The 129,210-nt window shown below is 46.2% G+C and overlaps 2 protein-coding genes across 7 annotated transcripts; one reads left to right on the top strand and one right to left on the bottom strand.

The window, feature by feature from the left end:
• Positions 1 to 976: 976 nt before the first annotated feature.
• LOC125916938 (protein Jumonji-like) lies at positions 977 to 20,508 on the top strand. Its single transcript, XM_049623183.1, has 11 exons — positions 977 to 1,088; positions 1,324 to 1,769; positions 4,892 to 5,010; positions 5,102 to 5,172; positions 5,969 to 6,083; positions 8,554 to 8,659; positions 10,208 to 10,390; positions 11,061 to 11,191; positions 11,814 to 11,997; positions 15,166 to 15,273; positions 18,903 to 20,508. Exons 1-11 carry the CDS (start codon positions 977 to 979, stop codon positions 19,083 to 19,085), a joined length of 1,758 nt encoding a protein of 585 aa, XP_049479140.1. The 3' UTR covers positions 19,086 to 20,508.
• Positions 20,509 to 21,365: 857 nt separating this feature from the next.
• Positions 21,366 to 121,111, bottom strand: LOC125916939 (dysbindin-like). Of its 6 annotated transcripts, none has more exons than XM_049623185.1 (6): positions 120,678 to 121,111; positions 108,962 to 109,094; positions 81,591 to 81,613; positions 31,426 to 31,611; positions 22,870 to 23,013; positions 21,366 to 21,709 (listed from the first exon to the last, which is right to left on the bottom strand). In XM_049623185.1, the coding sequence occupies exons 1-6, from the start codon at positions 120,787 to 120,789 to the stop codon at positions 21,411 to 21,413; spliced, it is 897 nt and encodes a 298-aa protein (XP_049479142.1). In that variant the 5' UTR covers positions 120,790 to 121,111; the 3' UTR covers positions 21,366 to 21,410. The 6 variants fall into 6 exon arrangements, with proteins under 6 accessions (XP_049479142.1, XP_049479143.1, XP_049479144.1 ...); XM_049623186.1 differs by having other exon boundaries at positions 31,426 to 31,581; positions 120,678 to 121,106; XM_049623187.1 differs by having other exon boundaries at positions 21,366 to 21,689; positions 120,678 to 121,100.
• Between the last annotated feature and the right edge of the window lie 8,099 nt (positions 121,112 to 129,210).

The raw sequence follows: 129,210 nt of genomic DNA on the forward strand, positions 1-129,210 counted from the left end.
GGGGGGGGGGGGGGGGGGGGGGGGGGGACGGCGGGGTCCCTTTTACCCTTGGGAGATAAGGGAGAGGAGGCAGGTGGAATACATTCAGGCGCATGTTTGGGTGTTCCTTGGGTGTCTGCTTGAAAAGCTCTTCTTGGTTGAAGCCATTTGTTAAATCCGGCGACTCCAAATAGCCAGCTCCAGAAATGAGATATTTTCTACTTCTCACATTTTTCATTTAAGAAGGTCAGTTCTTAATGAGGTGAATCTGAGTAGAGTGTTTCTGGAAACGTGCCCTGTAACTGACAGCTTTAGGGTTCATCACAACAGTCTGGCCGTGGTGGCCACGGGGGTGTCGGCAGCAGCCGTGTGCGTGCTGAGGGCCTGTGGGCAGGGGGGGGGGTGCGTCCTGAAGCCCTTGGCTCTCCGTGGGTGTTGACTGTTGGGCACCAGGTGTCATTTTCGCGAATTACAGGTGCTCTGCTTTTTAGGTGATGCAAAGCCCTGTCTCTCTGGCTGGTAGGTTCTTCCCTTGTAACGTCTGGAGAAGTTTGCAGTCGCCCCACGCGGTCCCTTTCTGTGCTGCAGAGCAAAAGCAGATGCCACAACTCGCATGCCGATCGCTCTGACTTTCCTTCCTCCAGAAGGGTCTGTCACCTGTTCTAAACCCGTTAGCTCTGTGGGGGTGCACATTAGGGAAAAGCCACGCCTGCCGCTCTGCTTCTGGCTCCCTGCGCTCACGGCCCTCACTCACTCATTCACTAAGGGCTGGGGTTCCACAGGCCAGAGACGTAGTCCGCTCCCGCGCCGCTCCGTCTCCAGCCCCTGGCACTAGGCCTGGTATACAGTCGGTGCTCAGTGAGTACTTCTGCAATCAAGGGACAAACGTGCCCGGTCAGGAAAAGCACAGCTCTGACCAGGCTTGCCTCTGCAAAACGAAACCTCCTGTCTGTGGAGGTGAGAATGGAGTCTCCGGTGGGATTCCCAGGCCGAAACCATGAACCGTCTTGAGCACGTCGCTGTGGAGATCGCCGGGCAGGGGGCAGCAGAGGGCAGGGTGCTGGCCGTCCTGATGCTAGGCATCTGGCATGCTAGGTGCTCCCCGGGAGGTGGGAGGGGGCAGTGCGTGGCTTCTGTGGCAGAGAACGAGCAGAGCGCTTCTGCTCCCCAGGGTTGCTCGAGGAGGCTGCTTGTTTGGCTGGTTCTCAGGTGTGGAGGGTGCCTGACGTTTGTGTCTCTCGGGCCCTCTCCCATCCCTGGTCTGGCCCCAGCTCCGAGCGGGTCTGGGATGCCGCTGGTTTCTTCCCTGGCCCCCAGCCCCTCCTCCTGCCCCTCAGGTGGGGTAAACTGGGGAGTTCTGCGCCCTTCCCACATCATACCCCCTTCCCCGTAAAGCGAAGTGTGCTTCTGTGTGTCACGGGTGTGCCTGTGCGAGGCAGGCTCGCCTGGCGCATGGCCTCCATCTCTGCCGGATCAGGGCAGGAGTCCGTCTGCTGCTGGTGCGAGGCCGAGGGGCCCTCTATCCCCCGCGGTCGGCACCGAGGACCCTCCCGAGAGCACGTTCTTCTGTGGTCCCTGCCCACGTCAGCTCAGGACACACAGCGGCCGTGGTCCAGGACAGGGGTGCGGCCTCACGTGGGGTTGGGGCTCAGTTTGGCTTCTCACGCTTTTTACTCTCGTCTTTGTTTTCTTTCCAGGGAAGGTCTGTGTCTTTAACAACTTTTTATCGAACAGCAAGAAATATCATGAACATGTGTTTCAGCAAGGAGCCCGCCCCGGCTGAAATCGAGGTGAGCGCGCCTCCCGGGGCCCCGGGCCCGCTGGTGCCCGATGGTGCTGAGGGGACCCCCGGGGCCATCGTTGGGTGTCTGTGTGCCGGGGGGCTGGCAAGTCGTCACCGAATCTAGACTCACTCAAGGGCACAAGAGGTGTAGCGAAGAGTGTGTGCCTCCCCCCGGCCAGGGGTGGGGAGACGCCAAGTCGGGGTGAGCTCCGGGCGCGTTCCCTGCCTGGGGGACCCCTCACCCCATCGTCTCTTATGTAAGAGAATGTTCGGAATCCCTTGAAACCACGGTTGCACTTTCTCTCTTCTCCCCTGTTTTCTCTTTAATGGGATTGGCAGATTGCCATCTTTGTGCTTCTCCCAACTCTGTTCTTGGAGTTAGCGTGAGGCTGGGAAGCCCGGAGCCCTCCTGTGCCCGGCCGATTAGGGGGCTTTCTGGGTGAGCCGCTGCAGGACGGGGACCGGATCTGTTCACCTCCCCAACCCGGTGCCCCGCGCCTGGTCCTGTAAGGGAAGGAAGACGAGCTCCCGTGGCTCGTCGAGGGCAGCGGCTGGTGGGCGGGTCTCAGGCTCCCTCTTCCTGTCAAGCATGTCTGCCCCTGTGCATACACCCGTGCCGACTGCTAGGGGCCCGGCTTCCCCGGGGTGGGACGTCAGGACAAGTCCCTGGACGGGCCAGGTCAAACCAGGCCGCACGGGCCACGCACGGCAGCCATCAGAAGCCCAGGACCGGAGCCCCGGCCCCTCGGATCAGGCTTCCCCGTTGGGGGAACCTCCCCGTGTCTGGTTTTAGCCCTGAGTGTCGTCCTTCCCTCGGGCCGCATGTCTCTGCTGATCTGCACGGGGCCGCCCCAGCTCTGTTCCCTGGGTGGCGCCTCCGAATACCACACCATGGCCTGACCCCCCTGCTTTGGACCCGCGGAAGCCACATCCCTTCAGCCACGACTCTGGGTCACACTTGCTTCCCGAGTGCTCATGGCATTTGTGGGATGTGGTGGCAGGAGAAAGGGATGGGACCTTTTGGGGTGAACAGTTGGGCTGGGAAGGGAGGCCTTGGCTGCTCAGCGCAGGTCCCCGTGGGGGCCTCAGAGGCTGCAGGGTTTGATCCTGTGTGGGGCACGAAGGACACACAGCTTGTTTTAGTTTCCTGCTCAGGAATTCGTTCTAAGAGTCTCGCTTTCTCCTAAGCACTTGCCTAATATTTGAACACAAGGGGAAGGTCTGCTAAAATCCAGACTTGGATGAGTCGGAGTCTGTCTGGCTTCTAGATCCGCCAAAGAGGTCTGGGCCTTCCTCTTGGCTGGTGGCCGTCCCCTTCTTCCCCAGGTGGCCGTTGGTCGGTCTCTACACCCGGTGGCAGGGCCGGGCCTCGAGCTATCCCCTCACACAGACTCTGTTCCTCCCCTTCCAGGAGACACGCTTAAGGAACCCAGACGCATAATGTTGTGGGATTTATTCTTGGGGCTTTCGACCCCTCCAGGCTGGTCCCCCTTTGGAGAAGTTGTTGTGGAGCCTGTATGGTTCGTGGTAGCACTTCTCTGAGCCAAACTGCGTCGTGACACCCGCTGCTTGTTCGCTAGGCTTCCTCCTTTCCGTGCGGTTCCAGCTAAATGGGGTCTGCCAAGGTATTAGGGAAGATGATGCTGTGCTTCTGGAATGAAAATTGAAAACAAAAAAGGCCTCTGAGTTGGGGGAATTGCCTGTGGGAAACTTGAGCACATCTTAGCTGTTGGCAAAACACGTTCCTGACCCCCCTCTGCCCCTGGCTGTTTGAGACTCCTTACAGTCACCTGGTAGGCTTTTTTTTTTAATTTTTTTTTTTAACGTTTATTTATTTTTGAGACAGAGAGAGACAGAGCATGAACGGGGGAGGGTCAGAGAGAGAGGGAGACACAGAATCTGAAACAGGCTCCAGGCTCTGAGCAGTCAGCACAGAGCCCGACACGGGGCTCAAACTCACGGACCGTGAGATCGTGACCTGAGCCGAAGTCAGACGCTTAACCGACTGAGCCACCCAGGCGCCCCCTGGTAGGCTTTAAAAACTGGTCGTGTGACATCCCCCTGGCACCCTGTCCGATTTAGTTGGCTGGATCACAGTCCGGGTGGAAGTAGTCTTCACTCCTGGTGATTCTGATGCACAGACGGGGCTGAGAAGTCAGGATCACCCGTGACTGGAAGGGAGGAAGGTGTGTGTCTGTCAAGATGGCCAATCTGGAGGCCGTGTTCTTTATAGGATGTTGGGGGGACGGCTTCCCCCTCCTTCCTCTCGTTGCTTTCCCCCTGTTTTTTGTATAAATAACCTAAAAAAGTTTTAAGTTTATTTATTTTGAGAGAGAGAACATAAGCTGGGGTGGGGCAGAGAAGGGGGGAGAGGGAGAATCCTGAGCCGGCTCCGTGCTGTCACCGCAGAGCCCGATGTGGGGCTTGAACTCAAAAAACCGCGAGATCGTGACCTGGGCAGAAATCAAGGGTCGGACGCTGAACCCGCTGAGCCACCCAGGTGCCCCGTATACATGACTTCTAAAACTGTGTAAAAATAAACATAACGTAACGTAACCACCTCAGCCGTTTTCTCTGTGCGCGGTCCAGTGGCATTCAGTGCCTTCCGTTGCCACGCGACCGTCCCCACCATCCGTCTCCGGGATTTCATCCTCCCAGACGGAAACTCTGTTCCTGCTGGACGCTAACTCCCCGGCCCCTGGCCGCCAGCGTTCTCGTCTCTCTCTTTGACCGTGATGCCGTGTGTCCGTGTAGGTGGCCTCACACGGCGCCTGTCCCTTTGTGCTCGGCTCACTGCAATTCAGCCTCGGGTCTTCCGGGTTCATCCACGTGTCCGCACGGCCTTCCCTTGAGAGGCCGAGTCCTCCATCGTGTGGATTTTGTGCACCTGCCGGTGGGCGTCTCGCCGAACGCGGTGACCACGTCCCGGTTGGCGCCCGTCCGCGGTTCTGTGGGGATGTGTCTGCTCCAGGGCCATCCGACCCCTGCCGTCTTACTCTGTGCTGTCGGAGGCGCCCCGCCGCTCCCGTGGGACGGGCTCCTCGGCTGCCCGTCGATGGCCTCGCGCCGACCCGCGCTCCGTGACTCGTGCGCGGCGCGGTGCCGACCGGGCCTCTCCTGTCCCCACAGCAAGAGTACTGGAGGCTCGTGGAAGAGAAGGATTGCCACGTGGCCGTGCACTGTGGCAAGGTGGACACCAACACTCACGGCAGTGGATTCCCAGTGGGAAAATCAGAACCGTTTTCAAGGTAACGTCCGATGCTCTGGCCTGCACTTGGGGGCCTCGGCGGCGTCCCCCCCCGCCAGTCTGTGACGCCCCTCTGCTCTCCTCTGCCGCAGGCACGGATGGAACCTCACCGTCCTCCCCAATAACACAGGGTCCATCCTGCGTCACCTCGGTGCTGTGCCTGGTAAGCCTGCTGCGGCCGCCGTCTTCCGGGTCCTGAGGCCCCTTGCCCCAAACGACCGGGACGGGACAGGAGGCTAGCGGCGTAGATCGCGTAGATTGGAAGCTTTGGTCTTTAGCGTGCAGAGGAATGGGATTGTTGAAGTCAGAAAAGTGTGCAGAGGTGAACCGAATGGTAGCATCTAGAAGCGGGGGAGACACTTCGTGGCCAAGGTTTCATCTTGAAATTGGTCTTTTCAAAGCTGATGTCCTGACTCCTTAGGGCTGGGTGTGGGCTCAGAAGTGATCGATTGCTTGCAGAGGGCAGGGACAGCCAGGTGCCCTGGGGGTTGTGGTCACTGACGGCTGGGCCCCTCCACACGCTGGGGGGTGGCGGGGGGAGCAAGCGATTCCTCGAGGCCTCCCCAGAGAGTGGGGCCTGAGCTTCCTGCCTCCATCCAGCACACGCAGGAGTTCAGGTCATGTCTGTGGGGCGTCCTGAGCTGAGGTTCAGCGGGCCACGGCACGTGGCTGGAGGACGACAGTCCCCGTGTACTGCCCCTCGGGGCATCTTAGGGCTTCCCGCCGAAACTCACAGATGAAGAGGTTTTTAAAAACCGTTTTGTAACCGTGTCTGCCTGCCTTGGCTTCCTTTCTGCGTAGCTAACAGGAAGGAGCGAGCACCTTCTCACCGGTGTCGTCTGACTTTTGAGTCCTGTTTCTTTCTTTTTCTCCGCTTGGGAAGAAGGCAGGGGTTTCTAGGTGCCGTCACTCAGGGGCCATGTGGCTGTCCTCTGTAACGCCTCTCTCCCCCTTGGCAGGAGTGACAATTCCCTGGCTAAACATCGGCATGGTCTTTTCTACCTCATGCTGGTCTCGAGACCAAAACCACCTTCCCTATATCGACTACTTACACACTGGTGCTGACTGCATTTGGTGAGTACGCCTGCCCTGGGGGCCCCAGCGTTCCGGAAAGTTCCACCTCTCACCAGGCGGCCGACCGCCCCCGGGAGATTGCTTGTGCGGGTTGGTCCTGTGCCCCCCGGTTCAGTCACAGGATTTCTTAGCTCCCTTGGAAGCGCTTGAGGTGGCGGGAAGGTTTCGAAGGAGGTTTGATTTGCTCGAATGGTGAGCAAGGTTGAGCATCGTTTCGTGTGCTTATTGGCCGTTTCTGTTCCTTTTTTGTCAGCTGCCTGCTTACCCTTGTTTTTTCTTCTGGGACGTTATTTGTTGGTGGTGTTTTCTAGGACTTCGTGTCCTGTTAGGGGTAAGAGCAGTTAGGGGGGTCACAGAAGGTGGAGTGGTTGTGCTGGCTCCCCAGCCTTCCCCTCACCCAGTGTAAACCGTCCTCTCCCGGGCCTGGTGTGAGGTTATTTTTGGCATCTCTACAGTGGGGCGTCCGACCCGTCGCTGCCACAGAGCACAGGTGTCACTGGGTGGGTCCCTGCTGTGGGAGAGGCACGGGTTTACTCTGACCGCTGCCTGGGTGCCCACCTGTGACCCTGCCCTGTCCGCCCGTCCCTGTCCACGGCCGGTGCTCTGGGCCCTTCCTTCCCGGTGGCAGATGGGAAATTACTGCACGTAATCAGGCTGTCCTGTCACCTGACAAGCCACCGACACCACATCTGTCCCACACTAACTGCAGCTGTTGTCCTGAGGGGGTGATTCGGCATTCTTTATTAAAACACGCAAAGTCGCACAACCGGTGCTCTCCCCCCGGGAGCCTGTCTCTGCCACAGCCTCCGCACCGGGACTCCCCTGCTCTCGGGCCACGTTCCCACAGGTGTGCTTAGTGTCGAAGCCTGGCGGGACCGGGGGACCCCTGTGGGGGCTGTGCCACCGAGGATGGGGGGGTCCTCGGCATCCTGCGGGAAGGCCGGAACGGGGGCTGGTGGCCCAAGACAGAGTGCGTGGCGTGCAGGGGTGTGCGGCCTGCTTGTCTGGAGGGCTGTTCCCCATGGACGAGCTTCTGTGGCCACGCCCGGCTTGGGGAGCAGAGGGTCCCGCCCAGGCCTGTGACCCGGCCCGCCCTGCACACAGGGGCGAGGGGCGGTGAGATGCTGTGGCTGCGAGGCTGTCCTCGCCGCGAGTTAGAGGTGGGGAGACGTCGGACTCCGTGGGCCTTTGGAAGCCTCATCCCCAGAAACCCTGCTGGTGGAGAGTGAAGAGGAGGCCGGGATGTGACCCTGGGACTTGATGGTGTGTGATTTTTCTTAAAACAGGTGATTTAGGGTAGAACCCCTGGATTTCAGTCACAGGTCAGGAGTAGGATACACAGGCGTTGAAATCAGCATTTACAGAGAACGTGAATGTGGTGCTTGGCGACTGAAAGCAGGATTTGGCCTCCAAGGGTAGGGTTGCCTCACAGACTCCAGTGGCGATGGAGGGCCAGCCAGGGGGCCCGTGGGAAGGTTGGACATTTGGAACCGGTTGTATCGGGGGCAGGATGTGAGCTGTCTGGCCGACTCCCCTGAAGGGAGGTCAGTGGCTTCATTGGCCTGTGGCCCAGTCAGGACCGTTCCAGGAGTGTGTCCCTGGTGGGCCCTCTTGGGACACTGGTGACGACTCCCCCCCTCCCCGTAACGCGGTGAGGTTCCAGATTCTTCTGTTGGTGAAGTTCTGCCCACGTCTTCAGCCTTGTCTCCCCCCAGCATCCCTGCGGCTCCTTAGCTCCGGCCGGAAAGGCTTGCGCTGTCCCCTGCCCCTGTGGCCTGGCCCCTCTGTCTGCCTGTGCAGCTCGCCTGATGTGGCTCCCGTGGTGGCGCCCGTCCTGTGCCCTCAGCCGGCTGAGCCGGGCTGGCTCCCGGCACACGGCTCCCTCCGGGAATGTGTTCCTCTGTCCCCTGGGTTTTTACCAGCTCCCGTTCCAGGATTTCACAGCTGCTGTGGTGTCCTTGCAGCCTTGGCCGTGAGGCGCCGAGCGCACAGGCCGGACTCCTCTTCGGAGAACACGGGGGTCCCCTCGCCCGTTCCGGCCGCCGCAGCCCTCGGCTGCCCGGGGGACCAGCGCCGGAGTCCTGTCGCGTCCTCTGAAGGTTTAGGGCACTTAGCAGAGGCTGATCGCGTCTGCATGTGTGTCTGGATCTGATTTCTAGGCGGCTTTCGACATCTGGTTTGGGTTTGAAGGCTTTTTGGCTCACGCGTAGGTCAGCTCCACGTGACGGGGGCGCGTTCGCCCGCCGTGGCTGCGTTCTGGCCGCGTTGGCTGGGAGCAGCGGTGTCGCCTGGGAAGCGGGGCGCCGGTCACTGGGGTGCGTTCCTCCTCCCGGCTACCCCCAAGGCCACTTTGCAAGCCGGCGTTCGCTCCCCTCTGGGACGGAGGGTTGCAGGGCGGGCCCAGCGAGCGCTCCCCGGGCAGAGGCTCCACGTCAAGGCTGTGTCCCGCCCGTGTTCCCACACAACCCAGGTATTGCATTCCTGCTGAGGAGGAGAACAAGCTGGAGGATGTGGTCCACACCCTGCTGCAAGCCAACGGTACCCCAGGGCTACAGATGCTGGAGAGCAACGTCATGGTAGGTCCCCTCCGCTGGCCGGGGCCGCGGATGCTGGCCGGGAGCGGGCATTCAGGATTGGGACCCAACCCTGAGCGGTCTTACCGAGTCCCTCTCCTTGCTGGCCCGCCCCCCAGAGGCAAAGAGGACATTGAAGAATGAACCCTCCGGGGATCCGTGCAAGCCAACCTGTCCTCTTTTACGAGAACCAACCCGTTCTCTTTTACGAAAGCGCTGTTTCCCTCAGACGGCACGGGATTCCGGGCTTATGAGGCCTGAGCTGGCCTTTGAGTCTGTTTCAGGGCCTGCTTTTTCCGTAAGTGGAGACCGGGCAATCTAGGAGGCGGGGGCCACGGGCTTGTGTCGGGTGGTCTCCAGGCTCTGTTGTGCCCTGCCGTCCCCACCTGCTGGGCACCTGGGTGACTGGGCTACCGGTCGGATATGTTCACCGTCCCAGGACCAGCACAGGGGCTTCTGACCCTGTCTTCGGGAAGTCCTGGGCCAGTTGAGTTTCTGGGGGTCTGTAGCCTTGAGCTGTGTCCTGACGCCTGAGTTCAGGTCCCCTCTGGCCTCTGCTGACCCCCGCCTCGGTCTCCCGTCCCTGCGGGGCCCCGCTCACTCTGGGCTCAGCCCAGAGAAGGGGGAGCAGCAGCCCCTCGATGTCCTGGGCCCGGGGCCCCCAGCCTGCACCCCTGTGCTCGCCCGGCTCCAGAGGCCTCCCAGCAGCCACCAGGTGGTATCCATTTACCCCGTTCGAACCTGGCAGTGCTGCATGGGGACAGGGCCGGGTCTTCACTGAGGCCGTGCCCCTGCGGGACCGTTGTCCCTTTTAGGCCGGTATCCATGCAGATCTTTGTTGTTCTTAGGAATTATGTGTCTTTCTTTTCTTTTTAAAAAAAATTTAACGTTTTTTATTTTTTTTGGGTTTTTTTTTTTTTTAATGTTTATTTATTTTTGAGACAGGGAGAGACAGAGCATGAATGGGGGAGGGTCAGAGAGAGAAGAAGACACAGAATCCGAAACGGGCTCCAGGCTCTGAGCTGTCAGCACAGAGCCCGACATGGGGCTCGAACTCACGGACCGCGAGATCATGACCTGAGCTGAAGTCGGATGCTTAACCGACTGAGCCACTCAGGCGCCCCTTTAACGTTTATTTTTGAGAGAGAGTGCGAGCGGGGCAGGGGCAGAGAGACAAGGAGACACAGAATCCGAAGCAGGCTCCAGGCTCTGAGCTGTCAGCACAGAGCCCGACATGGGGCTCGAACTCACGGACCGCGAGATCATGACCTGAGCCCAAGTCGGACGCCTAACCGACTCAGCCACCCAGGCGCCCCTGTGTCTTTATTTTCTCAAAGGAGAAGCAAATCTTTAATACTAAACCTCATCCAACTCGTGGCCAGCAGGTCCCTTCCGTCCCGACACCCCCCCTCCTGGCCAGCAGGGGTGCGTGTCGGTCCACTCGCTGGGGGAGGGGCTGGCGGACCTGTCACAGAAGGGGGGGCTCTGGGCGGCCGATAGTGGTTGGGGGCGACAGCCAGGAAAGCCCCCGAGCCCAGCCTGTCTCCCTAGATCTCCCCGGAGGTGCTGTGCAGGGAGGGGATCAAGGTTCACAGGACCGTGCAGCAGAGCGGTCAGTTTGTCGTCTGCTTCCCGGGGTCCTTTGTGTCCAAAGTGTGCTGCGGCTACAGCGTCTCTGAGACCGTGCACTTTGCCACCACCCAGTGGACGAGTATGGGCTTCGAGACGGCCAAGGTAAGGTGGGACCGGCCCCCGCGTGGGTGCACGGCAGCGCGCACGGCCCTGCACTCGCGGGTCTGACGTTAGTTAGGCGATGCTGAGTTTCAGAATAAGAGTTTTGAAACCTCTTAAGAGGCAGCCGAGGGGTTTTTTCTAAAAGGAAAGTTTGTATCATGAGAGGTTTTGAATTCTGTTGTTGACTCCCACACGGTGCTGGGAACACAGTACGGAAGGAGTTGAAGGTAAAACTTCAAAGAAGAAAAGCGGGTGCGGATTTTTAAGTGTATTTCTTGTGAGAAAGTGCGAGTGGGGGAGGGAGAGAGGGGGGAGAGAGAATCCTCCGTGCGGAGCCCGATGCAGAGCTTGAACCCACGAACCATGAGATCATGACTTGAGCTGAAGTCGGCTGCTTGACCCAAGTGTGTCACCAGGTGCCCCCGCACCCATTTTAAATCCGTGGCACCTGCCTTGTGGTTGGTGGCCCCAAGCGATGACCTTTCCCGCTGCCTCGTGCTGGTCTCCCAGGCGGGCAGGAACGTTCCCAGGATTCCCAGTTGCGTCGAATCCAGATGGAAGTCAGAGTTTGAGAATTCAGACGGCCCCCCCGCCTTCCAAATGAGGGAGAACCCCCGGCAGCCGCCTGGTAAGGAAGATGTGCCCTAAAGGCCGTGACCCCCTCTTGCAGGAAATGAAGCGTCGCCACATAGCTAAGCCGTTCTCCATGGAGAAGCTCCTCTACCAGATTGCACAAGCGGAAGCAAAAAAGGAGAACGGCCCCACTCTCAGTACCATCTCCGCCCTTCTGGATGAGCTCAGGTGACGAGTCTGGGTTCTGGGCCCAGCAGGGCAAGGGGAGCGCCCAGGAGCCACAGGCCGAGGCCGGCCCCGCGCACAGGGGGAAGGGGGGCGGCGGGACAAGGGCCACCTCTCGGAACCACGGGGCCCACCTGGTGCTCGGCCGGTGGAGACTCGGGGGAGAGTGGTGGCTTTTCTTCTTGCTCTCTCGCTGCCTCATGTGTGGGGTTAGTACGTGTCGCCGGGCACTCTCAGGACGTCAGCCGCCTGTGGGAGGGAGTGGGGGCGGGGTGGCCCCGGAGAGGAGACGGGACCCGCAGCCCCCGGGCCCAGCCGGCCCCGCACGTCCATTTTGGCGCACGGTGCTCCCCACTCAGCCCTCCCGCCGCCCCGCCGCGGTCTAGCTCGCCCACCGCCTCTGCTTGTGGCCCGTGGGTCCCGCCAAGTCCGAGACCCCGTCCTGGCTTCCGTCCTCCGCGGTCAGAGGGGAGACCCCACGGGTGGAGGCGGCTCAGGGCCGAGGCCGAAGCCGAAGCCCGCCTCCGTGCGCGACTCCCTCCGGCCGTGGGACGCGGCCCGGCGGAGGCAGAGGCTGGCGTGGCCCGACGGCGCCCCGACGCCCGCCCCCGCTCTGTCCGCGCAGGGACACGGAGCTGCGGCAGCGGCGGCAGCTGTTCGAGGCCGGCCTCCACTCGTCCGCCCGCTACGGCAGCCACGACGGCAACGGCGCCATGGCGGATGGCAAGAAAAAGCCTCGAAAGTGGCTGCAGCTGGAGACGTCAGAGAGGAGGTGTCAGGTCTGCCAGCACCTGTGCTACCTGTCCATGGTGAGCCCGGGCGTGCGGCCGCGGGCCGGGAAGGTTTTCGCCCCTGCCCCGTGCTCCTCTCTCCTCTGCCCTGCACTCCTCCCCGTCCTTCCCCCCACCCCCACCCCCACCCCCACCCGGCCGCTGCCCCCGAGGGGCCTGGGCCCCGCGCGTCCTCGGCTCTTGCCTCGGGGTCAGGGTCCAGTGCGCTGCCCGGCGGAGTTGGGGCTGTCTTGGGTCAGAACGGACAGTCCCCGCCGCGGAGCAGTCCTGCTTCCAGCCTCCTGGCCTCTGGCGGAAGCTGCTGCTCCCGCGGCCGTCCGCCCCGCTTTCGTCCTCGTTGGCTTCCACGGAGTCCCCGCCGGTGTCCCCGGCCTGCCCAGTCCTGGGCTTAGCCGTGTTCGTGCGGTCACTGTGTCTCCCCACGGCCGTCCCAGGCCAGAGCGGGGCCCCGACGCCTCAGGGGAATGGCCGCCGGGCTGGTGTGGTCCGTCGGGGTGGCCGCCCCCACACAGGGCTGTCCGGACGCCGTGCACCTCTGCCCGGTGCCCACGGCCCTCCAGTGACTGGAGCTTAGTGTCCTCACACCCGCCGTGGCACTGACGTCCCACGTGGTCGCCGAGGCACGGGGCATCAGGCACACCCGTCCCCCTCCTGGCCTCGTGCCTGGAGGACGCCGCCTCACCCCGTGTCCCCCAGCCCTCGGCCGGGTGCCCTGCAGAGGTGGGGGACCCCCAGCTGCTCCCATGGAGTCCGAAGGCTGAGAGAAGGGGAGAACTGTGTTAGTCCGCACCGCACGCGGGGGGTTTGGACGACCGTCCCTTCCCTCCCCTCCCAGCTCTCCAGGCCGCGAGTCTGGGCTCCGGGAGGCGGTAGTGTGGGTTTTGTCCGAGGCCTCTGGGTCCTTGGCGAGCAGATGGCCACAGTCTCCCCGGGTCGTCTTCACGTGTGCCCTCCCCCACCCCACACCCCTCACCCCTCACCCCTCACCCCTCACCCCTCACCCCTCACCCGGAGGGTCTAGGTCTTAACCCCTTCTTGTAAGGACACTAGTCCTACTTGGACCGGACCCTCCCTGTGACCTCATTTGACCCCAGTTGCCTCGTTCTGGGCCCCGCCTCCAAATACAGTCCCATTCTGAGGTACTGGGCGTTAGGACTTACCTGATTGGGGGCGTGGGGAGTGGGGGGAGGGGGGTAGAATGGCATCCACAGCGGCCACACACGTGCACACGGATGCTTCCCAACTTAGGACGTTTCCACTTTACGATGGTCCAAAGCTGGTAGGCATTTAGTGGAAACTGTACTCGGATTTTTACTTTACAGCTGCGCCCTCACCCCCCCCCCCCCCCCGATGTGCCACGGGGTCCCCCGTGTGACGCAGAGCAGCGGTGACCGCGGCTCCCAGCCAGCTCTGCAGTCACGAGGCTGAATGGCCGATTCTCTCGCAACCGCTCTGCCCCATGCAGCCCTTCTGGCCTCACGTTCAGCACGGCGTTTAAGCAGTCACACGGGACAGTCAGCCTGTCTTGTCACACAGGCTTTGTGCTGCGGGACTTGGCCCAGCGTAGACTGCTGTCGGGAGCACGCGTCAGGGGGGCCCGGCCGAGCTGTGCTGTCCGGGAGGTTAGCTGCCGGGTGCAGTTTCAGCTTTAGGAGGTTCTCAGCTCTCAGCGGCTCGATCCGGGTGTAGCCCTCTTAGAAGTCCAGCAAGATCTGTGTTTTCTTCCGCCTTAGTTTTTCTTTTCCAAGGCGTTTCTAAAGAGAGAAAATTAAGAGCCATGCTCTCTGAGAGAAAGAAAAGCATAAGCATTTCCCCGGGTCTTAAAAATGCTTTGTGAGCTTGGCTCATAAAAGCCACATAGTCCCGTGGGCGTCCCTCTTGTGTTGGAACGGAGTTACTCCCGTGGGAAAGTGTCCCGTTACTTCCCACGACCATGAACAGCACTGTCACGACCTCCGTGCGGGGCACTGGCCTGTTCCCGTGGGTTTGTTTTCAGGCTGTCACTAGGCATTTCCTAGCAGCCTGACTGTTGTTTTAAGAAAGCCAACGTTGCACTGCCTCCGTAAGCATCTGATTCTCGCTTTCGGCTCAGGTCATGGTCTCACGGTTTCTGAGTTCGAGTCCCAAGTAGGGCTCTGTGCTGACCATGTGGAGCCTGCTTGGGATCCTGTCTCCTTTTTCTCTCTTCTCTCTGCCCCCTCCCCTGCTCACGCTTGCTTGCTCTTTCTCTCTCTCTCACATAAATAAAAAACTTTATTAAGTTACTTAGAAAAGAAAGCTTGTCTCATCCTGAATTCATAGGTAAAAATTGAGATTTTATTTTGATTCACAACTTTCAGTGCTTGGATTAGTAATAAGATTGTATTTTTGTTTACGGTTTCCTCTTTTTGCTTATTCCTGTCCTGAGCCTGAGCGTCTTTAAAAGGTGATGGGTTTCTTCCCTTAAGTGTCACTTCCTTACTCCCGCGGCTGGCTGTTTCTCCTCAGTCTTCATGAAAAGGCCTGTGAACCTCTCGCGTCTTGTGTGTGAAGGCAGCATTTTCCCGAATTTCCTTCTAAATGAGACCAGGACTAGAAGTTGGGGGGACGGGGACAGGGGGAGGGCCCCCATGCAAACCAGCTGTCCCTCTGCACCCTCCCCACCCCCAAATCTTCATGTCTGTGGCGGATCAGGCCCTGTGCTGCCTACAGGGACCCTGGGCCCCAGGCCCTGGTGTGCGCTTCCCGCTGCCAGAGGCTTTCCCACGGGCTGGCAGGGGGTCGGGGCCTGTCCGGCTTGCAGATCACCCAGGAGGCAGTTGGAGTTTCGGGGCAGGTTCGGGCAGAGGCATCGGGTCCCCCAGGGGCGTGCGGGGGGCAGCCTCTGGGTAACCAGCAGAATCGATCGTGCCGCTGAAACGTTCGGGGTGCGTTTCCCGGTCACCCTGCCACATCTTCTCCCCAGGTGGTTTGTGTGCACAAGGTCCCGGAAGGCCCAGTGCCTGAGAGCTTATCAGCGGCACCACGGTCTCATCCTGTCTCCTCCAGCCTGTCGCTGGCGAGAACCCCTCCTGGGAAGGGGCAGCAGAGATCGGGAGGGGACTTTAGCCGGGGTCGGGCCTCCCTGAGTTGCCCCTGCTCCCTCGGGGGGGTGGGGGGGGCCCGATGGCTTCTGCACCTCAGGACCGGCCGCCGCTGTTCCCACAGGTCGTGCAGGAGAACGAGAACGTGGTTTTCTGCCTGGAGTGTGCTCTGCGCCACGTGGAGAAGCAGAAGTCCTGTCGAGGGCTGAAGCTGATGTACCGCTACGATGAGGTCAGTCCGCACCGGGGGGACCTGTGCCCTGCTCGGCCTTTCCACAGAGGTGAACAGCTGGTGTGAACCGAGGCCGAGGGCACCCAGTGTGGTGCTGGGCCCCTGTCTGGACGGCCCGACTCCACAGAAAGTAGGGGTGGGGTGGGGGTCCAGCCTGTGTCCGATCCGACCTGGGGAGCCCTAGGAACTAACACCGGGGAGATTTCTTTACTTCCACAAACTTCGTTCTATCTCGGTTTTCTTCTTCCAGTTAATGGGGACCCCTGGCCCACCTCCCCCTGCACGGGAGCCTGGCCCATCTCTCCCCTACAGCGTCTCTGTCAGCACCAGTGGCCGCCAGGGCCTCCGTTTACGAGGGCGGGATCTGGGTGCTGGCCCCACTGGTTGGCTAGGCTGCTGAGGAAATGAGGGACTGTGCTGTCCCCTCCCGGTAGGGTCCAGATCCAGGGGGGCACGGTGGGCCACCTGTGCATCTCCATCGCGGGACAGATGCAGCCGTTGGGGGGTGGGGGGGCGGTGGGGAAGGGAAGGACAGGTCATGGTGTGGACAGCACAGGAAGATCAGGGCCTTGTCTCCCTTCTCTCCGGGCCGGGGGGCCCCCTGTGAGCAGCATTGGCCACTTCAGGGGCCTCAGAGCCAAGGCTGTCTCTGGTTTTCCCGGAAAAGCCCGATTCTAGGGTTCTGGGGCCAGGGCCAGACAGCCTTCCTCGCTGCAGCCCTGCAGAGCCCCCTCGGCCACCACCTCCCATAGCCGTGCACTTTGCCTGCCGCGGTCACCCCCACAGCGAGCAGCCACCAGGGTGGGGGTCAGTGCGATGAGGAGCTCGGGGTCTGCCGAGAGTCCCGCTGCACTGGTGACCGACACCTGGCGCCGATGACCCTCGTGACTGCGCCATCTGCCCGGGGCTAGGGTGGGGGCAGGGGGCGCGTGGGGGCGTGGACGCCATGGGTTACTCCTGGAAGTGCTGCAGACCGTGCCCGGCGTCTTTCATCTCCATAGAAACTCCCGTGTAACCGACATCAGGTCAAGAACGCGGAGCATCTGACACAAGCCACTGCCGGGCTCCCGGCGGGGCTGCCGCGCACGAGGCCAGGGGGCGGCTCTGGGTCCTCACCCAAGGGCCCCGGGCTGAAACATGAAGTCTTGTCTTTCTGCATCCAGCTCCCCAGATCCCGTTCCAGCTTTGTATAAGTGCCAGTCCAGCCAGTTCTCGCCACTTCTGTGCTTCCGCTCTGGTCCGGGGCGTCGCGCCTCACGGTCCCCTGATGGCCCCTGTCTCGCTGAGTCCCCGGTCGTCTGCAGAGGCAGACTCCATCTGAAGCCCTCGCGCGCTCGGTTGGCGGTGTCTGTTAGCCGGCACGGAGAGCAGGTGCCACTGGGCCAGGGTTCTCCCCGCAGCGAGCAGCGGGGCCCGCGCCTCGGTGACTTCTGGCACGTCCAGCATGAACGCTTTGGGCTGCTGGGCAGTCGCTTGCGCGGCGACTGGAGGACGTGTCTCACGTCTTGGCTGACCCGGAACATTTCTTGGCGGGGGTGGGATGGGGTGGTCACCCTTCAGATCACTGTGGTGCTGTGTCCCCTACCCTGGGCGGCTGCACACACCCTTGCACCAGGCCCTCCCCGGCCCCCAGCAGGGCCCCGCCCCCGGCCCCCAGAAGGGCCCCGCCCCCAGGGCTGTATCTGCCAAGGGCCCCTCTGTCCCGCAGGCCCCCGCACCCAGATCTCAGTGGGGGTGGGTCCTGGGTGAGGTGACCATGCCTGGCGTCACACGTCTCTGCTCCGGGCAGGACTCTGGAGGGCGTGGTGGCGCATCTGTGGGGGCTCAGGCTGCGGGTCGGTCGGGGTAATAAGACTTTGGCGGAATAAGCTTGAGCTGAGAATAGATCCGGGCCTGGCTTTTAGGGTGTGCGTCGGTGAAGGCATAACCGCCCTGCGCGCCCTGCTGCTCTGCTGTACCCGCGGACGTCAGAGCCCGCGACAAAGACACCCTCAGCGGGGAGTCAGAACAGCACGGTCAGCCCGCGGGGTGCCGCCCACATGCTGGGGGGCTTCGCCCTCAGGGTTTCAGGCTCTACAAAATCTGGGTTCTTCCATCTGTAGCCCATTGTCTTTTGTGACCGGAATATGGGACAGAGAATCCTGTCTGTAGGGTCTGTGTGAAGCTTCATCACTTTGATGAGTAAGAGAAAAGGGCGTAGAAGCCGCCTACTTTGTCATTGGACTAATTTTAGTAAATGAGAATCTGAATCCGCTCCTTCTTTAAGCTGTGTGCTTTTTAACTCTGTAATTTCTGGTTCTTGGCTGGGTTTCAGAAATGCCTCGTGAGGGCACCGCAGCTCTGGTTGGAAGGCCCGGTATTTGGGGCACACAGATCCCGGGTCCGAGCCCCCTGGGCCGGCCGAGGGAGCCACAGGGCACAGGCAGGGCCCTGCCTGGCCCGTGGTGCCCCGAAAGCTTAAGCCACAGGTTTTAAAGCAGCTCATCTATTTATCTTCGTTTAGCAAGTTTATCATAAGTGCTTGAAAAAATGGCCACAGACAGCGTTTGCGCAAACGGGTGGCCCTGTTGCTTCTAGGGTGCTTTTCACTTTCTTCCCACACGGTTTTCACTTCTTCGCCTTTAACACCTTCCACTTCCGTGAGGAGAGGCTCCTGTTGCGGGAGGGCCAGCTTCGGACTCAGGTGAACCCCAGGCCTTTGAGTGAAGGATAAGCAATCCCCCCTCCCCCCCCTCGCCCCCGCCTGTGTCCACATGGTTCCCTCTGATCCTGGTCCAGAGCAGGTGCTTCTGAAAGGTCTGGCCATATGCTATTTTGGTATTTCCCCCCATGGTTTCTCGTAAAACTGCATGGTTCTGAGTGGTGTTGAGGTTACAAATACATACTTGATGCCGACAGCAGAATGGTTCCCTTGATTGACTTTAAGGATGCTTGTTAATCATCTCCCCTTCGCCGAGAGGAGGGGGTGCCAGAAATATCCAGAAGTAGACACGTGTATTTATCTGCAAGGCCAGGTGAAGGAAGGCTCGAGTGCCCGGGCAGCTGGAATGACACCGCCCTAGGCACTTGGCCTCTTCGGGGCAAGAAGCCTCCGGGACGCCCCCGTGAGCCTCGCGTGCAGGCAGCCCCGTTACCCTGTCCGCGCACGGAGCCCGTCTGCCAGGTGGCTGGGTCGTGTGGCCGCGGGACGGTGACCCGCTCTTGCTGTTTGGGTGGCCCAGGCTCCGGGGCGATGGACACGTTACACGTGAGATGCGTGTAGAAAACAACGTACTGGGTACAGTTGTGGGACTTCAGGGATTTCAGTGACCCTGCCAGCCGCGGGGCAGTGCCGTGGCGGGGGCTCGGGGGCTCGGAGGCTAGGACGCGCGTTGGGGCAGGTGCTCTGCCCCTCATCCCTCCGGGCCATGAAGTGGCAGGTGTGTCTGTGAGAAGCAAAGGGCCCGCTTTAGGGGCCAGGTTAGGGGCCTGGTTCTCAAGGATCGTTCTGCCTGGTTCGTGAACCGCCTCCGCGGGGCAGCACTCCGCAGCCCCCCTGTCCTGTGCTGTGGTGGTGAGTGTCACCCCGGGAGGGGTCTGGGATCGCGTGCTTCTGGTCTGTTAATTGTCTTCCTCTCGCCCGGAAACAGGAGCAGATCATCAGTCTGGTCAATCAGATCTGCGGCAAAGTGTCTGGTAAGAACGGCAGCATCGAGAACCGTCTCGGCAAACCCACACCGAAAAGAGGGCCCCGCAAGAGGGCGACCGTGGACGTGCCGCCACCCCGGCTTTCCTCCTCCGGTTCCCCCCGAAGTGCTTCGAGCTCGTCGTGAAGATGCCAACACCGTGTCGATCGATATATATTTTTTTGTAATTATGATATTCTAGTTTGGAGTACTTGCTGTAGGATACAAGCTGTCTTTGCACTAGCTCTAAAGAAGATTTTCTTCTGGTTTTAGAGAACTAATTTTGTTTTAGCATTAAACTGTTGAACTTTTTTTTGTACTTAGAATACCTAGATACTGCAGTCAGATTTTGGAAACTGCCGTATATTCACTGTTTTAAAAACCCTTGAGGGGGCTGTATTAATTTGTATCGCCCCTGTGGCTGAAAAAAGCCTTTTTGGTTTTTTGTTTTGTTTTGGTTTTTTTGTTTTTTGTTTTTGTTTTGGTTTTTTTTGGTAACTTGGGGGGAAAAAAGGCTTTTTTAACCCATTTTCGAAGAGGGTGAAGTTTGGAGAACAAATTTTAAAAAACCAGTCATGTGAGCAGATTTTTCTAGAGAGGAAAAGGGATAGGAGACACACACACACACACACACACACAAAACTTGAAAAGAAATGGCTTTACTTTGGCTGTCTTTTCTTCTGTCATGTGCAAAATGAGTTTGTAATTTTTAAAACCGGAGAACCCCCATTTTGTTTCTTTGGGCGGTTATGGCAGCTGAAGGCGGACGTTGTTTCCTAACCCGAGGCAAAATGCGGAAGCGGACGACGAGGTTCTCTTTACCAGCACATCTCTATGCATCTGTTTAAGGGAAAGAGGAGAGCGAGAGAAGAAAGCAGACTGCCTGCCTTGGAGGGGTCACGTGAGGGAAACCTGTGCCTGATTTCATTAGGAAATCCATTCTGTTATTTTTTGGTGCTGTTGGCTACTTTATCAAAAAACCCTTCAATAGCATCCTTAAGAAAAAAAAAAAACCACAAAAAAACAAAAAAGGAAAAAAAAGTGATCGAAGCCGAAAGTGCTTCTTTGTCCTAGACGTGCAATCTCTCTAACATTCCGTCTTCATGTCACTGCTTGGTTTACACCTTCACAAGTCAGCATTAATCTTTCTTTCTAAACTCGTTTCGTTGACGGTCACACTTAGAGCCACTAGGAGGTCTGCAGTTCTTTCTGAATGTGAAAATGCATTTGCGCTCATCTTGTCTATTTTTTCTCTTCATGTTGTAACAAAAAAAAAAAGAAAAAAGAAAAAAAAAGAATCCCGTCCCTTTTGTACATACGCCTGTAAATTGTTTTAAATACTTGAGCCTTTTTCTCGGTGGGGGGTGGGGAGGGTGCGAGGACAAGATGAAGAAAAGCCTTACGTTTCCGTTTCTTCATCGGGTGGATTGGATGCTTACAGGGTTTTTCTTGTAACATTTATAAGTGCTGCTTACATCACTGAACAACAACAAAATAATAATGGAGTAGCTGTTGCCCTTCTCCGGTTGTGTGTACAGTACGTGTGGAATAAAAAAGGGAACTGTTTTCACGAGCTGTCCTTTGTTTCGTAATTGGATCCATCGAGCCCGTAGCTACTCATATGCACTGAGCTTGCCAGTGGGACTGTCGGGAGCGTCCTGTGATACACTTTGTCGGTTGTTGTTGCAGAAGACTGAACTGTTTTTGGAATATTTAACAATTACATAAACAGAGTCACGTGTTTTCCGATGTGGTTGTCCGGTTTTTATGGCCTTGCTGTGTACTTTCCCTCTTTTTGACAGTAAACTTCTGCCTATGGCTTACAGTTTGACATTTAATTTATTAGCGCTGCTCTGCACTCCTCCCGCGGGAGGGAAGACTTCATGTTGTTTATTGCCAGTTTTTTGTTTACTTTTCAGGTTTGTACTACAAGGTTTAATAATAAAAACGAAGTTTTTTTGAGATTGGTCTCTGTTTTCCGGTGAACGGGCAGAGGGCTGCGACTCCCCCCTGCGGCGGCGAGTTTACCGTCCCCCCCCCCCCCCCCCCCCCCCCCCCCATTCTGTCCGCAGGTGGTTCTCGGAAACCCCGTCGCTTAGGCCCCACGGATGCGGCTTAGCGCTCACTCCCTGCGCCGCGCCAGTGGCACGTCGTGGGACACGACAGCAGGCCGGGCCGCCCTCCCTCACTAGGCGCCGGGCTACCAGTGGTGGCGAAGGGGACCCCGCGTGCGACCCGCTCCTCAGCAGGAGGAAGGAGGGAGCGGTGGAGCGGACCGTGTGCGGTGGCCGTTTCGGGGGCCGGCTACGGCCACGCTCGGGAGGACGGACTCAGGATCGCGGGGGCGGCCCGTGTGGACACCCTCCCTGCTGCACAAATTGGAATTCGAAGCCCTTCCGCACAAACTGGCTTTGTACCCTGTCGGGGTGAAGTCCGCAAGCTTTATTGTCAGCGGTTTGTACAGTCAGGGCCTCACGCGCCGGCGGCGGCAACTGCGTCACGACCAGGAGCCTCGGGGACGGCACCTGCCTCCAGGGCGGGGCGCACACACCTACGAGTCGCTGTCGTCGGTGTGCAGGGTGGCGAGGGCCGTGTCCACCTCCACTCCCTCCTCGTCGGACTGGACGACGGGGGACTCTCCGCCGTCGCCGGGGGCCTGCGCGGACGGCGAGGACGGCGGCTCGGCTCGCGACGCGGAGGGCCTGGGAACCTGGAGGGTGACTTCGATCGGCCCGCCGCCCGCTTCGGGCCCTGCAAACACAACAGAGAAGCTGCCACGGAAGTTGTGCTGGAGACGCCTCCCCCCCCCACCCGGCCCCCCCACGCGCGCGGAACAGAAGGGGCGCGCAGCGTTGGTTCCGGGGGCCGCAGAACCCGGCTGCCTGTCTCCGCGAGGGCAGGTGGCGCCGGGGACCCTCCGGCCGTCCGGGGTGGCTTCTGAGAGAAACCGCCGGAGGCACAGGCTGCCTTGCTTTGAGGAGCAGCCCAGGAACCTCGGCCATCAGGACATGTCCTGGCGAGTAATTCGGGGAGTTTTTCTCTGGGCGCCGGTCTCACTGATCTTGTAGCAGTTCTCCAAGTTCAGGGAAACTGAAGAAGGTCCTAAACCCCAGTCTGTCTGTCCCTGACTCCGGGAAAGCGCCAGGCACTCTCAGGACTGCCCTGCCCCAGCGCCCCCCCCCCCCCCCCCCCCCGACGGCGGGGAGGGGGAGAGCGCTGCCTCGGGGAGAAGGTAGAGGAAACACAAGTGGACAAGAAAACTGGAGGTGGGCTTCGGAGGAAGGGGGCCTAGTAGCGCCGGGACCCTGGTCTGAGCCCTTCCCTTTTTGCGCCTGTGGAAGAACAGAAGTGCTTTCTTAGCAAGGATGTGCATATGAGACAGCCCTGCCCCCACCTTGCAGGGCTTGTCCCAGACTTAAATCGGGCCCGGTAGAGGGGGCCTTGGAAAATTTCTACTGGACTTCCATGAATCACAATTTGGGGAAGGCAGTAAATGGAGATCAAGTGCCCGAAGGGTGGCGACTTAACTCTTAAACTCTCAGCCCAAGCTGAGCAAAAGGTCAAGCGACCACCTGTGGAGGGAGGGGGGGGGGGGGGGGGGCATGGGGGGGGGGGGGGGGGGGGGGTAGGTTGCTGAGGGTGAGCCCCAAGCTCCAGGCCTTACAGCCTGACCCCCAGAGGCCTTTTGAGCCCGAGGAAGGAGGACGACCCGGGTCCGACTGCGCGGTCCCTGGACGAATCTGGGCCGAGCACTCACCAGCTGGGAGAGGTTCACCACGGATCAACCAGAGCCCCCCTCCCCGCCGCCGTGAGCCCACAAGTGGCAGGACAAGAGGCAGAACTTAGAGACTGGCCCCGGGCGTCCAGGATCCTCCCTCCGGAGGGAGCTGGCGGACGCGTGACAGACCTCGTGCCAGGCTGTCGCCCCCACCTGCGGCCGGAGACGGCACAGCGGGGTCTTCGCTGCCGGAGTTCAAAAAGACGTCCAGGGCCTCCTGGTCAGACACGTCCATGAGGTCCATCTGCTCCAGCATGTCGATGTTCACCTCCATGGACGACATGCTGCCCATGGGCTCTGGGAAGAGACGGGCACGAGAAGGAATGACCCTTTTTGTCCTCAGTGACCCTTCAAGTGCATCAGTTGACCACGTATGTTCTCCAGGTATGAGATCTCTCCTGCTACTCCAGGCTTTCTAAGGCAGAAAACGACACACCCGAGTCGGGCCCTGTGACTCCATCCTAGACCGGTCTTGGCTGCTGTTACGTCGGCCCCTTCCGGCTGTTCGTTCACCCGCAGCCCTCGGCCTGCAGGTGCGGAACGCGACCCGTTTCTGCACGAAGCAGCCCGCAGCTGCGGGGAGCAGGGTCCCGAGAGCCACATCCCCGCAGCAGGAGGTTCGTTACCTCCCTGCCGACACAGCTTTGCCTTCCGCCTGCAGAGGCCCCCAGACTTTATCGAGCTTCCTGGGGAAGCTGTCACTGCCCTTATGACATCTCTCCGGTCTTTGATCTGAAAAGCAGACAAGCTCTGGGCAGCTGCAGGCTGGTGAGCGGGCAGCACGAGCTCTCTGTGGTGAAAGAGAAAAGTAAAACTGGCCCAGGAGCAAAAGGACATCAATACCAGGAGGGGTCCACCAGCCGGGGCCCTGGGGGAGGGCAGCCCCTGGGTCTGGAGCCCATATTCCAGCTACCTCTGTGGTCCAGAAAACAACGAGCCAGTCGACTTGGTCACCCCAGGCATGACCGTCCCTGGCAGAAACAAATTATTTCTGGTTCACCCTGGGTCTCACAGGGATATAAAAACATAAACTCGGCCCAGCCCAGAGTCTACAGCACAAGGTGGGAACCCGTCCGTCACTCCCGGCGAAGGTCAGCGGAAAGGAGCTCCGTGTAACACCCTTTACTGAGAATTCAAATGACTTTACGCATTTTAATGACCTTAAAAATGGAATCAAAAACCAGCCAAACGACTTTCAGATAGGAACATTTTAATCACTGAAATGTAAAACCGTGGGCCGGTATTAAACCGATGGTTAGGGACTAGGGCCAAACAAGTTAGGAAGACTGAATAAGACCGTAGGGCGCAGAAACAGACGGAAAATGCAAACCCGCAGCACCGTCCCAGTCCTGAGACAAGAAGAGATGGTGGGGGACACGGACAAAGAGGCTGATTTTCTCCCAGACTTGCTGGAAGATGTGACGTCCCAGATTTAGGAAGCAAAAATCTATTCCAAGGAAGACAGATGAAAGAAATCCTCTCCTACATCACCTGCAGTGAAGCTGGGGAACGTCAGAGAGAGGGCACGAGAGGGAAGAGAAGGAAGTAATTAGATTGACGGCTTCTCGACAACAATATAAGAAGACAATGGAATAATAAGTTCAAAGAGGTGAGATAAATGCCATTTCTAAAATTATGTAACATTAAATGGCATTTAAGACCGAGCATCAGCTATGAGCGCAGACAGCTCGTCACCACGAACCTACTCTCGCCACAGGCACAGAGTCCAGGAGGTCGGGCCCAGGATGCAGGAGGTGGGTGACTCGGGAGCTCAGCTCGGGGGGGGGGGGGGGGTGCCGAGAGCCATCGCGGTGTAAGACCCCATTCCGGCAGCAGAAGGGGAGGAGCTGACCGTCTTAGGCACAACCTTGTTCAAGGCCAGCGCTAAAATAAGAAAGCACGTAGTTTCTGTTCTTCGCAGGGGGAAGCTTACTGTAGCTGAGGTGACTCCTCGAAGTAGAGGCATGAAAGCCACGTGGTGTGGACTCGGGTGGGGTGCAGGCCCGGGGCCACTGCCACGCGGAGTCACTGCGCTGCTTCACGCTCGATACCGCGAGGGGTACCAGCGGGGCGGCGTCCCGAAGCTTCTCCAGGCTGACTGGTCAGGGGACACTGCCACTGGTCAGTCGTGGGCCCCGTGGGTGCTTGTGTGCGGCTGCCGGGCCACCAGAAGTCAGGCAACCGGCAGGTTTTCTGTTCTGGCCACGGTCTGTCAGCAGGGCCTTTCTGGCGGTTGGCCTTGGTCTGACTGCAGTTTTGAAAGGGACACAGGCTCCCTTTCATTTCCGTCCGTCCCATCCTTTGGAAAAGGGCAGGAGTAGGATTTAAAACCGAAGAGAACGCAAAACCGGATTAAAAAGGCATGGGAACAGTACCAAGAAAGGTAGTAATGAAGCCGCGTGTCAGTAATCACAGTAAATGTAGATGAGTCGGATTTTCCAGTTAACAGATCAGAAGACTGAATGAAAGTGATAAAAATCTCGCTATGTCTAGTTTATTGGAGACACTCCCAAAACATAAGGACATTAAGTTAAAAGAAACAAACAAAAGCTTAAGTAGTTAAATAATTAACTCGAAGAAGAAAGCTGACCTAGCAATATTTTTTTAAAGTTTATTTGAGAGAGAAAGAGGGCAAGCAGGGGGAGGGAGAGAGAGAATCCTAAGCAGGCTCGACACTGTCAGGCAGATAAACAGGCCTTGATCTCACCAACTTGAGAGATCGTGACCTCAGCCAAAATCGAGTCGGACACTTAACCGAGCCAGCCAGGTGCCCCTGACATAGCAATATTGATAGGAAACAAAACAGACTTTAAGGGAAAACAAAAATATTGAAATAAAGAGTAGTACTTAGTGATTTAATAAAGTTTCAGTTTGCCTGGAGGACAATTCAAAATTTGTGTGACATAGAATTTGTGGCGATGTTTAAAGAATGGCAGAGTGACAAGGAAGGTCTAACCGATCCATAATCCTGGGAAGAATGGTTAATAATTAAACTATACAATTCAATAATAGGGAATGCTTAAACAGCCCAACTTATGATCTTGGTGGAACGGGTACACACAGAACCCTATCGTTTAGGATCTTACCCTCAAATGCACAGAAAACATGTAGGAAAACTCTCAGTCTTGAATTAAAAAAAAAAAAAAAAATAACCCATTCTCCAACAACCACAATGAAGTTTATGAGAAATCAGGAACAAAAGGTAACTAGAAACAACTTCACGCATTATTTAAAAACACTTCTAAACAGGTCACAAGTCAAATAAGAAATTGTAATGGAAAATCTAAAAAACCCAGGAAGAAACTTGCTTGTCAGAACTTGTAGAATTCTGTTAAAAAGTGGTGAACGTTACCCTTGTAAAAAGTTCATAGCTTTGAATGCCTTATGCAGACAAGAATGCTGAAAACCAAGCCCAGTCAAATTAGACCAAAACCAAGGAAAAAAAACCAAAAAACAAAACCGCCACCGAAGATGCCCAGCACTAAGGAAGAGAAACTAATGAGATACACGATAGCAACAACAAAGCTAAAAGTTGGGTCTTTAAGAAAACACTTAAAAATGACTGTTCTGTGTAAGACTCATCATGAAGGATGAACAGCACAAATTAGTGATCCGAGAGGGGTGGAAAAGCAAACTTCAACCCAAATACCACAAAGGCTGAGAATGATACTATGGACGTTATGCTGACACATTTGACAACTACAGATCAGCCGGACAGATTCCATGGAAAACTTGTTAAAATTGACAAGAAATAGGAAACCTTTGTACCTAGTGGAGAAAAACAGGTGGCAACTCTTCCCACAGAGAAATTACTCGGCCCCCGCAGTGTCTGAGGCTGCTTCTACCCAGCGCTTGGGCAATCAGGGAGGAGGGCTTGCCTACTGCACGTGTGGACTTCCAGCACCACTAAGAGGCTGGTGCTCCCTCGGCACAGAAGCGACACAACCGCAATCAAGGCCTGGACGGGTTTTCGTAGAACTTGCAAATCTGACTGTAACATTTATACAGAAGTACAAAGAGCCAAGAACAGCCAAGGCAACTCTCAAGAAAGAACGCATAAACGTGTTTCGGGGTGTGTAAGAATCGCTCCAGCACACCACACAGCAAGACCTGCTGTAAGACAAGGTTTCTCAGCCTTGTCCACACTGTGGTCCACGCTCTGGACCAGAGCATTCGTTGTTGTAGGGCTGTCCTGTATACTGGCAGGTGCCCAACAGCAGCCCTGCATCTATCCGCTAGATGCAAACAGCACAGCCCTGCCCCAAGCACAGCAGGCAAAACTCTGGGGACTCCACCAAATGTCCCGAGGGGACAAAACCACCCCCAGTTGAGAGCCACTGCTTAGTGAAGAATGAAGACAGTAGAGTTTGGGCTCCAGGCTAGACAAACAGAAGAAAGAGACAGAGAAGAGAGCCCAGAAAAGACTCACCGGGTACTGCAGTGGAGACACCCAGAAACAGTGGGGAAAGAGTGCTGGGGTGGAGGCAAAGTTACTGAATTTGGGTCCTTACCTCCCCATACACAGAAAAACGAACTGGTGGTGGACTGAACAGCCAACTATAAAATGGGAAACACTGAAACTTTAAGAATAAAACACAGTAGAATGTTCTTAGGACTTGGAGTTACAGCCAAGGTCTACTTGTGTGCTTATACTTGGAGGGAAGGATTTCCTGAACAAGACACAAAAGGACAAACCATAAGCAATAAAATGGGTAGAGCCGATCACGTTGAAATAAACACACATTTAGCAAAGGCCTCTCTAGAATCCATAAGCCACGGACTGAGTGAAGGTGACTGCCTCAGATGACAATCCGTAAAGGCCAATACCACGAGCATCAGACCCCATAAGGGGGGGCGTCTGGGTGGCTCAGTCAGTTAAGCGTCCGACTTCAGCTCGGGTCATGATCTCACAGTCCATGGGTTTGAGCCCTACATCGGGCTCTGTGCTGACAGCTCAGAGCCTGGAGCCTGCTTCGGATTCTGTGTCTTGCTCTCTCTCTGCCCCTCCCCCGCTCATGCTCTGTCTCAAAAATAAATAAAAACATTAAAAAAAAATTTTTTAAAAAGGCCCCATAAAGGAAGACAGGCAACCAGGAGGAAAATGGACAATCAAGGATATGCAAATTAAAAACAAGAGGTCATTTCATACTCACAGATTGGCAAAAATTTAAATATCAGGCACTACCCAGTGTTGACAAAGATGAGTGATGGCACATATACACACTGCTAGGGCACCGTAAACCAACGGGGGACTTGGGCAGGTAATCCAACAGAATCTAGTGAAATTACAGATAAGCACGTCAAACGACTCCGTTAATTACTGTCCCAGTGATACACCCTCAAGAAGCGGTTCTCAAAGTGTCCAACTGCCTCAAGAGTTCCTTTACCGGGGAGCTTGTTAGAAATGTGAACGCTCAGACCCCACCACAAACCTACTAGATCGGAAACCCTGGGGTGGGACCAGTCTCCATGTGAACAGCCCCCCTGGTGACTGAGGCTTGCTCAAGTTTGAGGCCCACTGCCCCAAAGAAACTCTCATCACATGTACGAAGACATAAGAGAATGTCCTCAACAGTGAGGTTTGGTTTTGTTTATTTTTTAGAGGAGAGGAGAGAGAGAGTCTCAAGCAGGCTCAATGCTCACCATGGAGCCCAACACGGGGCTCGATCCCACACCTTAGGATCACGATCTGAGCCGAAATCAGGAGGTGGACACTAAACCGACCGAGCCACCCCAAATTTCAAAGTTCTAAATAAAACACTCACGGAGAGACAATCACGCAAAGTTAAAACCATAAGCTGGCAATTGTGTTTTGAGATACTACTGCATTCTAGATTGTCTCTTGGGGGACGCTATATGAATTTTAGTTTAGTTCAGTTTTATCTACTAATTCCATCTCTTCTAACTTTGTTAATTTTGCCACTAGCCCAGACATCACCTCCCTCTCTGTCCTGGGCACTGGGTCCACTGGGGGACTTCCGAGGCCTGAGTAAGAGTGTCTCGCGGCACAGGGCGCAGCCCCCGGCTCCAGAAGATTCGACTTTGCCGAACTGCCAGTTCAGCAGGGACCCACGGGAGCCTGAGATCTAACTGTGGGCACACACACGTACAGAACGGCGTGTCTCCCAGGTGATCTGTCAAGATACCCCAGCACCCAGCAACAAGGAAAACAGGAGTCACGTCGGGTGGAAGACAGAACCCGGGTCAGGGTCGTACCAGGTTACACGTGCCCTGATGGCACTAGGACTGCTGGGCGCGTGGCGGGTGCCAGGTCCCCTCTGCTGCCTGGCAAGCTGGCGTGGCCTCCTCACCTCCTCAAGTGCCTGATGCTCCCAGCTCCGTGGGTTCTCCAGCCTCACCCCAATCCAAGGAGTCACGGGTGTCCCTTTACCCTTTACTCTGATAATTTGCTGGATAAAACTTTCCATTCCTTTGTCTTAATTAAAAAATGATGCTTTGGAAAGTGTGAAAAAATTCACTGCTATTTCTGATGTAGTGGAATGAGTCCAAAATACCATATTCACTATGGAGATTTTTTACTTTGACGGATTCTCCTACATTAAACATCCCCGCGTTCATCCCTGGAGATGAACAGTCTGTAAGGGGATGTGGGACTTGCCAGGCCGGAAGTCTAAGGGATGGCTCTGAGCAGCCTCACCGAGAGATGCCTATTTGTTATCTGAATGGTTTTCCAGCTACGGCTGAAGTAGAAAGCTAAAAAGCCCAAATCTCCAATTTTCTTCTTCAGTGCTTTCAAAATCACACATATTGGCAACATGTGCCTGACTCCCATTTTTTTTTTTTACCTTAAAAAAAAAAAGGAGCCTAAGACTTCTTGGAAACTTGAAGAATGTTATTTTTTAAGTGTCCCAAATGTGAGAATTCAATTCCTTAATACTTCATTGATGTCTGTCCAACAAGAGTTGGCCGGGCACCCCACCGCGCCAGCTGGAGGGTCCCCGTGTGCCAGGCTCTCGGTCACCGCAAGGAGGCACTTCGAACCTCCCTGCACCGGGTTCACCTCCGTGTGTGCGCCCATGTCTCCCCACGAGCACGGGCCTACCTAAGAGGCACTTCCACTTGGCCTTTCTTCCTCTGGGCCTAAAGACGTGCCGAGTGCTCGCAGGTGCTCCGGAAACATCCAGGGAACCAAGCTGGACGTGCGGGGTTAACCTCAGCACTGATAGTCTCTGACTGTTCCCTTCGCTGGCCAACCTCCTCCCACCTCCTGGGTGCAGCGGCTCCTTGTCCTTAGATCCCCAGTATGTTTCCCAGGAGGTGCGTGGCTGGTACGGCCTCGATGTCTGTGTCCCCCAAACTCGTATGTAGAAGTCCTGACCCCCAGTGTCATCGCAGCGTCTGGGGGTGGGGCCCCTGGGAGGCTAACAGGTGGAGATGGGGTGGGGAAGGCGGGGCCCCCGACACACCAGAGAGGGTCTCACGGCCGTGCAGGGTACAGTGACCTCACCCCTGCCCGTGACGAGACGCGAATCCCTGCAGCGAACGGGCTACTCCCTCCATAAGCGGCACCAAACCCTGCAGGCCACGAACAGCACGCATATTCTGAGGCGATCTGTCCGGCTTTTCTAGACGCAGACAGACTGTAGAGGAGGGCATACAAAAGGGACACAGCCGGCTCCGTGGAGACCGGATGTCCTCCTTCAAATCTGACCCGCCCTGAGGAAAGAAGCCTTATCCACACGGTGCATCCTGTGGTGCTCTCCCAGGCGTGTTGCCATGCTACTTTTGATGTGTTCTGCCTCCATTATTCTCCTTCCTCGGTTTTTATTTCCTTAACCTCTCTCCTGGGGGCGGACACCGGATTCAAAGACAGGGAAGGAACAGAGTGAGGGGAACAGAGAGGAGCTGGGGGGTGTGGTGAGGGGCAGGGTATCGGAACAAAGACCGGGGCCAGGCTGGCCAGGGGAGAGAATGGAGGACACAGGGCTGGGGAGCGGAGGGGCTCAGGGGTGCGGAGGGGCAGGTGAGCAGAGGGGCCCTGGACGGTTGCCCGCGTGCCGTGCAACCAAGCTGCTCGTGCTCCTCCTAGAGGCTGGATGAGGGACCCCGTACCGAGCTTCTCCCCTGCTGTTTGTTCTTGGGAACTCTCGGAGACGCGAACATTTATGAATCTGGATGTTCATCTCAGAACCGTGTATAAAGATAAAGAATCTGTTCAACTAGGGGTCTGGTTAAATGTTAACTGCGTACATCCTGACGACGCAGACGCAGCTTTGAAAATATACCCTTTTAAAGAACTGTTAATAACACAGGGGGAAAGACCCCTGTACGGTATTTAGATAGACACAAAGCCAGATGTGTGAATGGTTTGATACCAATTATGTACAGACTCACTCACACACATACACACACACACGAAAGAACCACCCTAAAATAGTGACGGAGATTTTACTGTGCTGTAGAATTATGGGTGATGTTTCTTTGGTTTTTACCTTAAAAAAAAAAACAAAAACAAAGCCTGCTCCATGTTTTCTAAGTATCTCCAGCTGAAGCCTAGACCTGCAGGAAGAGGTAGAGACAAGGACGAGACGAATACCGCATGGCAGAGCCACTTTGGGTTTTGGGGACTAAGGCCAGACCAGACTTCCGGGGACTGTGCCCCACACCCCACCTGGGGGGCGCGGCGAGACACGGTCTCCGGGCTCCCGGGGAGGGTTCCCGCCGCCAGCGGCCCTCTGCCCAACTTGCCTCGCCTCTCCGCTATCTGCAGGTAGCCCGTGGACAGGTACTGTTCCATGTCCTGCTGGAACGCCTCCTCAAAAAACTTCTGCCGCTCCTTCAGCTTCGTCTGCTGGGTGTGCTCCATTTCCAGGACCTTCTGGGTGTGCTCTGCATCGAGTTCAGCTACGGAAACAGAACACTCGGGGTCAGGGCCTGAAGAGGGACGGAGACAGGAAATGGGAGTAAGTACGCACTCACCTCCACCCTCCAAGCTGAGAGGGTCGCGTCTGCTTGTCACACCCCGGCTGGTGCCCCGACTGCCATGGAGGTGCCCCCCCGCCCCGCCCACCCTCCACGGCACTTCTTCCCCTGACCTGGCGGGCCAGCCCCCCGGCCCCCCGTGCCTCTCCCTGCGCCATGACCCCCCACCACGTGTCCACTGTTTGCCGATCAGCGGTTCATCAGCCAAGACCAGCCTCTTGGCTAACACTTCACCTGACTCCAGAGGACCCCGCTATCCCGCCCTGGGGCACCCCCTGCGACCAGACTGGCGACGCTGACTCGTACATTACATGCAGTACAGGGGGCCAAGACTCGGACTTCCTGGCGGACAGCGACGCCTCATCACCCGGCTCGGAGCCGGGCACGGCAGGCGTTCAGTAAGTGGAAGGGCAAGGATGCAGCCGTCGTGCTGGATCAGAAAAGCGAGGTCCCGGCTCTGCTGTTCACTAACGGGCAACCCGGCTGAGTCAGTCAGCCTTCCTGAGCCTCACATCACCCGGCTGAATCTGGGATAGAGATACTAACCCAATCCTGACGTGCGCCTTCAGTGAAATAACGTTGAAAGAACTTTCTGATTAGTGTCAGCAGCGACCCTTCGAGTTCGGGCCGAGTCAGCAATACCAGGCCATCACCCTGAGCCTCGTCATGCCAGAAGAGCCCCCAATTTGCCATCCCGTGACCACTTCCTAGCGCTCTAACCTTCCTCAATGCGCGCGTGGGGAACGCAAGAATGAAATCTGGGTCAGGCATTTACCATTATTCACCTCGTTCACGGACCCAGGGTTATTTTCACATTTGCTCTGAACTCCGGAGTCCTCTGTACGTCCCACGGGGGGCAGAGTTCTCAGGCGGCCTCCGAGATGCCCTGCTCCTGGTGCACACACCCTGCACGACGCCCTCCCCGACTATCAGCAGGACTGGCTCTCCTGCCATGAGCAGGCTATGCCCCCGGGCAGAGCTGACTTTAAGAGAGAGGGGTCACCCGGGCAAGCCTGACCTGATCGGGCTCTTAAAGGCGCCTGCGTGCACTTTCCCTGGAGAGAGAGACGTGAAGCGTGAGAGAGGGACGTGACACAAGGAACATTCTCCGGTGCTGGCTCTGAGGATGCGGGGCCCACACGGCGAGGAACGCAGGTGGCGGCCAGACACGGAGAGCAGCTCCCGGCTGAAAGCAGGGGCCTTAACTACAGCCGCGGGGAGCTGGAACCCCGCCAACAACCTGAATGAACTCGGACGGGGGCTCTTCACCCGAGTCCCAGAAAGGAACGTGGCCTGGTCGACGCCCTGACGTCGGCCCGCGAGGCACCGGCCTTGACTTCTGCCCTACAGGCGGCGGGTAAGCTCCTACCTTTGCGCCGTTTTACACACTAAGTGTGCACTGGCTTCTCGCGCAGCAGTACGGAGACCCTCCAGACAAGCCGCCTTGGCTCCAGCCCCTGCCCAAGTGCGACTGGCCCAAGAATCAAACGATGACTCCTTGAGTTCGTTCCCCTAAACAAACGTCTCGCAGCGCCTACCTCGTGCAGACACTATGCTAGGCTGAGCGTGGCAGAACAGAACGTTTCAGCTACCTTACTGTCGTGCAAGAAACGGGGGGCCTGAAACGCCGAAGATAATTTCACTGCAGACGTATTCCCCACCGTTTACCTCTGGGGAGTGTCACATCTTTGGGGCATCAGAACTCATTTAACTCAATAAAAAAAGATCCGATTAAAACACTGACAGAGAGTCTGAGCAAACGTTTTTCCAAAGAAGACAGACAAATGACCAACGGGTGCGTCATCACTCATCACCAGGAAAATGCAAATCGAAACCACAACGAGACATCACCTCACACCTGTCGGAACGGTCCCCACTGAGAAGACACGAGACGACAGGTGTCGGCGAGGACGTGGAGAAAGGGGAACCCTCGTGCACCGCTGGTGGGAATGCAAGCTGGTGCAGCCAACCGTGGACGACGGCGTGGAGGCTCCTGAAAAAATTAAAACTGGAGCCACCCTATGATCCAGGGCTCTCACTTCTCGGGTATATATCCAGACAAAACGCAACCGCGTATCGAAAAGGTATCTGCACACAGCATTAGTCACCACAGCTAACACCTCAGTGCCAACAAACGCGTGGGTGTGGGGTGTGCGTGTGTACAGACACATACAATGGGATACTACTCCTAAGGAAGAAGGAAATCCTGCCGTTTGTGACAACAGGGACAGGCCTTGACGGCGTTAAGCTAAGGGAGACACGCCAGACAGAGAAAGACAAATACTGTCCTACCACTTAGGTGTGGAATCTGAAAAAGCCAAACTCCCAGAACAGAGAGTAGAATGGTTATCGGAGCTGGGGGTCGGGGGACAGGGAGAGGGGGAATGGGGGTCAAAGGGTACAAACTTGTAGTTGGAAGAGACCTAACGTAAAACACGGTGGTTAGAGTCCACAGTACTATATTACGTTCTTCAAAGCTGCTAAGAAACTAGATCCTAAATGTTCTCACAAGAAAGAAACGGTAACTTCGTGAGGTGATGGGGGTGTCCGCTAATTCTACAGTGGTAATCACACTTGCACCAAATCGACACGTACCCCTTAAACTTACACAATGTCGTATGTCAATTACGCAGCACTAAAACATCCTTGGGGTGTTACCAAGTGATTTTTAACAACAAGAAATACACAGAACTCAGAGTGAACGGTGGTCTATGAGGCCCGGCGTAGGCATTCCCCCACCCGTCCCCCACCAATACCCACCACCACATTTCGCACGTGCTGAGAACAACATGATCTCGTATGCGTGACCGACCTTAAAAACTCGATGATGGGGGATATTTTTAATCCCAAGTCAGTTGCAGTCTCCAGTGCTTAGAATATTCTGGGCATTCATCTTGTATTCTAACCTACATACACGCAAGGAAGACACACGCACGTTAACCGGCCACCACCAACAGAAAGTGAATCTTCCCGACTCCACGATGACAGGTGCTGTACCGACGATGTTCATTCTGTTCCCACTATTATAATCACTGTGCATTCTCTGTATCTCTGTGTTGCCCTAACTTCCCCCATCTCCTAGGTTTGTCTACAGGGAGACGATCTGGAAAGAGCACAGGTTTTGGAAGCCGTCGGGCACAGGTCCCAGCCCTTTCCGCAGCCGCTCTGGCACCTCTCACATCACATCCCTTTTAGCCTACTTCTCAACTCAGGCGTGGCTCTGGAAGGAAGGCAGCCCTGCGTGAGCCCCTTCGGAGGCCCACAAGGTCCCTTACCTGTACCTGTCTCTGTTTTTCTGCTCAGAGTATTCTCCGAGTCTCGGGGAACGTCAAGCCCCATAGCCCAGAAGTTCTGGGGAATAAAGACAGCTCTCGGCCAACAGGTGACAGATGTCAGTGTATCAGTGTTGTGCTGTCCCTTCCTTCGGACGGGCATTTCTAGGAGGCCTTCTGAACGCTTCTCAGAGATCCTGATGGAAGCAGAGCCCCGGGGCTATAGCATCAGCTTTAATAACACATCCCGCCCGGTCTTGGCCGTTCCTCCTGTGTTTCCTCTCTTCCTCACTCCTCCTCTCCAGGATCACCTCCTGTACAAACTACCTGCAGCAAAATCCTCTCAGGCTCTGCTTCCACACAAACCTGCACCACGATATCCAGCACCAGCTGGGACTTAACCTCTCTGAGCATCAACTTCCTCCTGTGTACAAGGAAGGTACAAAGACCTATTCCGTAAGGCCGCTGGCAGGATTAAATAAGGTAGCAGCTGTGAATCACCAGGCACCAGCACTGACCAAGAGCTGACGGTTCCTACCAGCAATTATTTAAAACAGTGGACTCTTGGGGGCACCAGGGTGACTCAGTTAAGTGTCCAACTTTGGCTCAGGTCATGATCTCTCGCCCCGTGGCGTCGGGCTCTGTGCTGACAGCTCGGAGCCCAGAGCCTACTTTGGATTCTGTGTCTCCCTCTCTCCCTGCCCCTCCCCTGCTCGCGCTCTCTCTCTCAAAAATAAACATGAAAAAAAAATTTTTTAAACAATGGACTCTTGAAAACAACGGACATGAGGAGAAGGAAACACGAAACACTACACAAACTCGGACGAGTGCGACACTGAGAATTACCCCAGCTCTCTCAGCCTCACTCAGACACTCCAGAATTAGTCACCTCTCAGTGCCTTTCACAAATCTGCAAGGAATTCAGTGCACTCCTGAGAGGGGAAGAGGGGACCCAAGAGGAGCCTCTTCATTTGTTCACTTCAGCTGTCAGCCTCTCGGCTCAAATGCCTCCTGACTGCCAAGTGCATGGGAGACGGTCAGCCTAAAACAGACCAAGTATGCTTCAAACACTTCAAACCAAGTCCAATTAATCTTTTAAAAAAGTAATTCCAGAATAAGCAGCTCAGAAACAGAGATCAGTGTAGAAATCATCAAAGGGGTTTTCATTAAAGAATACCTTGTTCCAACAGAATTGAGATCTTCCACACAGTTGTGTGCAGCCTGAAAACGTCGTTCTTCTCGAGACTTCTGCCTCAGAAGTTCCATTCTCTCCTGTCTGAATTAGAAGCCCCAGAGTTTTTCATCTTGGGTTTTCTATCGTGGAATGCAATCTCATCACATCTTAACCCTCACAAAAGCGGGGGGTAGATTTGGGAAAAAAGAAAATCACTGTTTTCAGTTTTAAAACATGTTACGCAGTAGTTATCTGAAATAGCTCCGACTGCCCTATGGGCTTGGGCTTGGCTTCAGAGCCACTGTGGTATCTCAGGGCCGAGGGCCACACAAGAATCACTGAGCAGCAGCACAGTCACGCTCATGGCCACGGTGAAAAAGCACATGGCAGATTTAGTTAAAAACAGCAATGCTGGGGGTGACTGGGTCGGTGTAGGCTCAGGTCACGATCTCACGGCTTGTGAGTTCGAGCCCCACGTCGGGCTCTGTGCCAACAGTGTGGAAACTGCTTGGAAGTCTCTCTCCCTCTTTCTCTGCCCCTCCCCTGCTTGCTCTCTCGCCAAATAAAGAAATAAAAAGCTTAAACAAACAAACAAACAAAAATAGCCAATGCTGCTCAGCAGCGCGGAAGCTGCACCCCCAGCCCTGGGCCCACTGAGTGGCGGGGGGGGGGGTCCTCGTGGTGCGGTTCAACCTGCGCTCGGGCCGGCTCTCACCAAGAAACCACCACATCTGGGGCTGGTACAACGCGGGAAGGCCATCTGAAGGGGTCCTTCAGCACCCGAGGTTTAACAGCATCCGCATTTTGAATGACTACAGAAAAACGTACATTATAGAACATCTTCTACAAGGAAAAATGCCTCCTCGTTCGTATTTAAGACGTCATTTATTGTACTGGGAAAAGCAAGCAAATACAAAGATTTAAGGAGCTTCAACATAGAACCTTAAGGTTAAAAAGAAAAAAAAAAAAAAAAACACAAAAAAGCAGCACTAGCTTTCCTGCCAGAAGGCAAGAATAACCCTTTCTCTCCATAACCAGCCTGGTCTGCGCCCCCCACAGCCGTGCCCATTTCCTGTGGCCCCAGCCTCCAGGCTGGCTGCCACGACCACCTCCAAATGGAGAATTCCTCAAAACAAGTCCCATTACCAGTGAGGATGGTATAATCAATTCTCCATCACACGTGTTAACGGGACGTAAGAGTGGCAACAGGATACAGGAAACATATATTTTTAAATATATTTATATTTATATTAAATATATTTAAACATATATTTTTAAAAGCCCATCAAGCTCATTTCAGGAACAATTTCAAACCAGTGCACAGCTGTGCCTCTCACGGAGTCGGGGAGCCCTAAAGTGAGGTGTGAATGGCTGAGAAAGGCCCCCCGAAAGTGCTGAGAGAAAAGCAGACATCAGGAAAACCGGGCTAAACCTTTCCAGTAGAGTTGGTGGTAGCAACCTCTTGAATCCGAAAATGTCAAAAGAGAAACAGTGAAATTTCGTACGTAGGAGAGTTAAGAAAAACTCTGGCAGCCTCTAACATTAAAATAGCGAGAACGTTTTTCATTCAAGGTAACTACCCAAGAATAAGAACAGATTTAAAATCTGCAAGATATTTACAATGCGGATGTTTTTATATTGCTAGAGAAAGAATTCTGGGATAGTAAAGCACATGTGACAGGGTCCAGTCAGACCTTGTGAAATCTCTGTATATTTCTAAACACGAACAGGTACACAAATGCCTTTCCGGATCAGTTTTGATAAAAACTGCAGACAGTCAAGCCACACGACCACTAAAAGACCCCGTGAAATTCCATCCGTGTGATGGAATTTACCCACTGGGACGAATTTTTTTGATGCTTCTAATTATTTGCATTTATTCAACTGATCTTTTTGGATGTGTGAACAATGCATGTACACTGTGGAAAAATTTTAGTAATAAAAAAATTACAAATAATGTGAAAATTCCCCCTTAAGGCACCATGAACAGGTGACCTCAGCTAGCAATCTGTGCACTCTGATCAGATCTTTTGTCCTCTTAGGTTAAACTATATGAAATTGCAAGAGCCAATCCTTTTTTTTTTTTTTTTTTTTTTTTTTTTGGAAACACTAAAATAGTTGTTGTTGAACTTTTTACTTTGAAATAGCCATAGGGATGCCCGGCTGGCTCAGTCAGAAGAGCATGGGACTCTTGATCTCGGGGTCGTGAGTTCAAGCCCCACACTGGGTGTAGAGATTACTTAAATAAATAAAACTTTTTTAAAAAATTGCAATAATCATAGGTTCACAGGACAGCGTTGAGAAAGGTACAGGGCACAGGGCAGCAGCCCGTGCACCTGTGCCACGGCTCCCCCAAGGCTAATACCTTAAACAGTTAACAGTGTAGCATCAAAACCAAGTAAATGACATTGGTACAACCCCCAGAGCTTTATTCGGATTTCATTAGTCACTCACTCGAGTGTGTGAGCGTGTGTGTATGGGGAGCTCTATGCAGCCTTATCCGTGTACAGTCTTGTGTAACACACCACAAGATCCTCAGCTGTACCGACCCTGCAAGGCCCCCTCAGGTTATCCTTGTATAACCACACCCTCCCTCCCTGCCTCCCCAACCAGTGATCTCCAAGCCTATGAATTCCGTTATCGAACAAAGGTTTCAGAATGGGATCGTGCAGTACACATCCCTCTGAGATTGGCTTTTTTTACTCAGCGTAGTTTTCTGGACGTTCATCCACGCTGGTGCATGTATGGGTAATTTGTTCCTTTTTATTGCTGAGTAGAATTTCGTGGTGTGGGCATACCACAGTGAAACCGTTCACTCCTGGGAGGACAGTTGGGTTGTTTCCAAGTTTGACTACTATGAACAAAGCTGCTATGAGCATTTGTGTACCAGTTCTGGGGTGAAAGTAGGTCATTTCTGAGATCAATGCCCAAGAATGCAATGGCTGCATCATATGGTACGCGCATTTTCTTTAGTTTCGAAAGGAACCGCCAAACTCTCTTCCCGAGTGGCTGTCCCCATTTTCTAGGTCCACCGTCAGTAAATCACAGACTGCATCCCTCCACATCCTTGTCGGCATCAGTGAGACCTTCCAGCTGGAATACAGCCAGTCTGTCCGTTCCTCCTCCCCCCCCACCACCCCCGCCACAGTGTGTCCATCAGAAACAACTGTGGGCTTATTTTCAACAACTGCTATTTTTCTAAAGGTGCTTTTAGTTCCTTGAGGCATTTCCCTACCCGCCCCCCACTCCCCCCCCCTTTAGTTTTCTTTACATTTGGATTTAATAAATTATATTTAATTTCGGGAAAACTCTGTTTTGGAAACTCAGGATTTAGATGAGAACAAAACATGTAAGATTTCTTTCCAGTGCTAAAACTCACTTATTCTTTATTTTTACTAGTTAGCAGTATGGCTTCATTTCTAACTTAAATTGGGTTTTCAGAATGAGGCATCTACACAACCATTTTTAAAGTCTCCCAACCGCCTTATAAAATGAATACAAATGGTCTTAGATTGGAGCACAAACAGACCTTTCCTTAATGTTGTCCTAGAATTGGGGTTTTTATAACATGCCTTTTAAAATATCAACTTCTGGGCCCCACATTTCTACAGCTTTTAATGGTTTTCGGTCTAGCCTTCATCAACAATTAGTTTCCGAGACTGATTTATAAGTACTGCAAACCATGCATTATTTCTGGGACTCTTGTAAAGCAGCACAGAGCCCTTAGTCCTTAGCACTGGTTATTATTATTATTTTTTTTTAATTTTCCTGCGCATGGTAAAGTTAACCAATTTTTTAAAGAAAGCTAAATGACTTAACTTTTCCTCACCCTCCAACACACACACACGAGCGTGCGCACACACACACACCCCTTACACACATCTATCAAGAACCAAACGCTACTTCTTTCTTTTACATGCAACTAAGAGAAGGTATTCCTTACCTAGAACACAGTAGTTGGCAGGTTCGGCAAACAGAGTAAAAGAACTCTTTCGGACAACGAAGAACTCATGGCCACTCCTAGCGAGATCTCACAATGTCCAGTCATTCGGGGCAGCTCCTGAACAGCTGTTTCCTAAACCCATGTCACAGGAAACAAACACTATTCTAGTATCTAAACTTCTGGAACATTTTAAAACTTCCATCAACTGCCCTGAAGGAAATGACCACTATCTAGAGTATTAGCAAAATGGACAGCTTAGAAACTCCATGTGCATGAGGTTTGCTGAAACAGTGAGACAGAAATGCTCAGCTGTTGGCTGTCTCTGTGGGAGGGGCGAGGCAGCTCCAAAGACCTCTGTGCGGCTGGGAGACTCTGGGCCGCCCCGCTCACCCCTCCAGTCCTGGGACCCTCCCCCATCAGTTAGTGAGGGGGAGGAGGCCAGGCTTGGATGGCATCCATAAGGAGCTCACCTCCAGTCCTTAAGTACCACAGTTCTATTTTTACTTGCTTTCGATTGGAGCAGGAAGAGGTCATCCTAAATCCTGTGTGCTTTGTGGTGAAATTGTAGGAAAACCAGATTAGCGGTAGGAATTTGGAACCTCTTCCGTTAGACAGTGACATTTCAAGAAAATTAGCTCCAACTATTAAGAAAACCCTGACAGTATTTTTGCTTTCGTCTTCCTGGCCTTTTTATTGCTTGAAGAACGATTAGAACCGAGAGGCTTAAGGATTAATGCGTAAGTGAGAAGCTCCGCCTGTGGCCAGAGGCTTCGTGAGTTATTGACCTGTTCGAACTCCATGGGCCCAAGGTGGGAGGCTGACAGGACAGCCTGGTGGCCTGAAATGAGTCCGGGCAGCACCAAGACCACTGTGCCTCCTGCAGGGACCAACACACAACTAAAGGGGGGGGGGGGGGGGCGTGGATCACGGTTCCAAGCGATGGCTCCACACCACCACCTGCAGGTGCTATCACTCCGCGATATGTGGATGAAACATACCTTTTACAGAAACAGTACATAAAAATGATAAAATTATCAAGCCTGTATCATAATATACTATTCTTTGGATGATTTCCAATTTTTTTTCTTGGAAGACTAAAAAAAAAAAAAAAAAAGACCCTCCAGGCTAAAAGCTCTGTGTTGTAAATATTTAGACAATAGCCTAATTTCCTAGCATTTTTAAGTCAAATCCGATACTTTCCTGAATTTTACTTAGGGTATTAACCTACTTAATAATAATTATTGGGGCAGAGGATGGGTAGATCTTTAGAGGAAGCCTTTCAAACTCCAAAGGTATTTTTTTGTTACTACATGAAAAACTTTTTTAACATTTTTTTTTTTATTTTTGAGAGACAGAGACAGAGCACGAGTGGGAAAGGGGCAGAGAGAAAGGGAGACACAGAACCCGAAGCAGGCTCCAGGCTCTGAGCTGTCAGCACCAAGCCTGATGCGGGGCGTGAACTCATAAACCGTGAGGTCATGACCTGAGCCCAAGTCAGAAGCTTAACCGACTGAGCCAAGCAGGCGCCCCAAAAAACTTTATAAAAGGTATAAGCCAACTGCTTGTGTCTAAATGTCAAAGTCAACTACTATAGAGTTCATCCTAATGAGTTATGGAGATAGTAGGCCAGGGGCTCTAGACATTTAGTGGCATCAAAGTCACCTGGAGGGCTGGACACAGAGACCGTTGGGCCCTCTGCCCAGAGTTTCTGACTCAGTAATTGGTGGGGCAGAGAACTTGCATTTCTAACCAATTCCCAGATGGTGCTGATGCCGCTGGTCCACAGACCAGCCTTCTGAGACCCACTGCTCTAGGTGAACTGTATCTGTGCATCCACTGCATTCAAATTTTTTACTTGGGACAAATATTTTTATAATGGGAAAGAATAAATAGAAGATGGGGAAGCTGGCACAATTCATGGAAACGACAGAAACGTCCTCTCCTTGATGCTCTCCAAAACATCTGGAGTATCTTCTAAAAAGGACAATCTTCAGCAGCAACCAAAATGTAGAATCAGAAACAAGCATAGTCATTTTTACCAGTGACAGACAAGTGTCTTCGGGACAGAAGTCCCTCTGTAGCAGCTCGATCTGATTTTGTGGAATCCTATTTTGTGGAATCTTTTACCCATCCCTGCTCAATGGCTTAGTGGCTCCATACAATAGGTAACAAAACCACTGTGGTCAGATCACTTCTGTGCCCCGAACCCCAGACCTAACCCAGAGTGGGTTCTCATCCTTCTCCATTTCCAGAGACAACAGAAACAACCTGGAGACGTTTTCCCACCATCTCCAATTATACATCCATGTGAACAATATAAAATCATATTTGTGTTTGAAACTAATAGACAAAACTCTGCCAAATAAAAATTGGGAAGAACAAGTACACATATCCAAAGTGAGATATGATATAGGGTATGCCAAGAGATTCGGGACAGATGTAAAAATATGTGACTGGTGATGGGGTTCAAGAGGTTGCCCCAAAATATGGCACCTTGGCATACTGAATACTTTAAGCAGAAGGAGTCTGAGAAAATGGCAGAAACAGGACGTGCACTCTGACCTTCCCTGTCTTGCTCCCCTGAAGTAGGTCATAGATGCCTTCCCCAGACCTAAAGGAAAGTAGCATTCTTACCTCCAAGACAAAAGGACACCGAGAAGAATCCAAGCACACAGACCTTACGAGCAGGGCAAACATCTAAAAGATCTGCTCTTCTGATTGTTCTGTGAATCGACCTCCTCGCATTTCTAGCCCCAGGTCCCTACCCGGTTCCTTAGCTAAGGATGGCATATGCAATGTAACAGCCTGACTTGCTTTGGGGTCTCATATTTTCATGGAGCTCCGTCGGTGCAAAATTAAATTTGTTTTTCTCCTGTTAATCTGTCAACCAAAGAACCTAGTGGGTGCAAGGAAAAATTTTCCACCCCTACAGTTGGTTACCATGAAGGGACCAATTTCACTGGCTGCACCCTGCTCACTCCAGGGCTCCTTGCAGCAGAGAGATTCTGGGACCTCTGACAAGTATAGCAAAATTCTTACCACATCAGTCTCCTGAATTTCTGCTTACAGGGGCCGGAATCTCCCTACAAGGGAGCGTCCTCCCCCTGCCCTGCACACCCCCCCCCCCCCCCCCCCCGCCTTTCCTGAATTTAGAGTAGCAGAAGAAAACAGTTGTGGAACTGGACCCTTGGGTACAGCAACTCTAGTAAAGATTCATTATAAGTACTCGTGGTTTTTATCAATCCTTTTCTTCCCAGAGATGGTCACTCTTTGTCTCTAGCCATTGTCACAAGGAGGAAAACCAGAGGCCAGAATGCAGGCAGAGGCTCTAGAAGCCTGCTGTTCTAGCTGGCCTCACAGACTGGTGAGTTAACATTTCTCACCAGACTGGCATCTGTTTTGACAAATACTGCAGTGGGTCAGTGTGCAGATGACGTAAAGGCTGTTGCTAAGGAACATCTTAGAAGCCAAAGCTGCACAATTGGTGGGCACGGGTAGAACACTATTAGAGTGCTGACCACCTAATTCAGTAACTCCTGTGATAGAATAAGTTGGGCACAAAAAAATCTTTTTTTCACACTTGGTCATTCATCAACTTTAAGAAAATTTCTGTACAATGAGGTACACTGTAAAATACCACACAATCCCCAACCCAGTGGTACATCTCTTTTAGGAATTAGTATTGGCTCTGAGACCCAAGGCTTAAATAAAGCTCTTAACATGCATATAAGAAAAACTGGATGAGGTTTTCCTTTCATCTAAAACTGTTCTATGTCTTGAGTGCTTGGCTTTATGACCAACCAGCGAGAATATTCACTCAGGTCTCCGCCAACCAGAGATGCATGCACCAGTGTGGTACAGCCGAATAGCAGCTGATAAGCAGATTCTCCTTGTGTGTCTTGTAAGTTCTAAGAAGAATTGGTCATAAGGGGTCCTGGTCCATAAAGGGCCTTTGTTGTCTCAACAGTCATGGTCATTAACTTGGCTGGCAGAAATGGGGGCTGCACCCCGTCTGTGGCTAGATCTTTCTTAAACTAACTCTTTGGCTATTGGGTGTCTTTTGTGGTTCCATACAAATTTTAGGATTATCTGTTGTACATCTATGGAAAATGCCATTGGTATTTCATAAGGATTATACTGAGTCTACAGATTGCTTTGAGTAGTATGAATACTTTAACAATACTAATTCTTCCAATCCATGAATATGGTATACTTCTCCATCTATTTGTGCTATCTTCAATTTCTTTCATTGGTGTCTTACAGTTTTCAGAGTACAGGTTTTTCACCTTGGTTACATTTATTCCTAGGTATTTTATTCTTTTTGATGCAGTTGCAAATGGGATTGTTTTCTTAATTCCTCTGACAGTTCAAGCATAGAAATGCAACAGATTTATGTATAATAATTTTGTATGCTGCAACTTTACTGAATTCATTTATTCTAATGGTTTTTTTATGGAGTATTTAGAGTTTTCTATATATACTGTCGTGTCATCTAAAAATAGTGACAAATGTATTATATTTCAATTTGGAGGCCTTTTTTTCTTTTCTGATTGCTGTGGCTAGGACTTCCTGTACTGTGTTGAATAAAAGTGGCAAAAATGGGCATCTTTATCTTGTTCCTGATATTAGAATAAAAACTCAGTTTTTCACTATTGAACATAAGGTTAGCTGTACATTTTTCAGATATGGCCTTTATTATGTTAAGGTACATTCCTTCATACCAACTTGAATTTTTTCCATAAATGGATGTCAAATTTTGTCAATTGCTTTTTCTGCATCTATTCAAACGATCATGATTTTTATCCTTTTTGATGATGTGGGGTATCAGATTGATTGATTTGTAGTTATTGAACTATCCTTGCATCCCTGGAATAAATCCCACTTGATCATGGTGCATGATCCTTTTAATGTACTGATGAATTTGGTTTGTTAATATTTTGTTGAGGATTTCTGCATCTATGTTCACCAAGGACACTGGTTTGTAATTTTCTTTTTTGTGGTATTTTTGGTTTCAGTATTGGGGTAATGCTGGCCTTGTAGAATGAATTTGGAAGCACTCCTTCCTCTTAAAAATTTTGGAATAGTTTGAGGACAGGTATTAACTCTTCTTTAAATGTGTGGTAGAATTTGCCTGTGAAGCTAACTAATCCTGGACTTTTGTTTGTTGGGATTGTTTCGATTACTGATTCAATTTCATTGCTGGTAATCAATCTCTTCAAATTTTCTCTCTCTTCCTGACTCAGTTTTGGAAGACCGCAAGTTTCCAGAAATTTATTTTTTTCTGGTTGCATTATCTGTTGGTTTATAACTGATTGTAGTAGTCTCTTATAATCTCTTGTATTTACGTGATATCCACTGTAACTTCTCTTTCACTTCTGATTTTATGTATTAGATGGTCTCTTTTTTCTTGATGTGTCTAGCTAAAGGTTTATTGACTTTATCTTTTTAAAGAGCCAACTATTAGTTGCACTGACCTTTTTTATTATTAATTTCGGTATCTATTTATTTCTTCTCTGATCTTATTATACCTTTTCTTCTATTAACTTTTGGCTTTGATCTTCTTTTTCTAGTTCCTTCAGATGTAAGGTTAGATTGTGATTTTTCTTGTTTCCTGAGGTAGGTCTCTATCACTATAAACTGCCCTATTAGAACTGCCTTTGGTGGATTCAACAGATTTTGATTTTCTCTTTGATCTCCTTGTTGACCCAATGGGTTGTTTAGTAGCATGTTGTTTAGCCTCTACATGTTTGTGTGTCTTGTTTTGTTTGTTTTTCGGTTTTGTGTGTATGTACGTATGTATGTTATCTCTACATCCAACGTGGGGCACAAACTTATGACCCTGAAATCAAGGGTCAGATGCTCCACTAACTGAGCCAGCCAAGCGCCCCTACATGTTTGTGTTTTTTTCCAGTTCTCTTCTTGTAACTGATTTCTAGATTCATACCATTGTGGTCAGAAAAGATGCCTGATATGATCTCAATTTTCTTAAATTTACCAAGACTTGTTTTGTGGCCTCCTATGTGGTCTATCCTGGAAAATGTTCCATGAACATTTGAAAAGAATGTGTAATCTATTGGTTTTGGATGAAATGCTCTCTATGAATCTATTAAGTTGATGTGGTTTAGTGTATCACTTAAGGCCAATGTTTCCTTATTGGTTTTCTATACCCATTGATAAGTAGGGTGTTAAAATCCCCTACAATTATCATATTACTATCAATTTCTCCCACTATGTTAATATTGGCTTTATGTATTTAGGTGCCCCTATGTTGTATGCATAGATATGTACAAGTGGTATATCTTCTTGTTGGATTTATTCTTCTATCATCATGTAATGCTCCTCTGTCTCATTATAGTCTTTGTTTTAAAGTCTATTTGGTCTGACATGAGTATTGCTACCCTAGCTTTTTTCTTTTCTTTTCCATATGCATGAAATACCTTTTTCCATCTCTTCTTTTTCAGTCTCTATGTATCTACACCTGAGGCGAGTCTCTTGTAGACAACATATAGATGGGTCTTGTGTTTTTATCCACTCAGCCACTCTATGTCTTTGGCTGGAGCACTGGGTGATATATGGAAGTGTTGAATCACGACATTGTACACCCGAAACTAATATCACACTGTATGCTAATTAACTGGAATTTGAATAAAAACTTAAAAATAAATAAAGAAGTCCCTTTAATTTTCTTGCAAGGCCAATTTAGTGGTGATGAACTTCAGGTTTTGCTTGTCTGGTAAACTCCTTATCTCTCCTTCAATTGTGAGTGATAACCTTGCCAGGTAGAGTATCTTGGTTGTAAGTTTTTTTGTTTTTTTTTTCTTTCAGCACTTTGAATATATTGTTCCATTCCCTTCAGGCTGCAAAGTTTCTGCTGAAAATCAGCTGTCTTATGGAGGCAGGGAGTCCCTTGTATGCAACTAATTGTTTTTCTCCTGTTGCTTTTAAGATTCTCTCTTCACTTTTAACTGTTGACATTTTGATTGTAATAGATCTTGCTAGGAGTCTCTTTACGACCATTACTTTGAACTCTTTACCTGATAGGTTGTTTATGTTTCATTTACTTCTTTTGCTGAGGTTTTGTCATGTTCCTTCATTTAGAACATACTCTTCTGGCTTCCTCCTGCCTCTCTGTGCTTCTCTCTACATAGTAGGTGTATCAGTTACATCTCACAGTCTAGAAGGGTGGCTTTATGTAGAAGGTGTCCTGTGAAGTCCAGTAGTGCAAACCTTCCCCAGTCACCTGCACCCTTGGGTGCTCCAGTGTGGGCTGCACATGCTCACCTGTGGTGGCTGGGCTGCAACTGGTGCAGATTTGCTGGTGTGTGTGCTGTCCCCCCGGCCTGGGTGTGCTGGAGTGTGGAGCCAGCCCTCGGTGCAGCTCTCTGCAAGGTCGGCTACAACTCCTACAAACACTCTGGTGTGTGGGGCTGCCCCGTGGGGTGGGGGTCGACTGGGGCGGTGCCAGTCCTGGACTGGGCGGCCTGCTGGGTGTGGTGGGGAAGGGGGGGGGGGCACTTGGGAGGGGCGTTGGTGGTGGCTGACGCCACCTATCGGGTGTGGCAGGGCAGGCAACTCCTCGGGAGGGGCCCCAGCCAGGGTGGGCAGGTTGGGAAGGGCAAGTCCACGGGGGAGCACCAGGGCAGGGCAGCAGAGGGTCAGAAATGGCTCCCACAAGCACCTGGCCGGCCATACAGAACGGGAGTGGGGAAAAAAAAATGGCACCTGCCATCCCTGGAGACAGTTCCGAAGATTCCCGCCCCTCCTGCACATGCCCTAAAACTAGTCATTGAATCCCCTTCACGCGTAACCCAGGCAACTTTCAAAATGCCACCTCTGTGCTGGGTCTTAGAGTGAGGGCGTCTGTACGTGCTGCCTTTAGGAATGAAGCCTCAGTTTCCTGTAAGTCTCTGTCTCTCCCAGAGTTAAGCCCCGCTGGCTTTCAAAGCCAGATGTTGTCTGGGCTTGTCTTCCTGGCTGTGTGGGTAGGTCCCCCAGGCTGGGAAGCCCGATGTGCGGCCTGGACCCCTTGTTCCTTGGGGAGGGCCTCTGCAGTCGTGACATCCCTCCTGTTGTGGGTCACTGGGCTCAAGGTGTGGGTCTCGACTAAGCCGTGTCTGCACCCTTCCTGTCTCGATGCGGCTTTTTCTTTATATCCTTAGTTCTGTAAAATCAGCTCTGCCAATCTTCAGGTCATTCTCAGCAACAGTTGGTCCATATGTAGTTATTCTGTTTTTAGATGTAGTTATTTTGATGGGTCTGTGGCAGGTGGGCAGCTGAGGATCTTCCTGCTCTGCCATCTTCATTCTGACCCGCTTTAGATTTTTAAATATCGCTGAAGAATACTCAGTAATATTTGAAACAACCACCTTTATAGATGCTGTACTTACACTGCCTGATTTCAAATTAAATGGTCGAAAAACTGCAATCTAGAACAATGGTTGCAAACCTTTTCAGGTTTAAGAGTGGCTGTGCTGTTCCTGAGAAAATAGCACGGCGACAAAAATCTATGAATTCAGTGGCACTTTTTAAATGACTCTGAATTGTATTTCCCAAAACATTTACACACACTGCAAACAGAATATTGCCTATATCTGCAATACAAAATATTTATTTATCACACAGGACACAAAGCTGAATGTGCTTCTGGTTGCAAGGGCCTCTCGTTATAAATGTCCTCAAGCCCCAAGTTGGAAATACTCTGCTTCTAAAAGGTTCAGCAACAGTCAAGCCTCAGAATGCTTGAAAGCTGATCATATCTGTTGGAAATGTGATTATTTCCAGAAAATATTTTAGAAATGGGGATTTATCGCTTTCAATGGCAAGCTGTTGAAAACTTCTGAGCGAGTGACTTATGAATAAATGAGTGTCATAAATGGCCGCCAGCTAACAAGACGGGGAGATGGACTGTGTGCTTCCCAGGAAGGCCGGTGGTGCAGCCAGCGGGGATGACAGGAGACGGCCCCTGAGCACATCCAAGAGTCTGGAAGCAGAGGAAGAAGCTGCAGGGAGTGGGGGGACAGGGGACCGGTCGGCATGTGGGGCAGTCCGCGTATGCTCACTTCCCTCAGTGCTGCTTCCTGAGATCTCACCATCGCGAGACTTCTGTTTGAACATGCCTCTCCTAAGTGAGCGGAATGTTGTATTTGGGAGCTTTGAGGAGACTGACATTCAAAAGGGAATGTGAGTTTGTTTTCACATGCTTGTCTTCTCCCTCATCCTTCTCTCGGATTAATGGCTGTACAGTAGGGGGAGCCAGGGGTGGAAAGAAGGATGACTGAAGAAGGGAAGAGAGGGATGGGGGGAGGCGGCCGCCCTGGGGGCCTTAGTAGGGACTTCTGGCCGCGAAGGCACTACTGCCTCGCAGGAGGAGGAACCGGAGAGTGAAAGAGACAAGCAGGAATTGTCAGGGATGCACTACTCCTGATTCCAAATGTGCTCGGAGATCTTACCTTCTGCCTTCCTGTTTTCTCCTGGCTCTTCAACTACATCATGGGCAGTGGAGACTCTTGGAAGATCAGCTTAGAAACTCGAGCACCATTCAGGAAGTATCCCTAAGAAACGGCTTTCCCGGAGACGAACGCCTTCCGACCAACATCCTACGGTGCTCCCTCCCGTCTCGCGTCCCTACGTGGTGACTCCGCTTGCCCTGTGCTCAGAGGCCTGCACCCAGCACACCTCTGCCCTCTGGCAAACGCGAGAAGTTTTAGGCTCTCTCCTCTGGGCTCCCGGAGGTAACGGACACGTCTTGTGCCATTTGCGTGCCCTCTGTCACTCGGCCAGATACTAAATTCCTAGAGGGCAGACACTGTGCCTTTTAAAGGGGATCAGCATATACCACCCCGCAAGACGCCACTTTGGCATCAAGATGAGCTGAAGGCAACGGAGAAGCAGCAGGTGTAGGGCAAGCTCTTTGGCCCACCCCTTTCTGTCTAAAAGCAGCCTGCAGATTTCCCTTTGTAAAGTGCTCCCCTCTCCCACACCAGGAAGAGGAAGACGAGTCTTAAACCCCAGGATGACTCATCATCAGAGAAGGCTCCGATGTCGTCTGCACGTAGCAAACCTTGCTAAGTCACCTTCACCTCCCATCGGGCTCCCCCACCTACAGACCGTCCTGTAGTTTACCACCCCCAGACGCCCCAACTCGCCCTCTTCGTCTCGTTCTTGACAATTTATTGCTCTCTTAAAATGGTGTGTAAGCCCGCAGGCCTAACTGCTGCTGTGGGCCTTCACTTCTTTCCTATAAAGGCCGCTGGGCGCATGTAAAAATTAAAATATTAACATCAAATAAAATCGGTATGCCTTTTCTCCTGTTGAGCTGTTGTTTGTCAACTTATTTTCCAGGGCCCTAAGCACTAGCCCGAAGACATAGAGGAAAAAAGATTTTCCTCCGTTACACGTTCAACTCAGCAGCTGTAGTGCCTGCAAGGTATTGAGCAAAAGTCTGATGAATGAACTGGTGACAGTCACAAATGCCGAGTGTCCGGGAGCAGGGGGGCGCTGGACGCACAATGGGGTCTAGGTAGTGGGCTTGCACCTGGTGGCCTGACTTGCACCTGGTGACCAAGCTGCCCGAGGCAGTCCCCACGGGCCAGATGTTCAAGATGCAGAAGATAAACAGCACACAGCAGCTCAGGAAACACTCGCGTGCCGTTATACGGGCTGAGAACAAACATGCAGAACCTTCGAGGCTAAATGTGGGAGTAGGAAGTGGCTACAGTGAGCCTCAGGGGGCCGGCAACGGACAGTGTCATCAAATTGGCCCATATAATCGGTGCGGTACCTACTGAGAAACACCTGAGCTTAACAAGATTCGTTTTAGTCCAGAAATGCCATTTGCTCAGGGACTACAGAAGGGTTGGCAGAGAAGCCCATACAGCATGAAAAAGAGCATTCCAGAAAGTAATAAATCGCGTCCAAATGATCAACTAATTTAGCCTCTGAATCACTCCCTAAAATTCCTATTTACAAACTGAAGCATTAAAGCCTTTCCTTTGGTTTGACAACGACGGTAAGTACTCAGAAAGACGGAAGGAGTGTTGAGAGTTTATTCAGAAGAGCATTTGACCCGGAGGAAATGTATCCATTCCCATACAGGAAACTCCCTCACGTGTACTCAACTAAAACGACAACAGTTCACACACAAGGAGATCATTTTGTTGTAAGGAAAGTACCACACAAGCTGAGCTGATAATCCTAAAATACGATCCATGGTGTTTTGCAAACTGCGATGTGACAACGTCTTTTTCACAAATCCTCCAGAAAATGTCAATATTCCTTAGAACGAAGGCCTGCCCGCTGATCCAGTACACAGAATCTGCGCGTTTGCGGGCTACCGCGTGGCCTCCCGAGGGACTCACGAGGGACTGGGCCAGGAGTGGGCTGGAGACTTGTCACGAGACAAGAGAAAGGAGGCGCAGCCCTCAGGAAACACCCACTTGAGACGAAGGTTTGGTCTAAGCCAAAACAAAGTTATTTCCATTTCATCACTTTTTGTATATAATCATAAGCAGGAGAGGAAAACAAGACACACAGACAAAAAAAAGCCCCCAAACTCTTGCCATTTTATGAAACAGCCTGTCTAAAAGTCTAGTAAAACAAGCTGAGTTTACTCTAAGGAGATCATGACACAACGGGAACACCACCCTTCTCTGTCTGCTGCTTCTTCAAATATGTTCGTATATAAATGGAGGCCCTGGGTCGAGAGACAAGATTAGAGTCGAAAGTATGTAAAAACACACACTTCATACCGTGTGAGGACGACACAACACACGCATCGCTGTAGCCTCAGGGGAGCTGAGAGCGCACAGTACTGCACACAAGGGATCTGGACAGCATCTGGGGTGACCGGTTTCAGGACTTCAGTGTCCTTTAGCCACCTTCCCCTGTCTGCACACAGGCGACTCTGTCTGTTCCTCAGGCACGAGGCACTGAAGGACAATGCTCCTGACGACAGGTGAACTTTCTTTCTCACTTTTTTTTTTTTTTTTTTTTTTTGCTCAGACAGCCTTACTGTTTCTTAAATTGACTTATAAAAACCCACGTGGGAAAACAATGAAAATTAAAAAATAAAAATAAAAATAAAAACCCATGCGGGGTCCTCAGAAAAAGGCCCACAGGCCTGAGAGTTAATTTCTTATGTCTTTTTCATTCCCCTCCCCCTTCCTTTCCTAAACCTAATTTTTCTTCCCATACATGATCACGGTTATGCCACAAGAGAGGAAATACTTTCTAATTTACTACAATCTCCTGACACTCAAAATTTACCTACAGTTACCATTTTAGACATTATGAAGTAAAAGGATCTGGCAAAGGGATTTCAACATCAGGTCTATTTTCCTTTCTTCACAGCAACAATTCATTACCTATTTTTCTCTAGAACTTCAATCAAGAGAAACCTTTCTTTCTGTATATTTAGAAACCTGCAAAAAGGGAAATCTGTTCCCTAGTACTTGTTTCATGGAAAGCACTTAGTAAAAATAATACATTTTCATTTTCTGAGCAAGACACTTCTCACCCTTGGCCTAGAAGTCCCAATGCTCTCTGTTGTATTTTGAAAGAGAGAATGAATTAGATTTACTGTAACCCCTTTGAGAAATAGTAATTTGCTTTCTTAATTCACTGAGTCAATCAGAGGACATTCAGGGAAAACCACAGGAAAGATTCTTCCACATTTTGTGTTTCAAAACTAAAATAAAAGCCTGGCATTTAAACTTGCTACTGTAGTCCTTGAAAACGTCTCAAATCATCTTTTGTTGAATTAGTGGATTACAAGCTCAGAGTTTCTGTTGCTTTCATTGTTCTCTTCTATTTACCAGACTCAGATACATTTTCCCCAATAACTTCCTGAATTAACCAACAGGTGAGTTAATCCAATGCTACTAGGTCCCCAGATCACAAGCCATGTTTACCCAAAAATGTTCCCTCCCACAACAAAGGGACTTGCTGTCCTGTGTGTAGCAGAGTGTTTAGCATATAGTAAGTACTTTTTTTTTTTTTTTAATGAAACAGATGCATGAATGAATGAGTAACTTGTCCTCAATCTTTCCCAAAGTCTCAGGAAGACGGAAAGCAGTGAAGGTGTTTAAATGAAACTATTGGGAGCAGACTACCAGGACTATCTCCTCCTGGAAAAAGAAAACCCAACGGGCACAACCCAAAAGAGCGGTGTGCTAGGGAGGGAGGGGACTCACAGGTGCTGGCTTCCTCCCTCTTATTATAACTTCCTGTTGGGAAGCATGACAGATCGTGCAGAACTCAAGGCAGGCAGGCTCTTGAATACCCGGGTATTCTCTAGGTTCCCATTTCCCCTGGGCCCAAGCTGCCATTATCTCGCACTAACCTGTCAACAGCCCCCTACCTGGTCTATCCAAATAAACACTGGCCTCCCTCCAATACATTTCTGCACGGCAGCCAGACTGACTGTCCTACAAAGCAAATCTGATCATGTCTCCCTCTCTCTGACCCAATGGCGCCTGGGAGAGAAACAGCTTAAAAGCCTAAAGTTGAACAAAAATCAAAATGGCTACACTAATGCTTCGGCAAAGCTCCATTTTAAAGTGACTTTTTTCCTCTCTTCCGCAAACCTCCCTCCTCTCTTCTTAGTCTTTTGTTCCAGGAACCTGGTACCACCCTAAAGAAGTGAGGAAGGAGGCTGGTAGCAGGAACACGATTCCTGGCCAAACGGGCTAGATCTCTCCCTAGAAACCCCGCCCCCCCAGCCCCTTCTTCGGGGAGGGCTTGCAGGTTTTGAAGGCCATAGCCTGCTGCAGCCTCCTTTGCCTGGCAAAGCAATATAGCTATTGTTCCTCTTTATCCCCAATTATCCCCTGTCTTCAAGTTCTATTTTGGCTCTGAAGAAGGGAAGTCAGTCTTCCATAAGAGGAGGACTGCCTCATGTGGCCTACATAATCCTATCGGCTCTCCAGTCTCATCAGGTACAGCCCCGACACTCACTCCACCCAGCTCTAAGGGGCCTTCCTCTACCTCGTCAAACTCGACACAATCCCACCAGCCTTGAGCTGAGCACATGGTGTTCCCTCTAGTTGGAATCTCTTCCTTACCCTTTCAGATCTCAGTTTAAGTACAATTTCCTCACAGAAGAATTCTCTGACCTCCATAATTAAGCAACACCAAACTTATTACAAAACCTCATAGGAAACTTCTAGGAGAAAAGCCTCATGGCCTTGGGTGAGGCAAAAAGTGCTTGCATACGGTAGCAAAAGCAGATTTCATTAAAAATTTTTTTGTTCAAAAGGACTTCCTTAAAATTAAAAATTTTGTGTTTCAAAACATACAAGAAAATGAAAAACTAAAAAATGTAAGAAAGTATTAGCAAACCATATATCCGATAAAGAACATGTATCCAAAATATATAAAGAACATTCCAACTCAATAAAACAATCCAATTAAGAAACGGGCCAAATGCCTCAAAGGTCATTTAACCAAAGAAGATGCACAAATGGCTAATCAATACAGGAAAAGATGCTGAACATCATTAGTCGGTGGAGAAGTCCAATCGAAATCACACGAGATTCCACTTCACTTCCACTCCAGTGGCTGTATTAAAAAAGACTGACAGTAGAAAGCGTCGACAAGAATGAAGAAAAACTGGAATCCTTCTACATGGCTGGTGGGAATGTCAAATGGCAAAGCCACTATAGAAAACAACTCGACGGTTTCTTTAAAAAGTTAAATGGAGGGGCGCCTGGGTGCCTCAGTCAGTTGAGTGTCTGACTTCGGCTCAGGTCATGATCTTGCATTTGGTGAGTTCGAGCCCCATGTCGGGCTCTGTGCTGACAGCTCAGAGCCTGGAGCCTGCTTCAGATTCTGTGTCTCCCTCTCTCTGCCCCTCCCTCTCTCATGCTCTGTCTCTCTCAAAAGTGAATGAACATTAAAAAAAAATTAAAAAAAAAAAAAAAAAGTTAAATGGAAACTTATCACATCACTCAGCAATTCCGCTCCTAGGACGCATCCTTCCAGAGAGAAATGAAAACACGTATCCACACAAACACTTGCACGTGAATGTCCACAGCGCGATTATTAGTAATAGGCCCAAACTGAAAATGATCCAACTGTCCTTCAACTGTGAAACAGATGAGCAAAATGTGCTCTATTCACATATTGGAATACCATTTGGCAACAAAAGGAACCAAGTACTGATACGTGCTACCACAAGGATGAAACTCAAAAACACTGTGCTAAGTCAAAGAAGGGAAATAACAAACGGCTACACTTGTTATCATTCCGTTTTATGAAATGTCCATAAGGAGACAGATTACTAAATTGACTAAATTTACTAAAAACCACTGAATTGTACACTTAAAATAGCGAATTTTATGGTGTACAAACTGCACCCCAACACAGCTGTTAAGAATACAAAAACACAACCTCATGTGAACGTGTGGCTCTTCTACAGCACTTACCCTCAAGTGGCCAGCACACCAGGCACTCAGAAGGGGGGTACAGAGTCCTCTGAAAGCACTCTGCTTCTTGTGTAAGAGGTGGCCTTACACGGTAGAGAGACCACAGGCTCCCAAGTCAAGAAGGCAATGTTCAAACACTGCCTCACCACCTCCTTGCTGGGTAATTCTGGAAAGTTACTTAAAATCTCTCAAGTTCAGTAAAATAGGGACAAGAATACTACAACTGCTGTGAGAACTAACAACAATACAGATACAATATGGCTTCCGTCCCCTTCATTCCATGAAGACGCTCTTCTCACGGCCACCAACAGCCTACGTGTTGCCGGTTCTGATGGACACAGGTGAGTCTCCACGTTTCTGTGAAGATGACAAAGCTCGGCATTCTCCCCAACACCTAATCACTCCCAGCTCTATCTATTGTGCTTCCGGAATAACTCCTTAATCCATTTTTACCTCTCTCCACCACTGTTGCCTCCATCCTAGGTACCATTCATTCCCTGTTGAACATTCTACCCAGTCTGCTTCTACCTAACCTGTCCCCCGTCTGTTTTCCACACATCTGACAAGAAACCAACAATAGTGCTTTTCCCATATACCCAACTAGAGGGATTTGTTCAAGATGTCACCCTCTCCCATACACTACTTAAAATATTTTCTTGCCTTCCATTTGTTAAAAAAACAAACAAAAAAAAAAACAACAAAAAAAGGAAAACTACAGGCCCCAAATGGTGTCACTTAGACTGAGTTCCCAAACCGGGGCTTAATGCCCAATATCATTGTAGTTTCCACACCCAACCTCCCCTACCCCCCAACATGTGGCCTTAACTGGTCATTCAGGCATTTTCTGGACAGCACCAGTGAAGGAATTGGTCACGTGGGCCCTCTCCATCCACCAAAGGAAGATGAGGTCATCTGCACAAGACCTCCTGCCCTTTCCCCTAAAGGACAGTGACCTTGACTGAACAATCCTTTGCTTTTTTTTGTTCGTAACTTTTTCCCTCTCTTGTAAAAACCTTCCATTTTGAACAACTCTTGGGAGTTCCTCCCCTACTTGCCAGATGGGACGCTGCCCAATTCCTGGCAATCCAACTAGATCTTCAAACTTCCCCGGCTGCATTTCTGTTCTTTAACAATATGTATACCTACTAACTGGCAGAGTGCCTGGCACGTAGTGGGCAATCAACAAATGGATCTTATTATGTTCTGTTAAGGGTTACAAAATAAAATGACCATTCACCCAAAGTCTTCCAGGTTCCTTTCCCAAAAGCCCCAAGGTGGCTTGGAGACTCCCTCCTGTTCCAAATACACCTGCGTATGCTCTTATGAACGCAACTAACCTCACTTTTTCTATCTTTTCCTGCTTAATTGTCAGATTCTTGAAGGTAAGAAGCTTTTCAACTTTGAATTCTTAACAAAGACAGACATAAATCTTTGTTGAATCAACATACACTGATCAGGGCAGAAATTCATTTTTAAAAACCTAAGGTTTTCTCTGGGCAACCTTCACAGATACCAGTGTGCAAGCGGTCTGGTTTTACTTTGATGCTTTAAATAAACAGTTAATTAGACACAGAAATCCCTAAAGACCCTGCTTTCATCTTCTATCAAATACACTTACAACACATATATAGTTTATTTTATTTATTTATTTATTTGTTTATTTGTTTATTTATTTATTTATTTTTGAGACAGAGAGTGCAAGCAGGGGAGAGGGAGAGAGGGAGAGGGGGAGGGAGTTGTTCTGCAAAACTGTTTCAATTAAAAAAATATACTGGGATCTACAGGGTGCTTTCTTTGGCTGTTTCATGTTTTTATTTGACGTATAGAATACACTATTAACCAAAATACCCTTTCCTCTTACATCCATTCACATACTATTGACATGAAGAAGGAGCCCCCCCCCCCCCAACAGTTTTGTGCCCTGACCAGAAGCAGACTTACCAGAAAAAGGCAGTTTCAGAGTTAGCACACAATGCTGCCTAAGTGCCCATTTAACATAATGCTGGCAAAACTTTCTGAGCTGATTACATGACAGCGGTCACCCAAGTCTTCCTCCAAACTTAAGTATAAAGTTCACAAATTAAGTGTAAACATTTGAGGCTGTTTTTCCCCTCCTGCAAGCATCTTAAGTGTGTCTTGGTCTTTGAAGCCTGGCTTATTGAACTGTTTTGTCTCCATCCTGTACTCGAACAGGAAGACTCACTGTAATGCCGTGATTAGAAAGAATAAAATTTTATCAGGGCACCTCGGTGGCTCAGTCGGTTAAGCATCCGACTTCGGTTCAGGTCATGATCTCACAGTTCATGAGTTCAAGCCCCGTGTTGGGCTCACTGCTAGCAGAGTCCGTTTCAGATCCTCTGTCCCCTCTCTCTCTGCCCCTTCCCTGCTCGAGCACTTGCTCTCAAAAAACAAAACCAAACAAAAAACAAACAATAAAAACATTTTAAAAAAGAATAAAATTCTACCATTAGTGGAAACAAATTAAAATAAACGAAAATGCATTAGTTACAAAATCAATTCAACATGTTGGTGGCAACAGAGGTTTATAAAGTTAAGGTGAGGGGCGCCTGGGTGGCTCAATCAGTTAAGCATCCGAGTTCGGGCTCAGGTCATGAGCCCTGCGTCGGGCTCTATGCTGACAGCTCGGAGCCTGGAGCCTGGAGCCTGGAGCCTGCTTCGGATTTTGTGTCTCCCTCTCTCTGACCCTCCCCCATTCATGCTCTGTCTCTCCCTGTCTCAAAAATAAATAAACGTTAAAAAAAAAAAAAAAAGGTGAAAAGAGATGTCGCTACCGTCTGCTACGCAAGGACAAATGTGTGTTTCACTGTGTTTTCACGGAGCACATTAAAGCAACCTGAAACAACAAATGGGATTCTACTAGAATTTTTATGTAACACATCTGGCCTACTTGTGAAAAACTGGTATAAAACTAGCAGAAACAGCCCTGCTCCTCAGCCTAACCTCAGTACCCAAGAGGTACAAAAGGGGGATAAAGAGGAATCCGAAAATGCACTGTGATTTGTCAGCTTGTGTGTAAGGACCCTGACTAATGACTCCAACGATGCCCTATTTTTAGCCCTGCTTCCTTCTGATTCCTGAGCCAGGCCAGGGTGTTCCCTGGCACATCAACAATTAATTCTCTTCTCCTCCTGCAGGCCCCTAAGACATACCAGGTCTGTTTGTGGAGTAAACACTTTACTTTCTTTTTTCTTTTCTTTTTTCTTTTTTTTTTATTACTCAGAAAAGCTCCATTTTTTCTTACATTTAGGTTTCTGACTCTCCGCTTGTGCCTACGACACTTTCACGGCGATTTCCTGCTCCATAAGGAAAGCAGGCTGGATCCTGCCGCTTAGCACACTCGGAACCATCACAGGCCCTGCTGACGTGTTTTCTTCGTCTTGGGCCTCCTCGTAAGCGCTTCGGGCTCACAGCACGAGCTCCTTGAAGATGGCACAGGCACACACGCCCCATGCCGATTTGGGGGCCTTCCCGACCTTCTTGGTATAAAGGTGAACAATCCTATTAGCAGAGGTTCCGGGCTGCCTGGTTTTGGTGGAGGCCATGCTGGGACAACTATCCCTTTACTTTCTGGAGTTACTACTTTGTTCTTTGGAGCAGTGCTTTAAATAAGCCAACTGTAATACTCACGACTTGCAGATTTCCACTTTACGAAGGTAAAAGTTTCTGACAAAGTAACAACATTTGAATGTGAACCAAGGCAGTTTGCTAACTGCATACTGGATAATATGGAAGGGGTGCCGAATATGCCACCCCAAAACGTGCCACTTTGGCATGTGGATGGATAAAACTTTTACCTGTCCCTTAAATGCCTAAAAGAATTTACACAGGGGACCTGCCCGAGCCAAAGAGCTATCACCGGAAGTAGTTTTTTTGTCTGAAAGATCCACCTGCATCTGGTTATCAAACATCTGCTTTTTCTCTTCCTGTGAATCCCTCCTCCCCTTTGAAGCCCCAGGCCCCTACCCCCACCCCCACCCCCAGCTCAGGACAGCACCTGAGCCTCAACCGCCTCGCGGCCTCTGGGTCTCGTATTTTTATGGGGCTCTCGTATGTATGAAATTAAATTTTTCTCCTGTAATCTATCTGATGTCAATTTAATTATTAGATCAGCCAAAGAACCTAGAAGGGAGGAAAGGCAAAGTTTTCCACCAGTACAATATGAAAATAAGGAGCCATTCAAAACCATGCATTTAGTCAAATAGAAGTTAGTAAACTAGGCATTACAGAAATAAAACATACGGTTTGACATCTAACTCAATCTAAGAAACCTGACATTACAATATCTTTCTATCTTCACAGTATGAAGGAATTATATTATTTTAGGTTTAATAATGGCACTGTGGTTATACTAAAAAAATCTCATTTTTCAGAGATTAACACTGAAATATTTATAAAACACAAAGTATTTCATGGAATTTGCCTTTAAAAATGGAGGGAGGGAATAGGCATGGGGAAGGGATGGAACGAGACAGGCCCATATGCTGACTGCTGGAGCTGGGTGATGGGGATGTGGACGTCCATCACCCTCTGTTTTTGTACATGTTTGAAAATGCCTGTATCAAAAAGGGGAGGGGAAGCATAATAATTCTTTTCACTGCCTACTTGATCAAAGAAAAGACCAGCTAGTCACAGTTCCTATTTATTCAAAGAACTGTCAATCTAAATTAAAAGACTGAAAAAGTGTGTGACCTGTCACATTAAACGTCACTGTAATCTCTGTAAAGACTGTAAATCACCGATCCATGAAAAATTCTCCCGTCCTTTCACTTACTTTCACTGCAGCCACTGCTCCCGGGGCTTCAACAGCCACATGGGATTTTTCAAGATACTCCTATACTCACCCAAGACAGGTGCACGGATTCCACAGGCTTAGTGACACTGACTGCAAGGATGCCTGACACCATCTGGGTGTCCTTCCACATCTGGAAGGTCCCCCAGCTTGTGAACCTGAACCGGTCCCTGCTAACCCTGTGGTCTACTGCTCCTATAACCGTTGATTGTCTCCCAACTGCACTGTGAACTTCGAGATGGTAAATACTTAGTCCTACTCGTCTTGACATTCTCTACTTCAGCTAAACTAGTGCAAAATGAATGTATGACAAAAGAGAGAATAAATCTGTAAATCTCAATATTTGTAGCTCATTCTTAAACTCTAAATATGTGAGATTTTTCATACTGTAACTTTAAGGCATTTTCCCAAAACCTACTCTGATGTCCTAATCCTACTATTGCACATCTGTTAATAAACTGTTTCTGAAACCAAAGTTTGAGTCCTAAAGATAGATCTGTGATAAAAATAGCCCATATTTGGGGCGCCTGGGTGGCTCAGTCAGTTAAAGCGTCCGACTTCAGCTCAGGTCACGATCTCGCGGTCCGTGAGTTCGAGCCCCGCGTCGGGCTCTGGGCTGATGGCTCAGAGCCTGGAGCCTGCTTCCGATTCTGTGTCTCCCTCTCTCTCTGCCCCTCCCCCATTCATGCTGTGTCTCCCTCTGTCTCAAAAATAAATAAATGTTAAAAAAAAAAAAATAGCCCATATTTGGAGATGAACAACTACCTTAATTTACAGAACTTTACCACTGTTTTCATTAAAGAGAGAGCATATGGCTAATCAAAAAATGAAGAGTTAGGAGTCCTATCAGTAAAAATTATAGTTAACGTGAATACATGATTACTCACCAGGGCTTAGGTACTAATAATTATCCCATTATATAGACCAGCAAATAGAGGTTCAGGGACATACAGGCCATTCAAACCCAGGCTGTGTGTGAAACTGCTGATACCCTTCTCCTAAACACTGTAGCAGATGCCCACCAACCCGTATTTATTACATACAGGAAACTCAGCTCTGTAACCTGGGAAGGTTTACACTTGATTTTTCTGTTGTACTTTTATCTTTACGCCTCACAAGACAGAGAATGCAAGCAATGGAAAACAAGTCACTTAGCCCGTTGGCTCTGTCTCTGTAGTAATGGTAGCTAACGCTTATATACAGCACTTTTATGTAATTGCCAGGCACTGCTGCAAATCCTTTACACATATCGGCCCAGTTCATCCTTTAGGTCCTATTATCATCTCTATTTTATTTTTTTTAATTTTTTTCTTTTATGTTTATTTATTTTTTGAGACAGAGAGAGACAGGGCATGAACGGGGAGGGTCAGAGAGAGAGAGGGAGACACAGAATCTGAAACAGGCTCCAGGCTCTGAGCTGTCAGCACAGAGCCCGACGTGGGGCTTGAACTCATGGACCGCGAGATCATGACCTGAGCCGAAGTCGCCGAAGTCGGCCGCTCAACCGACTGAGCCACCCAGGCGCCCCTATCGTCTCTATTTTAATGAGGAGAGGAAACGGAGGCTCAGCCAGGTTACAAGACATACCCAGACAAGCTAAGGTTTCAGTTCTCCTCGTCTGGTCCACATTCCATGGTCTCGCTCACCTGCTATCCCGATAAACAGGTGCACGTGCGCTTGGGTGAACCTGACATGCATGGTGTAAGGATTACGCCTTGCATATCCCCCAAATTGGAGCAAAGTTACTGTTTCCACCAACCCTGTTTTTCCCAGCTATATTTTGTAGTCTGGTCTTTAATATCATATTTAGGTAAAATTAAAGTGGTCAGCATTAATTTACAAGAGTACACAATTATTTTCCATATTTATCATCGTACAGGACACTTTTGATGCATGGTATGTATTAACAAAACTAAAGCAAAGGTCATTTTATAGACTTAGGAACGTGATTTATCCAGTCAATACAATTTCTGGGACTAGTCAACACAAACGAGCTTACATAAGCCACTGGAAAGAGTCAACTCTGGAAAATTCTTAACAACGAGAAAACAGGGTGGTCACTCTGTAAACATCTTCTCCTGCGTGCAGTTAATACGAATTCTTAGTACCGTGTTGAAACATAAAGGAGTCTCTGCACCTACTGCTCAAGGTCTTTATCAGAAAGACAATGAATCCAGATGGTTAAGCAGTTCAAAGGTACAAAGACACCTGGTTCCCGATGCCCACGTCTCCAGAATCCGAGCACATAAGCAAAACAAGAATCCTCCGTAGCTTCTCGGTATCACCACCGTTACAAGGAGAAAATGCAGACATCGCGTAAACGGATGACTCATTCCCTCCCTCCCTTCCCCCGACACTGGCCGAGGGTCTCTGCGTGCCAGACGCGGCAACAGCTGCTCGACGTGCAAGCACTGGTGGCTCTTTGTAGTCAGTCATCCCGTCCCCTCAGTGTCGCGTAGAGGGGGTGCGAGAGCAGTAAACACAGCTGCCTACTAAATGAACCAAGGGCATTTCAGCCAGGAAATGGCTGGAGAAAATGAGGCTCCCTTAGAGAAAATGAAGTAACCGAAGCGGAGCCCAGGCACTCCTACAGAGAAGGACACACAACCGTGAGGCCGCTGTCAAGGTGCTGAGACCCAAACGGAAGGCTCACGGTGTATCATCCGTACAATTTGGGATGTCTTGTATACGTTAATTTCAGTCCATTCTGAGCATTTGGTTTTCACCAAAAGTTATCAGAAGCGAATCTACTGTCATTCTCTGACGCGTGCGGAAGTAAATGGCCTCCAGCACCCCGAGGACTGCCTCCGCCAGGTGTCCCCCCAAACGCTCCACACCACGTCTGTGGGGGAGGGGAAGGGTAATGAAGTGTCCAACCGTCCAGGATACGCTCTTACTCTGGAGTTACTCGGACATGACAAAACGCAAATCTGTTTATTAGCGGTAAGATCCTCTGAATTTCTCAATCAAATCACCAAGTCTCCTAACATTATTCAATACAACCTTAAAACAGGAGCAAGAGGGTTCTGATCTGAGTTGAATGCTTTCCACCAAGGCGCTGTATGTACTAATTTTTCTGGACAGAGAACTGAAAACAGATTTATTCTATAAACACAATCACAACTTTCTGCCCACATCTTCTCTGAATACAATGCACGTATCGCCAGGCTCGCACGACTGTCTTACTCCAGGAAACGGCAATGTTTTCGCTCTTTACTCTGCACAAACCGATTCTGCCCTTTCAAGGCACATCTTCATCTGGTTTTCATGGAGACTTTTTTTTTTAATTTTTTTTTTTTTTTGAGACACAGAGACAGAGCATGAGCAGGGGAGGGGCAGAGAGAGAGGGAGACACACAATCCGAAGCAGGTTCCAGGCTCTGAGCGGTCGGCACAGAGCCTGATGTGGGGCTCGAACTCACAAACTGCGAGATCGTGACCTGAGCCGAAGTCCGACGCTCAACTGACTGAGCCACCCAGGCTCCCCTTTTCATGCATGGAGACTTTTTAAAAAATACTTTACTGTGCTATTCCAGTGTTAAATTTGGAAAAAAAGGTGTACGGTAACACCTCCATACCACAGTCTGGAAAACCCACACACACTTTCCTTTGGTGTATAACATAATATAGACTCCCCTGAAGGCAATCTGAGAAAAGGCTGAATATGAAGCAAACGAAAAAGCAAGGAAAGAAAATAACGTTTGCCACCACTCCCCAAAATCACCCGCACAGGCAAGAGACCACACAACTTCTCCTCAGTTCTATGGTAATATTCCAAGTTGTAACTAGCATTCTGGTATTCAGCCTCACCACGGCACGAATGACAGAATCGGCAAAATTGGCAACAAAAACGCCCCTGGGAAGGAAGGAGAGGGCAAAGATGCTATCAGGGCTGTGGGTCCTGTTGGCAAAACAGCTTTCGGGGTGACGGAAGTTTTCTTTTCGAAAATCTATTACAGATTAAGGAGAAAAACACTTCTCAGAAAACTGTCTGGTTCAAGATGAACTCAGCAGGTGGTGGCATACCTTTAAAGTTTTCAGTACGGGAAAAAAAAAAATTCTGGCAACCCTATTTTCTTAGGCAAGCCCTACGTTAGGTACGTGTCATGCTTCCTAGGGGAATGCCTTATTTTTAAAATGTTTTGCCCTCAAGTCCTTTTAATAGCAGATACTTCAGAAACTTACACCCAAAAACCTCAATGCAAAAAACAAGTCATTTTCAACTTGGCCACGGAACTAACACCCACACAGGAGGCTTGGTTCACGGCACCGCCGCTCTCTCTCTTCACATTCTTCCTCTGTCCCCTCCCAACTGCCTGTTTCTACCTCGCCAGCTCCCCGCAGGCAGAATCCGGTGTTTCCCCCCATCTCTTCCTTTCCCTATCCTCGGGAAGACCTCACACACACTTTTCCTAACCCCTTTCTCGATTTAATGCGTCACATTTCTGCGAATTTTAATACTGCTGCTGGGACGAACTCCTGGAGCCCATCGTCTGCTCTCCCCTCACGCCTGGACACAACATCATCCGCAGAAGTTAGCGACGGCACTGGGCCGACCCGCAGCGTGCCCACCCTGCCGGGCACTCCTCTCCAGCAGCTACGCCACAGGCGGCCTCCTGAGCCGCTGCCTCCTTTCCTTGCCCACATCTGCTGGGCAAACCCCATCTCAGGCTCTTGCGAAACAGGCCAATCTCATTCGGCAACCGGGAACCAAAACCCCTACCATCCTGTCCTATGTGCATTTATAGCTCACACCTCAGGGCCAGTTCGTGCCTCTGCCGTTTACCCACAGATGGGCCCCAGGCTCAGTGTTAGCCCCGCACAGATGGGCGTGAGAGGGTCCTTGTGCTTAGGGACCTCAGAGTCCACTCGTGTGGGAAAATCACTGCAGAAAACTACAATTCAACATGAATTAGATGAGGGAGGGGCAACTAAGCAACTAAGGGGGCCATGGAAGCAGAAGAGAGGGGTAGGACCTGTCTAACCTGCTTGCCAGGAGCCCTTCTGGGAGGAGGGGGCATCTGAGCAGGCCTCACAGGGGAATGTGTAGAAGCCAGATGAGGGCACGAGGGGGAAGACACAGATCTGAGAAGAGCCTGAACGGAGGTGGAAACAGATGATGGAGTGTTTCTGGACCATGAGGTCCAACACGGAGGAACAAATGATGAAGCCAGAGGCGAGCACAGCTTTCAAGGAGGCTTCTGTCTCCTGTGTTAAAAGAGCTGTGACCCTGAGGCTCCGTTCTCCTAATTACTGTAGGCAAGGTCATCTGGGGTGGGACAGTTTTAACAGTTACGTGCTTACTTTTGCCATTAGTTCCTATTCGTGTCAAGGGACAGTAATTTTCCATTCATAATAACTGTACTTTAAGATACAATTTCATATTGAGCCGATTTAAAGAAAACCAGTTGACAACAGTGTGGACTGTACACGGACAGGACAAACACTGAAAGCAAAGCTCAAATGACTGATGTGCGGGAGATGCGGCCACAAGATCAGGGAGCCATCCGAACCTCAACGGCAGACGGGGGCAGACAGACGTGAGGTTTCGGGTGGGTGGCTGTGGCAATGCATGGAAGCCAGAGTGGAAAGGCGTCCGGGCCAGAAAGCAAGGAAGAAAAATGCTGTCATAGCTCTCCACTCATCCCATGAACTTGTATTCAGTGCAGTCACTGTTCTATACGCTCTGGATAAAGCAGAGAAAAGCCAGAGAAACGTTATGTCAGGTCTGCACTCTGACCAAAAAGAAAATGAAATAAAATGAAGCCAGGTAAAGGGAGAGAGTGAAGGCTGCATGATTTAAGAGGAGACCCCTCGCAGAGGAAGCTGGAAGGAGCCGGGCAGCTGCCTGGAGGAAGAACAGTGCGGGCCTGGGAGAGGATGGGTGGAGAGGAGGGCAGAGAGGGACTCAGGGCCTGCGTGGGGAGGGCCTCGCAGAGCAGGAGAAGGACTCGGACGCTACCCTCGGGGTGATGGGGTGACGGGAAGCCAGAAGCGCATCTTGGGCAAGGAGGTGGCCTCTCGGATGGCGGAAGGGAGTGCAGGCAGGGAGCGGGCGGCAGCGGCAGAGGCAGGGACAGGGACAGGCGGTCAGGTATGGGGTCTGGCTCAAAGGCGGTGCTGACCAGATGGACGGAGGACCCGGACGTGAGGTGTGGCAGCGACAGAGGACTCAAGCAGCGCTTTCTGGCTGTGTGGCCCGAGTCCCGGGGTGAATGGCAGTATGGTTTCCTGACCTGGGGAGACAGAAGGGCCTGCGGATGGGAGGGGGAGACCTGTGGAGGGCAAGATGCCTGCGAGCAAAGCTGCAGGGACCCCGAGTTGGGAGCCGCCTACACCCACAGAGGATTCAGCGGGGCAGTTAGGGCAGGAGCTGCTGATTTGGGGAGTCATTAGGGTCAAGTGGCATTCCGAGCCTTGGGACCGCAGGAGGCGAGAGAAAAGGTCCAAGGATGGAACCCAGCTCGCAAGGGGGGGGAGCGGGGTAGAAAGGACAGTGTGGCAAAGAAGACAGAAAAAGAACCACGAACCAGGGAAAATGAGAGCCATCGCTGGGAATGATTCAGCAGGAGGCAAAACTAATGATGTAGGAAGGGGGGGTGGGGGCGGAACCGCCAATGTCCTGAAGGAGGAGAGGGCAGATCGGAGGCAATGCGAAAGGCAGAGGTGGCTCGGGGAGCAGGGACAGTCCCCCGGGGTTGGGGGTAAGACAGACCCTAAGCAGACACACAGGCAGCCAGAGCGGCAGTGGAGGAAACACGCGAGTTCCTTCTGACCGCTTCTACTTCCTCAGTGAAATCAGAAGAAACCAATCAGGAATGAGGAGGGGAGAGGGGAGGTCGGCAGTGACAGGAGAGAAGCTGCCAGGCTGTGCTCCAGGCTCTCATGGACAGGATGTGAAGCGCGGCCCTGAGGAAAGGCGGCCGGGTTTCTGTTTTCCGGAGACGTTCAGCTGCCCGGGGCCAGGCATCACACAGGCAGAGTTTAATTTAACCGATCCAAACCTTCCAACAACAGAGGTAGGGAACCACACAGGACTATTCCCTCGGACTAGAAAAAATAATAACCTAAATGGCAAAAAACCGAGTGTTCACTTTGCGCCGTCCATCCAAGCAAGTTTCAGGTTAACTAGTAAAACCAGCAAATGACAATTAGCATAAAAACTAGCAGGAACTACAAGTTAAAAGTTTTTCTTAGGATTGGAAAGAACTTTTTTCAGGCATAAACGCAATGAAGGACGTAATTTTAAAACATTCATTTGAATATAACAAAATATTAAACTTCTGTGTGTAATTAATGAAGTAAACAAAATTAAAGGGCAAATAACCAGCTGGGAAAAATATCTGCGATAAACAGGACCACAATGTGACAATCGTAATATGTGACAGTCTCATTCAAATCAACAAGTGCATGAAAACCTCACATGAAAGCGGGGAAAAGCATGAACAAAACAGTTCACGATGAAAGGCCAATAAGTCAAATTTCATCTCAGCAGCGCACCTCAGTCAATAATCACATACTTTAATGACATGGGACGATCTTGATTTCATAATGTGGAAAAACAAGGAACAGAACTGTTTACACACTATCTCAACTTTGGGTGTGTGTGTGTGTGTGTGTGTGTGTGTCCGTCCCTGACTGATGATGGTTTGACTTACAACTTTTCAACTTGACAATGGTGCGAGAGTGATAGCCATTCGGCAGAAGCCATACTTTGAGTTCTGAATGCTAATCTTTTCCCAGGCTGGTGATACACGAAATGGTCCTCTCCCTCGAGGTGGGGCAGTGGCCGCAGCTGCCAGTCAGCCACACGATCATGACGGGGAACAACCGGGACGTGGATAACCACTCTGTACCCATGCAACCACTGTTTCCACTTTCACTACAGAGTTCAGTAATTACATGAGACATTCAACACTTTAGTATCAAACAGGCTTTGTGCTAGATGATTCCGCCCAACTGTAGGCTAATATAACTGCTCACGGGGAAGCCTGAGGGGCTCAGTCAGTTAAGCATCCGACTTTGGCTCAGGTCATGACCTCGTGGTTCATGAGTTCCAGCCCCACGTTGGGCTCTGTGCTGACAGCTCAGAGGCTGGAGCCTGCTTCTGATTTTGTATCTCCCTCTCTCTCTGCCCCTCCCCTGCTCACACTCTATCTCTCTCTCTCAAAAATAAACATTGAAAAAAAAAAAAGTGCTCTGAGCATGTTTAAGGTAAGCTAGCCTGAGCTATGATGTCCAGCAGGTTAGGTATATTAATGCATTTTCAACTTGCAATGGGTTTACCAGTACATAATCCCCATGGTAACTTGAGGAAGGGGTGTGTGTACGTGTGTGTGTGTGTGTGTGTGTGTGTCTTCCAAAATTTTTGAGACTGCTTCTGACCAGCAATTCAATTTTTTTTCTTGGTAGCATTTTATAAATTGTCCACAATAGAGATACTTTGCTTTTACAGACATTAAAAAATAATAATAATAAAGATATGGGGGTACTTTTCTGTTGAAAAAGATGTGGGCATTGTGGTTAAACATGAACTGACCGGGTGAAAAAGGGAATGCTACATTACTAGTCACCATTTCTGGAAGACCACAGTTCCCCATGCCATTTTCCTAAGGGGTACTGAAAACCAAAGTGTGGCCGGACAAGAGTGATGAGGAGAACAAAGCATTTCCAACCAGGTATTATGAAAAAAAAGGTGAGGGTGCTAAGACTCTGAAACTCAGGAAAGTCCATGGAGAATAAGGCTGTTCAACCAACTCTAGACACACATCCCCAGAATAGCCCAAAAAGGGATTTCATACAGAATAAGATGCTGGATTATAGGACTGAAAAGGTTTTTCTAAGGTAAGATTCCGGAAGTGGAAAAAGGGGACGCTGTCTGAAATTCCTTTAAAACTATTAGGCAGAAATCAGTGTCTGAAGTAATAAGACTGTATTTTAAGAAAAGTTCCAGTTTTCACATCGGACTCAGGTGTGGTGTGAGGAAGGGATCGGGAAGCCTTCACAAGTTTTTCTTTCAGTCCTGTTTTAAGCCTCAATCCACATTCCACATTCAGAGCAGTCTTTCTAGGGCCCTGTAGCATCCATCAGCTTGCCTCCCCCTTTTCTTACACTGGGTTTTGCTTGGTATTTGTCTTTAAAACAGTCAGGTATAATGGAAGGAGAGCTAAAGATGAAATGTCAGGAGTTAAAGATGAAATGTCAACAAGCTACTTAGCTATTAAAGTGTGTGAATTTAAGCTGATCTGGCCCAGAAAGAGAGTGGGACAAAAGAATGAGAATAAATATAACAGATAAAGAAAAAACTATAGGAACAGAAAATTATTCTCATTTTCACTGTTTGCTTTTCCCCACATCCCATGAATCATTGTGGTGAAGTGAGAAAAACACAAGTTTTGAGGGAAGACATTCCTGGGTTTAAATCCCTGCTGAAATGCTCAAAGGCCAGGGAACTTGTCGAATCTCTCAGCGTCAAGTTTCTCATCCTATGAGGTTAACATCGTACTAACTGAGCTACTATGATACTACAATGAGCCAGGCACATAGCGTACTACAGATACTTAATCGTTTCCTTTTTACAAATTTTTTATTTTTTTAAATTTATGTCCAAATTAGTTAGTATATAGTGCAATGATTTCAGGAGTAGATTCCTTAGTGCCCCTTACCCATTTAGCCCATCCCCCCTCCCACACCCCCTCCAGCAACCCTCAGTTTGTTCTCCATATTTATGAGTCTCTTCTGTCCCCCCCCCGTTTTTATTTTATTTTTGCTTCCCTTCCCTTATGTTCATCTGTTTTGTCTCTTAAAGTCCTCATATGAGTGAAGTCATATGATTTTTCTTTCTCTAATTTCACTTAGCATAATACCCTCCAGTTCCATCCACATAGTTGCAAATGGCAAGATTTCATTCTTTTTGATTGCCGAGTAATACTCCATTGTATATATATATACCACATTTTCTTTATCCATTCATCCATCGATAGACATTTGGGCTCCTTCCATACCTTGGCTATTGTCAATAGTGCTGCTATAAACATGGGGGTGCATGTGTCCCTTCGAAACAGCACACCTGTTTCCCTTGGATAAATGCCTACAAGTGCAATTGCTGGGTCGTAGGGTAGTTCTATTTTTAGTTTTGTGAGGATCGTTTCCTTTTTATGAAAATTTTAATAGAAATAACAGAATTATACTCCTATACCTATAATGGTACAGCTGGGATTCTGTACCACATTAATTTTATTACATGTAAAAAGAACAAATCCTCAGGTCAAGTTCATATGTTCAAATATTATTTATTTTTCTGTTGCATTTTTGAAATTATGAAGACAATTTTCATTACAAGTAATTTTTTGCTTTCAATTAAAACTAAATGTAAACAGAACTAGCAGTGATCCTCACCTGGTAAGTTTCTGGCTGTTCAATTTCATCTTATCTACAGCTACAGTGTTTCATTCGTAAGTTTTCAAAACTATAATGAGAAGACTTGCAAGTGAACAGCCTGTGAGTAAGTACCTTATGCTCCCCTTTGTTATCTTACACTAACACTTCCATTCTCGAGAAAAACAGAAAACTGAGGTAAATACCTCAGTATTGTTCTAATGTTTCTGTAGTTATTTCCCTCATCTTAGGGGTAAGCACTGTTTTATTCCTCGACTGCAGTCAAACGGACAAAATTTCATATACTTTTATTGACAGAATGGGCATACCTCCACAAGGAAAGCCAGATGAGTATTTAAGTCGGGGAGCGAGCTTAGGGCCCAGAAGGGCCACCTGGACTTCTCCCTTGTCCTGAAGTCTATAAAAATCACCAAGCGGCCCCAGTCTTCTGAGAAGGGGCCTGAAACAGTTTCCACAACTGAGCTACAAGATCCTACGTGTCATTTTCCGGCACAAACCTCCAAAAAAACCTGACACAAAATCATGCGGCTCCATATAAAAATCTCTTTTTGAGCCTGACAGGTAAAATTTTTCATAGAACTCTCCTTTTTGTGGGACTGGAATTTAGTTTGCTGAAAGGTATAATTTTTGCTGTCAAGTTTATACTGGGTTCCAGCAGAAAGGTAATGAAACAGAACAGCTGTATTCATTCATGATACCAGCATATACGACATAAAACAAAAAGCTGTTCTGATGCCGTTTGAACAGACGCGACTGCTAGGATTACTAGTTACACAACAGTGGTATGTAATCGCGGCAAGTAATCACAGGTAACAGGTAAGCAACACAACCCTGATCTCAAGGCTCTCCTTTGTGGAGTTGAATACCCAAACAAGCTGTTAGAACTCCAGTTCCCCTTGAGCATAAAATAGCATCTGGGAGAGTCCTGGATCATGCCATGCTATGACATCTTATGACAGGCTATTAGGATAAAGAGTCAAGTAGGTCTTAAAAATAAACTAAGAACCAAAATCCACAGACAGGATATAACTATTTCTGTACTCCAGGACATAGACAGCAACTTAACTTAAATACTAAGTTATAGGATATAAACCTGGGTTTCAAAAATGAATATACACTTGCACATATTGACACGTGAAAGAAAAAAGAGCAGATACTAAAAGTCTTGCCAATATTCACCAACAAGTCAAGACTTTCAGGGAGTAATTTCTTCAATGAATAATTCAAAGTTTTAAAATTTAATACCAGATTATATCCATATTCAAAGCTTTACTCTTACCACCACTATGTTAAGACGGTATGGCCGAGGGAAGCAAATGCCATTTATTATAGATTCCCTATAAATAAATACTTTAAAAATAATAAACACTGAAGTTCTCACTTCCCCCATTCTTACCAGTTTATCCCCGAACAACTAAATAATGAACGAGAATGTGGCAACGCCTCAGGTTAGAGTTTGATTCCACTAATGCTCCAGTTTTATGATGAATTCTTGAGCTACCATTTTGCTTCAGGTAATATTTGCATCTATGCTTAAAAAGCCTGAAAGGTTCGGCTATCCTGTACACAAGATGGACATGAGAGAGGGAGAAAAAGAAGGAACTTCCACCGAACTCAAGTCTGATGTCCCTTATTCTAATCTGTAATCTACAAAATCAGAATTATCATGATGGAGGAAGCCGTCAAGGGCAAAATGCACTTCTTTCATTTTCTTCTCCTTGAAAACAAGTGGGTTTCTATCTGACAGGGGACGATCCACGGCACGGCTTAACACATGCCTCCTAAAAGGCATAATGGAGTTTTTAAATATGGAGCTTTTAAAAAATGCAGTAATTATTAAAAATTATTCAGTTTTCTCCATGGATAGATTTCTCAACCCCAAAAAGCCATTAATGTAAGGTTATCATTTTTGCAGTAAATTCCACAAGCTTAATATCCCTGTATATGTATTTACAAAAATGCCACACATAGCCATCACCAAAACCATGGCCTCTAGCCAACAAGTGTTAAAGTGCTTTGAAGTTCTGGATAATCAGAAAAATAATACATATACATATATATTTTTTATCTGTATGAAGCATTAGGACCTTCTCAAAATCCAATTGAAAATCAGCCATTTTAGATAAACCCATATAGTAGCATGGAACGAATTTTAACTTTACACAGTTGGATATGGCTCACATATTTAACTATATCAACTGCTTGTTGGAAAATGAACATACCGGCAACAAAGGATGCTGAATTAGTTTTATGGAACTGTACCACATAAGAATTGGGCTCATTACTGTAATAGCTGGCATGACTCTCCTGGTGTTTTATATTCATCTTTTAATGTAAATGCCGCCTCATATAAACACCTGTCTGGTGCATTTCACCTGATGGATGATAACACACAGTATTATAAAACCCAAAGTCCTACATTTCCAGGCAACGTTGTTTTTTTTATTTATTTGTTTTTAGGTATCAGTTTGGTAGTTATTACGTGGTAACACACAGAGAGTAATAACGCTTTCATTATCATGTACTACTTGAAGATTCAAAGCAAACTGAAATTTAATTTCTGCTTTTTAAGAATATATCATCTGTGTACCATGCAAACACTGCAATGTACTCAAGCATGGAGGCGAAAACTGTAAAGAAAAGCAGTGAAGGAAAAACATAAAATAAAGTTCCACCTACAGGGATCCCTCTGACTATTCTCGGTGAGTCCTGGAGATGACATGGATGTGGAAAGTGACCAGGTAAACAGGAGCTCAGTGCCGGTCAAGTGAAACCTCCCGTTAGCACGCAGCTCCCCTGATGTGCATCCTCTGAGATGTGGAACAAAGGAAGTGAGGCTGAAGCCAGAAGCAGGTTTTTCCAAAGAGGCTGTATTAAGCCTGTTAGTTTTCTGCTGATGGCTCAGGCAGACACATATCGGAATCTACTGCCTCTATAAAAGCCACATGCAGGCTCTCGGGGCTCTGGTGTGCAAAGACGTATGCACAGATCTGGGGCCATACCAAATGCTGCTCACAAAAGGGGGGTGGGGGCTGAAAAGACACTAAATTCAGGTGAATTCGTCATTTAGACACAGAGATGTGTTGGTGACATAGCAAAAGGGAGAAGAAACCTTGCTATGTGAAAGGAATACACTAAAGATTAAGAACAGAGTTCGTGTCACAACACGTAAGGTATCTTTAGCCATCCCCCGCTTCACTTTTAACATAAATTCAGCCTAAAGGTTTCTTCAAATTCAGCGACACTCACCACTGGCTTAGAATGTGCTATATGTTCTTAATAAGTATCTTAAATCATGACGATTCCGACAGTTACAGACACTTGTCAACAGTGTCTGCCTGTTTCAGAAGAGGATGCTCTAACCCACTCCCTCTGGTCGGCTCTGAGTCCAGCTTTGCCAGCCCCCCCCCCCCCCCACCGCCGCCCCGTCCCCCCTTCAGCCTCAGCCTCTCCTCCCCTTTCATACAGACAGACTCAAGTTTCTCACAAATTTAAAAAACAAACAACAAGTCCTCCTTTGAACCTAACCCTGTCCTCTAACCTCTCTTCTTTCCTCCCCGGAGCCTGGCTTTTGAAAGCATTCTAGCTACTTTTCACTTGTTCGACTATCTAATAACCACCAATGTGCCAAGCGCCCAGCTCACAGGGGTGAACAAGACAGAACATTCCCCTCACCCTTCAATCCTCCACCGCTCAGTTTCCACTGCCCCTGTCGCACACGAACACCCATGCTGCTGACACCGTTCCCAGTTACCTCACCAATCAGCCTCCAGTTGCCCGATTAAATGACCCTTTTCTTTGCTTTCTCTACAATAGTATGACACTGCTTCTTGGCATTTCCTTGAACGTTCTGTTTAGGAATACCACAGTCTTCCCTCATCTCTGTGGCCGACTGCCCTCAGCCTCCATTATAAGCAGTAGAGCTGACCCTTGAACAACGTGGGTTTGAATGGAATGGATCTACTTACGGGTGATTATTTTTACATAAATCCGGTACAGTAGTGTAAATGTACTTACTCTTCCTCATGATTTTCTCAATAACATTTTCTTTTCTCTCACTTACTTCAAGAATTCATTATATAATATATATAACATGCAACTATTTATATTACGGGTAAGGCTTCTGATCAACAGAAGTCCGTTAGGCTTCAAGGGGGAGTCAAAAGTCATACACAGGTTTTCAATCACGCAGGCGGTCGATGCCCCTATCCCCCATGTTGTCCACGGGTCAATTATAAGTTCCCTTCTTGTGCTTGTCTGGTGAATGTTAGTGCTTCCTAGATTTCTATCCACGATCATCTTCTTTTGGGTTCTGCCGGCTCTCTGTGGGCAACTTCAGCCAAACTCCCCTATATGCTCCCAAATATAGCTCAGATTTTTCTCTCTCGAGGCCCAATGACTCATTGGACACCTCTACCTGTAATGTCTCACAGACACCTCAAATTTAATATGATCAAGACAGAATTCACTCAACAAGAATAAAATATTTAGGGATAAATTTAACAAAAGTCCTAGACTTTTATGGAAAATAAAACACTGCTGAGAAAAATCAAAGATCTAAATAAAGGGAGACACAGTCCTTGTTCATGCATTGGAAGACTCAAAATTAAAACAGCAATTCTTGCCAAATTGATCTATACATTCAACACAATCCCTATCCAGATCACAGCATTCTTCCTTTTTTAAAGAAATTCACAAGGGGTGCCTGGGTGGCTCAGTCGGTTAAGTGTCCGACTTCAGCTCAGGTCAAGATCTCACAGTTCATAGGTTTGAGCCCCACGTTGGGTTCTGGGCTGACAGCTCGGAGCCTGGAGCCTGGAGCCTGGTTCGGGTTCTGTATCTCCCTCTCTCTCTGCTTCTCCCCTACTCATGTTTTGTCTCTCTCTGTCTCAAAAATAAACACTAAAAAAAAAAAAAAAAAAAGAATCACTGAATTGTACATTTAAAGATGGATAAATTTTGTGGTATACAAATCGAACCTCAATAAGATTGTTCTTAAAAATCATTTCTCAATCGACTGGATACCAAAAAGTTTTATGGGGTTATTGGGAACTTGCCTGCAAAACTGATACTTTTACATCCCTCTCCCCCACCCAAATCAGCCAAATTCACTACCATTCCCTCCCAAACCTGCTTTGACCCGTATTATATTTCTTGAAGGAAAACACGTAACCTGTGCAAATGCCCTGGCCAGAAGTCTAAGAGGAACCCTACACAGTTAGAAAAGTCTTTTTATTCCACCCACCCAGTTTTTTTGTTCCTGTGTCTCTCTCTCCAATCTACCACTGCCTCAAATCCAAATCTTTTAAGTTTCCCAGTGAATCTCTTACTGGAGACTTGCTCTTTCCAACCCATCTTTCATGTGATACCAGAACGCTTGCTCTCACATGCAGATCTGATTCTACCAGCCTAACGAAAACCCTTTGGGTCCCCCCAGGCCCACCCTGTGCCTACCAGTACCCTCCCTCCTCTGAGCCCATGTACCTCCACCATGAGTTAAGAACCTTTACGTGGACCCCAAACGCATACATTTATATAAGACAGATATGAGTTCCTGTACCAGTGTGTTCTATAACCTACACAAAAATGGAAATTTAAAAGGACGACGTAAAACAGAAACAAGGGGAAGTTCCAGCTCTCTTCTGCACTCCCATGCTTCTGCACGGTCACATCCCTCCTTGGAGACCCCCAGCCCAAAGGAAAAAGCCTAACCTCCTTTGTATAACATTTAAGGCTGTGTATCGTTTGTTCCCTGCCTACATCCCCACTTTGTCCCTCACTACTTCAGCCCCACACACCATATGCTTTAGCTGTTAACAAATTATTTGTAGTTCCCTCATTGAACAAGAAGTTAAATCTTCACTTGTGTTCTTGAAATAAACATCTCCACATCTCTGCAACTGTTCTTTCCTCTTTCTGCAATGTCCTTATTACCCTTTTCGACCTGGTAAGTACTCTTCATTCAGATCCAGCTCAAGTGTGGCTGCCTCTCTCTAAATAGTCCATTATTCCTGCCTTAGTGTGCTTATTTCTATTATAATATTCTTTGCATTGTATTAAGCATACGTATTTGCCTCTCTATCCTGCAAGGGTTGCCACAGGGCTTAGCTCCTTGAGGACAGAGGACAATGATAGGATTCAAACAGAGTCTCCCCCACTTAAATACTGCCAAACAGCAGCTGAACAGTTGTGCCTCACATGTTAAGCTAACTCTTTTTTAAGTTTATTTATTTATTTTGAGAGAGAGAGAGAGAGAGAGAGCGTGCACGTGCACAGGAGGGGCAGAGAGAGAGGGAGAGAGAGAATCCCAAACAGGCTCCACATTGTCAGCACAGAGCCCGGTGTGGGGCTCGAACTCAGGAACTGTGAGATCGTGACCTGAGCTGAAACTAAGAATCGGACGCTTAACTGGCTGAGCCCCCCAGGAGCTCCTGTTAAGCTAACTCTTGAATGGAATCAACAAACTCTCCCCAAGTTTACTATCTGTCATAATCCAGATTTATAACGTGCTAAGGGCTGCAAGCCAGAAGAGTCATCCAAACACGTGAGACTCCCAAAGGTCTCAGAACTCTCTGATTCAGGTAACCTCTACAATTTTGTGACTTCTAGTTTTACTCAAATTAGCCATCATCCCTGGGAACCTGCTCCACCGCTAAGATCTCAAACTGAAATTCCTTCTTTGACCACAAGATCCACCTCAACCACTGCTTTGTTGTTCTTCGTCTTTATGGTGCACACCATCCCCCGTGCCTCAGATCCTGTTTATTTAACTGGTCTAGCCAGGCCTCTCCCTTCCAGCCTGAATTCCACAGCCAGTCATTTTAACCCTGCTCTCATTAGTTTCCAAGATTATCAAGCACTGCTGATTCACCATATGCGCCCTCCCAATTCCCAACCCTGTGTTCACTAAAGCGTATTTGTTTCAGTTTTTATTGCTACTTCTGGGCCTAGTCCTACAAAATTCAGACCATCTTACCCTAAATGGATTCTCCAAAAAATTGTTTCCTCTCTCCATGTCAACTTTTCCCCCATATTACCAGGCATCTCTCCTTCTGTAAGGTTTCAGGGAAAGAGATAATCCCTGGATCCTTCCCAAGGGTAATTCATCTGGATATCACTGCTTTCCATCTTCTCTAGGATCTTACTCAACTCCTTAACATCTCAATTTCACCTTCTCCCCTGACCTTGACCTGATTCTGTCTCACGTTACTTTTTTATTTCTTTCCTTTCATTCAAGGAAGAATGCTGAGTTCACATCACCTTTATATCCTAACTTCTCATACACTACTGATTTACAATCTGGATTTCCCCCTTACAAATAGCTCTTTCGGGTCACCGATTACCAATTTGACAATCTGTTCACTGTCAAATCCAATGGGATTTCCCCATTCTGCTCAACTTCCTTGTAGTACTTAAATCACTGATAACCACTTCTTTAAACTTTCCCCTCTATGTCCTTCCTTATCACTAAATTGTCTCAGTCTTCCTCTCATATCTTTGCCCACTCCAGCCCTAGCTCTTTCATGGCTTTGCTTCCCAGCGCTAAGCCATAATTGTGATCACTGTATCAGGCTGGCCTTAGCTGCTTTCCCCCACATGTTCTCATGATGATCCACTCACTGTGATAGTGATAACTCCTAAGTCCTGGCATGTTTTCACACTGTCAGTCACATTTCTGACAAGGCTGGATAATTTTGTATTAAGAAGATTACAATGGACATCCTCTTACATGATACAACTGGATCCCATGTTGGTCATTTAATTTTTTAAAAAGCAGATAATACAGGAATCCATTAAAAACACATATACACTGTAATATAAAATACAACCATAGTAAAAAAAAATGCAACCATACTTCTATTCATGAATTCTTTGAGCACAGATAGGTCCACTGATTGAAAATTCTCACATAAGCCATCCATACTACAATGAATAAAATTTCCAGTGTATTTTTAAAAGCACAGCAGGAATTTAAGATGTGTGAAACAATCTGTGTGCAGAACCTCTCAGGATTTTTATTATTTTTCCCCAATTCTTTTCTGTCTTGAATTTTACCTTTTGTAGCAATTGAAAAAAATCTATTTACCTATACTAAGTCTTCCAAAGCTGTCAACTTTGTTTTCTTACCAACAGTTCTCCTTAACACTGAGGTTTCGTTTTTTTTTTTTTTTCTGATATTTAATTAAACTACAGATTATAAAACAAGTACAAGTATAAATGAGTTCAACAGCAAACTACTCACTCTGGGTAAGCATTCAATGCAACTAGCGGAAATAAAAACATTTGGGTGGACTGGTGAGTAGCCTACCAGCCATGAGGATTCAGCATGCTGTGGGCATCGGTCGGTATATTTCATGGAGAACGATGGTTAAACTGGTTAATCTGCCTAATCTTGAGGCACCCAAGTGAAGGCAGAAGAACGAGCCTGCCTAGCAAAGCCACGTTAAGTCAGGAATTACGGAGGCAAGCGGCACAATATTTCTAGACATAATCCTTTAAAAATCTTAAGAGAGATTTGTAGATTTATACATGGAACAATGAGCTATTTTAAAAATTAAAATGTAAAAATTATAAATAATCCTAACAGAGAGGCATGTCTATTCATGGCAAATTTTGTACGTCCTTAAGGACTGTGAAAAACTTATTTATTCTACACATACTTATGATAACGGAATGCCTTCCCCAGTGAAAATTAAAAATTAAGATTTCTGAGATCCTATCCTCCTTTTTTGATTGTTTAACATTCAAGTGACTATCATCAAAAGGTTTTTTAAAAACGTAATCTTCAGGGAACACAGAAAACCTTCCTGTTGCCAATATTAAAAAAAAAAAATTAACAATAAGTTACCAGTTTCTAGTATTGTAGAAATGTGCTACATGTGGTACCTGTGAGAGGGGCACTCATCTCACTAACATCCACGGAGTACAGAAAGAAGAATCCAGAACTTGCATGACATTGATCTATACCACCAACTTTGGGGGGCTACTAATTTTGTTTTTGTTCCCCAAAGTGAGCTTCTCACCTATTTACAAAAAAGCTTCCAAATACAAGTACAGGAGTTAAATAAGACCATTAGAGGAAGTAACATATTTTGCTTTCCTGTAACCTATAAAGGAAAAAGAAAGACAACGTCTGAAAAATAAATTGTTACAATTTGTTTGTATGTTTTTCTTTCTTTTTCTTCCATTAATGTCTTTGAAGAGCAGTTCCATTTCTTTTTTCTTATTATATGCTCCTCATGCTTTTGAAATATTAGCAAACCACTCCATAGGAAAGAACTTTTAATGAATATTGGTACTAAAAAATCTAGATATGATACAATAATCAATTTAGAGTTTGTTCAAATGTGAGAGCTTTAATTGGCCTATGGGTGGGTGAGATGTGCTGTTAAATATATCATATTCAGGTGTGTGTGTGTGTGTGTGTGTGTGTGTGTGTGTGTAAGATACTGTGGCATAAACTGAATTATTGTCTTGGGTAATATGTAACACTATTGAACCTTTTGAAAACGTCTGGTCTCTCACTGTGAACGTTGTCGTACAAAAAAAAAAAAAAAAAGAAAGAAAGAAAGAAAGAAAGGAAAAAAGGCCTCAGTACTGAGACAGAACTGAAGTTGACATTTTTGCATCATCTGTGTTCTTGCCTGTCTTTCACTATTAACTTGATTGGTTTTTTTTCTTCTCCTAATGTTATATAAGATGCTAGTCAACTAAATGAGAGGGAAAAGAACACTTTAGGAGGATTTCAAATCTTATTTTAAACACTGATATAAAATAATATACATGAGTCCCGGTGCACAAATTGATTAGGAATAATGAAAACCATGATAAACACATTATATCACATCATCATTTAACATTGCCCTCAACACACCAGCCACGAACTCAATCATTTACTGTAACTAGAGTCAAACAGGAATCCAGCCAAAACAAGTCTGTTCAATTAGAGTCACAGCAGGAATAGCCTTTATACCTTTTATCCTGAAGATTAGTTATTTTCCCAAAGCATCCAAACAGACCATACACATAAACAATTCAGCGGTAAGTGATATACTGCAAAATCTTCAGTCATTCAGTAAATCTTGGTCAATACTCACTTATATGTGAAATATAATAGGCATAAAACTAGCTTAATGTGTAATATAAAGGGCAATAATTCAAAGCCTTCCTAGTTACTGAAAAGAGTCTCTCTGAGAATAGTGACTTCACTACGTAATTGCTAATCGGTAAGTGAAAAAACAGCACATCGGAAGGGCTGTGAGCTGCTGGAAAGTTTGTGGTTTTCTTCCTTTGTGACTGTTGTTGCCCCATGACCAGTAAGGGTCAACGTGACCACAGGTCATTTTTTCAGGGCCTCAGCTTCGCCAGTTCCCTAAAATGAAAAGCTGGGTGCTTCGGGTATCTCAGGAAACCGTTCAGCGGAGCTTCTGATTTTACAGACAGAGAAACTAAGCCTGAAAAAGGTAAGAGATTTACCCGAAGCTACAAGACAGCGGCAGAGCAGGACCCGGCACTCAGAGCCTCTTGGGGGTTCAAGCGACTATTAGATCAACTGCAGAAGCACATCTCTATCTTTACCACCATGCCCTCTCCACGTGGCCCACACTTTCACAAGGGAAACCAGAATCTTCTTCAACCGCGATTCGCAACAACCTCAAAGTTAGGTCCATGCCATCCTGACATATTACTTACAATGGTCATTAGCAAAACTCTCACTGAGTGTATGTGTTATAGCTCAAAGAGGGTATCAGAACAACTTGTGATTGAATAAAACTTACAAAAACAGTACTGAGCAAACTTTTTTAATGTAAACTGTCTGATTTAGAGAAAAAGGAATGAGTTCATCAAGAGAGAACATCTGACATCAATTAACTCTCATTTACTTTAAAGGGGAGAATTAAACACAAAATTACCTTTGAAGGTTTCAAGTTCCTTCCTGTAGAAAAAAAGAAGAAAATGTGAATTTTATTTATTTGAAGTATAATTAACATACAGCATTATATTAGTTTCAGGTGTGCAACATAATGATTCCACAATCCTACACATCACTCAAGGCTCACCACAATAAATGCCATCACCATCTGTCCCCAAACAACAGTATTACAATATTATTGACTATATTCCCTATGCTGTACTTTTCATGTCTGTGACTTATTTATTCTATAACTGGAAATCTGGGGGTGCCTGGGTGGCTTGCTGGGTTGAGCGTGGCAACTTCGGCTCAGGTCATGATCTCGTGGTTCATGAATTCAAGCCCCACATCGGGCTCTGTGCTGACAGCTCAGAGCCTGGAGCCTGCTTCAGAGTCTGTGTCTCCCTCTCTCTCTCTGCCCCTCCTCAGCTCACGCTCACTCGCTCTCTCAAAAATTAACAAACATCAAAAAAAATTGTAACTGGAAATTTGTCCGTCTTCATCCCCTTTATTTATTGCACCTATCTCTCTACCCAACTCCCCTCTGGCAACAAACCATCAGTTTGTTCTTTTCTGTATTTAAGAGTCTGGCTTTTCTGTCTGGTAAGAAAATGTATTTTTGGTTTTAAAGTCATCTATTCCCAATGGAAACTGCTCTTAGACTATAATAAAAATGTATACACTTCAAAGGCGCAGAGGGGCACCTGGGGGGCTTAGTTGGTTAAGCATCCGACTGTTGATCTCAGCCAGGCCATGATCTCAGGGTCTTGACTTCAAGTCCCATGTTGGGCTCCACAACAGGCATGGAGCCTACTTAAAAAGGTAAATCAAATAAATAAATTAACTAACTAACTAAATAAAAGCCCAGAGTGGTATTTCTGGATGTTCACATATACGTTACTGAAATTATCAATACAATTAGTCTAAAGCTACTATTTTCAGTTTTTCTGCTATTACCTTATTAATGGCTTAAAACAAAATCCTGCCAGAATTTAAAGAATTAAAACACTGAAACACTTATATAAAAAAAAAAAAAAGGTATTTTTATGCCAGCTATGAACCATCTCATATATATGAGAGTCAGTTTATAAAAGCACTTAACAATTTTCCCTCCACTGATCAATATTAAATAATAGATTTTTAAGACCCGTTAGTTAAAAGTCATCCAGAATAGGTGCCGTTATTTCCCCTTTTAAGTGAAAGAGAAAAGCACATATCAAAGGACTGCGGTCCATAGCTCATCCTGACACAAAAGGGCCAAGCCTCCAGGAAACTGTCCGGTTTGTAATTCTGTCAGTGTCAATTAAGGATCCTGAAAGACCAAGTTTCCTGGGGAAATGCACAACAGCAGAAAACAGATAAACAATCATAAAACAGAACATTTTTGACATAGCAAGTTTTTTTCAGGTTTTCCTTCATAATCTCATAACTATATTTTTCATCATGATCAATAAAAATAAAAAGTAATTTGGGGAGGTAAATTTATTTAGTAAAAGCTTGTTATCCCCTCAAAATAGGAGACGTTCATCTTTATTTGCACTCTGGGCTTTACTAAAACCTAGGGATATTCTGAATTCCCAAATCCACTCTCCACACTACTAATTACAATACCCCTCATGTTCCAAAATAGTTGACTACAATTAACAGCTGGTGGAGGGGACGGGCAAGCTGCCTGCCGGAAGGCCAAACACAGAATACACTTGTCACAGCCAAGGGAAGGCTCTGAAGTCAGATGGTCACCTCCCTCCTCTTTTCTGAAAACACACTGACTCCTTGTAACAACGCTCCAGTGCCACAGTTCATTAAGACAAAGACGGTTATTTTCAATCCCGTCTTTAAACAAAAAAAAAAGAAAGTGCAATTGTTTTCCTTCAGCCCATAGTCCCACTTCATTCTGGAAAGATTATTTAGGTCAAGTTAAACATGCCTAAGACTTACTTTATCCTCTGATGATGGGAAGAAGCTGAAAATACGTAACCAAAAGGCAAGATGTAAGAGAACATCTTGCAAAGACACCTTCAATTTACTCCCCACCGATGCCCTCACAGGAGCGATTCTCTAAGCCCGCTGATGGGTGGAAAAGGTGAAAGAGCCCTCAGCTCCATATTCTAACGAGTAAGTCTTTCTTTGACTATAGGCTTCAGAGTGCACTGGCTTTCCACCTTTTAGAATATGTAACAGTGAGCAAAATTCCTATAAGGTACCTTCTGTTTTCAAAAGCCAGAACTCAAGAGTAATAATTTCAGAGACTTTCTCTCCCCCACCCCCACATCCCCAAACGGTAACAGCTACAAGACACATAATCCCACGTCTGTTTCATCGATGGGTGGCCACCCGATAGAGGGATGCGGCCCTTCATGAGGAGGCCCATGCTCACCTCCCCAGCTTTGGGCCGCCTCCTCACGTCAAGAGAAAAGTCAAGAGAAAAGGGGAGAAGCCTAGCAGCACGCGCTGCATACGCATCCCCTATTTATGGACTATCATGACCCACAACTGTTCGTTAAATCTCCAAAAAACTTCCTTCCAGACGTTAAATCATTCCTGTGCCCATTTCCTAAAAAAGAAGACTGGCCGAGGTAGCAAAGGGAAGGATAGGTGTGGTTTAAAGGAAAGATCAGTGTTAATGGAACTTTCGTTAAAAATTGGTTAACAATGAGCGGCGCCTGGGTGCTCAGTCGGTTAAGCGTCCGACTTCGGCTCAGGTCATGATCTCACGGTTTGTGGGTCCGAGCCCCACGTTGGGCTCTGTGCTGACAGCTCAAAGCCTGCAGCCTGTTTCAGATTCTGTGTCTCCCTCTCTTTCTGCCCCTCCCCCACCCGTGCTCTTTCTCCGTCTCAAAAATAAATAAACATTAAAAAAAATTAAAAACAAAATTTTTAGAAAATGTTTATTCATCTCTGAGAGAGACAGAGACAGCACGAGCAAGGGAGGGGCAGAGAGAGAGGGAGACAGAGGATCCTAAGCAGGCTCTGCACTGTGAGCACAGAGCCCGATGCGGGGTTCGAACTCATGACCCGTGAGATCATGACCCGAGCCTAAGTCAGACGCTTAACCGACTGAACTACCCAGGGACCCAGTGTTCTGGAACTTTTAAAGAACTGACAAAGCAGTGGCTCTGAAATCAAGTAAAGATTTTATTTTATTGAATAAAATCTTTATTTTATTGAAATTTTATTTATTGAAATCAAATAAAGAACTGACAAAGCAGTGGCTTTGAAAAAAGCCTTGAAATCTCCTAGTTTTTAGGGCGGAGTCCACGTTTATCGGCAGTACTAAGCATCTGGAAATAACAGACATAAGAGAAGAGAGGGCAAGGCGTGGCGGGCCGAGCAGATGCGACAGTGAAACTGCAGACATGGAGGCCACATGATGCAGGCTCTGTATTCAGGCAACAGCAAACACTGGAGGACGGCAGGCTGAGCGAACGGAAAGAGTGGGAGAGAAGGTTAAAAAGGTAGAGGGTTCCGAGTGCCAGGCTAAACGGATCTGGTTTTATTTTTAGCAGGATAGCATGAGCAAAGCTGCGCTTTAGGAAGAACATTCTAGCTGTGACGGATAGATCCAGTGACAAGGGGAAGAACAAAAGCAGGCAGCGCTCAGGAAACTATCGGAGGAGTTTGAAGAAGAGCTAATTAGTGCCTGGGAAGAGCAACATCAGTGGCAAAGGCGACGAACAGGAGGAGGTCCGTTTGAAAACGCCACGGAGAAGACTCAACAGTCTGGGCAACCGATCCCACAGGGATCCACGGAGGGAGGAGAGGAGTACATTCATCCAGCGGGTTCCGGCCTGGACCCCTGGAAGGCAGGTGAATTCATTAAGAGCAGAACACTCAGGAAGGGGAACAGACTTTGGAGGGCAGCGCATGAGTTCAGTTTGGAATCCGATGAAATAATCTGGCGATGCTGAAAGACAGGACTCCCACCCGCTGAGTAGGCTACTCAAAACTCTAGCTCTTCCAGATTTGTACATCCTTGCTTCCCAGTCTTGGACAGATTCCAACCTGGCCTCCAGACGCCACCACTGCACTGTCAAGGTCACCAACAATCATATGTTGCCAAATGCAGAGATCACTTCTAACTTTCCATCTGAATCCCTCAGCAGCATTCGACCCAACTGGCAATCCCTTGAGAAAGTTTCCTCTAGTTTCTCTCTCTTCCTTGGATTCTTCTGCTAGCCATCCCCCCCCACCCCAACCTCTTCCAGACCACTACACTCTCACTGCAAGACTGGTTGGGGGCTCCCTTTCTCTTTCGCTTACATTCCCTAACAAGGTAATTTCATCCAGCTACGCAGCCTTAAATACTATCTGTATGCTGACTTCTTGATTTACAGATCTGTTCTCTCTCATATGCAACTGCGGTTCAACACCTCTACTCAAGTAGACCAGGCTTCTCAGACAGCATTTACACAACGGCCTATTCTTCCGCCAGTCTCCTCCTGCATGTCCATTAATGGCATTACCATATTCCTCAAGTTTGGTTTATCCATGCCTTCACTCTTCACGTCCAATCCATCAGGACACCTTGTCACTTGTATCCCAAAACATATCCTGAATGCACCCATTTCTCTCCATGATCACTGTTATCAACCTTGTATCCCTTTTCTTATATGGCAGGTAATCTTTGTTGTGTTCAGTCACTCATTCAGCAAAATGTTTATCGAGCCTTAGACACTAGAAATAATGTGAAGTTTGGAATATGCATGCTCCATAACCTCAAAGGAGACACAGAAGTAATAATGCAACAACAGAAATCGGTCCTACAACGTATCACTCTGGTAATGCCAAGTTTCTACAGGAATAAAGAGGAGGAGGCAACTCAGACACGTTGGTCTGCAGCAAAGGCTTTCTGAAGGCGCGGGGACCGGACTGCGTTTTGAAGGAGAGTGTACCTACGATGACGATGGCCAACATTTACTGAGAACATGGCAGACATGTTACTCCTAGCCATTACGTAACACTCCCCGTCAACCAAATGAAGAGGTTAAACAGGCGTTTTAACACCCGGTCACGCTCCAAACTCTACTAGAAATGGAACAATGATCACTGTAAAACAGCTCTCAAGTTCATCTTTTCCACAAAGACATCCCTGACACCCAACTGGTGATCGCCTCATACCCAAGCTCCCATAGGGCTTAACTCTGTCAGTTTTCTAAAACGTCACGTGCTGCCTTGTGATGCAGTTATTTCCGTACAGATATCAACGCCACAGTTACACTGCCGAGCTCCTGATGTGCAGAGATCCCGGCTCAACCACCCTGACCGCACACGGGCAGGGTCAGACCCAACCGACATGCAGAAAATCAAGGTTATCAAGTACTGTGGCTGCGAAATGACTAAGATCTGCTTCTTCAAGGAAGCCCTTGCTGTAACTACAGAGAATTTCATTCTTTATAAAAACATTTGGTCATATACTATCTCATTTGATAATAACTTGTCACTTTCATTTCCAAAAATTGGAGTCTCTTATTTTTCGTAATTTAATAGTATTTTCAGAAGGTCGCAGAAATAGAAAGAATTGAAATACTCTTCTAGATTTTACCGTATCTTAAAATTTACTCAGTTCAGCAAGCGCTTTATAAAATTCAGCATAACGAACCCTGAAACTAAAACATTTAACAAGTAACACCAGACTCAAAATCTAATAATATTTCCAAAGGGTGATAGTGCTATTTAATCATTTTCTCTACAGGGGTTGAGTTACAAGGGCAGAATGAAAAAGAAAAAAAAAAAACAAACCATTATACTAATATATAAATCTATGGAATGTTCCAGAAAATGTATTAAATCTGTATATGTATAGAAATCAACTAAATCAGACTCACAGATGCAAACTTAATAGATTGGAACCACTGGATAAATAATCTCCATGAACACGATCATCTCACAGATGGAAGCATACCTTCTCTAAATACTAAACTGCTTCCCCTCGGACAAACCCACGACAGAAAGCTAACACGATGAGTCTGTATGGCAAGACATCACATTCAAAATGCCAACCGCGGTACAACTCTTCACGTTTTTCTTCACATTTGAAAATATTTAGGGGTAATTTTTTTTTTTAAGAACGATCAGCCAATACTTTTCTAGAACAGACTTGAAGTTTCCCTTTGTTATGGCTGATGGATGGAATCGACCACCGTAACTAATTGTTCACAGGAAAGATCTCACAAAAAGGACCACCTACCACTCATTATCACCAGGTCTGCATTATCACCAGGTCCCAGCATTCCACAGTTATGAAAATGTGCATCCTTACAGGCTTGCTGGGTTTGTGGCTGACAGGGCAGAAGGTGGATGGGGGGAAGGCTTGGGAGGAAGAGAGTTGGCCTTCTAGCTTGAAGTAAACTTTCTCAAAACCATCTGTATCTTAGAAATCCCTGTTGTTATTTACTCCTTACACACATCCTGACCAGGGGATGCATTACACAACATAAAACATTTTGTTTTATCTGTAAAACGAAACTTCTTGAAAAGCAGCTAACTTATCATAAAAACTGCACTAAGTCCTTATTTATCATGCTATTAATATAGTTTTATGTACTTATCTACTTTGGGAAAGCACGGCCTAAAAAGTAATAAAATGACAGGAACCTACAATATTGGCATCCAAAGTTGAAAAGAACCTGAATAATGGCAATTAAAGATTTAGAATTTTAAAAAATTCTCCCTCCCGCCTCCCTGCCACAACAAGATAATGAAGGTCTAGGAAATGGGCTGGTTGGTGGCAGCACTAAGTTTTGTGTAGATTAAATTCCCCCCAAACTTACAGGAAAATTACTTTCCTAGACCTGTTTTCCATTCAAATCTGTCTGATTTGGAGGGGGACACAGGAGGGTGGAGGAAGCAGGATAAAGAAGGACGAGATAGGGAGAAGGAATATTATATAGTAAGGAAGAGCGGGCTTGAGGATGAAAAGCTACACGGTTGACAAGTGACAGCACTGGGGAAGAAAGTCCGCGCCTCTCTGGGACTCTATGCACGTGCCATCTGTGGTACCCAGAATGCAGGTCAAGGGCACACGGCCTCCGTAAGTGCAAGTTGTGACCGACCTGAGATACTTCAGCCCCAAGAGAAAGCAGCGGGGTAAACCACCAAGTCTACTGGATACCAGAGTCACATTTATTAAACTCAGAGACACCCCCCGAAGTTTGGGGTATCATTTGGGTCCACTCAGCTCTATGCAAGCACATTCCTCTTTTAAGAAACTGATGGAAAAAAAAATAAATAAATAAAATAAAAATAAAAATAAAAAAAAAGAAACTGATGAGACTAAACTTGAAAGCCATCATCACGGATGTAAACACACCCCAGAAGACATCTCGTGAGTTCCAAAGTCTGTTCAACACCTTTATTCTCACTGATGTACTGAAAAGTGTTCAGTGACTAACCCACGACAGCTAATGGCTTGATTTTTTAAATTACAAGGTAAGTGAGGGACGCCTGGGTGGCTCAGTCAGTTAAGCGGCCAACTTCGGCTCAGGTCATGATCTCACAGTTCGTTAGTTCAAGCCCCGTGTCAGGCTCTGTGCTGACAGCTTGGAGCCTGCTTCGGATTCTGTGTCTCCCCCTCTCTCTGCCCCTCCCCTACTCACGCTCTGTCTCTCTCTCTCAAAAATAAACATTAAAAAAAAAAAAAGAATCCAATACCTTTGTATTACTGATTTTTTTTTTTTTAATTCACAGTGGCCACCCAGCTTCCTAAAAAAAGAATACTCTATCGCTCATTATTGCCGAGGCAGTGGTCTGCTGTTTCTTGGCATTGTACGGCCAGCCACACACCTGACACTGTATGTCCCCACAGGTGTGGTGAGTCTGTGGCTGGTAGGGTAGAAGGTGGATTAAAGAAAAACATCATGCATTTCACATCCAAATGTATTCACGATCCAGTGGTACCACTACTGAAAAACCACGCTTGCTCATTTTTAAAATTAGCAGTCACGAGAGCTGAGGTGGTCAACGCTCGGAGAGAAGCGAGACTATTTTCATTCTCCACAGCATCCAATCCCAGTGTGGATAGCTTTCTGTGGAGCTGATATCTGATGTATATTTTTTTCATTTTATTTAGAGAGAGACAGAGGGAGAGCGAGTGGGAGACAGGGACAGAGGGAGAGAGGGGGTGATGGGCAGAAATAGGGAGAGACAGAGAAAGAGAAAGAGAATCTTAAGCAGGCTCCACGGTGAGCGTGAAGCCCAACATGGGGCTACAGCACAACCCTGGGACCCTGACCTGAGCCAAACCAGAGTCAGACACTCACAACTGACTGAGCCACCCAGGGGCCCCGGAGCTGGTGTAATATAAAGGGTATGAACAGACTTCTAAGTCAGAGACACACTGGTCTGGTGTAGCTTTGCCACTTTCTGGCTCTGCAGCTCGGGGTAAGTTATCTCAACTCTCTTAGTCTGGGGGCGCCTGGGTGGCTCAATCAGTTAGGTGTCTGACTTCAGCTCAGGTCACGATCTCACGGTTTGTGAGTTCGAGCCCCCTATCGGGCTCTGAGCTGACAGCCGGGAGCCTGGAGCCTGCTTGGGATTCTGTGTCTCCCTCTTTCTCTGCCCCTCTCCTGCTCACACTCTGTCTCTCAAAAATAAACACTTAAAGAAATTAAGCTCTCTTAGTCTGATTTTCCTTGATAAAAAGAAGAGTATGCATATTCAGATCATCATTATGAGAATTCTCTGAGTTAATTTAGACTACAGCTTTTTTTTACCTTTTTAAGTAGGCTTCACACCCAGCACAAAGCCCAACATGGTCTTGAACTCACAACTCTGAGATCAAGACCTGAGCTGAGATCAAGAGCTGAACATTTAATTGACTGAGCCACCTGGGTGCCCCTAGACTACAGGTTTTTAAAAAATGTTTATTGGCGGGGGGAGGGGGGGGGGGCGCCTGGGTGCCTCAATCAGTTAAGCGTCTGACTTCCTCTCAGGTCATCTCACAGTTCGTTGAGTTCAAGCCCTACGTCAGGTTCTGTGCTGACAGCTCAGAGCGTGGAGCCTGCTTTGGATTCTGTGTCTCCCTCTCTCTCTGCCCCTCCCTTGCTCACACTCTGTCTCCCTCTCTCTCCTTCAAAAATAAATAAAAAATTTTAAAAAAAAGTTTTTTTAAAAGTTTTTTTTAGCAGGGGAGGGAGAGGAGAGAGGGAGAGAGAGAATCCTAAGCAGTTTCCACACACAGCACAGAGCCCCATGTGGGGCTCGAACTCACAAACCATGAGAAAATGACCTGAGCCAAAATCAAGAGTCAGACACTCAACCTACTAAGCCACCCAGGCATCCCCAAACTACCGTTTTTAAGCACAGTACCCAGTACCCAGTAAATGCTACTGTTACCTAACATACCACCATAACTTAGCTTTTACCTCAAAGATGATGAGAAGTCTTAATCATATCTGTATTTTAGGGGGAAAAAAAGGAATACCAGTAATAAAAATGGTCTGAAGGACATGACTGTAGACAGACTAATTAGGAAGCTATCACTATAACTGAGGCTGCACAGATGTGGGCTGGAAAGGACCAGTGAAGACAGAAAGGCAAGAACAGAGTCAAGGAATATTGGGTTGGCCTGGGAACTGAACGGAGACGGCAGGAGAGGGAGAGAGGGACTATGACATACTGCATCACAAATCAGCCCTCAACAGGTACAAAAAGACTGAGATCGTACCAGGCATATTTTCAGATCACAATGCTATGAAACTTGAAGTCAAAACTTGAAGAAAAAATTTGGAAAGCCCTCAAATACATGGAGGTTGAAGAACATCCTACTAAAGAATGAATGGGTTAACCAGGGAACTAAAGAACAAATTTAAAAAAAAAACAAAAACATGGAAGCAAATAAAAATGAAAACACAATAGTTCAAAACCCTTGGGATGCAGCAAAGGCAGTCCTAAGAGGAAAGTACACTGCAGTTCAGGCCTATCTCAAGAAGCAAGAAAGGTCCCAAACACACAATCAAACCTTACACCTAAAGGAGCTAGAGAAGGAACAGCAAATAAAACCTAAAGCCAGTCTCAAGCCAGCAGAAGAAGGGAAATAATAAAGATTAGAGCAGAAATAAACAATATAAAAATAAAAAGAACTCCACAGTAGAACAGACCAATGAAACAAAGAGCTGATTCTTTGAAAGAATTAACAAAATTGATAAACCCCTAGCCAGACTTATCAAAAAGAAAAGAAAAGGACCCAAAAAAAGATAAAATCAGGAATCAAAGAGGAGAGATCACAACTAACACCATAGAAATACAAACAATTATAAGAGAATACTATCAAAAATTATATGCCAACAAATTGGGCAATCTGGAAGAAATGGACAAATTTCTAGAAACTCACAAACTACCAAAACTACAACAGGAAGAAACAAAATTTAAACAGAACCGAATCAGTAATCAAAAATCTCTCAACAATCGTCCTGGGCCAGACGGCTTTCCAGGGGAATTCTACCAGACGTTTAAAGAAGAGTGAGTACCTATTCTTCTCAAACAGTTCCAAAAAACAGAAATGGAAGGAAAACTTCCAAACTCATTCTAAAAAGCCAACATTACCTTGATTCCAAAACCAGACAAACACCCCAGTGTAAGGGAGAATTACAGGCCAAGATCCCTGATGAACATAAATGAAAAAGTTCTCAAGATATTAGCAAATTGTATTCAACAGTACATTAAAAGAATTATTCACCATGATTAAGTGGGATTTATTCCTGTGCTGCAGGGCTGGTTCAATACTCACAAATCAATCAACATGATTTGTCATTAATAAAAGAAAGGGTAAGAACCATATGGTCCTCTCAATAGATGCAGACAAAGCATCTGACAAAATACAGCATCCTTTCTTGATGAAAACCCTCAACAACATAGGCATAGCTGGAACATACCTCAACATCATAAAGGCCATACACTAAAGGCCATATAATATCATCCTCAAGGGGGGAAAACGGAGAGCCTTTCCCACTAGAGTCAGAAACAAGACAAGGATGTCCACTCTCACCATTACTACATAACACAGTACAGATGTCTTAGTCTCAGCCATCAAACAACAAAAAGAAATAAAAGGCATTCAAGTTGGCAAGGAAGAAGCCAAACTTCTACTATTTGCAGACATGATACTCTATATAGAAATCCCAAAAAGACTCCACCAAAAAACTGCTAGAAGACATGAATTCAGTAAAGTCATGGGATATGAAATCAACATGCAGCAACCTGTTGCATTTCTATATACCATTAATGAAGCAGCAGAAAAAAAAAAATCAAGGAATCCATCCCATTTGCAATTGCACCATAAACAGTAAGATACCTAGGAATAAACCTAACTAAAGAAGTAAAAGAGCTAAAAGAGCTATATTCTGAAAACCACAGAACACTTATGAAAGAATCTGAAGAGGACACAAAGAAATGGAAAAGCATTCCATGCTCATGGACTGGAAGAACAAACACTGCTAAAATGTCTATACTACCCAAAGTAATCTACACATCCAATGTAAGCCTTATCAAAATACCACGAGCATGTCTCACAGAAGAACTGGAACTAACAATCTTAAAGTTTGCATGGAACCACAAAAGACCTGAATAGACAAAGCAATCCTGAAAAATAAAAAACTGGAGGCATCATGATTCCAGATTTGAAGCTATATTACAAAGCTGTAGTCATCAAGGTAGTATGGTACTGCCACAAAAAGACACATAGATCAATGGAACACAACAGAAAACCCAGAAATGGACCCACAACTATATGGTCAACTCATCTTCAACATGGCAGGAAAGAACATCCAACGGAAAAAAGACAGTCTCTTCAACAAACGGTGTTGGGAAAACTGGACGGTGACATGCAGAAGAATGAACCTGGACCACTTTCTTATACCATACACAAAAATAAATTCAAAATGGATAGAAGACCTAAATGTCAGACAAGAAATCATCAAAATCCTAGAGGAGAACACAGGCAGCAACCTCTTTGACCGTGGCTGGAGCAACTTCTTACTAGACATGTCGCTGAAGACAAGGAAAACAAAAGCAAACATGAACTATTGGGACTTCATCAAGATAAAAAGTTTCTGCACAGCAAATGAAACAATTACCAAAACTAAAAGGCAGCCTACAGAATGGGAGAAGACATCTGCAAATGACACACTGTATAAAGGGTCAGTATCTGAAATCTATAAAGAATTTATCAAACTCAACACCCAAAAAACAACCCAGTTAAGAAATGGGCAGAAGACATGAATAGACACTTTTCCAAAGAAGACGTCCAGGTGGCTAACAGACACATGAAAATATGCTCAACACCACTCATCATCAGGGAAGTACAAATCAAAACCATGATGAGATACCACCTCACACCTGTGAAACTGACTAAAATTAACAACACAAGAAACAACAGGTGTTGACAAGGATGCGGAGAAAGGGGAACCCTTCTGCACTGTTGGTTGGAATAAAAGATGGTGCAGTCACTCTGGAAAACAGTATGGAGGTTCCTCAAAAAACTAAATAGAACTACCCTACGACCCAGCAACTGCACTATTAAATATTTACTCAAAGGATACAAAAACACAGATTCAAAGAGATAGATGCATCTCAATGTTTATAGCAGCATTATCAATAATAGCCAAACTATGGAGAGAGCCCAAATGTCCATGGATGAAGAAGATGTGGTATGCATACACACACACACACACACACACACAGGAATATTAGTCAGCCATCAAAAAGAATGAAATCTTGCCAGTGGAGCTAGAATGTACAATGCTAAGTGAAATAAGTCAGAGAAAAACAAATACCGTGTGATTTCACTCATATGCGGAATTTAAGAAACAAACAGATGAAAATATGGCAAAGGGGGAGGGAAAGAGGAGAGAGAGAAAACAAACCACAAGAGACTCTTAATGATAGAGAACAAACTGAGGGTCGATTGAGGAGGTAGGTGAGGGATGGGCTAGATGGTTGATGGGGATTAAGGAGGGCACTCGTGATGAACACCGGGTACTGTACGTAAATGATGAATCACTGAATTCTGGTCCTGAAATCAATATTGCACTATATGTTAACTAAAAAGAACAAAAAAAAAGAGATTATGACGACTTGCATGTCTGTGGAATGGGTAAATCTGTAGATGGTGATACCTTATTGAGACAAGGAAAGGTCAAGTTTTGCTGTGGAATATAAGTTGGGGCAGGCTGCTCTTGAGACATCTGTTGAGATATACAAGTAGAGATGTCCAGATGGCAACGGATTTTGAAGGTAAGAAGAGAGACCTAAACTAAGACAGTGATTTCCTAATGGTCACCACTTGGGTGGTAGATGAGCCAAGGATCTGGTAGGTGTTACCTAGGGAGGGTATGCAGAATAGGAGGAGGCAATAACCAAGAACAGAATCCAAGAGAATAACAGCATTAAAGCAACAAAAACTGAAAACTAATCTAGGGTAGAGAAGAAAATTTATGATGCTAGTATTGTAGAAGTCAAGAATGGACAGTTTCAAGAAGTCAGGTAAATAAGGATTTATTTGTCAATGGACTTAGCTACCTAAAAAAATAAGAAAAAAATACAGATCAAATATTTAAAGTGCATCATGGATTCTGTCTCTATTAATGTCTTCAAGTCATAAAACTTCATACAATTTGCTCTATTAACATTTTCATTTTTTAAAAAGTTTATTTGAGAGAGACAGAACAAGCAGGAGAGGAGCAGAGAGAGGGAGAGAGAGAATCCCAAGCAGGCTCTGCACTGTCAGAGTGGAGCCTGATGCAGGGCTTGATCTCACGAACCATGAGATCATGACCTGAGCTGAAACCAAGAGTCAGACGCTTGGTCAAGTGAGCCCCCCAGGCACCCCCCTCTATTAATATTTTACCTTTAGTGTGCCAGGCTTCTTGTCCATTCATTTAAATGAATAAATAATTCTTTCTAAAAGTTCGCTTATGAGGTAAAATAGTATTTTAACTTTCCTTGAGTCAGCCCAATGTTTATAATTTTAATGGATACTATGTTTTTAAATCTATGTAAAAGTACAGAATATTGCTTTCAAGGGATAAATTCTTATCTGATTAATCCTTGAGAGGTATGTATCAGCTTCTCTCTTCTCCTCCCCAAAGAAGTAATGTGTTATTTTACGACAGGAATGCACTTTGATATCAGTAAGAAGATGAACACCGTCATGAACAAAGCCTGACGTGAAACTTCCAGAGAGAAAGGAAAATGTTGCTCATGTTGGAGGAAAATGCCCCTCTTCTAAATCCAGGATCGGACCCTCCAGTAGCTAATGACTCCGTGCCCTCTGAAACAATCACAGTGCCAATTTTCTGAGGCAGAACGAAAGACTGGGAATGGTGGAAGGCAGGTGGGAATAGAGACCACAGAGAAACTGGGCCAATGTAAACCCTTGAGAGCGCAGCCCGGGAGGGTGAGAGAAACAGGCACCGGGGAGAGGGGCTGCTTTGCCCTGGTGTCTCCTGCCACTGAACGCAGAGTGACAGGCTGCTGAGCCTGTCGCATCTCCAGAACCCACCAAGAATTCCAGAAAAGTAACAAAAGCAAAGGGTCCCACCACGTTGTAGCCACGCTCACCTGAAGACTAAAACGACAACGGACTTCATACTTCCGAGAGCATCTCTGAAGAAAAGAGTAACCAATGAGGAAACGTGACAGACTCCGAAACGGTATCGGGCCACGTAAGATGTCAACTATTCCAAATGTAACAAGTTGGTTCTAGAACACCGAAAGTTATTATGGCCCCTGTAAATTATAACGCACAAGCTATAACCAATCTCTTCTTCAGAAAAAGGATCACCTCTTTGTAAGCCCAGGATAATCATAATGATGTCTGGCTGAATTTCAGTTAACCTTGCTTAAGATGGCTGTATTTTTAGTCTTGATCACTCTGAGCCACAAATACATACTCAAGTTTTCACTGTTTCTATTAAAGCAAACATCTGTATACTGAATCCCAATATACAGAACCGCATTTACACACCTGGGAGGAAAAGCTCAGGAAAACCATACTGCAAACCAGTTACAGAAGTATTATTTTTAAAGAAGAAGTCAGAACATGAGTTTCTCATGTTGATGGCAAACAGATACTCACTATTCAAAATAAAGCTCGCAGAACTTAAAAACCAGTCCTAAACTATATTTACTGTCAACCCAAGGATCTAATAACCTGTTAAAATATTCTAGCTACATCTGTTCCTGTGGCTATGTATAAAGTGTGCAACCGTCAAGATTTCTTCTCTGATGCTTTGAAATAAGAATTTGTTGAATTCCTTGCCAACTCGTAAGCTTCGGTTTCATTTTGAAAGAAAACGTAAGATTTGATCACAAATTTACGAACCCAATAAATTCATAGCCTGCCATTAAGAGGTCATTGGCTTAGCAGGTTTGTAATTACTATAGTGTAATCAATATAATTTACTATCAATTAACCACCTGGGAACCATCTAAAACTTGCATCTAACAGGGAAGTGGAAAGTAAAAGGAAAAAAATGAAGAGACAGGTTTGGGCCTGTTTTTCATCTTCCATGTCTCTACTTGGTATCTTGAACTTCTAGGATAGTTAAAATAACTACGTCCTGGTCCCTGTCCGCAAACTCTAACATCCGTATCTGTTCTGAACTGGTTTTGATTGATTGGTTATCTCAATGTTTACTGAGTTATCTTTAATTAGATGCCACACATTATGATTTACCTTAATGGGTGTTAGATATTTGTGTCTTCCTACAAAAATTCTTGCGCTTTGTTTTGGGATAGTTAATTTCCTTGGAAACAATCTGGACCTTTTGATGCTTGCTTTTGTGATTTGTTCCCTGGGTCTAGAGCAGGGCTCTGAGTAGGGGCTAATCATACCCCCTTCTCCTGAGAGAAGACTTTCCTGAATGCTCTTCCCAATGTCCCGTGAATTGCAAGTTTTTCCACTCTGGCTTTTGGGAACAGACGCTGCGTAAGCAACAGGAACTGTTCACTAGTCCTGTGCGGTTTTTTCCCTCCTGCCTTGGGGAGTTCCCTCACAGGCATTATCAGTACTCTGTTGGATATTCAAGGGAAACTTATGCGGATTTCCGGGATTCTCTCGGGACAGCCCTCCCCTCTCTGGTTCTATGTCCTATAGACTCTGGCTGCCTCTGTCTCCCAGATTCTCAGCTCTGTTTCTTCAACTCCGCATGTGCCAGACTCTTCCTGGGCACCCCCTGCTGCACTGTTGCTGGAAACAGGGCAGAATGCTGGGGCGATCAGAGGCCTCGCCGCACCTGTTTCCTGTCCATCAACAGTCACTTCTCCTCTTTGCCTGATGTCCAGGCTCTTCATAAGCCTGTTATGTCTGGGTTTCAGCTGTATCAGGTGGGAGAGTAAATCCGGTCCCTGTTACTCCATCTTGGGTAGGATCAGAGTCCACACCCTTCTTGTCCAGCATTGCCTGAGGGAAAGTCCTCCCGCTCCACTTTGCCATTCAGCATCTTCAACCGACTACACTGCAAAACCCCAGAAGCCAGTTACTGACTTTCTATCTCCTTTGGATGACATACTTCGGAACTTCTCTTCTGGTTCCAGAACCATCTTCGCCCTGGAGAATGCCACTGTTTCCTCTATTCTATTCTCAGCAAAGCCAGGCCTGTGTGCTACAGTCCTGCCCAGCCTCTCAATGCCCACCATCCCCAATCTTTGGAAACAGGAAGCCCAAGTCAGACCTACGGCCCACTACCTGTCCAGGTGAGTCTGGACAGTCATTTCCTAGCTCAGGATTTGGCAGATTATTCTCTAGAGCATAAACTGGACAGATACCACAAAACATGTCATAACATCTCAAGAACATCTTACAGTCGGCTTGAAAGATTTTCTAAACTTTATCCATAAAGTCTACATGGTACCAAAAAATACAAACAACGAGAAGCATTAGCTGTGATACAGTAAAAGGAATGACTCTCAAAATACGCATGATTGCTAAATTTCAACAGTAGCAGTGACCCTCCCCCACCTAGAAGACAGAGCTTCTAGGAGATAACAATCAAGTTTCAAAGTCTAAATCCGTGAAAAATGTTTCTAGAGTTTAACTTGCCCCTCAGCAGATCTCAAGTCCAATGGAAGGCTGTGTTAAAGTTATGAGTCATTTACGATTAAGTGGAATTACTAAAATCACTTTCTTCTTCAAGATGTAGCTATTTTCAGAAGAACTCTGACGTATGCTATGTACTGAAGAAAACAAAGGATCCAGAAGTTTGGAAATAAAAAATATTTTAAACTTTTTAAAAAATATTTATTTTTGAGAGAGAGCGAGAGACAGACAGAGCATGAGCAGGGGAAGGGCAGAGAGAGAGAGGGGAGACACAGAATCTGAAACAGGCTCCAGGCTCCGAGCTGTCAGCACACAGCCCAACGCAGGGCTCGAACCCACAAACCCTGAGATCATGACCTGGGCCGAAGTTGGACACTTAACCAATGCAGTCACCCAGGCGCCCCAGAAATAAGAAATATTTTAATAAAATTACACACTTGTGTATGATTTTAAGGATAACTGCCGTGAAAGAATTTCAATAAGCATTTTAAAGAATATTATGGTGGTGCTGGAAAGATCAAAAACTTAGAAGGCTGAGATTCCACGACTGTTTCTAGCTCCACGTTCTCATTTTCCTACACTTACCTACTGTTCATGATTCAGGTGTTTTGGACCCTATTGTTCCTTCCGCTTGGCACTGTGTAATCCCAGATCCTTTCATGGCCACCTTCTGCCTTCTGCTTCAGGTCCCAGTTTCTTCCAATCCCACAGAATCATCAGAACTTACACTTTATTACACATTTGTCACCTACCCCCCCCTCCCAAATGGAAGCTGACTGCCAAATCTCAAGTCCATTTTTCTAACTGCTAGCTAGATGAACGTGGATAAATGGTTTTAAGTGGTTTTGGCTCACATACAAAATATTAACCCTTGTCAACTCTACTCAAAAAAAAAAAAAAAAAAAAAAGAAAAAAATTAACTCTTCTGACTTGACAAAAAGTGTACTTCCTATTGCAAGGAATCCATGGGTAGGGGTGTATGGCTAACGTATCTTCTGAATTGTGTGACAACTTAGCCACTATCAGTACCTGTCCTCTGCCTATAAACACATCCTGTCCGCTATGTAATGTTTCACTACTTATCAAGGCACTGTCTATTCCTGTTTATAAAAGGTAGTATCAGTTTATATGCAGAAATCAGACAAGCTATTTATGGGTATTTTCCCTCTACAAAATGTATATTGTTCCTTGTACGTCACTTTCATTAGACAACCAGCTGAAGAAGGATGTCCTTCTTTACAGCAGAAGCACCTGGGTTAAACCATCATTCAAATGGTTTTCAAGGGCAGACAAGAGCTAGGGGATCTTCCCCAGGAGTGCTCTAAAGTGGTATGTTTCCCCTTGCTCATGGTGAGAATCAATCGCTACCACAGTGAGCCACAAATAGTGCTGGGAACAGACCGTGTCCTCCTCTCATGGGGGGTGGGGAATCTACTCCCCGTGTTGGGAAGGCACATCTAACGTATGACAAAATATCATAGATCCACTCTCAACTACAGATGCATTGATATCAACACCGGGGACTGATTTAAGTGTGTTCCAACTTAAGAGGAAAAAAAAAAAGATAAGTTCGAGGAGACTGGAGACCTTGGCTCTGATGCTGGCCTCCAAGCAGCCAGTTGATTTCCTGGACCTCAATTTCCTCCTCAACTCCAATCCTTGCTGCCCTGCCCACTCCACAGGCTCTGACCTAAAATATAAGCTGAGTGAGAAAATGCCCCAGAGCCTACTGCAGAGACCGTTAGCCCTGGAGGCATGGAAGAAATAATCCTTCATCCCCCTATTCTCCCCCGCCCAACCAGTTGTCTACCCCACCTTTCTGGAAATCTGCAGAGCATGAAGACATTTTAAACACACACACCCCGTAGAGCCAATCTTTGTATCACATGTTATCTTCTTTAGAGCAAGAGAAGTCATTAGTTTAGGTTGCAGGGCATCTTGTTAAAAAGGAAGGCTTATTTATTTTTTTAAATTTTATGTATTTTGAGAGCGAGCGCACATGCAAGTAGAGAAGGGCTGAGAGAGAGGGAGAGAGAGAAAGCAGGTTCCATGCCATCAGTGCAGAGCCTGATGCAGGGCTTGAACCCACTAACCGCGAGATCATGACTGAGCCAAAATCAAGAGTCCCACACTTAACCAACTGAGCCACCCAGGCACCCCGGAAGGAGGTTTATTTTTAAGAAACTCTTCTCTGTGGATCAGATAATAGGTTTCATTTGGGGGAAGAGTATTTGAAAATTTCTCAAATGGTGTTATAGGACATAGAAAATACTAAGTCACAGAATTTTAGTTTGTGTTACACACAAATTGGTTTGTGGAAAAGCAAGCTGTGAGATGCTGAGTCGAACAAATTTCTTTACTACAGGAATTCCCAGTAGCACTCACATGTACTGCAAAGATCCATGCGGCAAACTCGGGACAAAGTGTTTCTGGAACTTATTTGACCATAGAATGTGTCATCAGTGGCTATCTTCTCAGTCTAGATTGTTTTTTAATTCAATTTTTATATTTATCAAAATAATGCATGTACATTCCTTTAGTCAAACAGTGCCCACAGGCTTCAATTATGATGAAGATCAGAGTTCCTGCCCTGCTCTCTCCACCTTTCTGTCCTGCTTTCCACAAGAAGCCACATTCCATTCTTGGAGCTATTTCTTCTGGTATTTTCCTCCATTATTTCTCAATAATATGCCAACGGTGGTATTTATTCTTTTTTTTTTTTTTTTAATTTTAAATGTTATTGATCTCCTGCTGTGGAAGATGAGGATTAGCTTTCTTAAATCCCTCCTGCGGACCCTGCAATACAGCAGGCTTCTACACCATCTTTCTAGTAAGTTACATCACAATTCTGGTTTACTCCCATGTTAGCTACTACAGAGTTCTAGAAATACTGTTTATAACTGAGTCTTGCAGTGTTTTACTTCTTTTCTTGTAAAACTGTGTTTTCCCTTAGTGTTAACAGTTGTCTTGTTTGCCCCATTTTCAAAACATCACACCTATCACTAATTGATCACCAAACTCACCATCAGAGCTTATAAAACTCTCAACACGTTCAAGCGTATCAGACAACCTATTCGTTTCATTTGTTTTCCTTGGAAACACTGCTCTTGGAATCCTCCGGAAGGTCTTCCTTCTTCAGTCTGGATTGCTCACCAGGCCTGCTAAAATTTCTCTTTGCCATCCCCCTGGGCCTTCCCTTTGTTTCTCTTCTCGAGGGGATGGATCCTCACTGCAACGCACCCCTCTTCTGTGTCCGTTCTTCCTTCTCCTTGTTGTACTCCCTTGTTGGTGGAGCACGTCCTCCCGTAGTTTCCTGATACAGCGTGCACACGAGCGAAATCTGAGTCCTTGTCCGCCTGGAAATGAACATTTCCTTGCTCTAATGTCACTACGTAAATATGAAGTGAAAATCATTTTCCAGTTCTGGGGGCGCTGCTGAAAAGCTGAAGTTCCTTTTGATTCCTGAACCTTAATATTAAGCCTTCTCTGAAAGCTTTTATGATCTCTATTCCTACTGTAGTGAAATTTATAACAATATGTATTGACAATGGATCTTTTTCCACTCATGTTGTCAGGTACTTGGTGGGTCCCTCCAAACTCATTCATAGCATTCAGTTCTGAACTGTGTTGTATTAGGTCTTTGTTAATTTGCCTTTTTTTTCCTCTTTCTTTCTGAAGTTTCTAGTAGTAAGATAGGAGACTCAGGAATTCTCCTACTTTCTCCACATTCTTAGCTTTTCTTGCTGTATTTTTAAATTCTTTTTCTTAATGTTTATTTTTGAGAGAGAGAGAGAGAGAGAGAGAGAGCGCGCGCGCGCGCACACGAGCAGGGGAAGGGCAGAGACAGAGACACAGAATCTGAAACAGGTTCCAGGCTCTGAGCTGTCAGCACAGAGCCCGGTGTGGGGCTCGAACTCACGGACTATGAGATCATGACCTGACCCAAAGTCAGAGCTTAACCAACTGAGCCACCCAGGTGCCCCTATCTTGCTGTATTTTTCAATTTTCAAAAATTCATTTATTTTTGAGAGAGAGAGGGGGAGGGAGAGCACGAGTGAGGAAGAAGCAGGGGGGGGACAGAGGATCCAAAGTGGGATCCACACAGCACACAGCCCGATGCAGGGCTTGAACTCACAAACTGAGATCGTGACCTGAGCTAAAGTCCAATGCTTAACCGGCTGAGCCACCCAGGCACCCAGCTTTTCCTTTTTTCTATTCTCTTACACAGAGGCTGATCATTATCTCTCAATGCTTCAATTGAAATTCTATACTTCTGCTATCATATATTTTATTTCTAAGAGCTCTTTCTTGTTCTCTATTTCTTTTCTGTAGCATCTTGTTCATGTCTCATAAATGCAAAATGGTCTCTTACAAGGCATTATAAACTATTATTAGTTTATTTCCTATTTATTTTGCCCCTTTTCTCTCTGGAAGCTTTCCTCATTTGGATATTCTTCCTCAGCTGTCCATTCATACTGAAGAGTGAAGCATGACAAAGCCGACTGGAAGTCACATACACAAGTACAGAGCTCAGCACGGGAGGGTGCTAAGGTGTGGACCCTGCTGTTTCATCAGACCACTCCCCCAAACGTCCACACGGGCAGGTCTCTCCTCTTGGGCTGGTCAATATCTCAGATGAGCCCTCCAATAATCTGCACAGGGGATGAAAGTTTGGCTCCCAGAGCTCTAGGAGCCAGTGAGGAAAGAGGCCTAAACAGCCCTACCGTTTGATACGCAGACTTTCACTTGACCTGTTTTCAATTTTCAGTTGACCACTAAACAACACGGGTTTGAACGGCACAGGTCCACTTATACGCAGATTATTTTTGGAAATAAACACAGTATAGTACTGTAAATGTCTCTTCCCTTATGATTTTTTTAAAAAAATCTTTACTTATTTTGAGAGCGCGCACGAGCACAAGCAGGAAGAGAGGCAGTGGGAGAGGGAAACAGAGAAATCTTAAGCAGGCTCCACACCCAGCTCCGAGCCCAAGGTGGTGGGCTCGATCTCCTGTACCGTGAGATCATGACCTGAGCCGAAAATAAGAGTGGCTCCTTAACCGACTGAGCCACTCGGGTGCCCCCCTTATGACTTTCTTAGTAACATTTTTTTTCTGTCATTTACTTTACTGTAAGAATACGGCATAGAATACCTACAAACAGGGGCACCCGGGTGGCTCAGTTGGTTAAGTACTGGACTCTTGATTTCTCCTCAGGTCACGATCTCACAGTTCCTGAGATGGAGCCCCGGCTTCAGGCTCCGAGCTGAGAGTGGAGTCTGCTTGGGATTCTCTCTCTCTCCCTTTGCCCTCCCCTGCTTGCCACAGGGTCATCTCTCTCAAAAAAATAACAACACATATAATATACAAAATGGGTGTTAATCAACCGTTTATGTTATCAGTGAGGGTTCTGGTCAACAGTAGGCTATTAGCAGTTAAGTTTGGGGGGAGTCAAAAGTTACACAGGGGTATTCAACCGTGTGGGGGCTTGGCGCTCATCATCACCACGTTGTTTAAAGGGCCAACTGTAACAGTATCTCCACCTGCCCTCAAACATGTCTAGACTCAAGTCTGGGGCCTCTCAGGAACAACCTTATGTGGCTTGATGAGCTGGGGCTGGGGTGACCATGAGGCTGAGCAGAGGAGGGGGGGTATCTTCTCCACATGTGTACTTCCAACACAAGGTTCCAGGTGCCTTCATTTCGTGAGCCCTTCTAGAATCCCATGGGACACACCAGATGCTTCACGTCTGGGCCCTTCTACACCCTTCCCTGCCCCGCTGTCAGCTACTGCTCCTCATTTATCTTCCTGTTTTCCAAAATGTTGATAACGTCTCTTATCTGCTGCCACTTCCTCTTACAGTCTTTCTGTTCGTGTGAATTATAACTTTAAAAAGTAAAGTTTCTGTAAAGTTACAGTGAAAACAAGTGACTGTGTTCAACCCATGGTGTTACATGGATGTTCTGTATCAATTTAAACTACTTTGGTGTCATTACGGCAGCCTTCATCATATTCCCAGTCTTGATACAAGACTGAAGTAACCAAGAAGCTGAAATATAAATAAAACATCTCTGAATAATAAATGTTGTACATGGTTATTTAAAAGACGATTTTGATCAACCTGAATTTTGACTGAATAAAACTGCTCTACTTTCTCAGTGTTGTCGATCCAAACAAATTATTTATCCTACAACCAAGAATTAATCAACTATATATATTTAGGTATACATATGTGTGTGTCTGTGTGTATATAGCTTGACTACATATATTGCTTCAAAAACAATTTCTTTGAAAAAAAGACTTCATCCTTTTATATGCTTATTAAAATAGGTTAAAGGTTTCAGAAAGATTACGGTTTATAAATAGTATTGAGCAATGTTTCATACTCAATATTTCCACTATTTTATTTAGAAGGTTAATTAGAACTGAGAATTATGAGTGATTCTGTGAGTTAAATGTGCAAGGCTTTTATTTGGCCCTTAAAACAAAACAAAACTGTCTCTTACCTTCCATAACCCTGCAAGAAAGGATCATTATCTCTACAGATAGGAAAGCCAAAGATCAGTCATGTGCAAAAGGTCATACAGGCAGCAAATAGCAGAGGAGAAATTCAAGCTTAGATCTTCAAGAACTTTCCACAATAACCAAAACAAACTGTATTTCTGTTAATAATTTTGAATTAAAGCCATAGTAATCATCATTTCAGGATTAAAAGACTTTAAATCACAAGGTACTGTCACTAGACAATTAGATACAAAATACTTTGGCACTTATTAATAGATATCTTATAAAGATACTATTAAGTATTAACAGATAAATACCTGTATACATAATTTTTTTTTTTAGACAAAGGCTCGGAAACTCAAAGTACAAGTTAATTTAAACTTCTCACCTTTGAAATTTCTCACCAAAAAACTTAGGTTTAACTGTTAAGGCATTTTACATTAACTTGATGCTGTCCTTGAGAAATAGAAAGTAAATTTTATAAGTTTTAAAAATTTGGCCTGTCAGAGTATGAAATATTTACCATTATTTTACCTGTAGATTTCAAGCCACTAATTATAAACTGGAGTCCTCATAGCCAGGCTATTTTTTCCTAGGTATTTCAGAGTAACAGGCGCTTACCAACGGATCTGTTTATCACATCTAAGTTTATTAAAAAGAGGTAATTTTTGTTTAGAAGGCTTTCCGACGCTAATCAAGAAGGTTCCAGATTAAGGAAAGCTTTACAACAGGATAACACACAAAAGGAAGAATGGCTTGCGCCCAAGCTGGTAACTGACGGAAGTCAGGACTTGGGTCCTCTCACACTCTTGGTACTACACAATTCTACCTCTTGAAAGACGAATACTCTGTCATTTCAATTACGTGAAATGAACCTGTTCAGTGCACTTTGGCTTTCACTTAAATGACAGGCGATGCTGCTCTCCAAACACTAAAGTTAATTTTCGTTTTATAATATATAAATTAGAATGCATTAATTAAAATATATTTAAGTCACTGGGTGGAAGTGAAGAAAAGAATGATATAAAATCTCATTGTTCCACATTGTATTACTTTTTTCTGTCTAACCAACTTAGGAAAACCTGAAATTTAATTTTACATATTAAAGTATCACATAAGGTGTTTCAAATAATCATAATGCATATGGATAGAAAAACCACAATGCTCATATAATTCTTGTGCTCAAGTAGCTACAAAACATAACGGCGTAAAAATACGGAATACCCTTCTATTCACAGTTGAACAAGTACTCCTATAAGTCAGCCAGCACTGGCCACCCGACATAGCACCTACCGTGTGCCAAGCACTATTCTAAGCACTACACCAACTGAATCCTTAAAATAACCCTATAATGTCCTATTGTTTTCCCCATTTGACAGATGGAGAAGCCATGTAACTCCTAGGGTCACATGACCCGCACCCAAACTGCCCAACTTCCAACAAAAATGTCCTTTCAAAATTCTAAGCCTTCCTACCAGGCTCCTTGAAACCTGTGTTATAAATAAACTTAAGTTACATGATTAACATCCTCACAACAGAGTATTTCCCTACTTTTCCATTTAAAATGGTAGACCAGCTGAACCATCTCTAACTCTGCTCCATTGTGGTTTTTTTTTTAATTTTTTTTAATGTTTATTTATTTTTGAGAGAGGGAGAGAGACAGAGCACGAGTGGGGGAGAAGCAGACAGAGAGGAAGACACAGAATCCGAAGCAGGCTCCAGGCTCTGAGCTGTCAGTACAGAGCCCGACGCTCAACCGACTGAGCCACCCAGGCGCCCCTGCTCTATTGTTCTTGAGGGAAAGTTCTTCATCTCTCCTGCCCCAGTGCTTCGGTCTGAAACCCCCTGGGTCCCAGTACTCACCCACTCCTTCCCAAGTCGCTTCTCTGACAAGGACTCCATACTCAATGCTGCCACCTACACTCTGGTAATCTATGTAGGCAAATGCAATTTACAGAAAGCACCTCCAGAAAAATTCATACACTTACAAACTTCTGCAAACAATTTTATTCACAGCCCCCCCTGCAGCTCCTTTTGAAGCTCTTCCATTTAGAGCTTGCACACAACCCAATCCCACCTCCTCCTGGTTGTCTCTCAAAAGGTCTCTCCCTGAAGTGCGCATATCAGAATCACCTGGAATGCTTGTCTACAGCAAAACCGCTGGAATTTCCTTTGGCACTGGGACGGTCCAATGATGGAGTCCAGGAGTCTCCATTTTAAACACCACCCAGGTGATCCTTATGGTTCAGTAACACTTAAGACCCATCCCTAGGATGGAACACAAGGACCTGACTGAAAATTTCTGAATACTCAGTTTTCATCCCTGCTCTATCCCTTGGCATTATTCTAGAAAACCATGACATCAGTGTGATAATCTACGGTGCCTATATATTAGCTTCCCCTTCTTACTTCCTGCACTCCAGTGAACAGCACTTGCTGTGGGTGTCAACAACGCCCTCCTCCTATAATCACCACACCCTAGATCCAGAACTACTCCATTTATCAATAACCTTTTAAGTGTTTTTTTTTTAATGTTTGTTTATTTTTGAGAGAGACAGAGACAGGATGCGAGTGGGTTAGAGGCACAGAGAGAGACACAAAATCCGAAGCAGGCTCCAGGCTCCAAGCTGTTAGCACAGAGCCCGATGCGGGGCTCGAACTCACGAGCTATGAGATCGTGACCTGAGCCGAAGTCGGACGCTCAACCGACTGAGCCACCCAGGCACCCCTCAATTTATCAATAATCTTAAAATCAATAGGGTGCTCTGCCTAACCCATCTTTCTCCCTTTCCCTCTATGTCTGCTCTTCGACCTAAGCCTGACTCCAACCCCATGACTTCTGTCTCCTTGCACCTATCACAAACCCCCTCAAAACTCCACTCCTCGCTCTGCACAGGGCAGACGGCGGACTGTCTCGGGCACTCTTGTCGGCTACCGTGGACTGCCCGTGGACCTTCCAACCCTATCCCAGGTGGCACTGCATGGGACGCTGTAGCTGGTTCCACAAGCTGTCACCCTGGGGCTTCTCTCCTGCATCTAGTTCACATCAGCCCAATGACAACAATCCTGATTATAACTAATACTTACAGAGCACTTTCTGCACTTGATAACTACTACCTCATTTAATCCTCACAAGAACCCAATGAAGCTGGTATATTATTATCCTCACTACAAGCTGGTGACATCGAGGCTAAGAGATCAAATAACTTGCTTCAGGTCTCACAGCCAGAATGTGACAAAGCAGAGATTCAAACCCAACGAATCTCCTTCCACAGCCTGGGCTCTGATTCCTTTTCTTCCTGCTCTAATAATAAAGGAGGAGAAAAGAAAGAAAAGGAAAAAGGCAGTTCCAGATATGCCACTGGGAGAAAATGAGGTCAGGGCTCCTGCTTTCTGGGAAAGCTTTGCCTGTTGCTCTGCTCCCCTCTAATTTTTTAATTTTGTTAACGTTTATTTATTATTTTTGAGGGGGCGAGGGGCAGAGAGAGGGGAGACAGAGGATCTGAGGCAGGCTCCACACAACGTCAGAGCAGAACCTGATGCGGGGCTCGAACTCAAGAACGCGTGAGATCGTGACCTGAGGCGAAATCAAGAGTTGGCCACTTAACCGACTGAGCCACCCAGGCGCCCCAATTATCCTATCCTTAGCTTTCCAGAGCCCATCTCCATAAAATGGCAACACACAGGGGTACCAAAATTCATATGTATGTATATGTCATGTTCTGGAAAGCTTATTATTGAGCTTTACAAGTTGCGACCTTTGTCTTTCATCAGCCCAAACTTACAAAGAACAGCAAGTAAAATGAATACTGTTGACCAATTTTGCAAACTCACCTCTTCTTTTTCTTGTAACTTTCCAATTGTTGGGACTGCATATGTTTGTATCTTTCTAATTCACACTGTCCACATAAATTCTCCAGATTCAGCAGATGGTCTTCTACTTCCTCAAAGCTAGCCTCTAAGTGAGCTGAAAGTACATAAGGTCCAAATAAAACAAAAACAAAAACAATCAGAATCCTCGATCATGGAGAAAAGAAAGAAAAAAGTGTCCAAAAGTTAAAAGCTGAAATTGGTTTGCCTTTATTTAAGATTCTTTATTAAGCTTTCTTGAAGCAAAATAAAACACACTGACCCACTTTAAAATACACTTCAAATTGTCTGGAGCTTCTTTTTAGATTTCATTTCCAAGACGTAATTTTCCAACACACTTTAAATACGCTATTAACCAGGATGAGGAGGCAACAGAGCATTGTGATTAATCTCATGTGATATCCTAATGATCCCATCTACCACATGTGAATGATCAATTTTCAAATGAGAATATGGCAAATTAGAATTAACACAAATTATACCAAGCATGATTTAAAATTTGAGATTCTAAGTTACGTGAGCAGAGCACTTGTTTCGCCTTGGCAAATGATATACGTCAATCTTCACAAGTCACGGCAGAGAAGGGACAGGTGCTCAGTAAGCACAGGTCGCGGGTGGTGGGGAAGAGACAGCTCTGCCCACCAGTCCACCGGTCTCTACTGTGCCTCTAAGGCCACAGAGCTCTCCGCTTCACCGGAACATGGAGATTATGCAGTCACATCCTTCATTTAAAAGATTCAAGACCAAAGTCTGCAGAAATTAATTCACCACCTTGCACAAGGTCACCTAGCTACTGAAGGGCAGTTAGGAATCAGAACAGAGTCTCTCTTACACAACAGTCATTTTGAATTGATAGGGGACCAAGTGAACCAAGACTTCATAGCTGCAGAAGGGAGAATCTGGTTGTCTTCTCAGACAGCAGAGAAGTTTTAGACGTCAAAGATGTTAGAACCCAAACAGCACTACGGCCACTTACCAAATACTACATGCGCCAGATCCTGGGATACAGAGATGAAAAAGACAGTCCTTGTGCCCCTCGAGCTTAAAGTAGAGGGGAGACATATGCCATATGTCTCTGCCAGAGACAACACGGCCTGGCAGAGCGAGGCATGTGATGCTCGGGAAACTCAAAAGAGTGGCCTCTAACACAGATGACGAAGAGTGAGGGAAAGGTCCAGCAAGAGACCGACTCCCAAATCTGGAAGTCACAGCTGCCCAGTGGGGAAGGCAAGGGGCAGCAGACAAGGAGTAAGCTGGCTGTGCCGCTCTCCAGTTATAATTTCTGTGCATCGAACTCCTTCACGCAGCCACTAGACTTTGAGGACTTTCCAAATAAGCTTTGTGGGCATCTGGGTTGGAAGCAAACTCCTCAAATTTCAACTTGCAGTTCTAGGTTTATTAGGATGCAAATTTTGGCCTGTTTGTGTCATTAATCTTTGATCCAAAGATCTGACTAAATATCTATGCTATCTATAAAGCCTCCCTCCTCTTCTATTTGGTAAGGCTTAGGGCTTAAAGACACGGATTTGGGGTGGAAAATAAAATGTTACCGAAAAGTACAAACGTGATGACAGTTTAGCACTCCTCTTCAAAGACATTTTAGGTACTGACTTATATTGATACACTGTCAAGCACTGGGAAGTCTGCAAAGGGCTGATGATAATGCAGTTCATAACAGTTTTGAATGTATCTTCAGGGGCTACAAAAGACTGTTAATATATATGATTATGGAAAGCCTTCCCTCGAACAATATGCAAACTCTAAGTGTCAATCAATGAGGAATTGAATCTGAGATTTTCAATAATGATTTGAACAGTACACAGTGAATTTACGGGGGGAAAACAAGCAAAATAATGTTATTATATTCATTGCTGTTTAGATTATTTTCTGTTATTACACTAAATGGAAAAATTAATAGGAGCCTTAGTGCCAGAGCTGGTACTACTGGCCCTGAAGAAGCAATATTCAGCTCATTCTGTTATAACCAGTTTGACAGGGTCTTAAAAGGGGATCATAGCTAATAGGATTATTTAAACGGCTATTTCACTTTGATTAGTGATAAGAACTAGAATAATTAAATTTAATATGGAATCCATTTAACTCTAAGCTACTCGGTTCCTGCAGCATCGTGCACGTTACCTTGTCATCCTTAGCTTACAGGGGACCGGTCAGGAGTAGGGCTTTAAAGCATAGCTTGGAAACCCAGCTCTGCTCCTGACAGATGAGGGGAGACATCTCATCAGTGAAAAAAGGGCTAACAACTCACATCTTGCAAAGATGTCAAAAAGGTCCAGGGGGGTAAAGTATATAAATACCGTATACTTACAAATAAATATAAATACAAAGTATACCTAACTTAGCATTTGGCAGTAAGTAATTTAAAACTGACTATAAAAAATGCAGGGAAAAAAAATGTATAAAAATTAGCTAAGTTTTGCAAAGGTCATTTAAAACTAGCAATTTTTTTTTTAATTTTTTTTTTTCAACATTTATTTATTTTTGGGACAGAGAGAGACAGAGCATGAACAGGGGAGGGGCAGAGAGAGAGGGAGACACAGAATCGGAAACAGGCTCCAGGCTCTGAGCCATCAGCCCAGAGCCTGACGCGGGGCTCGAACTCACGGACCGCGAGATCGTGACCTGGCTGAAGTCGGACGCTCGAACTCACGGACCGCGAGATCGTGACCTGGCTGAAGTCGGACGCCCAACCGACTGCGCCACCCAGGTGCCCCAAAACTAGCAATTTTGTAGACCAGTAATGATCATGTTGTAAACACCTATGGATCTAAAAGACCCCCCAAAAAAATCAATAAAAGTTTCATTTTTTTCTAGCAAACTTAAATACCTATAAATTATACTCAAAACCATGTTGTTAGACTTAAGATCCCTTTTAAGTGAGGAGGACTGAATTTCAAATGATTTTGCTAAAAAGAAAATAAGTAATGGAAGCAATAATTATTCTATATTTGAAGATATATATATATACATATGTGTGTGTGTGTGTGTGTGTGTGTGTGTGTATATATATATATATATATATATATATATATAAAATTTGGGAGGGGAGGGGGGACAGCTGGCAATTTCTATTTAGAGTCTAGCTCTGTTGGTTGGCTATAGAGCTGATGAGGCTGGGAACTTGAATGAAATGACTTGATTCCCAGGCAGGCCAATTAATTTCTCATGGAGAGAAATTCTCTTCTAGATACATATGAAACTTGACACCCCAGGTCATACTTGGGTTAATAAAATAGCGACCAAGCGAAACATATGACTGATTTAGTACCAACCTGGAACTACTATATAAGAAACAAACAAACCATATGTCCTTCCTAATTGGATGACAGCATCCTGTCCTTATGTTTCTGAATGGCAAATCTAGATCTAGAATACTTGGGAGACTCAGGGGCCATTTTATTGCTACCATCAAATCCATATTTATGTTCTCTCCTTTGGAAAGTTAAAGGCTCCCGAGTGCTTTAAGAATCCAGTTTAACTCCCTAACTTAGTAGCCGGAAATCTATAACCCCACCCCTCCCGGGGCCACAACCTACTTTTCCAGTCTCAGCACTTCCTACCTTCAGGACCACTCATCACTCCAAGATGAGTCGTTCATATTCCTGTCTCGCTGACTCCACCTGTCCCCCTGAGATGCCTCTGCTTGTCTCTACTGCCCAACCTCGTGCTCCCCTTGCAGGCTGGGGGGTCCGGGGCGGGGGAGGGGGCTGCTGCTACTCCTCCTCTGGGCTGCAGGGCTCTCTCTCCCTCTGAGCTTCCACACATCTTTGACCCTTACACAGAACTTATGTTCCGATATTATACAACCATTTGTGTACTAACCTCTCTCTCAGGAATCAGTGAGGGCCTTACGGGTAATAATTATATGTTTGTATCTTTGTACCCCCTAATACAAAGGATATAAACCAAATGCAACTAAGAATGATTCTATCCCCCCAAAACATAAAATAATAACCAAAAAAGCAAATGCATGATTCATGTTCCTCTAACTTAAATATTAGAAGGCTATGCTAAATTTTGTAAAAAGAATAAATTAAACATGGGCAGAGTACTTAGAAAACATTAGACAACACGATGACACTTTGTCATCAGTACGTCACATAAGGCCCAAATCAGTGAGCTACAACAGTAGAAGCAATGGGAATTTTCCATTTTAATTCTTAACAGGCTTGAAATCAGTAATCAAACATAGATCCACTGTACTGACAAAAATCAATTAAAAACTTAAAAAAAAAACCCTTTAAGTGATAATGACAAGCATATACAGGATGATGTCCTCTGAATTATCGTATACTACACCTAAATGGCAGAAGTTGAACGCCCCTGTCACAGCCTTCTCATTTCCCATTACGAAATGAATCACATAGGGAACGTGTGTACATAAAAACACAAGCAGGCCTCCACAGACACAAACATACCTCGACAAGAAGCTCAGACTTGACCGTTTTGCTCACTGTAACAACAGCATATGTCTCACTTAGTGATCAGTGGAAAAGATAGGTGGAGTTTTATTGTGAAAAGCCGTGTGGGAATGCCTGACAGCTGTGCAGGAAAGAGCTTCACAAATCTTTGTGGGGAGATGGTCCCAGAGGAAGAGCGATTCTCTTTGGAATTTTTCTTTGTGCCATTTGTCTCAAATACGTATTATCTGCAGCAGAACCACTGATATACAAAGAATGGGCTGGCACACTAAAATGATTTCATACTTAGTGATTACTTTTCTAACACACTAATTAGCCTCAAGGAAGAAAGAAATCTCCTTTGGTTGCAAACCCAGAGGTCACAGAGGCCAGGTACTAAAAGACTTGAAAGATTCTTCAAATGCTTCCATTACTCTTTTATGTACTAAGATAATACAGCAGTGACAGTATGGTAACGAGGAACTTTAAAAAGTGCATTAATTTGCAAAAGCCATTATGGAACAAACGAGGTCTCTGTAGTACATGAAAAGGTGTCTGAAGAGAGTTAATACGCCTCTTGATCGGTCTAATCTCAGAAATAACCTGAACAATAAAATAATCTAGTTCACGGAACACTTTCAGCTGTGCCAGTCTCCCTGCCAGACGCCCTCTCAACTTGTAAAAAGAAAGCAAAACAACGTTATCAGGTTAGGTTGGAGCAAAAGAAAGACAGAAGCTCAGTATATGGCTGTCACTCTCTTACAGCACTTCGTTATCGAAGAATTCACAAATTCTTCTGGATGACGAGAACAGTCTTTTCAAAGTAGGTCACTGAAAATAAACTAAGCAACAGTGAAAACTCAGACGAGCCCTTAACATTTTAAACTTCAATAAAGGAATAGGGTTAGGCTTCCCTCTAGTGGAAGTTCAAGAGAATTCAACAAATACTTTTCAAACATTTTACCAGTTTTAGGATAAAAGGCATGCTGTGGTTATTTCAGAAGAAGAACGTGTACAGAATCTGGTTGACAACATTCCATTTGTCTCCTTATACACGATCTCTCAATGTTCAGAATGCTACCCTGTTCATCAACACATTTCATGCTGTGACTGCATTCTACATAGTTTTACAGGACAAGCTAAATTGCATAACATCTATCCAAACCCTTCTGTCAAAGAACAGGGGTTTTGTAAATTGAAAGGCTAGAGAGAGACTTCTGCTAGAACGTCAGTATCTTTTCTTTTTTAATGTTTATTTATTTATTTATTTAGAGAGAGAAAGCACGAGCAGGGTAGGGACGGGGGGCGGAGAGAGAATCCCAAGCAGGCTCCGTGCTATCAGCACACAGACCAACTCAGGGCTTGATCCCATGAGCCATGAGATCACGGCCTGATCCAAAATCAAGAGTTGGATGCTTAGCCGACTAAGCCACCCAGGCGCCCCTAGAAAGTTAGCATCTCTATGGGGAGCACCCAGTGTTGGTCAGTGCTGTATTCCCAGAGCCTACAAAGAGCCCATGGCTCACAGTAGAAGCCACATTGGTGCTAAGCATGGAGTGGAGTGCTATATTTACACCTGTCATCTCATTCAACCCTCCAACTGCCCTCGGAGGCAGGTACTCTCATTCTCTTTCTGCAGACAAAGAAGCAAGCTTGGAGCAGCCAAGAAACCTGCATGGGGTCTCACAGGAAGTTGCGAAACTGGGATCCAAACCTAGGTCTGAGACTAGTCCACAACTGTTATTTTCCCGTTCCCAGTATTTATCATTTCCTTTTTAAATGACAAACTACCAGTAATTATCTATTACACAGGCTTATGTAAGATGAAGGGATCACAATCCATTTGAAAAAAGAAAAAAATGAAGGAATTATCCATTCTTACTTCACAATTCCCAAGGGATCATGTAATCAGAAGTCGTATGTATTAAGCAATAGGATAAGGGAGCTAAAAGCATCATCAAAGGTTCAAATCTCTCACATCATGTAAATCTGTTACTCTGTAATAAGCATCTCTAGATGCCCTAGAAAGCAAAGCAAGACTAAAAGTGCTGTGTGGCCTGGAAGATGGAGGGACTGATTGGATGTGATGTTAGATCTGACAGCAACAAAGCACAAGGTTCAAAGAAGTTAGGGGAATCCTGTGACTGTATACAGGTCAGTTAGTCCTTCTTAGTTTTTAAAACTTTTTTACTATTGCTTAACTATTTAAGCTTTGTAACATATCAAAGTGTTCAGATGGTAAGAGATATTTTACTTTTTTGAGGCTACCAAAAAATAAAAGAATCCAGTAACATATGAGCAAACATTTACAGCAGTGTTTCCAATAACTAAGAATGATACATAAACTCCTTAAAATGACTTCATAAAATACCTTAATGATCTAGATACATGTTTACACGACTCTGCCCACCAAATCTGGCTTTAAGATATTTTCCTATTGTAAAGAGTATCAGCACCCATTCCAAGAAGTTTAAGTTACTTATCTAAAAGTCTCAATTTCAAAACACTCTCTGTGGCCAACAATTCTAGGCCAACAAATACTAGGCCTCTGAACTCCCAGATTTGACCAGCGATCTATGCTACAGTTAGTCGTTCATTACTAAGGATCAATATCAGACAAAAAACAGCAATATAGTAAAAACCAAAGACAACATGCTTCAAATGCTAATGGTAATTCAGACTAGCAGTATGTATAAAAACCAACCAGCCAGACTTCAGAGGTATCTTCTTTTTAAAAAATTTTTTAAGGTTTATTTATGTTTGAGACAGAGAGAGACACAGCATGAATGGGGGAAGGTCAGAGAGAGAGGGAGACACAGACTCTGAAGCAGGCTCCAGGCTCCGAGCTGTCAGCACAGAGCCCGACGCGCGGCTCGAACTCACAAACTGTGAGATCATGACCTGAGCCGAAGTTGGCCGCTCAACCGACTGAGCCACCCAGGCGCCCCCAGAGGTATCTTCTAAGCAAACAGAATTCCCTCTTCAAGAAGACCTCAATGCAAGCACCGCGTGTTTTATTGAGCTTCACTTTGTTGTGCTTTGCAGGTACTGTGCTTTTTGAGTTTGTACAAACTCAAAGTCTGTGGCAACCCTGCTTTGAGCAAGTTTACTGGTGCTGATTCTCCAACTGCATTTGCTCACTTCATGTGTTCATGTCACATTTTGGCACTTCTCGTCATATTTCAAACTTTTTTATGATTATTGTGGGTGATCTATGATCAATAATCTTCGATGTTACTATTATCATCGTTCTGGGACGCCACGAACCACACCCATGATGACGGCGCACCTAACTGAACTAACTGACAAATGTCGCGTGTGTTTTGACTGTTCCACCAACCGGCCAATCCCCTATCTCTCCCCCTCCCTTGGAGCCTCCCTATTCCCTGAGAAACAACAATACTGAAATGAGGCCAATTAGCAACTGCACAATGGCCTCTAAGCGTTTCAGTGAAAGGAAAGACTCACACATCTCTCGCTTTAAATCAAAAGCTACAGGTCATGATCTCGCGGTCTGTTGGTTCAAGCCCCGCATCGGGCTCTGGGCTGACAGCTCAGAGCCTGGAGCCTGATTCAGATTCCATGTCTCCCCCTCTCTCTCTGCCCCTCCCTGCCCCTCCCCCGTTGCTCTCTGTCTCTGTGTCTCAAAAATGAATAAACGTTAAAGAAAAAAAATTTTTTTTTTTTTTTAAAAAGCTAGAAATGATTAAGCTGAGTGAAGATGGCATGCCAAAAGCTGAGACAGGCTGAAAGCTAGGCCTCTTGCACCAAGCAGTCAGCCAAGTTGTGAATGCAAAGAAAAAGTTCTCAAAGGAAATGAAAAGTGCTACTCTAATGAAGCCATGAACGACAAAAAAGTCAAATGGTCTTATTGCCCACATGGAGAAAGTTTTAGTGGTCTGGACAGATCGAATCAGCCACAGCACGCCTTAAGCCAAAGCCTAATTCAGAACCAGGCGCTGACTCTCTTCAGGTCTATGAAGGCTGAGAGAGGTGAGGAAGCTGCAGAAGGAACATCTGAAGCCGGCAGAGGTTGGTTCGTGAGGTTTAAGGAAAGCAGTCGTCTCCACGACACAAAAGAGCAAAGTGAACCCGATAGTGCTGACTGGAAGCTCAGCAAGTTCTCCAGAAGGTCCAACTAAGGTAGTTAATGAAGGTGGCTACACTAACCAACAGATTTTCAGTGTAGACAAAACAGCCTTCAGTTGGAAGATGCTGCCATCTAGGACTTTCAGAGCTGGACAGAAGTCAATGCCCGGCTTCAAAGCACAGGCTGACTCTCTTGTTAGGGGTAATGCAGCTGCTGACTCTAAGCTGAAGCCAGTCCACGGCAAAACTCCTAGGGCCCTTAAGAATTACGCTAGATCTACTCTGCCTGGGCTCTCTAAAGGGAACAATAAAGCCTGGATGACAGCAAATCTGTTTACCACATGGTTTGCTGAATATTTTAAGCCCCCTGTGGAGACTACTGCTCAGGAAAAAAAGATTCCTTTCAAAATATTACTGCTCATTGACCATGTACCTGGTCACCCAAGAGCTCAGATGGAGGTGGACAAGGGGATTAGCGTTGTTTTCATGCTGCTGACACGACACCCATTCTGCAGCCCATGGATCAAGGAGTCATTGTGGCCTTCAAGTCTTAGTATTTAAGGAATCCATTTCACAAGGCTGTAGCTGCCATAGATAGTGATTCTTCTGATGGACCTGGGCAAAGAAAATTGGAAATCTTCAACAAAGAAGTCACCTTTCGAGGTTCCACTAAGAACATTCATGATTCATAGGAAGAGGTCAAAATATCAACATGAACAAGAGTTTGGAAGAAAGTAACTCCAACCCTGATGGAAGACTTGGAGCAGTTCAAGCCATCTGTACGGGAAGTAACTGCAGATGTGTGAGTAAAAGCAAGAGAACTGAAATTAGCAGTGGAACCTGAAGACAGGACTGAATGGCCGCCACCTCGATAAAACCTGACGGGGAGATGCTTCTTATGGATGAGCAACGAAAGCTGTTTCTCGAGCTGGAATCTACTCCCGGGGACGACGCTGGGAAGACTGTCGAAAGGACAACAGAAGATGTAGAATGTCACATAAACCTAGCTGATCAAGCAGCGGCAGGGTCTGAGCGGACGGACTCCAGTTCTGAAAGAAGTTCTATTGTGGGTGAAAGGCTATCAAACGGCATCACCTGCTACTGAGAAATCATTCATGAAAGGAAGAGCCAATCAATGCCGCAAACTTCATTACTGTCTTATTTTAAGAACTTGCCACAGCCACCCCACCTTCAGCAGACACCAACCTGACCATCAACATGGAGGCAAGAGCCACCAGAAAGAATATGACTCACTTAAAGCCCAGGTGATGGTTGGCATATTTTAGCAAAAGTATTTTTTAATTAAAGTACGTACGCTATTTTTTTAGACATGAGGCTATTTCACACTTAATAGACTATAGTGTAGTGTAAAACATAACTTTTATATACACTGGGAAACCAAAAAATTCATTTGACTCATTTTATTACAATATTTGCTTTATTGCGGTGGTCTGGAACCAAACCCACAATGTCTGAGGTATGCCTGTATATTCTATTTTAAGAAAGGCGCCTATAAACTGCATTTCCCAAGCAGAATTAACTACAAGAATAATTAGAATTGCAGCAGAATGCATTTAATCAGGAAAGTGCTATCGAACAAAGAACATCTATAAACAGAATGTACTCCCAGCTAGGAAAAAAAGAAGGGAGGTTATCCTATCTGCAAAGACATACACACAAGCAATATACAGCAAATGACTCTGTTAGATACAGGAAGATAAGCCAAAAGAAAGTGGCTAAGAAGAAAATTCCAAATATCTTGGAGACTATTTCCATAGTCAGCCATCAAAGGCCGGACAAGGATCATTACTATCCCCACAAGAGGGAAGTCAGGCAGAGGGCAACCACAGCTATTTGACATTTCTCTTAAGACCCAGAATTGCTTTTTCATGCCCTGCCTTCGGAAATCACAAAACACCACCACCAGAAGAGCTCTGTAACAGCCAGAGACTTAAGAATAGTCAGTCCAAGAGGCTACTGACAGCTTCCGAACTGTCATCCCCACTGAGGGCGTCATCGCTGTGACGGGGATCCTGCATCCACATCTCATCGAACTGTGTGACCCTGAGTGAGCCAGAGTCTCTCCAAGTCTTACTTTCCTTAGCTGTCAAATGGGATAATAATAGCTACTTTCAAAGGTTTCACGTAAGGATTAAAGACAATGTTTGTAAAGCACCTACCAATGTCTGACGTATAACAGGTGCTATAAATGTTAGCTACGGTTACCAGCAACGGCATTCTAAATACCATTCGGGTCCATTTTATCCACACACAAAAAACTGTTGTCAAGTTTACTAATGATTTGCTTTGTAAATCATTTTTGTTTTGCTTAAGAAAAGAAAATACTGAAAAACAAGGAGAGATGATAGGGTATCCTCACCTTCTTACCTACAACACTGGATCAGGTTATTGCCCCAGGAAGTTGATCTCCCATGTAGATACTCCTACTCCTACATTTCACTAAGATCTTAAGCTTGGTTAGAAAATAGTGAGCCACAGTGTTATCCTAAAATGTGGCACTGGCAAAGAAAAAAGGCATTTTTTTAATTATAAACTCAAGAAATCAAGAATATGAGTGTAATTTATTACGATGAAAACTATAATATATGTATTTATAATTATAATTATATATATAATTATAAATATATACATATAAACTTCCACAAGGTATCGATTTAGCCAAACAGATACCCTCATTGAACTGGATTTCTTTCATCTCTCAAGTGTTCAAGGAGGGGAAAAAAACCTATTTGAAGATACGAAGCTCTAAGAAGACCTCATTTTTAAAGCAATGACTTTTAGAGGACATTCTACAACCAGAACAAGTCACTATAACCCCTTTTACTTTATACATTTATACTTTTAAACAGAGATCTGATGTCACACACAACCCTGAGTCACTCTAAGAATCGACAAATTATATTTCCTAAGCTGAACTGAGGCAGAAAAGGTTAGCATATATTTTAGAAATAACTTCTAGACTTTAAAACCATTTCCTGCCTAATCCTCAGTTAATCAGAACATGAAATTAACTATAACTCACTCTCTTCCAAACAAAATCATGTTGACCAAGACTGTAATGTAGTCTTAGAAGGCTTTGAATTCATATTGAGTTCTGTCCAAATTATTTTCTTTCCTACAAGTCATGTACAGACACAAACGTTAACACTTACTCAGATTTGCTGCCATGGATTCTAAATCTGCTATTAGACCTGGAAGCTGCTGTAGCTGCTCCTGTAACTCGACGAGGCTCGTCTTCTTTTTCTCCCAGTGTGCGGAGAGCATAACCACCTCACTGTCCACCAGCTGCAACACAGAGGAGCAAGAGTAAAGCAAAACCCGATTTCAGGCACAAGGAAATGACAGTCAGCACAATGAGAGTTGCTCAACTTTAGCTTTAAAAACCCCTCTGCTGGTGTCCCACAACAGGACAACCTAAAGAAAACTGAAGTTGTTTTCTTTCTTAGAAAAGAACCAACTTAATATTCAGTGCGGAAAACCTCAAATTACTGTTGGTCTCCGTGCATCTTTACCCGGAGAAGAGAAAGTTCAGAAATGACCTCAGAAATCACTTCTAAGTACACCCTACTTTTGAGTAAACTACGTATTTGAAAATCCAAATCTAGAAGAAAAATAAATCAAAAAACCAACACTAACAACCAAAAGGAAAACAAAAAACAACCCGAAACACAATTACCGGGTAATTATTTGCTTTACAAAAGGAATTTTTTTTTAACAGAAAAGCTCCTTGATGCCTTTATAATATATAGGATTCAATTTACATTTAAAGAGGAACGTACTGCATAAAGTAAGGTCAACAGTACTTGTCTACGAAGGAATGATTGAGGCAAGTGATCAATTCCAGAAAAAGGAGAAAAGGATTTATGTCAACAAGGAATTCAGATGTGAAGGGCTCCTAATAGCATGGCAGTGACATACTAGACCGGCCTAAAAGAATTCTAACTTCTTTTACTGAGGACCGTGGAAAAAAAATGACAGTCATCAGTTTCTCCCAGACAATTTTGTTTTGGTCGTAACACGGTGGGAGAGAGAAGACTTAGGATAAGATTTAGAAGGATCAAGGAGAGGTCATCTTCTGAAAACATCACCAATGGTAAGCAAGCACTGTGAAAGATACCACATTAGTACAGTAAATACAAAGACTGCAAATTCATTATCTAACAGAAAATGTATTTGAATTTTGTCTGAAAATCAGAGTTCACGGTTTAAAAAAAGACAATTTACACATCCCAAGATTAAGATTTTCCAGCAGTTAGAGCACGAATATAACAAATTGTTACTGAATCTCACTAAAGTAACAGAGAACTTTTTATTTTAGAGAAATAAAATATCAAAACTAGATGCAAAATTATTTGTACGTGGTGCTAGATTGCTTGGGTTTCGACATTTGAACATTCAAGAAATTCTCAACATGAAAACAAAAGAACTAAGCTCAGACAGAGAGGGTTAGAAGCTGCCTGGTTTCCTCACTCTGTCCCCAGGCTCGCACACCTCCCCCCTGCTTTTCAGCCCACACTGCAGTGAAGACCACATCATCTCTCCAGACTGAGCTGGAGAGGTGACACCAAGCTTTACTCAAGCTGTACCACTCATTAATTTTGTTTACTTAAAAATGCCTATTGTCGGGGTGCCTGGGTGGCTCAGTCAGTTAAGCATCTGACTTCAGCTCAGGTCATAGTCTCACGGTTTGTGAGTTCAAGCCCCATGTCGGGCTCTGTGCTGACAGCTCAGAGCCTGAAGCCTGCTTTGGATTCTGTGTCTCCCTCTCTCTGTGCCTCTCCCCAGCTTGCTCTCTCTCTCTCTCTCTCTCTCTCTCTCTCTCAAAAATAAAATGTTAAAAAAAAATTTTTTAAATGCCTACTGCCAACCAGTTTTATAAAGATCCCTAAGAGGAGTCTAAGTAATGCTGAGCAATGTTAATATATATAGCTGTGATGCCAGACTAAGAGAACTGAGGCTTGAAACAAGGATCTGTGTTCATAAAATTTATCCATACAAACTTCTCCTGACCACTCCCTATTTGGGCTATGAGGACACAATGGTGAACGAAACAGAACAAATTCTGCCCACTTGATGCTTATGTCCTGGTAGCAGGTCTCCCAAATTCTCTTCGCTCCGGGTTTTAAACTCTAAAGAAGAAAAAATAATTCCTGTATCACAGGCTGATTTGAGGATAAATAATATATTTTTCTGGGTATGCAGTGCATTATTATTTCTTTTTTTACAAAGTCTGTTAAAGCTTAACTATCCTGGTTAATCAGGTGAATCTGAAAAATCTAGAACAACTTTTCGATATTAACCATGTCTTACTGAAAATTAAAGGGCAGCATAAATATTAAAACAACTACAATCTAGTTCTTGCCTTCCAGAAAACTGAAAATTATATTCTGAATATAGGATATGAGAAATAATATATAATATAGAAAAAATATTATCAGAATACACTAACATGCCATTTTAATTGGAAAGAATGAGAGACTGAACAGATTCAATAATTACGTAATAAAACTAAAACATGTTGAGCATTTTCTGTGTACCAGGCCCTGTGCTAAGTGATTTACATACATTATCTCGCTTAGAGCACACAGCAACCTTATAAACTAAGCACTATTATCACCTCTATTTTACAGAGGAGGAAACTGAGGCGTAATAAAGTTACATCACTTTCCCAAGGGCCAGAGTGGACTGAGATCAGTCCTACGGAATCTGACACTGAAGCTCATGTGCCTAATATTCTAGGGCTTGTGCTACAGGCTGTATGAAAGGAAGAAGTGAAAATGCTGGCAAAAGAAAAGGTTCTAAAAAAACGATCAACCTGACTTCATGATAAGAAATGATCACAAGAAGGCTAATTTTTCCACCTCTAAATAAACGGTTCTGAATAAAACCAGATCGAACACCAGGAAATCAAATTTAAGCAGGAAGACAAACCCACAGCTTCATTCCAAAATTCCTTCTGTTGGGTACTAAAGGCAGAATGAAGACACTGGAAGGAGAATGCCAACGAATGCCAAGACAGCTAATAATAGTACCCAACTGTGTATGAAACTCAAGAGTTCAGCGCTTTGGGGGTACATAATTTCATGTGATTGCCAAACAACGTTGTTTGGTAAGCAGGATAGGTGGTGTTATGCGTGCCATTTTACAGATGAGGAAACAAACAACAGAGAGACTTGGTTAGGTGCCCAAGGTCAAACGTGCTAGCGCAGAAACTAGGATTTCCAGCACGCAGTTCGGTGAAACCACAGAAGAGAGCCACGCTGGACTGCAAAGACAGACAAGCACGTCTAATTTAACCAGCTTACACTTCAAATTGTTAAACCATGAATCTTAAGGGTTCAATTTGAAGGCAAACAAGTATTTCACAATAATAGGAATAAGAAAATAATGTACTGAGAGTCTGACTTTTAAAAACTGCCCTCAGAGTCTAACCCCTAACGTCATTATTAACTATTCATTTATATATTGCTAGAAAGAAAAAAAATTTAAGAACTTGTTGAAAAAAAAAAGGTGTAGAAAAGCCTAGACAAACCACAACTGTTCATTTTCTAAGATACCATCTGAATTTTAAGACTATATAGTAAGAACTAGCTCTAAAATTTAAGATGAGTATAAAATAATGTGTCAGAAAAGACTGAATGGTTCCTAAGTGTATTTGCCCCAGCAGGGTGAAACTGTTTGGTTCAAGGCCACCAAAGACACACGAGCGACAGTCTGACCAAATAAACTCATCATAGGTTAACACCGTGCATATTAAAGATAGATGTTTGAAATATTTATGTATGTCTCAACAATACATCAGAGGAATTTAAGATAAATTTTCATTTTTTAAAATGTTTTTAATGTTTATTTTTGAGAGAGAGGGAGGGAGGGAAAGAGGGAGGGAAAGAGGGAGGGAGGGGTAGAAAGAAGGAGACAGAGAACCCAAAGCAGGCTCCAGGCTCTGAGCTGTCAGCACAAAACCCAACATGGGGCTCGAACCCATGAACCCTAAGATCATAACCTGAGCTGAAGTTGGATGCTTAACTGACTGAGCCGCCCAGGCGCCCCAGTAAACTTTCCTCTTTAAAGCTGAGTACTGTATTTCTGGAAAACAACAGAGGTACTTTTGATCAGATGTGGGTCTTACAATAACGCTGTGAATAAATTTAAGAACCTCAAATAGCATGAATTCAACAACGTATCTTACAGGAAATTCGTTCTCCTATATATTTCATTATAAAACCCTTTGTACAATCAAAAGAATTATCTGTTAAAGCTCCTCTACAGAATACAGTCTTTGTTGAACACTGTGGGCCTCCCCATGCTGATTCACACAGATGCAGTAGGACACTAATCGTCCCTGCTGTATGGTATTTGATTTTACGAATAACACTAGAATTTATTCTGTAGATGGGACTGTGTAACTGCCGAAAGTTCTGGAAAAGCTGCTCAAACATCCTGGTATAAGTCTCCCGGTGCACATGTGTATGTCTCACAAATGAGTTACAGCTGCATCCAAGATAGTGCCCTCACCTCCCAGACAGGTTCAACGCGACCTGGGATAAGTAGCCACCTGCCCGGGCCTAGCCACCTCTGATTTCAAGGAGCCTCCTCTATTTCCTAGGTAATAAATGCAAAGCTGACATTATCAGAGGAAATATGTGCCATACCAATGTTCTCAGGGGAAAGCTTGAGCTGCAATGCTCTGGAAATATCCCCAGGAACAGAACTGCTCTTGGAGACATATATGCAACTTCAACTCTTACTTGGTGCCAACTCATGCTTTCTAATGCAATCGTGGCAATTGATCTACACCCTCTAGTTCTAGTTGTTCCTCATCATGTTTCTTGCAAGGCAAGAAACCACACTGTCCTCTGCAAATGATGACCATCCACACAGACACTTGAGGCTTAAATTTTTGTTAATCTAATGAGTACAGATTTGTGGTTTCAATTTGTATTTCTCTGATTACTAATCAACTCCAAAACACATTTTCATGTTTACTGGCCACTCTTATTTTCTTCTGTAAAATGCCTGGCCATAGCTTTTGCTCACTTTTCTACTGGGTTATTGCCCTCTTTTTATTGGTTTGTTGTTCCTATTTTATGAACACTTGTCCTCTGTATTATGAATTGCTTCACTTTTTCATGGTGTTGTTTAATGAGTAGAACTGTTGATAAAAATTATTAGTATTTTTGGTTGGTACTTTTTATGCCTTCTTTAAGAAATCTATCTTGGGGCGCATGGGTGGTTCAGTCAGTTAAGCGTCCAACTCTTGATTTCAGCTTGGGTCATGATCCCGATTCATGGGACCAGGCCCCACGTTAGGCTCTGCACTGACCGCATGGAACCTGCTTGGGATTCTCTCTCTCACCCTCTCTCTCTCTCTCTCTCTGCCCCTCCCCTACTGGTGCTCTCTCTCAAAGTAAATAAATGAACATTAAAAAGAAATCTTTCTCTACCCTGAGGTCTTAAAGGTTGTCCACTATTTTCCAAAAGATGTAATTTCTCTTTCACATTTAACTCTGATGGAGTCAAAATGTGAATGAAGGTCTTCAACTACTTTTATTCTGGAGGTTCTACCCAGTATAAAAGATATGAAGAAATGGAAGTTGTACACATTAAGAGGGAAGCAACAAAACTTACCATCTACACAAAACAACTCCCGGGCCCCACATACAAATCATTGGAAAAGCAGATTTAGCAATATGGCTGAATATGGGATCGATATGCTGCGAGTCAAATAAATACTTCAGGTTTGGGGAAATTTATCAGGACAAAGAAGTTACTTTCTATAAAAACTTGCTAAATCATTTTACTTTAATTAGATGCTGAATTGTACTGAATCCCTGTGTTTAACTGTATGATATTATACAACTGGTCCATTATATTTTCTGCATCTGATGGCCACATATTTTTCTTTAATATATTCACGTGGTCAGTTGCATTTATCAAATCTCTAATGTCAACCTTTTAATCCTGGAATAGACCTGGCGGACAGGATTTTGGTTTTTACGCACTGCTGGGTCTGTCTGCCAACACAAGCATATGGTGCAGATGTCCGCCAAAGAATGCCTTTTGTTGATCATCCAGCACTCACAGGACATCCACATGACAATGCCAAGTTCCGGCTAATATTTACGTAGGAAAACTTTACATACCAGCTTGACCCCCACTTTAAAACAGTGTGCGAGAAGATGCCCAAATTGGATTTCAAACACAGCTGTTAGAATATCACAATCACGATACAGCATGAGGAGCACATCCACAAAGGAGGTGCATATTGCTGGCGCTGAGAGGCCGCACGACTGCACATAAGCAACGCTTTATTAACAGTCATGTTAAAAGTCTGGTAATCAATCGGAAAACTATGCTTTAAGCACTCTACATCCTAACAGAATGCTCCAGGTATAGACATTTTGCTGGTTTTAAATACAGTTAAGCAAGCTGGTTGAGGGCTGTGGGTGACACGTCATAACTTTTCCAATTTAGAATACGGGAAATAGACTCCTTGTCAGAGTTTTTGCATGGAACATCTGACTTTCAGAAACTGAAGTTAAGCGAGAAATGAGGACTTTGTTCATAATTTTTCTATCTATATTCATGAGTGAGACTGGACCTCAGTGTCACTTTCTCATACTTCCCTTGTTTGGTTTCAGTATTAAAGTTACGTTAGTCTCATTCAGTGGGTTGGGCACAGTTTCCTCTCTTTCATTTGCTACAAGAGTTGGTCTAACATTGAAATGGTAGATTCCCCAAGTTTGATAGAACTCTTCTACCTAACTCTGCAGCACTTTCTGAGCAGAAACAATTTTTAATCACTAATGCAATTTCCTATTCCCTATCTGAATTGCTTCTAGAATTGATTTTGGTAAAAATTTCTAGGATTTTTGCTATTTCATCTAAGTTTTCAAATTTGTCAGAGTTGTTCATAAACTCAATCTTTTTGCTCTCTGTGATAACTGGTAGCATTCTCTTCAATTCTTAACATTATTTGTCTCTTGATGAATACCGTTAGAGATTTATCTACTATATTAGTCTTTTCTAAGAACGTTTCACTTTGGAGGCACCTGGCTGGCTCAGTCGGTAGAGCACACAACTCTTGATCTCAGGGTTGTACGTTCAAGCCCACGCTGGGTGTAGAAATTACTTAAAAATAAGTAAAACTTTAAAAAAAAAAAAAAGAACTTTTCACTTTTAGTTTCTACTGTATTTTTATATTCTATTTCATTTACTTCTCTCTATCCTCTTTTCCATTCTTTCTTCAAGGCTTATTCTGTTCGCTTTCCAAATTCTTAAGTTAGTTTAGGTCACTGTCAGTTTTTCTTTTTTCTCTATAAAACTTCCATCTAAGTAGACTTGAGCAAATTCAACAGCTTACATGTAAATTTTAAAGTTTTCAACACCAGGGTGCCTGGGTGCTCAGTCAGTTAAGTGTCCAACTTCGGCTCAGGTCATGATCTCATGGCTTGTGAGTTCAAGCCCTGTGTCAGGCTCTGTGCTGACAGCTCAGAGCCTGGAACCTGATTCAGATTCTGTGTCTCCCTCTCTCTCTGCCCTCCCCTGCTCACGCTCTATATCTCTCTCATTCTCTCAAAAATAAATATTTTTTAAAAACGTTTTTCAAAATAAAGTTTTCAATAATTTTCCTTCTTTGAACCATAAATTAGTCATAGTATTTTTTATTTCAAACCTATGGAATTTTCAAAATTGTTTTCCTGTATTGATTTTCAGCTTCATTTGCAGGAGGATCAGAGAATAGTCTGTATGACTTCATTTATACGAAACTTGTGAGAATTGCTTTATAGCTCAGTAAATGGTCAATTTTCATGTGTTCTAAACATGCTGTAAAGAACCTGTACTTTACACTTGCTAGGACAGTGTTCTACATTTGTCCGTCAAGTCAAATTTGTTAATCACATTATTTAAATCTCCTATATCCATACTTCTTTTATCTTGTTTTTTTGTTGTTTTTTTTTTTGTTTTTGTTTTTGTTTTTCTCTATCAACTAAGAGGAATGATTTAAAATTCTCCCATTTTGATCACGGATTTATCTGTTTTTTCCCTTGTAGTTCTATTTGTCTTTTATATATTTAGTTTTTCCTATATTGCCTTTCCCTCATTATTTCTAGAATGTTTATTAGATAAGCTGATCCATATGAAACACTAACTTTACACAGCAAAATTAGTCCAATACTGGTAATCTCACTGGGTTCAACCTAAAGATCTTCTGTAACTATTCTCTACTAACCCCTCTTTCATATTTATCTCCGAGATTCCTCATCTCAGAGATCCCTTTCTTATCTCAGATATCTCTTCCTTATCTCCAAGATCCCTTCCTTACCTCCGAGATCCCTTCTAAGCAGGTGACTTTCTTTCTTCATTGCTATATTCTTTCTTCAGCTGTATACAATTGCTGTTTAAGCACACACTTTGGATTTTTAATGTCACTGACTTTTTAAAGTCCTGTTTGACAAAGCCTTATTCCTTACTCATTTTTTAATCCACCTTTTACCTCTTTAAAAGACTCTGCATATACCTATTTAACAGTCTATATCCAACAGTGCAATATCTAATGTCCTTTGTAGGTCTAAGTCTTATTCTTTGGTTCTGGTGCCTCTCAAACTTTTCATAATATATTTGTGTGTTTGCTAAATTTTTTTTTTTTTTTGGAGAGGTGGCAGAAAATAAATCTGTAGGAAA

Source organism: Panthera uncia, unplaced genomic scaffold, assembly GCF_023721935.1.
Source record: "Panthera uncia isolate 11264 unplaced genomic scaffold, Puncia_PCG_1.0 HiC_scaffold_1328, whole genome shotgun sequence".
Classification (NCBI taxonomy): Eukaryota; Metazoa; Chordata; class Mammalia; order Carnivora; family Felidae; genus Panthera; species Panthera uncia.

What these genes read in the sequence shown, in the direction of transcription:
- LOC125916938 (XM_049623183.1), top strand. Translation starts at nt 977, where the DNA reads ATGAACCGTCTTGAGCACGTCGCTGTGGAGATCGCCGGGCAGGGGGCA. An exon ending in CCGCCCCGGCTGAAATCGAG is followed by an intron (nt 1,770 to 4,891) that starts GTGAGCGCGCCT and finishes CTGTCCCCACAG; the next exon opens with CAAGAGTACTGGAGGCTCGT. An exon ending in ACTGGTGCTGACTGCATTTG is followed by an intron (nt 6,084 to 8,553) that starts GTGAGTACGCCT and finishes CACACAACCCAG; the next exon opens with GTATTGCATTCCTGCTGAGG.
- LOC125916939 (XM_049623185.1), bottom strand. Translation starts at nt 120,789, where the DNA reads ATGCTCTCCGCACACTGGGAGAAAAAGAAGACGAGCCTCGTCGAGTTA. An exon ending in AGTTACAAGAAAAAGAAGAG is followed by an intron (nt 81,614 to 108,961) that starts GTGAGTTTGCAA and finishes TTTTTTCTACAG; the next exon opens with GAAGGAACTTGAAACCTTCA. An exon ending in GCAGATAGCGGAGAGGCGAG is followed by an intron (nt 23,014 to 31,425) that starts GCAAGTTGGGCA and finishes GTCTCTTCCCAG; the next exon opens with AGCCCATGGGCAGCATGTCG.